Source organism: Rhopalosiphum padi, chromosome 3 (genome assembly GCF_020882245.1).
Source record: "Rhopalosiphum padi isolate XX-2018 chromosome 3, ASM2088224v1, whole genome shotgun sequence".
Taxonomy (NCBI): domain Eukaryota; kingdom Metazoa; phylum Arthropoda; class Insecta; order Hemiptera; family Aphididae; genus Rhopalosiphum; species Rhopalosiphum padi.
In genome coordinates this window covers 72002148-72145098 of record NC_083599.1, presented here as the reverse complement: position 1 = coordinate 72145098, position 142951 = coordinate 72002148, and the positions used below count along the sequence as shown (strand labels likewise).

Genomic DNA, 142951 nt, shown 5'->3' with positions numbered 1-142951 from the left:
CACGTCATTTAAATATGCTCCAACAACATCGTGTGATGTGGAAAGCAGTTTCGGCCAATCAAAATCTTCTATAAATTGAAAATGTAAAAAACATATAGCATGTTGTTACCACGATCGGCTCTTGTCTTGAAAAAAAATACAATAAAACAAGGGTGCCTTCACAACTGTGAGTAGGCAACCGAACGTACTGCGCTACTCACACAGTAGTTTAATAGAATAAATAAAATAAATAATACCATTTATAATATGATAAAAAAACAGGTATATATTTTGACTTTGCCAGCTCATTTGAGAATACAATAAAATTAATTGACCTAAGCCGGTTCAAATATAAAAACAAAGTATAAAAATAGCAACAGTATATAATGAAAAAAAAAAAAATATGCAATTAGCCTTAGCTGGCTCTTCAATAATATAATAAATAATACTTTATGGCCTGTTTGACCCAATACACTATAATGACAAAAAATAGGAACAAATGTGTATAGTTATTACTCAATAAAAAAAATACCAACACGAGTAATATAATATTGTTGACTAATGCCAGTTCAACAAGAGTATAACAAAGTAAAAATATAATTGGCCTATGCTGGCTCACTAATATATGTCAGTAAAAAAAATATATTTAGCCTAAGCTGGCTCTACGAAAATGTATAAATAATATATAATGCGGCTCGTCAGCCGATTACCTTGGAACTGGTGTCTGTTGGCGGCTTCGAACCAAAACGCTACCGTCTCGGGATGCCCACACTTGTACAATAAAAGGAATACAATATAAAATAAAATGTGTGACAATCCCGAGAACGTACGACCAACGGGCCACCAGTTCAGACGATTAACTCAAAAACAACGAACTACAATACAAACGACTAATTCACGTGGTTCTGCAAGTATGTCTTATGGCCGCCCTGAATTGGGGAATAATATTAGCAATTTTATATAAGAATAATGACGATACTTACAGAATACCAATACATATACAAGAAAACGCTAAAACAATAAGAACACTGGTGAATAATGAATAATGAAAATGATTTTTGTACAAACAAGAGAAATATAGCCACTGGCTGAGATTGTTCTCACGCGGCTCGAACGGCAAAACAAAAACGAAGAGAGAGAGGCGCCCGTGTGCGCCGGCTTTTATAACCTTTTCAGCCAAGTTCAATCTCCACAGTGTCAACGCACACCAAAGTTCAATAAACCTGAACTTAGGCGACACTGCGAGAATGACCTGACTGAATTGGACACTGAACATTGAACATTGGAACCCTAAGAAAAACACGGACACATAATTGAAATTTTTAAAATGAAAACGAGAAAAAAACGGTCATTATCAGGCGATTGATAGTACCCACACCGCACAGCTGGCGGGCACGACACTAAGCCACCTGAAAATGATTACATAAAAGATACGATGGTGCCACGAAATTCCACATACGGCGCGAACACATGTAACAGCATTAACTAATATTTAAAAAAAATTGTTTTTGCATATTTCGATAAATAAAATGCATATTTTACAATTTTTTAGTGCATAGAAATCCTAGCCCTAGTAATGATCTTCGTTTTTTGTAATAATAATTTTATCGTCGTCGTCATCGTCAGGTTAGGCAGCGGCCCACTCCCGGTCAAGGTCGCCAAAACGTCCCAGCCCAGAGTACGGTGTCACAAAACCGCGCCGGTGAGCGCCGTCTGCGTTGATCGTTTTCGGGGGCGCGGCGTGCACGTATCGGCGGCGTAAATCAGGCGGCCAACTTCACCGCCGCAAAGCGGTTGGCGTTCCGTCGTTCACCGCCGCCGACTGCGCCCTATATTATATTATTATTATTTTCATACCGCGGCGCGTGGTGGACGAACGATGATAATAATAATAGTAATAGTAATACATTTTAACAACGATTCCCGTAGCGGCGATCCGCGATAGAGTGCAGCACGTGATTCCAACGCGAAAAATAATATCTCTCTCTCTCTCTCTCTTTTTCACTTTTTTTATTCTTTTATACGATTTTTTCGTACGGCCGGCCAACAAACGTCGTCTAGATTTTTTACATTGCCGACACGAACTGTTATAATCGTTCATTACGTACGTATTCGTTTAAAAAAACCAATCAGTGGAGTTTTTTGCCTGGTTTTTTTGTTAAGTTACCCGCAAGTATTTGATAATTTAGCACAATTACAACATCAATAAATGTATACAACAAACTCGACGTTTATTAGGGTTGGTTATATATTTATCAGTCACCGAGTAAAAACTTAAAATACGATTTATTTACACGAATCGACGATTAAATCGCGCCTATCGTGTATTTTTCGTTTTACGCTTTTCAGTGTATAATATCTATAAACGATTTCAGTGGCGTATTTACGGTGGGCGGGGGATTGTAGCACATGACGGCAATAAAAATTAAATCTAACGACGTAAACAACAAACATGTTTACGCAAAACAAACGAAACGGCATCAAAAAGTGGTTTTAGAGTGAAAATACCTATTATGAAATTTATAGAAAACAATATTTTGGAGGGAACCTCATTGGGGTTTTGCATCAATCTGAATACCCAGCTTTACTATTATGTATACACTTTATATACTACAATATAAAATAAAAAAACTCGCTCTGCTATATAGTAGGAGTGGAGTCGTGGAGAGTAGGTCACTTTAATGGATGTGTTCAATTTTAATGCAATTATAGTTAGGTACATTGTATATGAAAAACGATTCTGAATGAAGATGATTTGTCAGTCTAGGATATATTATATTATTACTTATATTTAAATACTAATATATTTTTTGTTGATACAAGTAATTTATTTTTCTCAACTACTGGATTCAAATTTCTACGACTTATACTTTTTGAATTGGTAACAATAAATATTTTAAATCGTTTTAGAATATATCGTTATTTCCTAAAAATTTAAATTTCATACCTACGTCCATAAAATGTTTTCTATATTAACGTTGGTTTTTTTTACAGTTATTTGAAGGAAAACTTATGGAGAACGTTGTATTCGGTTTTTTAATCTTAGGTATAACTCACAAATAATTTATGAATTTTCAACTTAAATAGAATACCATTGTATGATATACCAATAAGCCAATTATACCTTTTTATAATTATATATATATATAACACATTTATGTATAGAATTTATAATTCTATAATCAATAGTTTCCATGACATTAAGCATGTTATATTTTAACACTGATTTCCTTGTTTATTGAAAATTAAATCGACATAACGTTTATTTTTTTCATATAATATTTATATAATTTATAAGAAAAAATCAACATTTTTGTTTAAAAAATAGAATAATATTTTATTCCAAACAATTATAGACACTAGGTAGGTATATATTAATAATTACCTAGTGGTTGAAGATATTTAAAATGAGTGTTGATGAAGATTTATTATTACTTCAATCCAGAGTTAATTTGGTACTATTTGAAAAACCATTATTGATACCTAATAATAGCATTTCTAAACAGGTAAATACTATTTTTTTTTAAATTAGTTATAGGTAGGTACCATTTAATATTTCCTGTAAATACTTGTAATAATATTTTAGAAATTGCCAGTGTCAGAAATCTTTAACTTATATATTATTTAAATTTTAACATAAATATAATCCTATTTATAAAACCAAAAATTATAATAAAACTATTTGGGTAATGTCCAATACAAGAAGTAACAAAACTACTCCCTTCATTTTAAATTAATCATATATAAAAAATGTTTCGTAGCATAATATGATAATTTTTATTGATAATGGAAAATAATAATTAAGAAAAAAATAAACATGCCTATATTTCTTTGTACCTATTAATACAATTTGAATGAAAAAAATATATATTACTAGAGCAACATAAATACAGATTGCATGAATTATTACTGATTGGAATATAGTATTAATTTTGTAAACTTCAAAGCTTGTAATATTAACTAGTAACAAACAAGTGTATATACTTTTTGCTCACGAATAAGGCATAAATCTTGAATTTTTTAGAAAAAAAATTAATAGAAATTGTATGTAGATTCTATGTGGTATTTATATGATATACAAAAATACCAATTTTTTTTTAATTTACTTCATTAGGATAAAAGTTCTATTAAGAGCAATGCTCGTCCAATGGAATCTGGTGATAATACGGACGAATGCGAACGATATAGTTGTGATGACATTTTGAATTGTATATTACCACCTAGAGAATGGGAAGTGAACGGTAATAGGTTTCGTCAATGTGTATCCAATAAACCAGCTACAGAATTAAATGTAAAAAAACTCGGTGAGGATTTTGATACATATTTGAGACAATTTAATGCCAAAGAAGTTGGGATTTGCCCGATTAAGCAGGAATTATACGGCCAATGTTTCAGTAAGTTTGAAATACCTGAGACATACCTATATGGCTATATAAGACCTTGAAGAAGCCAGTAGATGGAATAGAATAATACGCATAGAAATTTTTTTTCTTTTTTTGTAGAAAGGGGAGGAGTACAACAAATCGATGTTGAATAATTTATTAAATTAAACGTTAATATTTAGCGTATTATTAAACGTACGTAAATATTATTTTTTACATTAGCTAGCTTAAATTTAGAAACATTTGGAATTATGTAAAGACAAAGATTACGTTTAATGATTTTGTATTTTTTATTTATTTGTCTAAGCATTATATAGTATGTTATTGTGTAAAAATTCTTGAATTATAAAAAACATTAAATAGAATCTACTAAAAAAAAAAAATAATTAAAAATCCTTAAGTAGTGTCCGGTTTACGAAAACAAATCACTTCGTATTAACAAAAGAGTGAGAAGATGAGATACACATATTTAACGTACCTATTTACAATATATATTATAATTTATAATGTACCTTTCTTGTATCGCCAGTGTTAGCCAATATGACTTCCTTGATTCTTTTAAGTGTTTTGGTTTATAATATTATACATCTATATGCATTCTATATAATATACATTAAAAATAGATATTATCAGAGCGATTTCATCGTAATTATAAATTTATATATTTATTAGCCCCGTGCACTTTGATTCTCGTAAAAAATCTGTGTTAAATTTGATTATGTACCTGATGCTAACATTTAGCGTAGTTCGTGAAGATAAATAATGTTTTTGGTTTTATGATTTGGCGCATAGATGATATTTCCGATATATTAACTCAACATAGCTGTCCCGCTCATCGTTGGATTTATTAAAAGTGTGAACCAAAAACAATATCGAAAAAGTTTTGTGCTATTATACTACATCAGATATTCAGTAAAAAAAACTAATGATTGGTAACAGGGATGAAAAAAAAACTTTATGTCCGCATCTGCTGATTGTTTAAGAAATTAATAACTCGATTTTTCATCAACTTATAGAATCAGAAATAGGCTCAAGACCTGCTCCGCGATATACTCTTTCATTAAAAATTAAAAATTAAGATAAATTAAGATGAGTATTTTAAGAGAATCGTCATGATGAAGATTTCCATTTTCACATTTAGATATGGCTCTTTCTGACAGTAGATTATGGATAAAAAAAAATTAAATATTAAAACTTATCTGGGATTTGACATTTAAATCCGTTATTAATTTAAATATTTTTTAGGCAAACATTAATTAAAAATATTTAATTAATATTACAACAATGACTATTGCATTATATTTGAGTTAAATATATTATTTTCAAAATGTGTGTTTTAAATTCATTTAACAACGAATTAATGCTCATTGAATCCATGTTTATGCAGATGAAATCATAAGACAAGTAACGTTAAACTGCACGGAACGGGGTTTCATGTTGATCCAGATCCGTGATGAAATTCAGATGACCATTGATGCATATAAAGAACTGTACGAAAGCGTATTAGCTAACGGAATACGAAAGTTATTACGGGCAAGTGTCATAATATTATATTTTGCGTACGTATTAGGTTAAATATCATAATAATAGAAAAATCAAAAGAATCCACAACGTGACAACGTGTATCTATTATTGAAAATATACAATAGTGGCGTATATTATAGTTGTCTCCCAACGTACCCTAAATTATATCGTAAACGAAAAGAGTCGAGTACCTACTAATTGACTCCTAATGGACTGGTAATAAATTTATAATTGGCACCAAATATTTCAAATATAATGTATCAACATAAGATTGCAATTTCGAATTCAAAGGATTCATTTTTCTTTCACATTTATAGGCGGAAAAAAGTTTAAGCATTCAGCGTACAAACGTATAACCAATGCACGCGAATTTTTCCATAACAAATTTAATTTCTATTTTGAGTCTCCGGTCTCCGCATAGCATACTAATACATAAACATATAAATGTATTGAAGTCTTAAACGAATTGAAACCGAGACTGTAATTTTAATACAAAGTTCTAATAAGCCTAAACCATATGGACAATAAATTGTCAAGTACAAATTAAAAACTAAAAAACTGAATTAAAATAAAATATCAAATTTTGAGTACCTACTTACAATATAGATTAAAAAACTAAACCTAAGCAATGTTATAAATATTTTTAACTATTTTATTACCATACATTTATTTTATTTAGTATTAAAAGTGTATTAAGTAGGTACTACTTACCACTTATTTTGTATTGACTTATTATAATAAAATAACCAATTTTTTTTATTATTATTGTTTTTAATATAACTGAGTAACTATTATTTGTATAAACTATATAGTATATATATAACTATACCTAAGACTGATATTTTTAATATGGTGATAGTAGTATTAGTATTATTAGTCCATTTTTGGAAGTTAACTGTATAGGACCCACAAAAACATTAAAATTTTATTATAGGAGTTTTCTTAATCAGGTATACATATTAATACAATATTATGCTCATAATCATGTGAAGCTATAGCAATATAACATCTTAAAATACGACAATTAATTGCTTTTAATCATCATATCTTGGTAATGAAAATTAAAACTAAAACCACAATAGCATCCATATACAAGTGTTCTCAACATTACATAATTTAATGTATCACACTGTTTAAATGGTTTCGTGGGTCATACAGTAACATTTTTTTAGAATAATAAAAAAATAACACATACGTGTAATATTACGTAAAATATTGATAGTCGTAAATATCACTTAATATTATTATGTGATAAGAATCATGAAATTATATCTTTTTCAATAATATATCTTTATAAAAATAGGTTTTATTTTTCAATTTTAAAAATAAAATATTAATAAACCTAATATTAATATTATTGTCTAATAAAAACAGTAATAACATTATAACAATAATAGTGGCAATCATAAATATTCATATTTATAAGGCAATGCCGCAGTGGTATGTACATCTATATTTTTAAGGAGCCCATTGTATCATTTGTATGCCTACATACACTGTGGATAAAGTCTGCGCTTGTCTATCTTAATGTTTTTTAAATTTTTATCTATAATAATTTGGTTAGAATATAATTTTGGGAACATACTTATTTAAATCAAATTCCCTAAACTAGATAACTTATTTAGCCTTTGTCTTTAGCGGGAACACAAAAAATCCGATTTATCAACAAAAGTTAACCAGCTGATTTATGAAAACAAAAATTTAGAGATTGAGCTGGCTGAAATTAATGTGAATACAGTGAAGCTTGAACAAGACGCGGCCGAACAACGCGACGCGGCGATCAAACGCCAAGCCGAAGAATTAGCATCTCTGAAAAAATCCAATCAACTGATCAAAGTAACAAATGATATAAGATATTAATATAAGTTCATATAGGGAAATTGAAATGTAATCATAGATCATTTTATTCATTGTGGATGTCACAAAAATAAGCCTACAATTGGTTTTCCCTAACAGGCCACAAAGACAATCCTCACGATACAATATACGGGAGATGGTATTTTGCGCCAATTTTATTACCTGTAATTTGCGCCACCAATAGGTAAATTTAAGTACGTATGTAGTTTGCGCCGAATTTTAAAAATATAACATGTATTTTGCGTCACATCTAAAAATTAATTTCTGTAATTTGCGCCACGACAGAAAACAAAATAGAATATGTGATCTGCGGCGGATCACACTTTTAACTTCAATTGTTGGAATTTAAGTATACTTACATACATTTATTTATAACTATAATATGGCTGAAGTTATTTTATTATTATGTACCTACATTTATTTGTAGTTATAATATAACTGATTTTTATATGCTTTTTTTAATTACAGGAATTGTAGGTACTTATATTTGATATTTTTTAAAGTAATTTTCAAGAAATGTATATCTATTAAAATTAATTTGATTGATCAATGATTAAAAATAAATAATATGTTATTTTGTAAAAAAAATTGTTTAGTTATTTAAAAGTGGCGCAAATTACAAGTTTTGAAGGTACAAAATGGTTCAGATTATACAATGTACTTTCATTTAGTTATATCTGGCGTAAACTACAACTTTAAAAGGTGGCGCAAATCAGAGCTTGCGCTAAAGAAATATTAGAGCTACACACTCTGTGTTTTTCAGAAGTGAAAAAATTTGATGCTTGCTTCGCTCGCGTATAATACATAACACATACTATATAATAAATTATATAATAAATTCATAAATATTAAATATTGTCAGTTTAAAGTTTAATTAACAACAATTAATATTAATCTAATTTTTAAATGTTTTTTCTTTTTTATGACAACCTATTCATCGATAACAATATTTTCTAATTGGAGATGGTTATTAATTTGAGCACAATCACAATATTTGGTGGCATAACACAATGGTCATGACCACGGTTTATCTTAAAGACCGTAATAGATTTAATCTCTTGATATTCATAGATAAATGATAAATGTTTCAATCATAATTTCTAATTAATTTGAAAAACAAAATATTGTCAAATGATATCTATGTTATAAGCTCATAGACATATAGAATTAATTATTAAAAATTCAAAACATATAATTTTTTATGAACTGCACAACATTTAAATAAGAACTGCACATTTTATGCACAACTGCACATTAGCGCAAGCTCTGGCGCAAATTACATACATATTTTTTTCTTCAGGTTGTTTGTGGCGCAAATTACATAGGTACGCTCGAATATACTCGTGCAGCGCAGATACAGTCATAGTTGTTTTACATTTTTATAGAGTATATTATAATATACTTATTTTAAACAAAAAATAGAAATAAAATATTATTTTTCTAAAAACCTTGCACCTACGTTGTTATACAGTTCGTTTTTTTACTGTACCTACATAAACTGCATGGCCCAAATACCCAATACCAAAAGTTACCGCACCAAACTCATATTATATGCATATATTAGGTGTCGCACACAAAAATGACACAATACCGCTTTCAAATTTATACAAATTTGTATCTCAGTATCTCGTAGGGTAGCGGTCTTCACTAAGATTTTAGAAAGGGCCAAATGTAATTTTTTTAAATTACTTGCGAGCCGCATACACTTTTAATGATAATTGATAATAATTAAAAGTATACTAATTTACAACTGTTTACTAAATTTAGTGAATAATAATAAAACGAGACAGGATATTTTGTTAGGAAAGAATATTGTAGGAAAAAGTTATAGAATTTTGGATTTTAGGATGTACAATTTAATTTTAGTGCGTGAGCCGCGTAGTGCAGTGGACTGTTGCACGCTGTCGTAGAGTGCGTATACAAATTTAATTTACTGCGCATATAGATAAATAATTAGAGATTATTTAAATCAAATTAAAATAAATTATTTTCACTAATTTAAAAAAAAATATATTTATTATAAATTAATATGCACGTTCAAAAAATAAAATTATAATTAAATAAATGGTGTTGTTTTTTTTACTTCTATAAAATATAGGAAGGTACGATACGTATATAGGAAAGTATGTATCACATGTATATTTCACGTAGATGATAAAAAGTCATATTTTACTTTTATTTAATATTTGGCAATTCAACATAGGTTATTTTTTTTATACCTGAGCACAAAATTATTTTGTTATAATTTTAAAACATTATTTGCATAGACATTGAATTTAAAACTTACTTTTACAGTCTTACGTATGTTATGAATTTCACTAGTAGACAACGATATTCTCAAAATATGTACCTACATAGATTTACTTTATGCAATTACCTATTTTTACTGTGCATCTATTCACACTGTTTTACGGACTTACGGTAAAGTGGTGCTGATTTCGAAGTTAATAACAATAATAAAATATGGTATAAATATATGTATATATATTATTGTAATTACGAATATTTAATACTAATAATGTATTAAATTCAATGTTTTCGGCAAATATTGAATTAACCTATCGAAATACTAATAGTAAAATAAATTATTTTAGGAACAATATCAAAAAAAACATATAATGAAATATACCTACTTAGTGATAGGTTTGGTTATCTATATAATGCTAACAAATATCTTCGTTTAAAACCGTTTTTTGTATGCAATGATAATATCTTGAATTCAAATTTATTAGGTACATCCACGACAGTAACTCACTCGATACCTACAAATTATTATACAGCAGAGCGATACACACTTTCATCTTTATTTTAATAACTTGTATATGCGTGGAAATCAATCTTCATCAAAAAAATTATAAAATTAAAAAAAAAAATTCTAGTTTTTTTTTCATTCTTTCTAGAACGTTTTACCATACTTTATTATTTTAACTCCCTATAAAACTATATCAGGGATTTAAAATCATCTGATTTTTTTTAAAAATGTAATAATTCTAATATACCAATAATCCTGTTTTCATTCCAAATCGTTAGATCCATTTATGATTGATTTATATACTATATAATACGAACAAGTATTAATTTGATTGATAAAATAATCTACAAATGATTTAAATATTATATTCTAAAGTACTTTTCATTAGTCTTTAGAAATATTATAATGATATTTTGTTTGATGCTTAAAACTTAATGAAATATTTTATCTCATAGGTAAACCTACTTTTTAGTTAAATATTTATCTAAATGAATTACCACTTCGATTAAATCAATAATATCTCTTTGTAATGGTTTACACAATAAAAAAGAAATGTTTAAACATTTCATCTGTAGCTAATAAACAATTAAAATATACATTAAATGTTGTATCATTTTAGCTTCTTATAAATCAATACATTTTCTATAATAGATCTATGTTTTCCTATCCACCCTGTAACACCAAATTTTATTTATTTTTCTTTCTTTAATTTTAATATATTATTTCATTCTTTACTCTGTTTACACACTGTCTTTTTAGAAGTATTTTCGTGTATTCATTATGTGCATACCGAACAATTATTTGATTAAAATTATTATTATTAGTATTTTTTTTTTGGATACACCTATGAAATAGTGAACTTTTCTATATCGTGTGTTTTTAGATTCAATTGGAGTCAATAATTTCACCGAAAAGAGTATAAAATGAAAACAACTGTTGCAGTAACATTATCACCTACATACTAACACGTATGGTGTGTAGAAGAACAGGATGAAGTGTGTTACGCATATAGTTTATATTATTGTAATTGCATAAATAATGAAATACATTTTCGACATATTTATATAGATATAATATAATTGGATATATTTTATAAAATATATTAGTTCATTTAATACCTATATAATAATTAATATACTACAACTGCACAATGCGTTGTCGGTTGCTACCACATAATATGTTGTTTTATATAAATCTGTGGTTGCTACCTATTCGAATATCACGCGCACTCGTCTGCATGGGTTACACGCAATTTGGTCGATGATCATGAATTTTATAATACATTCATCATTCATATTGTAATTTTATAAAAATCTTGTGTCGCCGAATTAAAAACCAACAAATTGTATTGTTTATTTATCATTTAATCAACGACGAAAAAAAGTAAAAATTAATAGGCATAATTATTAATATAAAATCATTACGTCATATTTACATACTACATACTATATAGTTTATAGTACAAAAGCAATATCGACAAATTTTAGAACAAAGAAAAATTAATACAATCAAACAAAAATACGTTTTTATTTATAATGCACTGGAGGAAGTTTTTGAAATTTTCTAATAGCCCAAATATATTTAAAGAAATTATTGATCACTTCATAGAAATTAAACGACATTAGTCAACGTTCCCTGGATAATAAATTGTCAAAGGCATATAATAACCGGAATAAAGTTATATGAAAAACTCCCACTTTACAGAATTGTAAATAGCATGCTCGTTTGAAATTATTAATTAAAAAATGGTTACTAAGTAACAGTTAAAGACGTTAAAGTTATATTTATATAAAAAAAACTATGTACCTACCTTAACTATTTTAATACTAAAAGATCTTCATTTGTATTACACATATTTGGCCCACAGTAATTACATTATTAAAACTATAATTATATTATACCTATAATACATATACATTTATTCTAATTAATTATACTAAGTTATACTAATTATAAAATTTATTTTATGTTATTTCTGAGTTATACTTTGATGCTAATATTATAATATGTTGAATGTTGACTCTCGCTTATCGTCACAAGGTTTACCTTAATGATAGGCGAAGCAGTAGAAAAAAAATGTTAAATCTATCTACTTTAAATTCTATTACTGCTAGCTAGTAAAAAAAACATACTTTTTATGTACATAATTTATTAAATCGTATTCATAAAATGAAGTATAATTCTTAATTTTTGTAAGGAATGTTTTAATTTCAATGCTTCTATTGGTTTAAAAAATATACTGTCTTCAATAATATTATTCTCAATTAAAAATGTATCTGAATTTTTAAAATAGCTCTAACATTTAAAAAAACAAAAAGGTATTGAGTTCATCACAAATCTCAACTATAGATCCCTATTAATACTACCTTTATTTATTATACTATTAACCTTACTTAATTTTTATATGGTTTACCTGTAACTTCTTAATAATGTTCCAAACTTATAAGACTGAGGGGATGTTACACAAGTACCAGTCGTCGCAAAAAAGGGCGGTACTCTTTTCGCCCAAAAATGACCCTTCGCTTTTCACCCACGTCTCTTTTCGCCCAAATATTTTAAAACTACTTTCCCTTTTCGCCCAAGAATATTATATAGTACTTTCCGACCAAATTTTTATAATACACATTTTGGGAACACTTACTTTAAATTATTTATATCTAACATAATAATAAATTTGTTATATTTAAATTATTTATTTGTGTTAATTAGTTTTATAAAGCCATTTAGTATTACCCAGAGACTACCACGAGGAGGCGGCTTCTACTACTCTCCAAAAATGTATTGTGTTGCCTGCAAAAACGACGGCGACCATTCTAAGCAAAAAATGAGGAAACGGGGATCCGAACTTCAACCTTACTGGTGCAATTATAAGACCTATATAGATAAATCGCGATATCTCGGCGTAGAGCTGAGGAGAAAGCTCGGCTTTCAAGCTAACCTCGAAACCGTGGCGACGCAGGCAACAAGTACCGTGACAGCTTTCAAACGTAGGTGGATCCTTACAGCGTCGCAGAAAGCTGTTGGAATCGGTAGTGAACAGTCGGTAACTATATGCTGTACCTATATGGGTTGGGTCTCTATTATACGAGTCCAACGCCTCAATATTACAAGACCACAAAGGAAAATGGCATTGAGAGTGTATGGCGTATAGAACAGAATCCTTCTAGGCGCTTGCAGTTGTATGGGGGATCATTCCCATACATCTGTTTGCTATGGAGCGTCAAGAGAAAACGACTGTTAGATAGAAACGAGGAAGACCTTAGAGCCGCCACCTATCGTAGGTGCCAGGAAGAATGGAAGACCACGGATATTGGGACCTAGACAAAGAGGCTGATTAGGGAAGTGGAGCCTTGGTTTAAGAGGAAGTTCGGTAACACGGATTTCGATTTAACTCAGATGATGACCAGCCATGGCTGCATCCAGAACTATATGATTAAGATAAATTAATGGAGGACCCGAAGTGTCTGACGATGGAGACGATGTAGAATACACAATTTTCCGCTGCGACCGTGGTGGAGAAAGCGGAGAGAACTCGAGGTGCGGATTGGTGAGGGTTTACCTGATGCTGCAGTTCCGGAAAATTGGATGAATGAAGTCGTGACGTCCAAGAACACCAAGGAGACGGTAAGGTAGTATGTGCATCATTAGTTAAAATTTTTATATTATGCGCCGAAGGCGAAATTGTATAGGGTATAACACTAATAAGCATGGTTTAAGATATTTTGTTTCTGATAATAAATTAGACGGATATAAGAGGAAGGATGGTCCGAAAGAGTAAAAGTTCCCCTTTACAACGACTTGGTTTAAATATACACTAGGTACTCTACTATCTACCTGCAGTAGGTACCCCAGTTGTTTTTCATGCTAAATAGTAGTATAGATTTCATAAAAATGTATATTCATTATTCTTATAATGCATTCAATTTAGATTTAAAGGTGGGTAACTGGTAAGTAATTAATAACAGCATTCAACTCAATATAGTTACACAGAATATACTATAATGTATAAAAATCTAAATTTGTCATAGATAGGTAATATACTAGTTAGATATAATTAATATTTGTACATGATTTCTTTTTACTGTATGACATTTAGAGATAATTACTTCTAAGAAAATGCTTTTAAATATAGACAAAATAATATGTATCTATACCTACGCTGCAAAATATGTAATCAAAAACACCGGTAACTTACCGTTTAAAAATGTTAAGAATAATAAAAAAAAAGCATGGTTTAAAAAATAACTATATAATAAAAACAGTTTCATTACTCAAAACAAATGCCCGATAATATAAGTGTCTCGTGTTTTTATCACATTATTTCAAACGTCCTGGTATATACTATAATATAATATATTATATTTGATTTATAGTATATCGTTCGTCTGTCCTACCTTTGTCCTTTGTACACATGCTAAGTTAGATTTGGGCGTTTATTTCGAAGGTTACCGGAGAAAGCATTCATTATTGTAATTTGTAGATACGGCCCCGGGCAACCAATACTCGACGGCCGACAGTATTACTTTACTGCAGTCTAGTCAGTCTACGGTAGTACGGTGTGCACTTCACATCATCAAGACGTACAGTACTCGCTAGCTAACAAACCCGCAGTCGTTATCGTTGTTGTTGTTGGTGGTCTTTAAATATGGACAAATTGAAGACTGGATGGTTCAGCGAGTTCACTGACTTGTTGCCGGGTAGAAGTTTTTCCATGGAAGTGGAACAGGTCTTGCACAAGGAACAGTCCAAATATCAGGAAATATTAGTCTTGAAAACGTAAGTTTTATACGCCTATTAAAAAAAATTGATTAATTACTAAATAATTATAATAGGTATATTTATCATAGATCTTATAATACTAATAGACTAAAGCCAGTAGGCAAGGCCGCCTATAGCATAGCTATGTGTCAAGTATAATGTACAATTGTACAATAATATGGTACTATTATCATTTTTTTTTCTTGTGGCATAATATTATAATGACATAACATATTTTATAGTATACGATACTTTTACTGTCACTCAGTCACCGAAAAGCGTCTCTATCGGCTCTATCTATGACCGTTCTTCGTGTACAAAAGTCAAAAGGCCAGTCTATTAGTATAAGGTCTATGATATTTATATAAAATAATATAATACATTACTGACGATCTATATTTCAATATATTATAATAACCTAGAGTATTAATAACGTATTTTAATTGCTAGCAATTTTATCCAATGACAAAAAATTCTTTAACATTTTTCACCAATTATTTATATGACTATTATTACCTACATGTTATAATATTATATCAATCATAAATACAATCATTAAAAAAAATAAATAATAATAATATACCAGTAGTAACAGTAGTACATAAGATTCATTTTTAGTAAACAAAACAAGTGTGAAATATAAATAATTGTATCATTTGTACCTTGTACCTATGTGACTATAATATAGTTGTTGCCAGATAAATTGACACGGCGGCGGCTGCGTGATAACGAAAAACCAGGGATTCTCCGTACTTGAATGTTATTACCGAAAATATATTATCAACAAATCCAACAATTGTCACAAAACATTTTAAAACTTATTTTACGTTATTAATTTAAAATCATCATTTATTAGCAGGAATCCATTATAATAAACTGTAAAAATTAAAAAGTGTTTCGATTAACGTTTTTTTTTTTTTGTTAACGTCGTGTTTTCTAGGAACCTAATCTCGGCGTTAAACGAGGACTTACTGTATTAATATTTCATACACTCATAACTTACTTAAATATTGAAACATCGTAAAAACCAATGATGTATAATATACACATACAGAGTGATCTATTAAACGTAAGCAACACTCTTTATTTCAGGAAATACTAATGTTTTTAAAATATTACTTTTATATAATTTTAAGTCGTTACTAAATAATATTTTCAAAAACGTTAATTGTTTTTAAAATTATGAGTGTTTTACGTAAAATGGATGATTTGGTATGTAATATATGTATAAATCGTTTTTCGATATTAATGTAATATTATAAACATTGATACCTCAATGTTGTTTTTTAATAATTTAAATATTTTATTTGTCAAAAGCAAATCGCATGGCGTCGTACTGGTACTTGATGGAATGATTCAGTGCACGGAATTCGATGAGTATTCTTATCAAGAAATGATTTCTTTTTTGCCACTCTTCAGTCACCCGAAACCGCAGAGGGTTGGTATTCTTACGATAGATCAAATATGTGTACAGTCTCTATACCTATTTTATAATAATCGTAAACATTAATCGACTTTTATCAACAGGTGCTAATCGTAGGCGGTGGTGATGGAGGGGTTGCAAGGGAAGTAGCCAAACACCCATTGGTCGAAATCATTGACCAAGTGGAAATCGATGAACGCGTAATCGAATTGTCTAAAAAATATTTACCGTTCATGGCTAAAGGATTCGACAGTCCCAAAGTCAACCTGTATGTAGCTGACGGTTTTAAATTCATGGAAGAACACTTTCAGTACTACGACGTCATTATAACTGATTCTTCTGATCCCATCGGTAATTTTTATTATTATCGATCGACTTTTTAGGTTCATAACTTCATAAGGTCATAACTCATAATAGATTATTTCACATACCCAACTAATTTTATATGACAAAATATTTCACCGATATATAATGCAAGTTCTTTTGGATGTATTTTTTATCTATAAAAAAAATAGGTGACACAAACTTCACTGGTCTATCATTAATCGTTTTGTATTTTTTTAAAAATTTTTATTGAATCTTAAAAAAAATGCTCATATTTTTTTAATCAGAACGATTAAAATAGACTAAATTAAATTTCATTTTTTAAATTATTTTAAAAAATAACAAAAGTATTAATTTTTAAAATATCTATTAATATTACAATTAGCACTATATACTATGATCATAAAATTCATCGAACGTCGAACTAGTTTTGCAGGACTATATCGGTGAATCATGATTTTGATTCGTGGTGCAAATCGTCGATTGTAATTCTTATTAATATACACGAGTAATTACCTATTATACACACGATTTTTACATTATTCTCAATATTTTTCACCAATCGAACAGGTCCGGCTGTTTCGCTATTCCAGAGGTCTTACTTTGAATTGATGAAACGCGCACTTCGGGCCGGCGGCATCGTGTGTTCGCAAGCAGATACTTTCTGGGGACATTTGAAAAACGCGGCGTCGATGCGCAACCATTGCAAAGAAGTATTCGCCAAAGCGGCATACGCGACGTCGTACGTGTCCACTTACCCGGCGGGTCAGATTGGTTTCGCACTCGGCAGTCTTGACGAGGTATACATGTTATAATATAATAATAATAATAATGATACTAGTATCGACATATTATTATGTAGTTTTAGATTTATGAATAATATTCTATTCGTCGTTAATTTAATGATTAAATCGATGACCGTTGTCGAGTGTATTTAGTGTTTACTAAAAAATGAAAACGTGTATACCTATGAATAGAAAACTTCACATAAATACCGAGTTTCATATAGAAATTGTATAATTTTTTCATTTAATGGTTATAGTTAAGATTTAATATACAAGACTAATGATATTTTAGTTATGCAAGTTAGTAAGTTACCTTTATTATAAAATATGCAATATTTATAATGTAATAATGCAATCCCTATTGGTATGCCTATTGCCTAAAATTGATATAATATTCGTAGATACTGTACCTGTAATTATTCAATTCGATTTCGATATACCTAATGTATATAATATTGTGACTTCATTAGTTCATAGACAACTCGAAGGCTATTCTGTTTTGTAGTTAAAAGTAAAGTTTAAATGTTAGATATAGGCACTCTTGATTTAGTTTAATTTAATATACTGAGTTTAAAAAAATAAATTTTCTTTTGAAAACAACCCTTAATAAATAATACTAATACGCTTCGCGGTTTTAAGGTCTAATTTCCCACACCAAGTGCACTGCGGTACGCCGAGCGCCGTCGTAAACCACCGTTTGCTATCGTCTGTTATCGAACTTTGTCAGTTCATGACGTGTGAGCCGATGTGAGCCAATCGGCGATCATACAACGGAATAGATGAATTTCATGTTTTATTTGATTTTTTTTTTGTCTTGCAGAATATCAACTTTTTAAATCCGGTGCACCAGTTGACTAATCAACAACGGAAGGATATGAAGCTTCGTTACTACACTACCGACATTCATAAAGCGGCGTTTGCACTGCCCGCGTTTGTCATTGACGCTTTGGACGACGTCGAAAACAATTTGTAATAATAAATTATGATATTATTTCTTTTGTATATCAGTATCACATAATAATGTCTTTATCAATTTTCAGTATGTGTTACGATAATATGATATATAATATATTATAATATATTGTTATATTTATATAAGATTATAAACGATTTAAATAAATCATCTGTTTATTTTCTTTACAACTATTTTGGTTGTTAATTGTTTCTATATGATTAATTTACTTAGTGGTTGGGCATACGTCTTAATCTCACCGGTACATATAATAATATTAGGTATAATATTAGGTAGAACGAATAACTAAAAAAAAAATAACCGTATCATATACTAGTATATTTATATATACCTACTTTGCGTCTTTGTCCACAATTATTATGATTTATTTTTCATTTTATATTATTATTACATACTTAGTGTATTTGTTGAGTGTAAATTGAGTAAAATGTAGAAATGCATTTTACACTATCATTTTCATATTTAATTATATTTATTTGGTTGCATTCAAAAACTGCACATTTTATCGGTCACTATATAACAAATTACCGAAAACTTAAAGTGGTTAGAACACTATTTTTATATTTTTATTTTATTTTTAATTGTGTTTATTTTTAGGAGCACTTATTAAATGTTATGAAGAATTGTTAACAGACAGAGATCGTATTAAGTTTTTAAAAACTGTCGGTAAAAAATTTCAGCCAATCAAACTTTAAATTTTTTTTTAAATTTGAATACTACCTAGGTCGGGCTAGGTATATTATACATTTTAGATTCTGAACGAGGTAAGGAATGTATTAATTTTACGATGATGTATGTTTTTTTTTATTATTGTGTCTGTCATCACGTTTTGGAGTAGAAATAATGCTTTGATTTTTGACTTCAGCCCTTCTTTGAAAAGGAAAATTCATCTAGTTGGTACTTTATCTCTATCTAGTTGGTCCAGTAGTTTTCAAAAGCGTCAGGAAAAACCCTGAAAAAGTAACGAAAAAACGGGAATTTTACGCATAATCTGTCTTCGACCAAGTCGATTTTTTTTATTTTGCTGTAACTCAAAAATAAATCATTATAAATACTTGAAATTTTCACCAAATGTTTAAATTAGCATTATCTATTTACGATTAAGTTTTAAAAATATTTTGATTTTTTTAAACTATTTAAAGACAATTGAAATTTTCGATTTTTCCAAGTTTTTTTTTTGGAATGCATATGAAAAATATTTGGCTGTCCAAAAAATCTTTAAAATTTAATACAAGATTTATTATAAGTTGTACTTAACAGTTAACATAGTAAAAAAAAAAAATCAAAAATCGTTAATTACAATTTTTGTTTATAAGCATTTAAAGTTCAAATGTTTACGAAATATATCAAAATCGCGAAAATGTCCTAATTTTGAAGTTGAAAATTCATAACATTTTTGTGATGTATATCTAAGGTTAAAAAACCCAATACAAGGTTATCCATAAGTTTTCCTTCAAGTAACTGTAAAAAAAAATTCCAGCGTCAATATAGAAAACATTTTATGAGCGTATAGAATTTAATTTTTTACGAAATCGCGTAAAATAACGATATATTACAATTTAAATATAGGTAATAATATAATAATATATCCTAGACTGACAAATCATCTCCGTTCAGAATCGTTTTTCGTAAACAATGATACCTGTCATTGCATTCAAATTTAACACATCCATTATAGTGACATATACTCTCCATCTCTACTACACAGCAGAGCGATATCCACTTTCCCACCTTTTTTTTATGTAGGATATTATTATTATTACCTTATTTTTATTTATTTAAATAATAATTAATAAATGATAGAATTTTAAAATATTATTTGTCTATTGATCTTTTTGTGGTCAAAATAATAAGTGTGTCGTTTTGGATACAACAATTTTAAAAGTTGTGCGGTTTTAATCTACCAAAAGTGTGCGGTTTTCTCCTGTATTTTAGAAAAAACGGAATCCTTACGCAAAATTTGTTATTGGCAAGATTGATTTTGATATTTAGGTTTAACTCGAAAAGTCTAAAATGAATAACCAGATGAGGTACTTGAAATAGTTGAAATGTTTACCAAACCTATATAATTAGCTTTGTTTTTACATTTCGATAAACATTTTTTCACTTGTGGGTTAAAAAGCTTGACAATTTATTCAATACTTGTCATTAGTAGTGAATTAGATACTTCCAGTGCCAGCGCTAGTCATTTGGTCACCCTGTGCCAATTCATAAAATTGCTGTCCTTTCAACCAAAAAAAAAACTACTTCACATCAGTTAAGTAAATATTTAAATCCTATAAAAACTTAAAGAGTTTAATACAAATTTTAAATACAAATATATTAAAGTAATATAATAAATGATAATATAGCTATTATTAGGAAATACGAGATTAAAAAACAATTCAATACATATTAAAAAAATTGTTTGTATAAGAATTTAAAAAATTAATTTTATCCTTCGATTTATTAATCTACTCGTATATCTATATAAAATATGTTCTTAATAATTATTAAATTTACTCAAACATATGTATGTGCAAATCTATGTAAAATTTAAAAATAGTTTCCTAGGATTATAAAATATATTTGTATTATATCACTCACATTGTTATAAAACTTATTTCTGAATAAGAATAAAAAATAATAATAGTAGGTAATCTTCTGTTTTAATTATAAATAGGGCTAGGGACTTCTAGGAGCTTGCATGTTTTTCAATAACCATTAAAAATTTAAAATACATAGGTGCAGATTTTTTTTTTATAGACATTTAAATATTTTTATTTGCACGGAATTAATATAAATATTTAAAAGATTAATAACGATTATGAATATTTTTTGTATGTTAACAAATATTAAATTGAAACTTTCATGTATATTATTATATTTTATACGCACAATGACATTTTCAAATGCAATGTTTTCGGCAAAAAATAATTCAATCAACTGTATTATTAATAGCATTAACTATAATATAAGTCTTAATGCTATTAATAATATATTCAGTTATAATAATAGTAGGATAGGGATAGGTAGGAAAATAACCTAGAATATTAATTGCCCCGGTAAAAGCAGCCCTGCAGTTATTAATACCCCTCCGTCGATAAAATTATTCTCCAGGGTATATCCTAGGTTATTTTTACCGAGGGGTATGTCATTATTCATGAGTAGGGCTGTGAATTTGTAGGAAAGTACATTTTTTATTTTTTGGTGGTTGTGAAACATAGCTTTGTAAGTATATAATTTAAATTATGTAACAACAAATCCATTTATGAAACTTTTATTTTGCATTTTTTGACGTTTTTAATTTTATAGGTAATTTATTTTTTCTTTTAGGTCATAATTTCCTTTTTTAGCTTATATTTTGGTATTTTTAATCAAATTCCATTTAAAAACTTTTAAAAAATCTTAAAAATGTTTCAGGCAAATAGCATTATTAAAGAATCAATAAATTTTAAAATCAAAATCAAAATTCAAATTAAATCAACTTTTTATTAAATAAACACATTTTTATGCAAATAATATACTATCAATACAAAAATTAAATTAAATACCATTTTAAGTGCATTTTACATTGCATTTTTTTAACATTTTAAATTCACAGCCATATTCATAAGACTGATCTGCATCAAGAAACACAAAACTTAAATTGGGGATACTACTTAGATTGTTTTGCAGTAATATACTTAGTATAGGAGTTTTAATTTAAATACTACATTTTACGTTTTTAAAAAATATATAAAATATAAAATACATAAAAATCATTGGTCAGTGCAAAACAATAATTGATTAAAATATGTATCTATATAAATATTTATCATGGAAACCGTCATATTTTCTATGATATGATATGATGATGGTTGGTCTTTAAATAACGTATATTAATGTCTTAACGTACATTTGATTTCTCAGTACTAGCAGGACTATATTAGAAAAAATTTAAATGTCACGCCATGAATCATAGCGGCTCGGCTCTGATAACATCGATGAATATTACATCATCGTCGTCGTCGTCGCTATCGAGGTTTCGATTATTGTTGACCACTTGAGTGGTGACCGTGTTGACGGATTCGTTCTCAACCGAACGTTCTGACTCATTGTTATTAGTCGTCCGATAATTTCTCGTGATGTTTTTCCGGCCTTCATCTAGTCTATCTCGGTCCAGAGACATGTAATGTTCAATGTTTGGTAAATTTTTCATGACGCACGCCGACAGCGCTGACCTGTACACTTGCATGCTTTTCGCTTCAAACCTTCATATATTTGAATAAAAAAATAAAACATAATTAAAAATCCAAATATTGATAGCACACAGATGATCAATTTAAGTGGCAACACTAATCGTTTAGTTTGTTTTGTATAATAATAAAAAAAATAATAAATGTTTTTACTCAATCCAAATTATCTGTACTTATAATAAAATATATTTTTTTTCATTTAATTGTCTTATACACTAATTTTATATGACGTTTAATTAGGTAAGTAGTAATCCAATATTGCATTACAATAGGTATCGGTCTCTAAGAATATACGTTTAGCGGCGTGTAAAGAGTCCATAAAGAGTGCATTTTAATTTAGCAGGTATAACAATAGTGAGAGGGCGATGGAATTCGATTTTTTATTTCTAGACAAAATAAAATCACGTCTTTCCAGTCATCCGTCTTGTTCTCACCATTCATCCGTGCCGTCGTTGTAGCACTCCACATTCGCTATGGTGGTCACCCCCGTTGAAACCACCGGCCACGAATATCATGTCGTCCAGTACCTCAATTGCGAAATTGCTCCGGGGATTGTACATGTCCACCACCCGTGACCAGTGGTTCGTGGTCGGGTCGAACTTCTCGCTACTGTTCATTCTCACCAGCCCGTTGAAGCCGCCTATCACGTACAGACAGCTGTGGTAGGCTATGCAAGACACGCCGCTTCGTCTGGTATGCATGGCTGGTATTAGTGTCCACTCGTTGGTGTCCAAGTTGTAAGTCTCGACCGTGTTCATACACTCTTGTCCGTTGAACCCGCCAGTAATGTATATTTTTCCTACACGATAATGTCAGGATTTTCATTTAACAAGTTAAACATGCTTTAATAAAAGGCATTTTTAATATATTATATTTTTATTTTCTACAGAAATGTCAATGAACGAAAAACAAATGGTTATAATTATAGTTTAATATAAGTATAAGTAGTATAAGTATATGATAAAATTGTTTCACGTGATTTGCAATGAAAATTAGGTAGGTGTATATTTTTTTTCCTATTTTCATATTTTTTGTCATAATTTCAATTTTTACATTATTTGTAAAAGCTTTTGATAAGAAGATGTCAGCGCACTATTTGTTTTTTCTCTCTGGCATATGCGCAACATAGACAAAACACATTTATATACAGAATCATTTTTATGTTTTTGAGTAATCTTAAAATCACCCATTAAAAAAGCAATTGAGAATAATAATTTTTGAAGGCATGGCCTATCGATTTTTATAAATATTATTATCTCAAAATAATTTAAACATCATTTAAATTTACAATATTTTGTTTTTTTATTTTAAAAGTAATTGAAATAAAAATAAAATATAAAAAAAACCGATATGTATTATCTCAAAAAAGTTATAGACGATAATTTTCGTAATAGGTGATTTTATTCAAAGATAACTCAAAATTCGTAAAAAAAAAACGATTTTAGGTGAAAACGTTTTATCTATGTTGCGCGTGGGTCCAAGAGAGAAAACAAATATGCTGCTGACATCCTTTTAAACTTACATTTTATACATTTATAGTAAATAAAAGTGAAAACTAAATTAATTTGTCAATTTATAACATCGAAATTGGTTGTTTAGACGGTTTAGTACTTTAGTAGTAATTATATTTAAATACTACTATAGTATTCGTGAAAATATTGCAAGTGTGTAGTAACTACACTGTAGTTATAGGCTTATAGGCTATAGCGTCTATACCCAAACCCAATTAATATTTAATAAGTTAATCTTAAATATATTCACAACAATTATAAACAAAAAACAAGAGTTCAAAACTGAAAACTATGTATTAAATACATAGTAAGTGATTATGTAAAAGAAGACACGATAATGCAACTTGGTTTTTCATTTAGTGAAATATCTGCTATGAATACTAGAATACTTGTGACTTGGAATGCTCATTTACTAAGTATAAGTTAGTGTTAAGTTGTCTTAGTCAAATTTCTTAAATTTAAAACATTCTACGGGTTTCCATTGTTTTACTTTGCAAAAATTATAAAATACACAGTGTTCGGAACGTTCACTAAAAAAATGAATTCGTTCAAGTTCAGTCCTTAAAAAATAAACTCTTTCAAGTTCGTGTTTTTTTCAAACGAACACGTTCATGATCATGTTTTAAAAAAATGAATACGTCGTTTACCTGGAGTCAATATAAAAATCTCTAAATATATAAGATTCAACCCAAAAATAAAAACATAATCTAGACTTTAGACTTTAGAGCATATATATTTTATAAAGTATATAAGCCTACTGTCCCATATGACGTACACAATACGTTACAATGCGTTTATAGTGTTAACTGCACTTATATTCATTTTTATTAAAACTAGCCGATTAGTTGTACCAATTTATTACAAATTCGTGGAAATCATCCTAGTTAATATTATTATTGCTGTATGTCTGTCGACCCCTGGAATTTACGTAATTATATTTTTATAATTTTTCATAAAATAAAATTTTAAAATTTTAATTTTATACATATATTTATTAAATTGTAAATAAATAGATAACCATTCGATTTCATTAAAAATATTAACATCGTTTACGTTCACGTTCGAATTTTAAAAAAAAACGAGTGACGTTTGCTTATTTTTCACTAACTATATGATCGTGAACGTTTGAACGTGCATTTTATAAACGATGTTCTTTCTGAACGCTGAAAATAAAATATACAATTGTTGAATTGTATTTCATGAAAATTCCAAAAAAGTTAAATGAACTCAATATTATTTTAAAAAATAATTGTATTTTGCTCAAATGTTAATCAAATAATGCATGTAATTCAATATTGTATAATGAATTGTAGCTTTTATTTTTTATTATATATTTAAATGTTATTATTTTATTCTTTAAGTTCTTTATTTAATATATTTTCTACTTTTTATGTAATTAAATATTTATTATATTTTGGCTTTTTAATAGATAAATATATATATTAATTCCTATCCCTTAAAATGACTATAATATTTATTGACTTTCTGTTCACCGATTAAAAATAAAATTGTTCTCGATTATCGACTACAAGCAATATCTTCTCAAATATTAGATTATATATTTTTGTATTTATAAAACATATATACGGCTACCGATCACACACGATTTAGATTAGTGATTCCTAACCTCAGAGATTTTCAAAAGTTTCACCCCTTTCTATAAATTGAAAATATTGAATATTATGTATATGATATATAATAAAATAAATACAACTTTTACTTCGTAATGACAAATTACGCATCCCCAACAATCTGTGTACGCCTCCCAGGTTGATTCAGATAGATTTTTGTGATATATTTCTTACCATTCAGTACAGCTGCACAGGCATCACTTCTCTGGGAAGTCATCGGTGCTATCATCGTCCATTGGTTTCGTTCGAAATTATATTTTTCCGCGGAGTCTAGCCGGTGATGGCCGTCGAATCCACCCATTGCATAAATTATGCCGTTTAACAACACAACGCTGACATAACATCTGCAGCGTCAGTTAATAATAATCAACAATTCATAGTAATTATAGTCATTATCAATTTTTCTCAGTATACTCATATAAATGTGATTCAATAAAAAAATGAACTTAAAAAGTACTGTAAACTTTATTCAATCTGTACAGCACTCGGTCGCAGTAACCGCCACTATACCACAAAACTAATAATTTATATTTTAAACATTATATATTTATATAAAATATGGTTACTCTTACTTCACGTAAACAGACAAAAAATATAAATCATCAATATTTTTACCACGTATCTAGATTAAACTTCATATTTTTACTTATTTACTAATTTACTTTTTAATTTTATCATATTTTTATCAAATTTACTTTAATTATGAATTTATCGTATGATAATTTTATTTGTCATGATATGATTATTTTTAATTTAATTTTTTAAAAGTTCTTTTGAATGTTTATATAAAAAAAAAATTTTTGTAAGAAGTAGGCCCTGTAATCTGCAGTCATGTCTCTCGATTAGGATTTAGGTATGACGTGTGTCAATAGGTATCAATACAATTTATCTTATATATTATTATAATATATATATATATATTTATCATATATCTAATAAGTAATATGGTATTAACTATATTATAATATATCCAAGTTAAACACCCGAACTTTACTATATTATCTATACGTATTTTATTATAACCAAATTATAGCGTGGTCTAAATGCAGGTTCTACGCAGGTTACAAATTATAAATAGTTGACAACGGTTGTCTCATAATACAATAACGTTACCGTACCTTTTACAATTCATCGGTGCTACTTCCTCCCATGTTTTCGTAACTGTGTTAAATTTTCTACAAGAGTTGAAATACTCCAATCCATCGAAGCCTCCGATTATGTAGATATACTGGTCCTTAACGATGGTACCATGGTACGCTCTAGGCCCGTGTGAGTCCTCTTCGAATATTCTCGTCCATCGATCAGATTTTGTGTCGTATGTTTCAATAATAGCTGTCGGGTTGCCACCGCTCCATCCGCCAATGGCGAACAATACTTCGGATGGGTACCTGGGACGTGCGAGCGTCGGCGCAATGGAATCAGTTATGCTCGACGTCAGCTGAAGGTCGTACATAAATTTCAGGGTCTCAATAATGTAAGGTCTACAATCGTCCCGGTTTTGTATGTAATGGTGGTCCTTGACCTGCAATAATATCATAGACAATTCGTCACGTGTTATTTAATATACCGTAATAATAAATAATAATTAGATACTGCTGGGAATTACCCTTATTTCCCACGAAAAATCCTGTTACAAAATTTACGTATAGATCGTTTCCTCAAAATGAAAAAGAAACCATTCCCATTTCCACCGAAATTTTTTTTTTCAAAAAGATGTTTCTGCTAAATATTTTTTAGGAACTATATTTAATAGTGCATACAATTTAATAGTATATATGTATGTGTACAGAACTATACAACATATTTATGTTATCATACAATCGTAGATCATAAATAATAGATATTTATTTTATCAATTATTAATAATTAGATAAAAAAAAAGTAGGTACAAAACTGTGCTTGTGTTTTTGTTAAATTATTAGCTCTTATTGGTTGTTGACAAATTCAAAGCTATATTACATGTTGTATTAATTGGCACATAATACATAAAAAAAACATTTAAATTAAAAATTGAAATTTTTGGTTATCAATTTTTTTCTGGCAGAAACAGTTAATATTAATTTAGCAAAAACTGAAAAACATACATAAACAGAACTACAACTTTGTAAACAGTAAGGTATATCATAATCATTACGTTGTCGATGAAATATTTGGAGTCCATGAGACCGAAACGAACTTTGGGCAGCAGAAACAACAAATCGTTTTTCCGATTTTTGGGATCCTTGTCTACCCATTTCAACAGAACGTCCCAAACACATTCTTCCTGTTTTACGTTCAGTTGGTTGTCTTCGATTATTTGTTTGAATTCTTCTTGACGAAGTTTCATCAGCTCGTCACTTTGTTCTGCAATGGTCATAAATTCTTTGATGATGTATTTGTATGCGGCATTCGTCAACGCTCCAAAGTAATAGTAACTGTCGGATGACATATTATTATTATACAGCATATTATATTTACCTATTGACCTAAATATTAATATTATTTTCGTGGGTATCTAGTGATGTTTTTTAATTTTATTTTTTAATAGATACTAAGCGCACATACTCGGCAAATTGTAATACAGAAACACAATTGTCAGGTCCCAAGCATTCAACGACAAATTCGTGACAGAGTTGTACCAAGCCGTCTATGCATAAATAGTCAGCAGTCCGCATGATATCCATTACGTTCTCATAGTTTATGTCAATTTGTCTCATGTAAATATACTGCAAAATAAATTCCATTGTTGTACTTTCAATCGATTTTAGATTTATTTTCGTGTATTCTCCTTCATGCAACGTAGTAGTGAAAAGTATTCTAAAAACATGTCATGTACAATACACCTTTTAACACACTTTTATAAATGATTGCCTTCAAATAAGCAACCGCAAAGTAATAATACCTATCCCTTCTATTATTGTATTCATTCTAGTGTTCTACGATATAAAAAAAAATACCATACTAGAAGAAACAATTTATAATTATCTAAAAATAATAATTGTAGTAGTATGTACCTATTGTACCTACTACCTACATCTAAAGGTATTCCTCAATCACGTTTATAAAAGGTGATACAAAAATTTCTATACTACAAGAGGCCTGGTAATGGAAAGCGAAAGCCATGATTGGATAAATGTTGCCATTCATAAAAAAAAATGAATTATTTCATTAGAATTAAAATTATTTAAAAATAAACTTAATAAATAATTATACACATTATTACATACTATAGGTATACTACCTGGTGGCTAATTATAGTGATTTGCATTTTGTATCATTGCTTAGTACCATAGTATAAAACATTTACCTATTAATAATCAATGCAGGCATTAATATAGTAGTTTTAATATTATGTATAAAGAGAATTAAATCTCTCTTATATTTAAATTACCTATCTTACATTATACATAATCAATTCTAGTCAAATCTTAATCTTAATACATAATGTATATGATAAACATATTATAGCATACATACTTATAGTAATTCTTAATTACTAATTATGTTTTATAAATAAGTTAAAAATAAATAAAATTATAAGAAGAATATTAAATACCTACGCGAAGACTAAAAAAATTTATAATTTTTCAAATTAATATTAGTAACATTGAATTATTATAATAATTTTATATTATATTATTTTTATAATAACTGAATTATGAATTTTCTGTACAAAAATACTTTAAAGGTTTAATTAAATAAATAATGTGGTTGAAATGTAACATTATAATAGGTATAGTATCTACGAATATCAAACTAGAGCTTTTATTAAAAACTCTCTTATATTCATCTTTAAATAAGTTTTAGCCCAGATTCTGCTGCTTCGAATTTAAATTAAACCATTCAAAATGGCCAATAGGTATCTACTGACAAATATATATAATATTTTAATTTTAAGCTTATCACTGTTTATTGTAATGCATCATTAATAGCCGTTATTTTTGTGGATGTTTATTTAATTTGTTTTTTTTTAAAAACCTAGTTATTATAAGTAGTATATATTACTACCCATGAAATCTAAAGTTTAATTTATAAATAACTAAACAGCTGAAAGATGAAATGTATTTAATAAGACCTAAGTTTTTAATATAAATATATACTTTGGAGACATACACATTTAATACTACTTTATTGACAAATATAGTTTTAAGCAATAGACTGTATATTATAATATTATAGGTAATAAAGTATTAAAGTGTCATTAAGTACATGGGTCATGGACTATACAATGTTTTATTTGAACAGTCTTGTTTTTCAATTATCCGGGACTAGGGCAGTAGGGCTTAGTGTAGGACCTAGGTAATGAATCAAGTGAGACGTGAGTTGTAGGTATACAACTAGTTAGGTACCTACTGACCTAAAATAATCGCTTGAACCGCTCAATACTGATCGATGTATTGGAAATGTGTCACCGCTATCGAGGATCAATGACGCATCGCAGAGTTTTACGTTCAGCCGGAGTTCGTTAAAGCCATTTAGAGTGTGCATAGAAACTTGCCGGGTCAACCGACGTCTGTATGAATCCTCTGCGTCGCTTTTTTTAACAACTTCTAAAGTGTGTATAAATTTGTTTTTGTTAAAACGATGTTCAGTCGTTAAGCAATTTAAATGTCTACTTACCGTTCATAATACTATTAAGGTTAAAATTATAAATGTTAAAACTCTTCTCTTTACTAGACGTACCTATCTTTAAAATTGAAATATCAAAATAATAATATGTTTGTATAATATGCATATAAATAAAAAAGATACGTAAAAACTGACATTTGGATAGGTATTACATTTTTTTTTTCAATACCGGTGTATAAACACTTTGGTTAATATAGAAACGAATACGGTCATAATACATATAGATACAGACCCAAATACGCAATATCAATGATTGTCAATTTACACTGGACAGTGGACGGTCAACTACGGTGCATTACGAGTGTACACTATCTATCTTTTTACCTACACAAAACGGGACATACCTACCTATTTGCAGATAAAAAAATATTGGAATTGTCTATTTCACCTAACCACGGTCGGATAAATATAGGTGCAATAGGTGTTTTTGCTCCACATCTTTTGTCAATACTTAAATTAGCAATAATCAAAATTATTATGAGTTCTATGTTATACAGATTCACCAGTTGCGTCACAAACTTACTATTTTTGCACATTCAGGTTTTAAATTTTAAGTGTAGTTGACCATATAAATATATTATTATTTTTTTGTTGTTAAGCCGGGATCCCACGGCGCGTGGCGCGGCGCGAGGCGCGGGTTTGTCTATATACCGCGCCAAATTCAGGCGAGCCTGTCTAGGCGCAATCCATACGATCCCACGGCGCGGGAGATGTCGCGTGGCGTGGCGTGGCATGGCGCGGGAAAGGAATTTTCGATCTCATTTTTTTTTTTTGGCTTAAACAACCATTTTACGTCTGTAGCTCACGAAGTGTAGACGTCTATTTATTGTGTGTTTTTAATAATAATTTAATTTAACTTTTTAAATTAATACTTTAACATGGAAACGAAACAATCAAAACTTGCAATTTGTGCTGCAGCATATTATGTTATGGCAAGTGGTGAAATTTTAATAAATAATAACAAAAAAGATAAGGTGACAAGAAAGAGAAGACGATATTGGGTGAATGAATATTATAAAAGTCGAAATAAGTAAGTACCTATATAATCTTAATAATAATCTCAATTTCAATATTATATAATATCAGTAGGTATTTATTTTTTAATTTTATAAATTATCGCATTTTAATTTTCAGGTACAATGCGACAAATATGCTTTATGATTTGACTTTAAACTCTACAAAAAAATTCGAAAATTTTTGCCGAATGTCACCTGAAGATTTCGAATATTTGTTAAATAAAATTGGACCATCAATAACAAAAAATGACACCAATATGAGAAAATCTATCCCTATCCAAGAAAAATTAGCAGTTACATTAAGATATTTAGCTTCTGGAGACAGTTTTATTAGTTTATCTTATATGTTTAAATTCTCTCCACAATCAGTGTCAAGATGTGTTCAAGAAGTATGCAGTGCATTAATACAAGAATTAAAAGATGAAATTAAGGTAATTAATAACTATTATTATTTAAAAAATACATTGATACAAACAATAAGTATTATGAAAACAGCAAACTTATAAATGACATATTTCGTAAATAAAATAATTTCCTTCTAATTAGATAATAAAAAAAAATATTTCCAACTTTAGTTATATATTATAATGTACTAGGTATACACAATAAAAAACAAAATATATAAAGTAAAAAAAAAATTAATTAATTCTTTCTTGTAAATAAAAAAATTAACACATAATATTTAACTTGAGATATAATAAATAAAAAATAAATAAATAATAAAACATGAAAATAAATATTTTTTCCTCTATACTAACCAATAAAATCAAATTTAAATACTGGTAAAAAAAAAATAACACAATAATTAACAAGATATTCTAAAAAAATATAGGTAGTAACATACTTATACTCTTTATGTATTTTAAATGTCAAATGTTTCATAAGTTCTGTCATTATGTTCAAATGACGGTCCAGGTACTGGGTTTTCTATGTTGGTGGGAAACTGCGAATAACTTGAGGAAGATGACTGAGATTGTGGTGACGGTGCCGTGTATTCTGTTAGAGAGCTTGGTGATGGATTATATAATCCTGTAAATGGGTGAATTTGGTATGTATGTCCAATGTCACGATATGTTTGAGGTAGATAATTGTGTTGTGCTCTATTGTATTTAAGATTAAATAAATAGTTATCTATTTCGTGCATAGCTATCTCGCGGGTTTTATCGTTAAAATTTCTTAATTTTTTTGCAAGCAGCTCAGCATAAAGCAAACATACGTCAGGACTTTGTTCCACCGAAGCTTTTTTTAAAATATTATATGCTTCATCCATTCGACTTTCAATTTCTATAAAGTGGTCATTCGCTTTGCGTTTTTTCTTCATGGTGGATGCTGCAGGCGATTTAAAAATTTTTTCGGTAGTTGATGTCGATGTAGTTTCTTTATCTTCTTCCTCGGTATCGTGTTGGTCTTCATCTATTCCAATAACATCAACAGTCGATTGATCTAATAATTCCTAAAAAACCAAAAGTAAAATTTCATTTTAAAAATAATTTTTGGAATTAAAACAATTTTTGAACATTAATGAATTATAATAAAACTTCTATTTAACGAATTATATTTCAGAACTATGATCTTGATTTTTAATAATGCGTAAATTTAAATTTAATGTTTCTATATAACAAATAAACTATTTGATAACAAACCCGTTATTGTAAACAAAGTCAGAAAATTTTACAAAAAAAGTACAATTTATAAAAATAATAAACATAAGAAACTCACTAATTATTTCTCAATAATAAATTAAATAGACAAGTATGATAAATGTTAAATGAGATAATAAGATTTATAATATAATATGAATTTAATGTTTATTTTTTAATAATTTATATTTTTTTTATATACAATTAATGTAATTATGTTTTATAATATGTTATTTTTACCTATGTCCTTTTTGCATTATATATAGGTAAAAAGTAAAATGTTCCAACAGTTTTCAAAAAAATTGGGAAAAACAAAAAAAAGTAACGGAAAAACGGGAATTTTTACGTAAAACCTATATTTTTACAAAATCTATTTATTTTTTTATGTTTTTGCAACTCATAAATTCTTTCATTGTAAAATGTAAATACTTGAAAATTTCCCCAAATGTTTATGTTAGTGTTATCTATATACAGTTAAATTTTCAAAATATTTTGACTCTTTTTGAGTTATTTTATTTTTTTGGTTTATAGACCACTGAAATTTTCGATTTTTATGAGAATTTTTTTTTAAAATAACGATAAAAATTTTTTGGCTGGCCAGAAAATCTTGAAAATTTAATACAAGGTTTCTTATAATTTGTTCTTAAAGTGATAAAAAAATAATACGAAATCGTTAGTCACAATTTTTTTTTATAAGTGCTTAAAGTTCGAATTTATACGAAATATGTCAAAATTGCGAAAATTTGCAAGTAATTTTGTGGTTGAAAATGTATTATACATTTTTTGTCAGTGGCGGATCTAAGATTTTTTTATGGTGGGTGCTACTTTGTTAATAATAAAAAATAATTTGGATACGATTTGGGGGGGAAAAAAATTAATACTTTAGTATTTAAACATAATTAAGCAATATAAAAATTTTAAACAATTTAACATATATTATTTTTTTTTTAATTGGCGAATTATTAGTAATTTTTAATAAAAATACGCGGAAGATATACATTTACGCAAAATAAAACTAAATTAAATAAATAATATTTGTTACACAATACTATTCTATAGTTATTATTTATTATTTATTATATTTATTCTAAATCATTATTATTATTTTTAGTTGCCCCAAACAACAGACGAATGGCTGAAGGTTGCTCATGAGTTTAATGAAAGGTGGAATTTTCCTCACTGTTTGGGTGCAGTCGATGGAAAACATATTGTTATTCAATGTCCAATAAATAGTGGCACGGAATTTTACAATTATAAAGGAACATTTAGCATTGTCCTTATGGCATTAGTTGACGCAAACTATATGTTCACCTATGTCGATATTGGTTGCCAAGGTCGCTTAAATGACAGTGGGGTTTTTAAAAACACGTCTTTGTGGCATAAATTAGAGGCAAATGAAATAATGTTGCCATTAGATGAGCCACTCCCCTCAAAAACAGAATTAATGCCTTATGTATTCATAGGAGATGGTGCATTTTCATTGGGAAGAAATATGATGAAGCCATACTCAGGAGTTCACGAAAAAGGCAGTATGAAACGGATATTTAATTACCGATTATCAAGAGCTCGACGGATCGTCGAAAATGCGTTCGGAATTATATCGTCTGTTTTTCGTGTTTTCCGAAAACCTATTTTACTGAACGAACAGAAAGTTACCGATATAACAATGACGTGTGTATTATTACACAACTTTTTGAGGAAAAGCAAAACTTCTAAATCAAGTTATTCACCCCCGGGAACATTTGATTCAGAAAAAGAAAATGAATTTTGTCCGGGATCCTGGAGAAATGATCAAGATGATATGTCCTCTTTTGTACCACTAAGGATATTGCCTCGTAGATCAGGACTTGGGGCAATGAGGATAAGAGATTTGTTTGCAGAATATTTTGTTTCGAATGGTGCGGTCACTTGGCAGAATGATAAATAAATATAATAATAAAAAAAGAAAATGTCACTTTACATTATATTTGAATATTTCACTACTTTTTAATATTTTTTATTTAAACTAATATATTTATATAATTAAAATATATTATGTACATTATTATTACTTTTACAGTTTTAAGTTAAGTAATCAATAAATATTTGTCATTAATATATTATTTTTTAAGAACTTACTATTGGAATTGGTGTTAATTATATATTAATATGACTTTATTTACCTATACAATGATATTTTGAAATTAAATGTCTTCAATAAAAGTTAATCGAATATTTTTTTATTCAAATAATTGTGAAATAATCATTCGAATAAAATATTATCTAAATACAATGTAATTCGAATAATGCACAACTCTGCCTAATACAAGTATCAAAAAACAAAATATAAATAAAATGAAACATACTTAGTGATATCACTGACAAAACCTCAGCTATAAAAAAAATATAATATAATACAATATAAACGTTTTTCCTATATAACAATGATCGGCAACTGGCGGACCGCGGTCTGGATCCGGACTTTGTATACTATATACAATAACCTTCGGACCCTTAACATACAGCAGAGCGGTACTTACTTGTCTACCTAGTACCTTTATATCCTTCTCATTTTTATCGTCCTTAATTCATATAATGTAACAAACGTACGATTTTAAATGAATTAAATAGTATCCAATCGATCTGTTTGCAACCAATAATGTTGCTTTGAGGAAATTTGTGGAATTCGTTGAACGGTTAAAAGATAAAATTTCGGTAATTGTATTCTATTATTTTGGTTCTGAATATAACCGTAGGTCTTATGTGCTGATCGAGTGGTGTGTAAAATGTTTTTTTATTATAACTATTATAATATTTTTAAAATACAAAATATGTATGTACCTATAATATTATGCGTATAAATATTATGTATTAAATTAAAATCAAAATAGTATAAAATATAAAAATAATTGTATGAAATACAAAATTTGTATTAAATAAATAATAATAAAAATATAAAAAAATAAAATATTATTAATATTTAATTATAATAATTAATTTTATATTTGTTTAATATAATATAAACAAAATACTCAGTTAGGTAGGTACCTAAAAACCCTTTTAATATTTCTTTTAAGTTTTTCTCAATTCTCAATAATTATTCAGAAAATGCCACAAAAAAAATATTGTTTTTATATTGTATTGTATTATTTGTATCATATTTAAAAATATACGAATATTATAGCTAAATAAAATTATATTTACCTCTGAAGTTATCGTAGTTCGAGGTTGAACAACTGCGTGTAAAAATTTTGCCATTTTTTCATATGCAAACCAGTCTGGTTTGTATACATCATCTGAACCCGATCCAGTTTTTTTGCTTGCTCGAACTTTTGAGGCCAATTTACGATAAGTAGACATCAAGGAATCTTTTTTCTTTTTTAATTCTGAGATTGATAATTTAATGCTTAAGTTGTCAGAAATATTTCTCCATGAGTCTTGAACGTGGTTCCTATTTTTATGCCGAGGATCACTCGGATTCCATATGCAAGATTCTTTTTCATATAACTCCAAAAATTCAACTATAAGATCATTTGACCATTCCATTGTAAATTTAAATAAAAATATTGAAAAAAAATACACAAAAAAAACAATTGCTAAGCACGTTCAATTCACAGGTCGTGGGATTGGCGTAGGTCGTATGACGAGCCGCGCAACATTTCCTTTGGCGCGTGTCACAGAAACCGACAATCGTTGGGAAGTTTACTGCATTTCTATGCAGTAAAAATTGTAAAATATGCATTTTATTTACCAATTTTTTTTTAAATATTAGTTTATATTATTATTTATAACTTATTGTTAATACATGCTATTAGTATATTTTTTTTTTAAATTGTCTAATGTGAACGATTGGCAATTAGATTTATATTGGCTGAAACTCCTTTCCACATCCCACGATGTTGTTGAAGCATATATTTAAACGACGCGATTTGCCCTGAATTTAAAGTAATATTAACATATTTTTCTTCCATTTCATATTCATTGTTTATATTGCCACACATTTTCAGAAGTATTTTGAATCCCTTATTCTTCTTTAGTACTAAGTCGATTTTAGTTTAGACAGGTTGTATACTTTCAATAATTTGTCAAATAGCCCAATAATAATAGACGTTCATTAAATAAATTCCATTTAAAATTTACAGAATTCTCAAAAATTTATATACAATACAATTATATGCATTATGTTCAAAATATGCAAAAAAAAATTGTTCTATTTAATCAAAGTAAATCAAATCGTGGACATATTTCATTATTTGACAATCAATCAGTTTGGACTTTAGAAAAAAAAACATGTAAATGTATATAAATCTTAGCCCTATCTATCACCTTTAATGCTTATGGCGATTGAAAAAGATAACAAGATTCAGAAAACGCTAATTATATTGATACTATAGCTAAGTCATCTTAAATGTTACAGGAATTACTCATTTAGTAGTTTAGTACTACTTACTAGAAAAATGTCCACTATTCTATGAACAACTTTGTTCATAGTAAATGAAGAAAAAAATATTGAGGCCCCAAAAGAAAATTGCGGCCAAGTCCTTTTATATGCCAGGCCGACACTGGTTTTCATTCTATTTTTGCGTTCCGGAACGGCGGCAGCAACCACTACAATAAATAATCCGTTTGGATCGCGGCGGTCAGCTTCCAGTTATCGTGTCACCGACAATACCTAACCACGACGACCGTAATGCTCAGTACTCAGTTAATAGTCCATATCACTGTTGTTTTTTTATAAATCGTGAACGTGTGCGTCGATTTTAATAATAATGTCTGAATATAATACAGTTTTATATGTTACAATCCAAAATTTAGAATTGAAGGAGTCGAACGCACGTGCTTTCAAAACGCGAGTGATGACGCAAACAATAAATAACAAACACTATTTATGTTTTACGGATCCACGTATGATCTACTTCAACTTCGCCATGCTGAAATTTGTGTACCACGGAAATATTGGTAGTGGGAGGTTAGAATTGGAGTTCAAAAAACCCAATAAACTATTGCTAATAGAATCACTTGAAGTACACTTTTTAGACGAAATAATTCAAAATATGGCTGATGAGAGAAAAATCATGGTCACTGAATTAAGGGAGCGCATTATTAACCGTTTTGATCCAACTGCACTCCAGTGTATAGCTCTTGATAGTTTTGATAAGCGAATATTGAACATGACACATTTGACTTCACTTAAGCTGGAAAGCTGTGATTTACCAACGATTCCTGTAGAAATTGGTCGTTTACCCATTGGAATGCTAAGCATACGCGGTAGTAAACTACCTACTAATCAAGATACCTTCTGGAATTGGATATCAATGTCATCAATTTGCAATACATTAAAATCCTTAAATTTTGATTCTACTGGCCTCAAAAGATTACCACTTGAAATAATGTTCCTGAAAAATTTAAATTTGTTATCTGCAAGATATAATGAACTGGTAATTTAGTGAATTTATTACTATTTATATCTATTAAATGGCTTTTTTACAATGCGCTTTTATAAACCATGATTTTGTTCTGTTATTTCTTTCTCCAATGCATTGATTAGCTGTGGATAGTCATGCTATTGTTTTACATTATCTTTTGAATGTATTGTATTTATAATGTAAATTGTACAACAATACTATCTACCTTCATATCCAATCAGTGTTATTAATTTAGTATACTTGTTGATCCTAATTTTTTTGGATAGTACATAACAAGATTATTTAAAAAATGTATTAATTTTGAAATTTTAGGTAAAATCCTAAAAATGTATTATTCTTCATTATTAATTTAGAACTTGGAATTATAATATGTCTTTAAAAATTAATGTAATAAATTTCGTAGAGAAAAAGTGAATATCTAAATAGTTATGCAGTTATAAAAATTATATTTATATTTAATGTAAGCACTTGATAAAAAAAATGTGTATAACTTATACCAGGAATCTATTAATAGTTTTCAATAATTAACTGCATTATGCTATTATCTCAACTAATGATAACATTATTATAGTAACAATGACAATATTTACTGGTTCTTATTTTTTATTTTATTTTTCTAACTTTTAAAAATCAAATTTTTTGTCAACAGAACAAATCTAGTGTGTAACCTTTAATTTTTGAGTAAATTGTGAAATATCAAGCAAACTTAAAAACATATTCTGCATTTGTACTTTGAGTTTTTATGATATTTCAATTTTCATGCAGGTTATAACTATGTAAAATATTACTATTTAAAAATTCTGAATTTAAATATCTACTTGTTTTAATCCTATGAATAATTAGAAAATTATTGTTTATTTTTTTTCAGACATATATACCTCATTGTCTTCTAGAACTTGAGAAACTATTTTTCAATCTAGAACACAATGCATTATTATATGTTCCTCAAAATCTTTTTTATGCAAAAAGTCTTGGATGGAAATTATCAAATAACCCAATGGTCGTAACGAAATGCCAAAAAAAATCATACCTACATCAATATTTGGATGTGTCTAATAAAGAAAGAAATGAAAATTATTCAAAAACTACCATTCAACCATTAAAAAATTTATCATTGTACAATTTTATGGATAATTGTAGTATACCATTTAAGAGACAAGATATACCTCGTACACTGTGGGTATACTTTAATTTAGTGGGTCGTTGTATTGTGTGTAATAGATGGATATTACCTGATTACTCTCAAATAGAGTACACACATAGCAAAGATGAGATACCTTACTCCGAATTTTCTTTTGGTTACGTAATGCAATCAATGTCTTGTAGTATTCCAAATAATTGTAAAATACTAAGAGAAAACTAGCCAAGGAGGCAAAGGGGCAATCGGCCACGATTCTCAGTCCACCTCTGTATAAGACCATTTGAAGGATAAGAATAATAATTTATTAATTAAGTAGTCATATAAGTTTTTACATATTCAATTATCACTATCAATTATTGTTTTTTTAATGAAATCATGATAATTATTGTATTACAACTAAACAAATAAAACTGTGAATAAGTTTATTATTTTAAATAATAATTAATATATCTAACGTTTATATAAATGTTTTTGATTTGTAATAATTGTAACTATGAAATAAAAATGTGATCCTTTATTTATAATATATTAAGCAGATTTTCTGATTATATATGTACATGTTGTGATATTAAAATAGCCGATTTTGATCGTATAAAAATATGAATCTCCTTACAATATGTTTTTTTTAAATTTTTGTACAAAAATATTTCACAAATATTTTTTTTACTATAATTTAAGATGATAAAAATTGATAATTGTATTCTTCAATAATATTAAAAATATTAAAAAAGTAATACATAATATTAATTATTTTAATATAGTTGATTATTTGCTTTAATTTTGATCAAGGATAGAAAGATTTGTGCGGATATCCAAACAATAACTGTAATTGTACTATATATTTTTAATTTAAATGTCATGTTATACAAAACATGATAAAGTCTAGTTTATTATCTTATAGTGTATGTGTAATTGAGGGTAATTTTAATTTAGAAACTACATTAAGTTCAAAACTAATTATTTTTTTTATAAAATTAGTGAAATGGTCTTACCTATAGTTTGATATCTACCGTTTTCTTGTACAGACTAAAATATGTATAATGCATAAATGTAAATTGTATTAACTTTTGAATTGATTACTGAGTATATTAGTGTTTAATAATATATTTAATTCATAATTATTAAAAATATTTTTGTCATAAATGAGGACATATTATAAACTTACTTATTGGTATGGTACTGTAGTGGAATAAAATAAAGATAGTTTCTTGCGTAGATGCACATAAGGGGATATAATTATAAATTTAAAGATGTTTTTTTAAACGATGATAATAATTTCTGTTTTATTAACACTTATAAGAATGCAATTGATAAAATTAACTTGTTATAAATATTTATTACAAGCTTATGTTTTTTAAAATTCTAAACTCTTCAATGTTTGATATTTTGAACAATTTATCAGTAGAAACTCTGGTGATAAAGAATAGTCTACCGTCCAATTTGCGTAAATTTATCATCAAAATAGATGAATAAGTTATGTTGCAAAAATTTGTAATATTAAATAAAAAAATTAAATATTAATTAGTAATTACATTTTTTAATTGTATTTACATATTTTAGATACAAAATATATTGTAGGTATCTACCAGTGTTTTTTTTTTTTTTTTATTGATCAAAAACAGAGTATGTACATAATTGTTTTTAAAGATATCAATTACAATTATCTGTCTCCTTTAAGTTATGCTTGTATTGCAGAGAAAGAGTTAGAGATTTTTAAAAATATAGATAATATATTAAAAAAAAACTAATAAACAAATGTACTACTACTACATGATAAATAAAATTGCAGTATAAAAATTATTCAGCATAACATTATTTAATAAACAACTTAATATATTAAAATTAAAATATGAAAAAAAATATATACATACCATAATCATAATGTGTACAATAACTTCTTATTTTTTTTTTACATAAAAATCCAATTAATTAAACGTAGTAAACCACTTTAGCATCTAATGCCCTGTGTTGTGTTTTATTTTTGTATATTTGTATACTGTACCATGTTTTTTCTATTTTTGTTCTACACAATTTTTCTCATTATTTTTGTAAACGAATCTTATTGGCCAAAACTTAAAATCTTTATAATTTTGATTGGTAGAGCCTAGTTAGATATTACTAGAATTATTTATTATTTATACAAGTAGGATTAATTTAAGTTTTAAAATTATTTTAACAGGTAACTGCAGTACTTGGAAGGTGGATGGGGACAAAGCCCCCTCACATCCATTTTTCTAGCTCCTCTAAATTTACACTTAATGTAAGCCTATGATTTATTTTGCTTAATAATATTTATAATATATTTATAATATATTTTTTAATATTTTGATGCATATTTTATAATTTAAATAAGTTTCCTGTTTCTGGAGTAGACGAAGGTTGGGTTAACTTGCAAATTGATGTAGTATTGATTAGAAAATCAAATCTTGTTTAATATGAATTACTTATTAGATAAAATTTACAATTTTATTTTACATATTTTAAATATAAAAAAATATATTATACCCACTATAGTTTTTTTTTTATTTTTCAAAAATAAATAGTAATTAAATAGAAAATAAATAAAAGTATTTAAAGATAACATTTTTGATATCTCCTTTAAGCTATGTCTGTATTGGAAACAGTTAGAAATTAAATAAAAAAATATTATAAATTATTTAAATTGTTTATGCGTTATATTAACTGATAATTAACGATAATCGATAGGGAATAAGAAATGGTTGAATTTTAAGGCAAATGTCTTTTTGTTCAGATAATGGTAGAATAGTTCTTGTATGAAAATGTGTATTTTATCTAAAACTAATGATTAAATATTATTTTCATTCATTTTTTGTTTAATTATCAATTGATGATAATAATTTTATACTTTTTAACGATAGATACAAATGGATATAAAGTTGTGAAGACTACGCGTCGTTTAAAATTACCTTTATTTAATTGATCTTTCCCAGGAGCAAAGTTACCTCTCATGAGAGAAATAATATTACTAAGTTGATTCTGTTGATTATATTTTGTTTTCTCATATCTAAAATAATTTAATAGGTTTTATATAATTTTTATAAAAAGTGCTACCATATTATTTTCATTGAGTTTAATTTTATTTATCTCATTCCAATTAATTTTAGTGATCTTATTTTTTTAATTCATTAAAATGTGTATACCTATTTGGTTTTTATTGATAATGGTATTTGCAAGTGCCATAAAATGATTCAATTGTAGAATTAAGGGCTAGTGATCGGTAATTACAGAATCTGTAACAGCTGAGTTAATAATATAATGATTGTGATTGTCTCTAACAAATATAATATGATCGATACAAGTATACAACTAATGGATAATATGGGTTAAGACAATTAATTTATATTGGTTGAAATTGAATTAATTTAGTAAATCTAAATATATTGTTATTGAATTAGTAGTATCAGGTAGATTTATATGTTAATATAAAACCTAACCTATTAAGATAAGTGTAACATGTTTATAGAAATTAACTTTATTGGTTATTGACGTTATAGTTTTAATGTTATGACTATTCACAATCAATGTAATTATATTAACACTTAGGGAGCTGTAAACTGAAATTCTTCCACATCTTATTTTGTTAAAATGTAGTTGTTGTAAACAAACAATTAGAGCATCCACTATTTATATTTATATTGTATGAAGTACAATATCATTCTGAATAAATATAATTAAACCCTCAAATTTACGTAGGTACCTATATTAATATATGAAATTGCATTTTGGTTATAATTCAGTTTAACAGTATTTTAATTAATAATTTTCCATTTTTGGTGACATTGATATATAATTTTTTTCATCAAGTGCAGGCGTGCAGTGTTAAGTAAGTAGTGAAGTTCGAAAAGTTGGTTTACAATGATCCTTAGTCCTTTATTAAGAAATTATATGTTCAAATTGAATTGATTATTTGAAAATAGTGTATTAACCTTATTCAAATATTTTATTGTTTTGTTAAAATTCATAGATATCACAAAAAGTTAAAAATTATTAATTATTAAAATTTGTGGTTAAAAATTTATAAATTTCTAATTAATTTTACTATTCATGGATTGAATACTATAATAATATAATAATTATAATAGTATATATATATATATATATATATATATTATTTGCATTAAGCAATGAAATATTTAAATATTTAGATTAATTTTAAGCTATGTATACTATCAAACCTATTTACACCGTTCTACCGCATGGCAGTATAACAAAGCGAATTTTCAGTTTTCTTTTTATGTAGATATAAAAATTATAATACTATAAATTTAAATTATCTACTTTAATTGTGTTATATGGATACTTAAACAAACAATTAAACTAAGATTATTGTAAATGTGTTAACACATAAGTTATTTATATACATGTTGATATTGATGTATAAGTATTAATAAACAATTAATAGTTTAATTAGTATAACTATCTTACTAAACATTGATAAAAATTTGAATTAGAATATAATAAGAATAACACTACATGTTAGCTAAAATTCAATAATAAATAAATTAGTAAGGGGTCTTTTTTATTTTCTCAGTTCAAAATCTTTTAAATATAAAATGTTTATACAATTTATAATATGATACAGCTACTACATTGTAATAAATACTTAGTTTGGTATTTTATAAATTATAAGTATTAAAAACTATCTCAAACAGCAAAATAATATTCTTTAAATAGTATAAGACTGTTAATTATAAAACAATAACATTCAGTAAATAAAAAAATAACATTTAGTAAAACATTTCATAAATACTATGATAATATTTGTACATGTTTCTGTAAAATTACCACAAAATTATTTGGCCGCTGATTTCATGTTATCTTAACAATATATTATCAATATTACCATTATGTTAATTAATGTTCAGTTAATAATAGGTTTATTCAAATATTATAACAATATAATAGAAAATTATCTTTTTAAATATATGCTGTTATTGTAATTAATCAAACAAATTCTACTAAAATGTTAATTTATTGACTCATATAGCAATATAGTATATACATTTTAAAGTATAATGATATAATATATTTATCATTAAATGAAATATTGGAATTTTAATTTATAATTATATATTATGATCCAATATAAAAATAATAAAATAAATTTTAAACGTAAAATGTACATCATGTATCATCAAATAAAAATAAAAATATAACTGGTGAGTATTATTAATATTAACTATATTATATATTATAAAAAGTAAATAAAAAATTGTCAAAGAATTAAAAAAATTTAAAAATTCTCAAGTTTTTCTTGTTTTCAAAATAGCTTTTTGATACGGAAGGGAGCATGGGATAGCTAAATGCCCAATGAATTGTTGATTTATTTTTCAGGAACAACACTGTACTTTACATTAACTAGTATAGCATCTAGAATATACAATAATAATGTTAGATTAATAAAATAAAATGTAGCACATTTCAATATTTAATAATAATATCTATCAACTACCTATAGTGATATTATGTTAAATAGGTTTAGTTTTATTGTTGACTTACACCAAATAAATCAGTTTTATATGCTTTACCTACTCAATAGTTGTTTAAGCTTGAAAAACATAGCTTTGATTTAAATCCATGTAATGAATATTCAGATTGTAAAAAATTACTTAACATTCTTGATACAATTCTTTGAACACTATTTCCAACATTATTGACACCTATTAACTCTGCTAACCAAGTAACCTAAAACATAAATACATTTTACAAGACAATTGTAAATAGAGAATAGTTTTAAAAATTATAAAGTATAATACCAATGTATTTTTAATGTTTTCATCAGCCTTAATTTTTGTTTTCAGTGACTAACTATTATGACTTTTAATAGGAAATATTTTATCAAGATTTATGATATTTTTGGCTGATGTATTTTTATTAGCCATTAATACTAATACTATTTGATTGTACAATACTGAAAATACTGCCAATGTCATATTTTATATTTACTGAAGTGTTAGTAATAAACTATTGAAAATCTGTCAAATCAATACAATTTATTAGAAATTAGGCAAGTATTTAAGTGTAAATTAGTATAATACAAAAAATTTACAAACAACTTAATTGTTATTCAATAAATAGCATTTGGTTACAATAATAACTATATTATATAGTTTAATAGTTATGACTAGAGACCGGATTTTTATGCTATTACATATTTTTACTGAGCGTATGCAGTTCCAATTGGATAAGATTTGTCGACGATTCATATACCTATGAACTGATGTACAAAAGTTTTTAGCGCATAAAAAAGAATATTTCGGCATTTTGAGGTTTAATTTGAATATTTTATAAAAAAAATGCAAAAATATTTTTAATATATCATATTTATCAATTATCATGACGAAATATTGGCGCAACTCAATATTGATAAGAAAATCAGTAGTTCCCGCGTTCAACGTGCGTAGCACTGATCGTGATTTGCACACTTCATTGTTCTATGCTTTTGCGTATGTGCGTAGACCACGCTAACATTTCTCTCTGTGCAAGGTGTATTGATATATCAATAGTCAATACCCCTTGTCTCTGTGATATCACAGAATAGATACTGATATCAACAAATTTCTTAATAATTATTGTTAGGTGTACTAACTACATGTGTAGTCGTGTACTAAGTGTCGAGTTTTAGTATATCGTGTATGTTATTTGTTAATTAAAATGCCTAAAATCCCCTCTAGCTTTAAATGTTTATTATATCAATGGATCCAACCATTTAATAAACTTACAATGCAATAGTTAAATGTATTTACTACAGATAGATTAATTTCAAAAAATCCTGGCTATCAAAAGATGAAACAGTTGTCTTTGATTCTAAGTGGCGAATCTGAAAGAGAACTCCCATCAAAGTTTACACCTACTATGGCAGCTGACATGAAATATGCCAAAATTACATCAGTAGATGTTGAAAGGTCCTTCAGCAAATATAAACTTATATTGACCGAAAGAAGAACTAACATGTCTTCAGAACATATGGAGCAGAATATGGTCATAAATTGTTTGAATACTTAATATTCAATAATTTGCAATTTTTCTTTATTTGTATTATATAAAACTTGTTATTATTATTTTTTTTTTGAATTTATAAGGCTGAACTATTTAAGTTAGAGTTGTTTTAATACACACCATTATTTTATGAAAAAGAATATTTATTCATAAAAGAATATTTTGATGGAATTATAGAGCATAAAAACATCTTATTTTTAGGTTTTTAAGAGCACATAAATCCTGTCTCTAGTTATGACTTATGATAGTATATTACTTAATAGTACACATACCATCAGATATATTTGACTGTTTTTGTAATAAACTATTATCTTGTGGCAGTTTTAAAATATCAGCTGTAGTACCAGATCCTATAAAGTATTATAAAAAAAAATAAGTACCATTATTTATATAAGAATATCTATTTACACGGGTAGGTACATGGAATATATTTGTATGTGAACATTGTATAAGTTTATTTTTTTTTTTAAGCAATGGCAAACTAATTATAATATTTTGTGTATTGCCTACCTGAGTTTTCAATATTTTGATCACAAAATAATACTTTTTAACTTTAATGTCATTGCAATCAGAACTTGTTTTGTATAATAATTGAGTATCCTCGTCTTTTTGAATTGTCCAAGTCCCAACAGGAGATAAAATTTTATTATATATTGTCAATATGTTCAACTAATAAAGAGGCATGTTTTTCAGGTGTTATACAATTAATACCAGCAATAACAGTTCTCTATAAAATAAAAGAGTTGTTGTCAGAAGTTTAAATATACAATAACATAATTATTACTAGAAAAAATACACTATTTTTTAAAGGCCTAAATAACTTGATAATAAGACTAAAAATATAATTTCAATTTTAATACTGCTTATAGCAATGGAAATTTAGCGAGACATAATACCAACAACTTTTACAGCTTAAATGAAAACCAATATATAAGACCATCATAAAAGATATATTAATAAAATATTTAAATAAAACAAATCATAATTATTGTGTCAGAGTTAGATTAAGTTAAACATTATATTATAACATTTAACATTATGTATAAATTATGTAATAATTAATGGATAAAAATTAATTATTTAATAGATAATGATTAATGTATATAATATAATATAAATTCTTTTTTGAACATATTTCTTTACTTATCACATTATTAACTAATAAATATTTCAGTCAACCTTAAAATTTTGCTGTATTCTTGGAATAAAGGCCGTGGAGACTCAGCATGATGTAACTGTAACGTCATTTTAAATTCATATTAAAACATGTTCTATGATGATTCTAAGTCTTCGCTGCCAACATCATGTCAAGCATCCGGTAAAATTAAAACAGATCAGCTGTTGGACTGTTTCTTCTATTATGTTCTATGATACCACTTCAACACTTTCATCATCACAAAACTCCACAACAATCCAACTCATTTGATCATCCATTTAAATTTAAAAAAAGAAACAATTCAATTTATGAAGTTTTAAATATTGAATTTAATTTTGTACCTATTTAAAAATATGTTGATATTTTGAAGTAATAAATTATATTCGTCTATACCTACCCTATTTATTAAAGAGCATTAATTGCATAATTTGTATTTACTTATTTATATAATTTACAAATTACAATTTATTTAAATGTCTGTATGAATAATATTAATATTTTAATGATAATAGGAGTATAACAGATGCTGTTAATTGTCATGGGCGAATTTTAGAATTAAATGAAAATTTTTCATTGGAAATCTTAGCTAATGGATCTAATAATCCAATTTATAGAAATGTTCAAAATTGTTCAATGAGTGACAATTGAAAAATTTAGGTCCACAGTCTAGAACCAGTTATTGATTGAGGTAATTTTTATAATTTTACAAATATTTCGATATTTAATGGTTTAAGAAAGTAGTTGAACATTTCATAGACAATTTATTATTAGTTATAACACTTTTGGATTTATACTATATGCGTTCCACCTCATCTGAGTGCTATATATGAATATATAAAATATTTTACTTTAAATTAAAACGAACCTGGCATATAATGTCTTGTTTGAAGAAACGGACGATTAAATGGTACTTGGGAGTATCATATTTCTTCTTGTCTTGGACGATCAAATGTTGGCATGCATAATAATTAGTTTTACCTTTACGGCGCCTCTTGAATTTGACTTGATAACATTTAAAGTATTGTTCGTTCTTAATAAGTAATTATTAATATTAATAATTAGTTTTTTACCATTCGGTAAATATTAATATTAATATCCAATAAAAAAACAAATTAAATCCAGCAACCCGAGGATTTAAATTATTTTAGGCAAGTGTAAAAAGTATTTATTTTTATGTCCATCTCTCCGCCTTGTAACTCTTTAAGACACCCGTCTTTGGCTGCCACAACACAAACAAAAATCCATAAGAGAAAACCACTTACGTCTTTTTTTATTACGAATATCCCAATAGTAATATTATATACATGGTAATTTTCATTTACTTTTCAATTTAATAAAATTGTATTAATATTATTGTATAATATTTTTAATTATTATAATATTTGTATTGCGCTATACTAACTTTCCAATACTATAAAATAAAAATAATATATATAAATTATATAATTTAAAAAAAATGTGGTTTTGTGGTCTAAATAGATCATAGACTGATCATAAAATGTTAGCATAATGTAATACTTATCAAAACATATTCAGGAACTAGTGTAATACCTAAAATAATTCGGACGTGTAGTAATAGTGTAGTTAGTGTAGTAATTTTAAATTCGTTTCTTTTCTACAAAAACTCTAGAATCAGTGCTACTTTTCATCAAACCGACTTCTAGATTGCAACGGAAAGCATCTGGACTTACATCTGGAGGTTCAATGTAGTATTCTTCACTATTTTTCATACAAACCATTTAACAATAGCCATATATTAAAAGCTTTTTATCTAATAACCCAAAATGATTAAAAGCTTTTAATGAGTTTTAAATGTTTTATTGATATGATACATACAGTTATAGAGCTTTCAGCTTTCATACTATGTTGGGAAATATTTATTTATTTACTGAAAATGGACTTAACATTGAAAATTGTAAAGGGAATGCTACAGATGGAGCAGCTAATATGCAGGGCAAATATAATGGTTTTTCTGATAGACTATCTAAATCATCACCCAAACAAGTGCACGTGTGGTATTAGTCATATTTTTAATTAAGTTTTAATTGATGCTACAAGTATAACACTACCAGCATTTTCATTATTTATTTTATTAAACGATATTGCTGTTTATTATAAAGAATCATATAAACGTATGGATATCTGCTAATCAATTATTGGAAAAAAAATGACAAAAGACGACTAGCAACAATTGGAAACACACGCTGGTGGTCCAAAGAAAAGACATTAGACCGAATTTTTGGAGACAATGGGCTTTGTACATCGATTTAATTATAGCATTAAATAATATTGAATTGCAGAATATTTTAATTCTGATATCAAAGTGAAGGCCAGAAATTTTAAAGAATCCTTTTTACAATACAAAACTATTTTAACAGCATTTATTTTTATAAATATATATCAAATTTCTTGGTCCATTATCTATAGATATCTTCTGACCAAGGGTATGCATTTGATAAAGGCCCGGAAATTAGTCAATTGTTCATTAACACAGTTAAAACAAATTCAAAGAGATTTTTGAGATGTAAAATTAGAAGCCGATAATTTTATAAATTATATAAATGAACAATTTGATGAAAAACATGATATGGATGTATTAATTGAGAAACAATTTCTAAATTGTGTTTACAAAAGTATATAATAATTATATATAGGTATATAAATATATAAAAAAGGGCCGTTAGTATACTGAGAGCCGCTAAAATTATGATTTTTCCTAGGCTGTTATTTTCTCCCAGTCCGCCACTGGTTTCAAAGGAACCAAAATGAAGAAACGCTAAGAAATTAACTTTATGCTGAGTAACTAACTATACTAACTTAGTATGAAATAGCATGATCACATACAATCAACCGAGACATTTAAATAAATAAAATAAAAATGATATATAATAGTACGTCACAGACGATGACAAATAATAATAATTGATAATGATCAGGGCTCGGATTTTATAGCATTTTCTAATTATTATAGGATACAGATAAAAATAGCAGAGTGAGCTATAAATTTGTTTTATGCACCAGGGACTCCAAATATGAAATTTTATAATGATATTTATTGTATATTTGAAGTATTTTAGGTTTTTAGTGCTATTTTTCAAGTTTTGGTGCAATATTTTGCTAATTTGCATACTATAATGTTTTATTTAGTATTTTAAAATTTTCAAAATTGGCAAAACATTTAATCATATAGTATAACTCAGGTAAAATAATTTAATATATTAATAAATAATAATTTATTTTATTTTATTTTATTTCCAGATAATTTTGAATAATCACCATGACTAATTCAAGTAATTTTAGTAATTAAAAAAATTTAAACAAACATTAGTTTCTAATTAATTATAAATGTACCTATTAATTCATAAATAATCTTTAGTCAATAAATATAAGTATTTTTTAATTATGACCAGAATACATTTTTATTTTTGCTATTTTTATGTTTTTAGGGCAGTGGTCAGCAACCGGCGGCCCGCTTTAAATTTTTTTTTTTTGATAAATAATTTGTAATATAACTTTTTTATTTTTGTCTGGCCCGCAAACTCTTATTAATTTATGAATGTGGCCCGGGAGTCCAAAAAGGTTGCCGACCACTGTTTTAGGGCATATTGTGGCGCATATTTCATTTATTTTTAGTGCTATAAAATCCGAGCCCTGATAATGACGATGAGTTGTTCGGTGATAACACGACGACGGTGCTCTGCACTTAACCTGGAACGACGGCTGCTGACTTGATTGCGACACTTGCACTGCTGTTGAATTTGACGAAATGGTCGACGCCCGACGGTTGTATGGAGGTGATGCAAACAGGACGACGCGGGCGTTGATTGAACGTGATTACTATTGAGGTTGCAAGCTTTCACACCGAAATAACGTCACGCGTGTACGTCCGTGATTGTCGCGGCTCAAACGAGAACAAAATTATTACGTGACGGTTCGCACTGCGTAAAATGGACGGGCTGAACAAGTGGGCGAGTGAACGAGCGGGGCTCAAATGGCACGGCGAAGGTCGAAAAAAAAATAATAAATTAAATAACAACACGTCGTGAACACGGGGACGGTCGCACTAAAACCACGCGGACGTCGTAAATGTCCACGGATTGGGGTCGCACAGCGAAAATCGGACGGGCGACGGACACGAAAATTGTCGTGGATTTTCGGTACAGGCGGCTGGGGCGCGAATCGCGGACACGAGGACGTGCGCGACGAGTCCGGTGAGCGCGAGCGCTTGGATTCGCGGAACAAACAATAAACGTAATGACGGCAGCGGCGGCGCACCGGTCCGCGAGCGACAATGAAGCAAAAGGTCTAAACTCTAAAAGGCCAAGACGGCGCTGAGTAACCGCAAAACATGGCGGCGGGTATAGATTCTCTGGAGGCGAGACAGTCCGCTCTCCGGGGGTACAACGGTCGTCGGCGGTACACTCCGGCATGGCAAACGTTGCGACGCGGGACGTGACGGTCGCGTCGCGCGAAATTCGAATAAACGGGTTTTGTATCCTACAAACATGATAGGCATTTCATGAAAATAATAATATTGAATCCACTTATAATTGACATTATTTTTCATTTTCAATTCTAATTTTCGTATACATATTTTATTATACCAACCTATCAGGATAATATAATATTTAAAAACATTTAGATATGAAATTGTCGAATTTTAATATTTTTCAAGGAATAAAATAATACTATACTTATAAAATTATTTTATATCTAAGAAACACGAGGAAACAGACAGTACTAATATATTAGACAAATACCAGATTGCCAATCACTATAAACAAATAGTAAATTAATTGTAAATTACGCTCCTTAAAATAGTTTTTACAACTACCTAGTAGGTATATATTATTCCGTTACATCGATTGATTTAGAATAAGCAAATCATTAATAACTAAACTGTTTATACTTTTCAAGAATATTTTTATGTAATTTAATTTTAATGATCTTAAAATATTATGGATTTACTAAAGTATGCAGGATTTAAAAGTAAGCAATTATAAATCACAAGGAAGTCATTTTATTGTTATTGTAGTTCCTAGATGAAATGTTTACATTATTCTTATAAGTAATTCGTAGACCGTGTTTTATAGTTTAGCATAATTTTGAATTTTTGTTCTTATCGTACTAAAAAAACAGATTAAACCGACTAATTCGGTAATTCATATTTATTGGCGTACTATTTGTATTTTCTTATAATAAATTATAATATTTTAGAGGATTTTGCTGCTGCGGTGTCTATCACTTACTCCGCTTTAAACTTTTAATTATCATATTTATAATTATTTGTCATTTATTTTATTTAGTTACAAACTATTTAAAAGCTTATAATTAGCTTATACTACTTCTCTACAATGCTTTTAAGTTAATGGTTTGTCATTAATCAAAAATAAAAATATGTTAAGTCAATTATATATTTAAATTAATATATAAAACTTATAAAGTTGCAAATGTTTTGTCTAGCATACCATTTTTTAAATCCTGCTTAACCATTTTATGTAACAAACTATTATGACTAGCATTTGTTTTTGTTACTAGATTATATGATTGAATTATTTATAATCAAAAATATTTCATCTTGATTTGATTTAATTTCACATAATTCTTTTAAAGCCAAATGAAGTCTGCTAAATTTTTAGCAACTTTGGATTCACACTTAAACGTTTATAGTGAATATTTTTTCTTATATTATATCCATGATATCTATAATTGTCAAACTATTAATATTCTCTTCACGTATCACATAATTCCGTGACATTAATAAGTATATTGCTTCATATTACCATAGAAAATTAAACTATGATAATTGATAATATATAATATATTGACAAGTGCACCTGTATGCTTACTATGTATGCATACTAATATCAATTGTATATTTAAAAAAATTTACTTTTAGCCGTGAATTAATAATAATCGATTATTAATATTAGCATTAAATCACCTATAGATTACAGGCTACAATAGACAAGTAATTTAAGATTGTTAACAATGTTAACCAAACCTGACTAAAATTTTAAATTTTAAATATTATAGTTATGATTCAATGTATTTAAAAAATGTATTTTTATATACATTTGTGGGAAATATTCTTTCCATGCCTTCTTAATAATTTGTAAATTTGTAACAGTACACTGCACTACCTACTATGTGTCTATTTTATTTTATTTTATAGACAGAATGTATTTGTATTTTTTATATGCCTACCTACATTTTATATTATTTTAAAATAGATTTGAACAGCATTTCATACACATAAAATATAGTCATGGTCCATGAAGTTATTCCGCACAATAAAACAAACTTCGATAGATACATATTTTAAATAATATAGTAAAATATATACTTTTTTAAATTATAAATATACATACATATATTTTTCGCGTATTTTTCATTTTTTTTTGTTCTTAGTACAAATCAAACCAATCGCTTATTAGAAACAATAATCGGTTAATTTACACATTTCACCTTGGTCCTAAAGTGTTTCTATTAAGCGTCTTCTACTGTATATAGTATACGTTTGATAAGTCTAATTTATATACTTTACTCAATAAAACAGTTTAATAGAATCACCTATATCGTGTTAGTTTCACACTGTCCAACTGTACGTCATCAGTACTTAGCACGTCATACAATGACTGCTAGCTATAAGAGTTTTTACTTGTCACTTGTTAACTAATTTTTGATTTTTGACTTTTGTTTAAATATGACTCTTACTTTTATTAAAAGTCAAAAAGGTAATAACCTATTATTACATAACGGATATCTCCACATTTTTTATAATAATGGTAAAAACAAATATATTTGGCGCTGTACTGAGTACAATAAATATAAATGCACTTCATGTTTTACAAATACTAAAGATGAAACAGGTAATTATTGTATTATAAAAATATCATTATTCACGAAATTTATTAATCATACACATAATATATTATAGGCATAATATTAAAGGAATCCTGTCATTCTCATGCTCCAAACGGTGCCAAAATTCAAGTAAGAGAAATTTTGGAAAAAATCAAAGATGATGCTAAAACTAATCAAGTGTGCACAAGGAATTTGATTAGTGAAGCTGTTACTAATGTTCCATTAGTTGTTGCTGCTCAATTACCAAGCCAGACATTGATTTCTCGCACAATCTGTAGAGTGAGATCTAAAGTTAAAGTTTGTCCTCAAAATCCATTAACAGTTAACGATTTAAATATACCTCTCGAATATCAGATAGTTAATAATAAACAATTTTTACTTTACGACAATAAAAACGAAAAAAGAATTTTGATTTTTTCGACCGTTCATAATTTAAAAATACTTAAAAACTGTAATACTTGGATGGCAGATGGGACATTTCGAACAGTTCCAAAGTTGTTTTCACAATTATATACTATACATGTTTGTTATAACCGAACAACTTATCCAGTTGTTTACGTATTAATGACTGATCGTACAAAACAATCCTACATAGAATTTTTAAATGTTTTAAAAAGATTTGAACCGGATTTGAACCCGGACAGTATTATGATTGATTTCGAACAATCATTTATATTAGCATTTAAAGACGTGTTTCCCAATTCAGAAATAAAAGGGTGCTTTTTTCATTTCCAACAATGTATGTGGCGTAAAATACAAGAAAATGGACTACAAAATATGTACGCTGAAGATGCAGAATTTGCATTACAAATTCGACATCTATGTGCACTTGCTTATGTTCCAATAAATAAAAGTGTACAATATTTTAATGATTTAATTGAATCAAATTATTTTGTTGAAAACGAAGATGTTTTATCCACGATGATAAATTATTTTGAGGATACGTGGATCGGACGTCCCAACCGTCGGAATGGTCGACGCCCGCCAATATTTAGTATCAATATGTGGAATTGCTATGATTCAGTAATACAGGATCTTCCGCGTACGAATAATTCGGTAGAAGGATGGCATCATGCTTTCAATGCAGCACTTGGAGCAAACCATGTTTCAATATGGAAATTCATACGCTTCTTAAAAAAAGAACAAGTGTTACAAGAGGTATTTATATTTTATCTTATTTAAATTTAATTAATTAATTAAATTAACAAATAGAATAATTACGTGATATCAGGTTCGATTGGAAAAACGATTATCGGGAGAATCAAGTCCACCACGCCGTAAAAAGTACAACGATCATGATATAAAAATAAAAAAAATTGTGGAAAATTGCTCAGAAATACCAGCAGCTCAATATTTAAGGGGTTTATCTTACAATATTCAGTATTAAGTAATTGGTACTAATTTTAATTTAATTAATTAAGTTTTTAATATTTATGATAATAATAATTTTACCTATATTTTTGGATTTTGAAGAGATGTTACTTTTTACCTATTTTTTATACTTATAATATGTGTAACAATTTATTAAATTTATTATATAAATAAACATTTTTTTTTAAATCAATTTAAAAGATATATTGATCAAAGATATTTTTGTCATAAGATATTTTCACAAAAGATATTTTTACCGAGTTATTTTGACCAAAGATATTATTTCGAAGATATTATGACATGGAACCGTAGATACACGTCCTTATGTAAGTGTACGTATGTCCTGCAATTTTAGGTCACTATTTCGAATATGGCCGAACGTCTCAAGTCTTAGCCGCAAAGTAATAACTAATAAGTCATTAGGCCAATCGGGGGTCTATTAACGATTAAAAAAAAAAATCCGAATCGACTGAGTTTGCGGCGTTCGATTGAATTTTCTACTAAAATATATTAGGTATATTAAATTATATATTTTTGCGGTGCAAATAGAGCTGTTTTTACTCTTAAAATGTTTAACACACGTCGTGTAATTTTACGCGCACGATACACCGACGCCTATCCTAATCCCAATACCCTTTATCTTTACAAACACACTCGGGGGCGTTGGGTTTATATATTTATTAAAATACGATTGCTGCAATGTTGTGGTGGCGACGATGCGCATAGTATAAAAAATCAACTCGGACGGTGTTTCGTGAAATATTTTATTCGTTCGTCGGGGGCTGTCTGTGTTAACAGCTGCCCATATCAAGGTTATATAATCTACATGGCGACCCGTACCTAACTGAATATTATTTTTATTTTCATAAGCGATACACGGATCATATATTATAATATTATGAATTGACTGTACCAATCGTGAACTATAAAAACTATAAGACTGAATCTATAACACAAACTAATTATGATCTTGTAAAAACAATTTCTGCATATTCGCGGTAATTTTATGAGCACGGAGGGCTGTAGGAATATGAGTATAACAATAACACCAGGTGCATACGTAGGTATATACATGCTTAATAAAACGCGGTTCACACGGTTACTCGGCGGACAAAGGAAACGGAACGAAATATAGTATAGTATACTACCATATTTGTGAACGCCCTTGTCGAATGGCGGCCTTGGAAGTGGTAATACGACAACGTATATACATACAATATGCTTGCGCCCCCGTCGATAAATTCTTAGTCGCGGGTACCAGTATTTCTATACATGTCGTATACTCGTATAGCTGTACTAAACAACGTATGTATAATATTTGGTTTGACCGACCGCACACGTCGTTTCAGCTATAAACAAGACAATCGTTCAACGTATAGCGTGCCGCATTCGTATAATATTATGTATATTATGACGATGATCCTGACGCGCAATCGGTGGTAGGGACCACCACCTGCACGACCGCCGCCGTAGTGGCTTATAGAAAAGCACGTAGAGTGCGGTTCAGAATCAGTGTGTTACCGTCAGTTTTTTAGTTCACTCTTTGGTTTTTGTCCAACTGTAATCTTTAAACGTTTTTTACGCCCGTTACAGACGTAATCGCGGTCGTTTTCAACAAATGATGGAGTCAATATCAAAAACATTCTGCATTTTACTTTTTATCACATCCTCCTGGGTGGCAGCCGAGACAAAACAAAGTGAGTAATGACTAATGAGTGTATATTAATTTATTATAAATATTATTTTATATTTTTTCTCATTTATAATTTCGATTTGTTAATTTGTTATCATAGGCATGTTTACGGGTCTTGCCTGTCCTACACAGGTATGACCTGCGAAATTTGATCTAACTTTCATTATAAATTGTGGTGCATAATATAATTTTTTTTTAACTTTCATCATGTGGATTTGTAGTGTTTATATTTATAAGACTATAAAAATTGATAATTCTAGTGCAGTAACCCCATCCTCCTGATTATTTAATTAGGTATTTTACAATTTTACTCCACTAATTTATGATAATAATAATAATTATTATTATTATGAAATAGTATACAGATATCTAATTATTGTTTTATGGATTTAAATATCTGATAAATACGTGTTTTATATAATTTATATGAAATGAGTGTACAGAATATCTGAATATCATCTGCTGTATTACAGTAACTAAATATGTCTCGTGACAACAATCTTAATTCTTGATGACTGTCATCTATTTAGTAAATTATATTCTCATAATTTGTATTAACTTGTATTTCATTGTTACTTGTCTATATATTTATGTAGGTATCAGATATGATAACTGTATAGGTATATTATTCTAATTGATATTGATTAAGTTTATTTATGTATAACTGCCTCCAGAGATCCATCCAAAATTTTAATAGAACCAATGTTTAAAAATATTTAAAAAAAACTGTACAAGAGTATACATATACATATACAAATATAGGAAATTTATAATTAGTAGTAAAAGTGAATTCTTATTATATAGACTCAAAATCTCATAGGTTTTTATTGAAGACTATTATGAGCATTTAAAAGTTATAATACTTTACATAACCATAACTCACTTAAAAATTAAAATATCAATAAAAACGTTCTAGAATTCTAGATCACGGGTCATCAAATGGCGGCCCGCGAACCCATTTTATCCGGCCCGCAAACAAAGAATAAAATAACACATATTACGACAGCATTATAATTATGTGGTATTATTGTAAATTATTATTTTTGTTAAATATTATTGGTTTTTAAATAATGTAAATATGTCTTCCAATTTTGATTGTCCTTCAAAAATATTAATTGGTGATCCATGTTTTAGATAATAGATTAATCGACTCTAACATTAATATTAATGCTAACAGCATAAAATTGATTATGCCGAACGTAAATTGTCTATGTTTTACGTTCGTAATAAGACGTTCATTAATATTATATAATAAACCTCGAAAAATATGCACCTACTTAAAATAATCGCTGGCAAAATACCTACACAAACATAAACATATATTGACTATACTAAAGCCAACGAGAGAGTACTATTCCTTCGCGCATCCAAATGATCGAGCTCCGCGGTTTCGTACCCAAATTTCTCCCACTCTACCATCTAGTTGCCGCCGTAAATACCCCCACTCACTAAACGGCGGCTGTCGACTAATTCCACGGCCGCCGCCAACCACTGGTTGTATACACCGGCTCAAGTAACACACCACCCAAAAAAAAATAACAGCTGGCGTCTGCCGTAGTGCCGAAACTATTATGTACCTAATACAGCAACAATACAAATAATGTGTGTGTAATATCAATATTTTAATTATGCATTTATTTATTTTAACAAAAATGTCCAATTGTGCATTACATAATTTTTATACACATAACAAAATCATTAAATTACAAAAAAAAAAAATTATAATAAAAAAATATTCGAATGATAAAAAATAAAATACAAAGAAATCAATCCGAATCGAAGTCTGATTCCGAACAACTCGTATCACCTGTTATCGTCATGATATGACGTCCTTCTGCTTCGGGAAGTTCGTCAAATACTTCATCTGTTATATGTTCAATGTTCAAAAACTTTTCTTCCTCCTTGACGACATGTCCCACAAAATTCGTCCACATTTCCGCTGTCACATGTTCCACGCCTTTTTTTAATAACTCCAGTACATCCTTTATTTTAAACGTATTATTATGTGTCCGGACATAGCTTTTTACAGAAGACCACGCGAGCTCGATAGGGTTTAGCTCGCAGTGGTATGGGGGTAATCGCAATACGATTTTGCCATTGTCTTTTGCGTACTCGTCTATTACGTACTTGTCGTATTGGTTTTTTATTTTTTTAACTCTTATTATTAAATCATTTTTGACTATTGGATGGTTAACGATTTCACCTTTCATTTCAAGCCAATCGATAATATCTTTTTTTTTCCAAGACATAGTTGGTATTTTGCATTTCTTTACGGAGTGATACGAAGCATTATCCATCACTATGACGGCGTTTTCTTTTAATAGTGGTAGAATTCGTACAAACCATTCATAGAATGTATCGCCATTCATCTCGTCATGGTAGTCCGTAGAATTGGTCTTTGATTCGAAACACAAAAGACCCCCCGGGACAAAACCATCTGTCGACCCGATGTGTAAGACAATGAGACGCTTACCTTTTCCCGAGGGTTCTTTTTGTCCTGTGGTTAGGCCCTTGAGGAATGCATCTCGTGATGAATTTATTGTGGTATCGGTCCACGTTCTACTGTGTGCCTCGCCTGCGTTGACCCACGTTTCGTCCAAATAATAAATTGGTCTGTTTTGCTCTCTATAATGCTTTATTTTGACCAAATAACTTCGGCGCCAAGTTATTAAATCTTCTCTTTCGAGTAGTGCACTATTACGTTTTTTTTTTACGTATTGAAATTGTAAATCTTTCAACACTTTTTGAAATGACGACCGCTTAATGTTTGGAAGTGTTTCATCTTCATTAATGGCGATTAACATTTTATCGACTGTTGGTACTTCGCGGTTCCTCCAAAAATTGTGTATTTTCTGTCTTATTGCATTTTTATCGAATTCATCGATTTTTTCGATTATTGTAGGTCGAATTTTTTTCTTGTTCGGCGATGTAATTGTTCCTTGATTCTTATACTCCGATAATATGTTTTGAACTGACCGCTGTCCAATACCCGAAGATTTTGAGATATCGACGATCATTTCTCTTAAGGTCATTCGAGGGCTGTCAGGATTTTCAAGCTGGTGTTTAACTATTTTCTTATATAAATTGACAATAATTTTTCTTTGACCAGTGCCGATGAACTAAAAAAAAAATTAAAATTTAAGAATTTAAGAATTTAAAAAATAGTATAAAAAAATAAATAAAAAAATAAATAGTAAAAAAAATAGTATAAATACAAACACTTACTTTTCCACATGGATTTTTTTTGGAAGGAGACACAGCTGCGACATCCATATTGTACTTATTGTTATACGTAAAACTATTAAACAATTGTTAAGTAAAAAACGTAAAAAAGTTAAATAAAACCGTATAAAACACCGGGGTGCGCGAAAAAACAAAAATGTTGTGTTTAAAATATCGGAGATGCTATTATAGTTCACGCTGTATACAAACACTGTCACAGTTTCCTGGTCGGCGGCGGCGACGGTGGTGGCAGCAGCGTCGGCGATGGTGGCGACATCGGTGTCGGCGGCCAGCGTTGACGGCGGCCAGCAGTTAGGGAGTTTTAGTGGTGGGAATGCGCGAGAACGGATGAGTTTTGGTCGCCGCCCAATAGTACTCTCTCGTTGGCTCGACTATATAACCTATTCTTTGACCATTGTGATAATATTGGTGATGACATTATCTCCTCTAAACAGCTATATTTGCATGTGAAATAAACAAAACCAATGAAAACAATAAAATACGCGTATAGCTTAATTCATTATTTATATTTTGTGTCTAGATATCACAGGTTATGCCCAGCAACCATTATGTCCTCCACTTGGACTAGGAGAATACTTTGAGGTTTCCACGATACAAACAAGGTCGCGAATGTACGGTTGCGCTTACTTGGATAAAGATACGGTATTGAGCAAAACTCCATTATTGAATATGTGGCTTGAACGTCCCGTGGAAACAAGTGTACACGGACATTGCGATGACCTGACTTGTACGTATAACAAATCATTATTATTGCAGTCATAAATCACTATACGTGAAAGGTTATGTATAGTGCGGGTCCGCGTATTGGGCTAAGCGTATTTCTTGTAGAATATGTTACTAATTACTGTGAATGTCCACAGTTGATAAATGCCGACAGTCACCTAGTGAATATCGCATATACATTCTAAATTGGCGAATTTTGAAAAATTAAAAAAAAAAAATTTAGACATTTACTAGTGAATCAATACAAATTTAATCATTGTCAACACTGACTTTGGAATACGACGACATTCACAGTAACATATAGGTATCGGGTGTGCAATAAGTGTAGGAACTCTTAATAACTGTATGCACATGAAAATATCTATAAGGGCTACAGATAACACTACTGTATACATTTATAATATAAAATATTTAATAACCTCATTAATTACATATATCACATTATCAGTATCAGTGCAGACTGCCGAGTTAGTTTAATTACCGTTTCCAAACTTGTTAAATTATCACATTCATTTTCACAGTTTTAGAATACATCATATACTACTTAATTTTTAATTTTTATTATTAATCGAATAAGAATATACACATAATAATTTTAACAAAAATATATATACATATAACATTTTATCAATTAGGTATCTATTTCCTTTAAGCTAGGTAGCTGGGCTTGTGTTGGAGATAGAGTTAGACACGCATGGAATATAAAATTGACATAGCTATATTGAATGTAAATTACCATGTATGTGTTTTAGGTAAACGTTAAATATTGTCCGTAATATGACATAGATATCTATTTAGCGGTGGATCCAGGAATTTTGTTAAGGGGAAGGAGACATTATTTATATTATCAATAAATCAATATAAAATATATGAATTAAGTTTCAATAACGACTGTCCGACTATTATATAGGTATTTATATAGTTTTTAAAATCATATAAATAAAATAATAAAAAAAAAAGACATTTCAACATTTTGTTGTTGTCCATAATTGACGGAGCCTTTGTGCAACTGACAACTTCCAACCTGGATCCGCCATTGACTCCATATATAATAAAATGCAACTAAAACTTATCTTCTTAGTTGGGGAAATAGTATTTTCTTTAATTATTTTATACCTACCTACTTTAATTGTTTAAAGATAATTAATTAATAAATATTTATTCATTAAATAATGCGGTGCGATAAGAGTACAATATAAACACTAAACAAAGTTATAAACAATGTATGAACTATGAATATTTCACATAATATTTAATACATAAGAACATGTATGACAATAATTAATTAAATATCAACCTACATTTAAGATACATTATTTTAATTTAGAAATAAAAACAAATATACTTATCAATTATCATACTCGTGTATTTGTTCTGTTGTTATGCTCTATCAGCTATGGACCACTTCGTTTTTAAGTGTATTCCAAAACATTATCCACACCGTACTAACGAGTATATTAAAGGCTGGCATTATATAACGCTGTTAGAACGTAGGCCAACCATGAAAAATAATACGGAAATCAGATCAACATTGTTCTTCAGATGTGCCGTGAGTATACAATATTTACATATTATTATAATGGACAAATTCGTACAACAACCTATTTTATTATTTTATTTATGGAGAGGGGAAGCACACGATTGATGATCATTATAATACATACAATATAGGTTTTGTGTTTTCAGACGAATGATTGTTGATACAATATTTGTTATTGGTAACTTAGATCATTATAAAAAAAAATGTATTTTCAGCAGGTAAAAAATAATTATAAACAAACAATAGGTCTAATAGGCATAGGCATATACCAAAAAAGTAGAAATAGATACCACCGGCAAACGATAAATATGCTCATACACCTCCCTCAACTTAAAAATGTATACAGTCAAATTTATGAGGTCCTCGTGTTGTGCCAATATATAAATTATTAACCAAAGTTATTTGACGGTTAGATTATGCCAATAATAACAATACATAGGTATTTTTACAATAAATAAATATAATATGATATGTTAAACATAACGTTTAATTGTTAACGGATACCAATCTAAAACTATTCAAGAACCTTTTAAAAAAAAATATAGAATGGAAAAATCATTTAAATTTTATAGTAGTATCATTGATAGCTTGTTATCGTTTTCTTTAAACTAAAATTTAACACGTAATTAGCATAAATATTACAGTTGAATTTATAGGTGTTAAACAGAATATCATCGACGGTTGTGGAATGGGAGGGGGGCGTTTCAGTGTACTTGCACTATTTATATAAGTTAAAGTTAATTGATTTTTTCTCTTTATACCTTTTGGTCCACAGGTTTACGATGTGCATAACGCTACTTCTGAGGGAGTGAAGATAATTAGAATGGCGATCAGCGCACCAAGAGTAGGGATGATGCATGAAAGCCAGTGCGATGGCCTTTCGAAAACCATGGGACAGGATAACTTATCATACGTCCCCGAAGGTCGACGAACATGGCCAAATGGTTCATTGTATTTATACCTGTTGGGAAAATCATTAAAAGAACCCCCCCAAAAAACAGAACAACCCAAAGTAAGTACCTTACTAGTTGTTCAATGTTTAAGGTTTAGTGTGAAGCCTTATTTATTTTTTATGAGTGACCAAAGTTCAAATGTAAATAACATTAAATATTTATCCATATAGGTAATAACAATTTGTTCACTTAAGGTCCTTGTTATTAATTATTCAAAATTTAAAACATCCATTACAGTGGTTACTCAATGACAGAGTATACTTGACACTTTCTATATAGTAGAGAAAGTTCCTCGGATTTTTTTTAATAATAAAATTATAATATTAAACAAATAGTTTGTGTTGGGCTTTAAAATAGCGTTATGATCAGAATATTATTGTGTTGCTAATGGCAATGTAATTTAGAAAATAAATATAATATATATTAATTTTGATTGTACACAAATTAATTTTATGTTGTAATATTTTTAGGTCCAATAAAAGGATGACTACGTAGTTATAACAAGTCGTCCAACAACTAAAACCACTCCAGCTACTACAACTACAACAGTACCCACCTTTACAAAATATCACTTTTTATATATTTTACCGTCTCAATAAGTGAATTATACATAATATTTATATAACTTAAAAATTGCATAACAATCATATATATTATTTTTTTTAATAGAGGCATTTATATAATTAATTTTTTATTATTTGAATTACCTTTATGATTTATTCCCTTAATTTGCATGAGTTTTTTTGAGGAGAAGAGAATAAATATATTTTTATAACAAAAATCAATATTTTTTTTATATATATGTTACGGTAAAAGTACGAATACCGGTTAAACCTAGAATTTACCGGTAAATCCTAGGTTTCGCAGACTACTGATGGTAAATGTCCGAAAATCGGATATAATATAATATATAATAATTTATTTTTCGTTGTTATGAATATTATGGCATTCGTCGTGTATTTGTAAAATAATTGATAACTATATACAAATAACTTAATGGTGACTTCTAATACAACTACACCTATTGCCATTTGCTTGTTTAGCAAAATACAATGATTGAATAGAATAAATGCTTTTTGAACTCTCAAGAAAAAAATGATTAAGAATAATAGACTGTGTTTAAGTGGATATGTGGTCTACCAAAATATAATGTAAAGTAAACATGCCCAGTTCAGCACCAGACTGGTTATTGGTATTGATGAAGTATTTTTTTTTCAAAACAATGTTCATAGTACTTAAAAAATATCAACGATTTATTAGTCTTACTAATTCTATTATTAATAGATTCGATAAATATTATTGTAATTGGTGAAACGTTACAGAAGAAAGAGTTTAATTTAAAAGTATATGAATATTAAATTTTACATTCTTAATCTTTGTTTAACAAAGGTGATGGTATAAGTATATAACCTTGTTAATAAAATATAATGTATGTAAGATAAAAAGCACTAATACTGTAGTTTTAAAAGAATGTAATTCCATGAAGTTGATTACTAACAAAAATAATGAGTAATGTATTATTATAGGTTTATTATATAAATGTCCTTAATTTATAGATACAACTAACTTAATTGAATCTCTTGAAACATTTTAATTAATACTTAGAACAAAAACAAAAAAATCTTCTAAAAGATAATAATGTAAAACCAATTCATCTAAAAAATAAATATGCACTATTTTTTTATAGACATTTTAATTTCTAATTTGGACGAACATACATATTAAAATTATAAAAATTAATTAATTAATTATTTTGTAGTAATTAAAAAAATTATTCGTAAGGACATAAAAATTGTATGCTTTTAACGTTATTTTTAAATACAATATATATTCGGAAAAAATTAATTCCACATATGTGTGGGTGTATGTCTTGCATGTCCCTCCCGAAATGTCAAACGACAATAATTTTATTAATTTAATTACCGTTGCAATTACAAGCCCGGATTAAAATAACGTTGGGCCGCCAAACAATTTTAGGGCCCATCGACCATAACCATAATCAAAATATTGGTGACCCACAAATAAAAATATTTCAGACCAAAATAAAATTATATTCATAAATTTATTTCTTACTTTTTTAAATGCAAAAATAAAAATTTTATTTGTATAAATAATTTTACATGTTTCTTTTGATATACAAAATATACTATTATTATTATATCCAAAAATTGTTGAATTAATAAAAAAAACTATACTATTCGTCAGGAGCCCACTATTGTTTGATATCCATTGGCGTATATAGGGGGGGTAGAGGTTCAAACCCCTCCCAAAATGTATGGTTGGTACGGGCATTGATTTTGATTGTATAATTAATTGGAATTTAAGAATGGACATTTTTTTAACCCCCCCCCCCACGAAAAAAATTCTGACTATGGCACTGTTTATTATAATAATAGGTACGATTGCTGCGGTCACGACGACGCGCGTAGTATAAAAAAATCAACTCGGACGGTGTTTCATGGAATTTTGGAATTTAATATATTCGTTCGTCGGGGGCTGTTGTCCGCTGTCGTATAATTATAATTAAAATGATATCTTCATATTGCATGTATTGAATAACTATACAACTAAATTTAGTAAATACGTATAATTCAACGGTAAAATATATCAATTTTCTTAAAAAAAAAAACTAGATTACATATACACTATTATCGTATTAAACATTATTATATTCCATCCACTATTTTATATCTGATAGGTACAAGCCAATATATAGATATATGATGATTATGGAATGTTTGTTCAAGTAGCATCCTCGTATTTGTATTATATATATTTATATATATATATATTGTTTTGATAATGATGATTTAAAAATGTAAAAAATGCTACTTATTTCCCACAAGATGTTATCGGAATACTCGAGAAGAATGTTTAAAACAAACCCTTGTTATACAAGCATATTGTCGGCCAACTTTTCAAAGATGGAGGTTACGAGTAACGATACAACGAGTAAATACAAACGATTGAAAACATGAAATGGATTAATAAATAAGGATTATTGACTCCGTTTCTATCTTTAACTAATACACCAATCTAATACTTATTTTTCCAATAGTTTTCGTCAATTAGTGTTGGGCTTAACCCGGTAATAATAAAATTGTTATTGTTTATAAAAAAATATCTGAATCTGATTAAATTGCTCGTCAAAACGTAATGGTACAGGTGATAATATTAATAATTATTTTTACAATCTTAATACTTAGTGTTTTATATTTTGTTATAATAATGTATATAATACCTATTAATAAATTATATTTAATATATAAATTATATTTTTTTTTGTCTAATAACTTTCTGATATCCTATTAAACAGCATTTGTACCATTCTGACTATAAAAATGCTTACTTAAATAAGTCTAATCGACGAGTGTGTATTTTATAAATATGAAATAAAACAATTCAATAGTTTTTAAATCTATGTAGAAAAATAAAACAAAAATAATATGTTAAATAAAAACATTTTTTAACGAAAATTGTATGGCTCTATAAAATATTTCGTGATAAAAGTTATTTTAATAAAGATTTCACTGCAATGAATATTCATATTAATATTGTGCGCTACTACGGCAATGGTACAGATTTTGTGTACGTGTATACGCATAAGAGAGAAAAAGAGCGAGTGTGTGAGAGTGAGATAGAGTGTGAAAGAGAGAGACAATGATAGAGAGTGTAAGGGAGTGAGAGAATGAATATTTGTTGAGAAAAAAACCAAAACGAGTTTTACAGTTAGAAAATAATAATAACTAATAAGGTGTTGTGTACTTGTAGTGGCGGATGGGTTTTGTATGCGGAGGCGGTGGTGGCGAGTGGCAACCGACAAAATCATGATTCGTTTATTTTTCTCTTTTATGTAATATATATATTTATTATGTACATATGTATGTGTGTATTCGTAAGTTTGTTTGTGTGTATATATTAGGGTGAACAGATCGTTTTATGAAATAATAATTTAGTATGAAAAACATGTTATCTAGCTATATCAATGTCACAATGTTTTCTAACTATAGGTTGAAAATATTTGTATGGGTCAGTGTTTGTAAAATAACAAGAAAAACACAAAACCGATTTGAATTTAAAAATAATAATCTTTAAAAAAATATAAGTATTACATAGCATTACATTAAAATTAAATGATAAAATTGCATAAGAAAAATAAAATAATAATAATAAAATATTATTAGTATTAACACTATATTATATTATATGGCATACTAGCATACTTGATATTTTTGAGTCATGGGCCATGGGGCACCTATCCAACAAAAAGTAAATTTAAGTGTATTCATACCAAAAAGGTTGAGAAACACTGGGCTACATTAAAGAGTAAGTTTCTATATAGTTGCAAGACATACGTGCAAGATATCCCCCTATATAACGAAAGAATATCGTGTTTTCTTACATTCCTTCGTGCTCGATCTTCGAACCGACTGATGGTAATAATCATTATTATCCAACAGGCAATATCGGAGTAGTCTTGAGGATTATTTTTTTATATTTCATATGTGTTTAACGTGTCGGACCGAAATTATTGAAATTAATGTGGACGATGTGGTTGTATGTTAATAAAAAATATTGAATCGTAAAAACCAGTTGTTAGTGTGATGGGAGGGGGGGGGGTGAACAAGTTCTGTCAGAGTACCTAGAGATAATTTATATAGATCTAACTGTAAAAAAAGAAAATGTATAAGACGATTACTTCCAACGAATAGCCGTATAGATACTAATAAACACACACAAATTAAGAACGAATAATGACATAAAACAAAACAAAAAATTACGTACAAAATAATAAAATAATAAAAAAAATTAACGCAAAATATGGAGAAAAAAAATTATACAATTATGAAAACAATTATTCCAAATTAAAAAAAAAAATGTTATTAATATACACAAAAATATGGGAAAAAATGCATTGGTAATATTTAAAATATAATGTAAAACTGATTGAATTTTTAACACCTTACTAAAAAAACTACTATAAAATGTCAATAATGTACAACGAATAAACAATAAATAGATTTACAATAAGTCAAATACGATAGATAGAATTTCGGCGTATTGGCGGGCAGGGGCGGACTGGCCCAGGGTGCTATATACCAAGTAGCACCCCGGGCCCCCATTCGTATTTATGATCTGGGCCCCCGATTACTACTGTCGGGCCCTCTTTAATTTAATTCTTATAGTAATGTAAAATAGAAAGATAAATTATAATAGAAATCTTCAATACTGTTGTTATTATATTTATAATGTTAGATCGCAACGCGTCTACGTTATTAAAACAAATGTAGATAAAATAACTGCATAGAAGTAAAAACTAAAAATATCATTGAATCACGCCATCACGGTTGTACATGTTGATATTATTATGGTCCTACTGCCGCTAAACGCTGTTATGATTGTAATCAATAAAATATGTGGTTTATTTATATTTATATACTTTTTTTATGGTGGTTTTATTTATAATAATATGTTTTAATTATATATTTTATATTTTAATAATTTATAAATACTTGTCATTTTTATTATTACATAAATTAACTAAATATGATAATGGATCATTTATTTTATCGCATTCGTTTCTTTGAGCTTAGACGTTTTGTATAATTGTATTATTCAAGCTTTGCAATTAAAATTGGTAAGTAGGAAAACATTTAACATTACTTTATTATAATGCGTATGTATTTATTGTGTAAATATAATAAACAATTAGAATATTATTGGATATAGACATCTAGTACCATTTAATATTTTTAAATATTATTTTATTAAATAAAAATTTGATCTAGTTTAAGGTATTGATAATTTTAAGGTATGAACGAAATGGTATATAAAGGACAAAGGTTAATAATATTGATACATATTAACATATTCAAAAATAACAACTACATTTCTAGCTATTTATTATATATAATTAGAGAACGGATTTAAATGCTCTAAAAAACAAGAAAATGCCTTAAAAAATACGATTTAATGCACTCGTAACTAACATTTTTTTTAAAAAAATTCTTTTAAAAATAAAAATAAATACTTTTAAGATTGAAAAAATTCTTATTCTTATTAATTATTTGTTTAATTGCATACATGTATATAAATACCGAAGTGTCAACAATAATTTCGTTTGTAAAACCGTATTATAGGTGGCGACGCTATTATATATATCTGATCGATAAAAACATAACAAATAATAAAAATAGAAGTACGACACGGCAAAATAAATAATATTTTATTTTATTTTTTTATAATTTTAACTAAATTTTTATAAAATGTTTTATTGTTATTCATTTTTATATAAAAATGACTTAAAAACATATAAATGTACTAAAAATTTCTAAAAAATAAAAAATAAAAGTTTCATTTTTTTAATTCCTGGATGTATGAAATTAATTTTTTACTTGAAAATGTTTTTGGATATTCAGAAAAAAATGCAATTTACATCCAAATCCGTTCCTTAATTATAATAATTAATATTAAGAATACGTCACAACCTCAACTCACGTCCCACATGTATTGTCTTACAAACGTAATTATTTTGTTATTATTCCAACACATTTATTGCTTATTTAACAGTTAATACATAAACATTTCACCAATATTTTGTCTTTGGATTTATCATTTAAATTCTAAAAAAAAAAAAATGGTTACATAACCATTATGGCGGCTTTGCTAAGATTCAAATATTTGTGAATTTTATTTTGTAAATTAGTATATCTTGTATTAAAAATTAATTTTCTACCTATCTATATTTATTATACATTTTCAAGTTGAAGTATTATATTAGATACCTATATGGGCATATGGTCATGTATAAATACCTACTAAATCAAAATAAAGTTAACCATCTCATAACATTGCAAATTTTTATTCAGAAGAATTAATTTTACTTTGTTATTTTTAATAATAAAGTGAAATGACTTTGTATCAGATTTAATTCAAACATCTTTATTTGTTAGTTCATTATGTAACATATTTTTTATTAAACTACAATCATGTAGGTTCATAAATACAAATATAAAACAGGTATTAATTTCAATGTTTGACAAAATTGAATTCTTTATTAATATTATTAAAATTTTAATTAGGAATACAAATTATTAATTATTAGTATTAAGAAAACAAATTCATTATTAATTAGTTAATAACTTAAGAGTTAAGGGCAACATAAGAATAGAAAATTACCTATTAGCTATTGTTGCTTATATGTTATATTATAGAAATAGGGCAGGTATATATGCTTTTATACTTCATGAAGTAGAGCTATACTAATGAATTTGCTATCTGTTGGTATATGTATAGACACTTATTTTTTAAACAGTCCAAAAAGTCAATTAATTTAGTATAATTATAAATATTGTTGTTAATATAAAACGATCTTATTAAACAAATTTAAATAATATTTTGATACATAACACAATAATTTAATGGAGTTACAATAAAATGTATTTGCTTATTTAAATTTTTAATAATTTTGTTAACTTAAACTATTTGATTGTTTTTGAAATAAAATATTTTCCCTGAATATTTTTGAACTTACTGATAACTGATATATTATATGTACTTAGATACTTAAATAGTTAGATATACTACTAATTACTATAGTAGATACCATATTAAAAAAGTAAAGAACATTTTATAAACTCAGAATAACTACAATTTTTTTTCGCTTAGTTTTGTTTCAAATTTGACATGGAAGGCAAAAAAAAAATCATCATACCAACACATTAGTGGCAACGCTAAAAGGAAAATGCGTGAAAAAAAAGAACTTGAAAAAGTAAAAAATAATCCTAAGCAGTGTAAACTTAATTTTAACCTAACAATAGAAAAACCACAAAATGTTTCTGTTTCTCCAACTACTAACTTAAGTACTTCCGAGTCATCTTCAAAATCGCTCCCCTATTCTGAAACTAAACCTTCATCAAAATTATTACCACATATTACTACGTTAGAATCAAATTCAAAAAGTAACTCAACTTTTATTTCGTCGCCAGCAAAGATGTTACCGCCTCAAATTGACACATTAGAGCCATTGCCTAAAATAAAAGCATTTGATATAACTTTTCATGTAGAGTCAACAATATTAACAGAATCCACCACAGCAGTTCCAATTTCAAATTCTTCTACTTTAAATTCACTTACGAAAATACCTTCAACAACTAGTGTACTTCAGGATATATCTCCTGAAAAAATATTAAGATCTACTGTAAGCTCTACAAAATTAATAATTCCGATAAATTTGAACTTGCTTCCTTCACTAACACAAGTCAGCGATTTCAAAAATCAAAGAGAACCAAATAATGATAAAAATAGTAGTTCATTATCAGCAGATAGTCTTTTTATAGCGCCATCAAATACTAATACTATTCAATATAAACTAGCATTTTTAAGAAATCATCCAATTCAACCATCCAATAATACACATAAACTACCATTTGACGCATTTAGAGTATACAACAGACAATTTCACAATTTTCACCATGATAAACCAGAAATAGAAACAAAAAAACGAAATTGGCTATCATATAATTTAGCTAATCAACATTTTTACTGTTGTATATGCATGGCGTTTTCTTCAGATCAATCCAGTGCATGGGTCAAAGGAGTGTACTGTAATATTAAAAATGTTTATGAAAAAATAAGCAAACATGAAAATTCATGTACACACGACATTCCAGTACAAACTTATATACAAGCGTCGTCAAAAACTGGTATTCAAGATTTACTAAATACCGAGAGGCGTACAAATGTGGCAAAAAATCAGGAAATAGTCAAAAGAGTAATTGATGTAATTTTATTTTTAGCAAAACAAAGCCTTGCTTTTCGAGGAAAACGAAATGAAAGTTCCTTAAATTTTAACATGGAACATTTAAAAGATTTAGACATTACAACAGGAATAAACATTAATAGAGGGAATTTTATTGAACTTATAAGATTATTATCAAAATACGACCCTGTCTTACAAAATCACCTGGAAAGTGCTGAGAAAAAAAGTAAAAAACAGAAATTAGAAAACAATTTTAAAACTGGAAGAGGAAGTCGCATAACGTTTTTATCAAAAAATACAGTAAATAAATTACTTTTACTAATGAGTTCAAAAGTGAAAGAAACCATTTCGACTCAACTATCTTCAGTGAAACATTTTTCTCTGGAAATTGATTCTACTCAAGATGTAGCAGTGATAGATCAGTTATGTATTTGTTTGAGGTATGTATTTAACGGTAAAGCTGAGGAACGTGTTTTAGCATTAATACCACTAGATTCAGGAACAGGTGTTCACCAATTCACAAAAGTAAAGGAAGTGTTAGTAAATAATAATATTGATATTCAACATTTAATAAGTGTATCATTTGATGGAGCGGCTAATATGAGTGGCCACTATAATGGCGTTAGAGCATTTATCCAAGAAGAAATCCCACAAACAGTATACACACATTGTCATGCACATGCTTTAAATTTGGTGATATCAGATGCTTCTAAATGCTGTATCCAAGTACAAGATCTATTTTCCCTTTTAAAACTTACTACTGCATTCATAAGCCAGTCATATAAAAGAACAAATTTATGGAAAGGATTGTTATCTACTAAAATTGGACCAGAAAGACTTCGAAAATTGCAGAAAGTTGGAGATACCCGTTGGAATAGTAAAGATGCAGCTTTACAAGCAATATTCCATGGTTTTTATGAAGATCACAATAAAAGAGACAGATTTGCCATACTTCTTGAAGTTTTACACACACTGGGTTATGATACTTCAACTGACAGTGATAGTCGATCGGAAGCCCGAGATTTGCTAGTTAAATGGTGTTCTTTTGAAACTATTATGACAGTTTGGATATTCCTGAATATATTCTGTATTACAACGCCAATTTCCAAGTATCTTCAGTCAAAAGGTTTAAATTATTTGTAAGCTTGGAATCAAATTGTAGCTTTTAAAAAAGAGTTGAAAAAGATATCGACAAATGAATATTTTCAGAATATTTTTACGGAGGTTAAAAAGTTTATCAATATTATGGTTAAAAAAACAAACCATTTAGAACACGTGTAGATTGAAGAAGATTTTAAAATAAAAAGAAAAAGAAAGATTAGAATGATGCCAGGAGAAAAATCAAAGGACGAAACATCAAATTTTGACAGTAAAGATAAATATCGTATAGAAGTGTTTCGAAATATTATGGATACAATTTTGATGGCCATAGATTTAAGATATACCAAAAAAAAAAATCAAAACATTTTAATAGGGCTTTCTCTGATTTGTCCAGGACCTATCTATTTTGAAAACATACATAATCGTGTCGAAACATTTGGAAACAATCTAGAAGTTTTTGCATTAATGACTAACGTTGAAGTTACTGAAGTTTTAGAAGAACTAATAGCTTTTGCTACATCGTATAAGACCATGATACCTCTTTGTAATTTAAATGACAATATGGCAGTTGAAGAAAAACAAGAATTGAGTGAATATGAATCTGGAGATGATGACTACAGCATAGTAAATGAAGGTAAATTTCCAAGTTCTATATAATAAAAAACATAAATGTAATTTTTGTATTACATTTTTATTTCAGGTAATTGTAAAAATAATGGCTGGTGCATTCCATGCACATTTTCTATATTACACAAATATTATTACATGGGATCCTCGCCTTCAGCATTCAAGAACCTATATAAAATATATGTAGTTGCTATGACATTAGCTTGCACACAAGTCAACTTAAAAAAAAAATCAAAACATTTTAATAGGGCCTTCTCTAAATTAAAAATTATTAAAACCCGTTTAAGAGCAGCAATCAATCAAGAGTATCTTGAAGCTTTAATGCTGTTATCCATTGAAAGTGATCTTATTTCAAGTAGCGATGAAACTATAAATTTATTGGGTGAAAGTTCTAATGAACTAAGTAGATTACTTTTATTTTAAAGTATTTAATTTTAATATTTAAAATATGATTATTATATTTGTATTATTTACTCATTCATTTAAATCTTTAGTAATTATATAAAGATACATTATACCCGTATATAGGTTATAGGTACGTAAGCTATATTATATTTTTAATATTGTATAGTATATTTTAATTAATAATGTATGTTTAAAATAATTTTAAATATTAAAGTTTACTTATTAAACTATGAAGATGTATGAATAGAAAACATTTGTTCTTATTCATAACATTATATGGGTACCTAGTTTTTATGTCAAAATGTCAAATTTAAAACTATACATTTTATTAATAATTGAGTATTCAATAAAATAAACGTATTCCTTTGAGTGAGTTGAAATCGAATAAAGGTCTAAGAATGCATTTACTCTAAACTACTTAATTTAAGTAGAATTGCAAAAAAATGTACGGGCCCCTAATTATTTTGCACCCTGGGCCAAAAATTGCCAGTCCGCCCCTGTTGGCGGGAGATTAAATGTGCATTGCAACGTAGTCGAAAAATTAATATTTGACTGCGAATCTGCGACGATAATTATTATATAATACAAACCTACGTTCAATAATCTTATAATAATTAGATAATAAAATCTAATAAGTCTTTTATTCATTATAATTTAAAATACATCGGTTAAGAGAGAAAACAAATTAATTATTTTAGAAAGTGTTATATGTACCCGATATGAATATAATATTGTATTTAATTACATATATATAAATTGTTGAGAATCTTGTTAATTTTAAATGGTATTTATCTAATAAACGTCTATAATTACTGGTTTATTTGACGAATTATCGTAAATACTACCTATTACTAAAATGAACTTAATACTAAAGAAGAATAAGGGATTCAAAACATTTCTAAAAATGTTTAACATTATATAAACAGTGATTAAAAAACGGAAGAAAAAGATGTTAATATTACTCTAAATTCGGCACAAATCACGTCATTTAAATATGCTCAGTAAATAGTTTCATTCAATATAAATCTTTGATTTAATCGCCGGTCGTTCACATTTGAAAATTTAAAAAACATAATTCAATAATAGCGTGTAATAATTAACTGATACTTAAAAAAATTGGTTTTTGCATATTTTTACATATTTTTACATATTTTGGTAAATAAAATGCATATTTTACAACTGATTACTGCATAGCAATCCTAGCCCTATAGGGCTATAGTTATGACGTATATAGTTTCGCTTAGACAACTAATATAGTATATGCTAGTTGCGCAACCGGTAGGGGGAGGAGGTTTTAGGTGCCCCCTGAAATTTCTCCGAGGTCAAGTACAATAACCTATATACTTATCTTATATGTATATTATATTTTTTAATAATGTAACCCCCCTCCCACTCCCGACATTTTTTTTTAGTTACGCCACTGGTATATGCATGCGATGATGAAATAAACAATAATAACAGTATAATTTGCTTACCCGTGTGTTGCAGACAAGGAAAGACGCATTGGCCGATTATATCCTCCGATGGGATACAGGGAAAAATATGAGATAGCTTTCATACAAAACGCGCCCGCGATGTACGGATGTACGGATATACATGGATCACGACTGGGTACTCACCGATACGCCGTTGCTTCATTTGTGGATGGAAAAGCAACCATAAGCATCTCACACGCGTATTACAAAAACACAAGTAGTACGCGTCTATAATAACGAAACATCGTTGTCACGGGGTTATATGTGCACACCGGCAAAGCTCTTCCTGACTAAAACCATACGCAAATTATATTATTTTCTTCGTATATTATACTACACGCTCACGATTTTTATTACCTTTTAATATCACCACAAGTTATTTATATGCAATCGTGCGCCCGAAGTCGAATGTATCCGTGACAACTTTTGAATGTAATATAGTACCTACTGTCTATACTGTATATAATAGTAATGCGCACTTGCACAGAATAAATAAACTTCATGTTTTAACATCTAAATATTGTATGTAAATTACCACGTGTGTGGTGTGTATTTCATGTCCGACATTGTCTGCAATACGACATAGGTTTCGGTGTAATAAAATACAGTTAAAAACGAACGGTTGAAATTTACCTGTTGTGCGTGGATAGGTTTTCCTCTTAATTTCCTCACTCATATAGTCATAATAGAGAATTAATTTACCTACTTAAATATTATGCACAATAATGATGCACATATTTTACGGTGCCGGTGATATCAAAAAGACTGACCCATTTCCCTGTAATAAATTACAACAAAAATAAAAACGTAATATTTATAGCTTGTGAATAATAAAAATCCAAAATGTTACTCAAAATATATTCAAAAGTACCTATTATTTTAATATAAACATTCACTAGAAAATATCGGCATTTAATAATTGATATTGGTGAATATAGGTAATGTTGATTTTGTTTTATTTACCATTGGGATAACTAAAAGTCAATAAAATAATAGGCAGTAATAACATTATAATTTATATATAGTAGGCGCACCTTTGATATATTAGATATTATAAAAAAATTACAAGTTAATAATTTTGATAAAATATTTTATTACTTTACCCAATAACTTTTATAATATTTTGCCATTCATACCTTGATAAAGGGCTTGTCCGTACTCGCTATAGTGCCATTGTCATGTTATAACAAAATTTTCGTTATAACACAAAAAAATTCGGTCCCTTGGAGTTCGTTGTAACGGGATTTTATTGTATTAATCATTAATATAAGAGATCAAAAAAATTTTAAAATAAAATAAAAATAATTTAAATGAATAATACATGTAATATTATCTAATAATAATAATTCATTGATTAAATGAAATATGTTATTTTCATAGTAATACATAATCTATAGTTTAAATAATATATATATATATTAACATTAACCAAAACTGTTTTATGTATGTCTACATTAACTAAAATCATCATATAAATGTTGACATTCAATAGAAAATGTCCACATTTTTTAATTTGTCAACATTCGCCAACTGTAGATATACACTATAATATATCATGTATGTAAAATATTGTTAATACCTAATTATTCTATATGTATCCACTATCCCTATATACAGATATATAACATTTAATTATATCAATGAATAATTTCTTATATGCCTTTAAATTTTTCCTTTAATTGCTAAGACATGTGATAGTATTGCTGGCTGTAGGTCGACATTTTCGTTTACATAATCCATGTCAAATTTACAATAATCATCATTCGTCTAGCTGCGTTACAAATGATAAACATATCAATTAGACACGAGGATGATAAAATATATATTATATTATTAAAACCATCATATTAAGTTATTTTTCACTAAATAAAATACATTAAAAAATATTAATATAATATATAAAATATTAAAATGTATAATATATATCCATAGGTACCTATACACTATACAGAATAAGGTTGATAAAAAAAACCGTCTGCTCTTCGGTAATCGGAAAAAAGCTGTTAACATTCACTAGAAAAAAAAGCCCTGTACCAACTAAATACATTATTCGTTATTTTATTATAATTTGCATAATTCAATATAATCATTACATTTATTTATTATTATTTATTATTTTTTATATGTACACTTCTTTAACATATGCCATTGATGCCATGGTAAACTACCACTATTATTAACTTTTAGTCTTAAGTCAAAAACCGGCGTGTTATAGAGCAAAACGTACAGTGTGAATAGATTAGTGATATAAAACGCTAAAAACTAATTTAAATGTTTTATAAAAATATAGTATATATAGGTAGTATTATAAAAATAATAACAAATGTAAATGCGTGCGTAATGGCGACAAGGTTCAAGTTTCTATGAATAATATTTTATTTTGAAGTATAACCAATTTAAAATTTTGTAAAAATTTAAAAATTATATTGCAATGTCTATTCAATAAAATATATGCAAATAAATTTTTAATATTATTAAATTGTTAAAAGATCTACTATCGAAGGATTTAAATTAATATTTACAAGATTTTTAACTTAGCATAGGTACGCATTTTTATGAACATTTATAAAATTTAATTTAAAATTAAGAAAGCATATAAAATGCTAATGTTCATAGAAAATAAAAATTTAATTATGTATCATAAGTACTTAATAACTATTAGAATATTTTAAGTTCCTGAAGAAATTGTACGATGATAAATCGTTGTTTTCCTTTGTATATCTAATTTCGTCATATATTAATTTTCATACGCTCATAAAAAATTAAATCTATGTAGCTTATTCTTAACATAATTATTATAAACATTTTTTAATTTAATTTAATTGAGGAACATAGAGAGGTTTAAAGTTGTTAGTGAATAATATTATACATTAATACAATCAATTAAAAAATATTTTGTATTCGTAAACAATGTAAAGTTAACACATTTTGACGGCCGGTTTTACGAATCGAATCTAAAATCACATACTCATAAAAAACCAAATAAAAACATTATGCAATACAATTGCATTCAGTATAATGAAATAGTCTGTGTTTTTTCTACACGTGAAAATTTTTTTAAGAAATATGTTAAACTAACGGCCGGATGTAAACGTATGCAAAATCCAAAGCTATTTTAGTGGTGATTACAGTTATGACTGCAGTAGCCAGTAATTCTTCAGGCGTGAGTCATTTGCTGACATCTCTGAATTCGCATTTCTCCTAAATTAGTCCTGCAAAGTAATCTGAGCTGGTGTTATAGTAGTATAGTAATTTTCTGTAAGAAAAATATAAAACAAACTATAAAACATTAGTGTTTAATAACTTTATTAAAAATAACAATTAATAACTATAGTTTTGGCCGTCGTTTAGAACCACACCCTTATATACCTTAATACCACATATTTTCCCCAAAACAAACCGTTCAATACCGCACCCATTGATATATATTAATAACGTATTAAATAACATTATATCGTTTAGTATCACACACCAGTTTATAATGTTTAATCAATATCACAAAATCATTAAAATAAAACTTTCGAGATTATACAGAAAAATCAGTTCTATTTCAGTATTAAATTAAAATTACAATAATAATAATTTACAATCTGGATTATGGTTGTAACTTTTTTTGATTTGCCACATTTGATTCCTAAGGCGTTTGTTGAGATTATAGCTACTTGTCCAGATGAAAAACAATTTTATGATTTTGCTGTTTAATTTGCTGTGAATAAATAATATGTGAGGTATTGAACGGTGTAAAATGTGCGGTTATGAACGGTAAGTTTATATTATGACGACTGCCGATAGTTATTTATTCCTTGTTTAAGTGGAAATAATTAATAAAGTAGGTATAACAAATAAAAAACATCTTATCGGTCATTATCATTTTATAAAAATCATGATTTGTATAAAAATCTTAATATCTTGATAAAAAAAAATACAAAAACACACAAATATAGTAGTAACTCAACTTTTTAAACTGTAAAAAAATGTAAATCCTAAATTAGTTTTTGTAAATTTACCTTACCGGTAAAATTTTACAACATAAACCTACGAGATTCACATCACTATAAAATATATGAAGATATGATTAAATGAAGTAATATTGTATTATTTACTATACCTACTTTCAAGTTTAATTGTAAGACTTCTATAAATTTCGAAGACCCAATTTTTGTATTATTTGAAGCCACTTGGTGGTGCTGAACATTAAACACCCTCGGTCACACTGTATTAGTTGCGGCACTGAGCGTCTTGCTCAGTCGTCTTGACTTTGCCGGTCTTAAAATAATAAGCATATCATTTTTTTTTCATATATAAAAAAAAGTATTTTTGATGAGCCAATAATAATTGTATAATAATATTTTATAATAAATATTAATAATAATATATTAAGTATAGTTAATAATCGTCGTCGTATTAATAGTATATGTGCTTTATTAATAATATAATATTTATATCATGATTTATTAATCTAAGCATTACCAGTTATGGGCCTTAGGTCATAGTGTACTAATAAAGTATAAAAGTAAACAAAATCAATAAGACGTATAATAGATTATATGACTTTTATTTTGTTAATATAATTACTGAATTATAAACATACTTTTGTAGTTTTGTATAATAATAAAATAATAATTTGTACCAAATATGTAACAAAACTCAAAAATCTCATGAAAACTTTATTTTAATTTTAGATTTTTCAGGTTAGATTTATTCATTTAAAATATTTATTTAGTATATATTACAATATACTATATAGTCATTAGAATGTACAAATAAATGGTTAGGTTAGGTCTTAACAGGGCCAGATCTTAACTTTTTAAGACACGGGAAAAATGAAAAATATACGCTCATTTCAGGAAATTTCAGGGAAATGACCAGATTTAGTATTTTTTTTGTATGAAAAATCAAGCACACTCACATAGTAGTCTGAGCACCCACTATTTATAAAGCTGTTTGCAATATACTGGACCAATAAATTATTTACCACAAATTATATTTTGAACGATTTTTTCTTAAAAATCAAAACATTTTAATTTTAAATTAATCAAGTAATATTTTTAGAAGCACTTTTTACTATGGTGTATTTAATAAATGTAATAAAATTATTTTACTTTTCAAATAGAAAAGTAACTACGTTACTTTCTTGTTACAATTTTATTTTTAATTTTTTAGCAGTTATCATTCTGCCAAACAATAATATAACTAGAAAAACATCTACAGTGTAAAAAGATGTACAAAAATAATTGTTGCCGCTATCGGCTCTTGTATTAGGAAAATAAAATAAAAAAACAAGGGTGCCTTCACGACTGTGAGTAGGCAACCGCACGTGATGCGCTACTCACATAATAATTTAATAGAATAAATAATACTATTTAATAATATGATAAAAACATGTATATATTTTGCCTTTGCCAGCTCACTGAAATAATTGACCTAAGCCGGTTCAATAATAATATAAAATAATATAATATTGTTGGCCCATGCAAGCTCAACAAGAGTACAAGAATAACAAAAATGTAAAAATATAATGGTAACAATATTATTATATGATTGACCTAAGCTGGTGCAATACACAGTAATAATAATTAAAGTATGTACGATAAATATTTGTTGGCTTATGCCAGCTCAACAAGAGTAACAATAATAACAAAATGTAAAAATATAATTGGCCTATGCTGGCTCACTAATAATGACAGAGTAAAAAAATATTTTGGCCTAAGCTTGCTCACTATGACAATGTATATAAAAAAAGTAACTATGTAATAATATAATGTACAATATAATGCGACTCGTCAGCCGATTACCTGGGAACTGGTGTCTGTTGGCGGCTTTGAACCAAACGCTACCGTCTCAGGATACCCACACTTGTACAATAAAAAGAATACAATATCAAATAAAATGTGTGACAATCCCGAGAACGTACGACCAACGGGCCACCAGTTAAGACGATTAACTCAAAAACAACGAACTACAATACAAACGACTAATTCACGTGGTTCTGCAAGTATGTCTTATCACATGGCCGCCCTGAATTGGGGAATAATATTAGCAATTTCATATAAGAAAAATGACGATACATACAGAATACCAATACATATACAAGAAAACGCTAAAACAATAAGAACATTGGTGAATGATGAAAATGATATTTGTACAAACTAAAAAAAGAAATATAGCCACTGGCTGAGATCGTTCTCACACAGCTCGAACGGCAAAACAAAAACGAAGAGAGTGAGACGCCCGTGCGCGCCGGCTTTTATAACCTTTTCAGCCAAGTTCAATCTCCACAGTGTCAACGCACACCAAAGTTCAATAAACCTGAACTTAGGCGACACTGCGAGAATGACTTGACTGAATTGGACACTGAACATTGAACATTGGAACCTTAAGAAAAACACGGACACATAATTGAACCTATTAAATGAAAACGGAAAAAAACGGTCATTATCAGGCGACTAATAGTACCACACCGCACAGCTGAAGGGCCCGACACTAAGCCACCTGAAAAATGATAACATACAACAAGATACGATGGTGGCGCGAAATTCAAAAATACACATACGACGTATTGAATATTATACGATGTCTATAGTGTCGTATTTTTAGGTATTTTAGATTTCAGTTGGAAAATAATTGTTATTTTTCGACGCGCCGCTCGGTCAGGGTGGATATATATATAAAGGCATTCTTTGTGTATGTGTTTACGATTATGATTTTGAAAAAAATTATATGTAAAGCATTTGGAACAATTTCACATTAAATTTATAAAAAACCAAAAAAAAATATGAATCGAAAAATTATTAAAATGAGCGACAAGATGGTGCGATTCAAGCTATTAATAAACGTTGTCGATAGTTTTTATTTATTCATGTACATAATACGCACCTATTCTAATTACTTAATATTAGGATTTAGGCCAAAAACACAATAAAAAAAAAAAACAACATTTAGTATCAAAAGAGATGAAAACAGAAATAGTGAAATACCATTAAAAAATATTCACAACAATTATTTAGCAAGACATAGTTAATAAAAAATACACATGACGTCATTATTTTGTTGCTGCTATATATATATATTATAATATACTCAGTACACAGTACACTTTATTACGTGAATATTACAATTCTCAGTTATAACTCAACTAAATAATTTATTGGTTTAGACCTATTTTAACAATTTAACAATTTAAGGTTTAAAATAATATCTTATTCATATTTCATTGTGTTTACGCTGTGCGCAATAAGAGCAAATTAAAATATTATAATTATTATTTTCATTAACCTAATATTATTATCAACTTATTATTTATCATATTATTAAAATTGTGCGTTCATCGGTGATTACCTACATGTCTGGGGTTTCATGCTTATAGTCAGTCACAGAACACGGCACCGGACGCGTACGGTTAGTCACAGAACACGGCACCGGCCGCCTGGTAATAATAAACCGAAGGTCGAGAACAATACGTGAGATTAGGACATTTTCTCGGCTTTACAGAAAAATAACCATTGTAACGCACTGGACACGGCCCATTTCAATATATATTTCCCGCAGTTCGTTTCATTTCTAAAACGACCCGTCACACAATTCTTAAGTGGGCCGTGCGGCACTGTATAAAATATGGAAAGCAACAATTCACCTAAAATTCCATACGTATAAAAGCTATGGTACAAATACCACCCACAAAGAAAACGGTCACGCGTTCAATAAGCAGAAAGTATTCAGAGGTCGATTTATTTTACTTGTCGCTGACCGCTGTATAGGGTAGAATAAAGAAACGAGAAACACAAAGAAGACGACAAGATCTTGCAGTGCACGTATGTTTCCACAGGGATCCAAATGTCCGACTTTCTGACGCCGTACTGCGTACTGCATTACTTTTGTTCAAAAAATATAATACCTGTCGAAATAATATTTTAGCTCGTCGTAGAATGAATATCTATATACGTAGGACCTACCTACCATTTTAAAAGGTTTCCATAAGAACGCACGTCGTGTGATGTGAACCGTAGATAAAATCATTGTTGCAATCGTCCGACTCTATAAATCTTTATAATTTAAAAGGTAAAATACAAAACGTAGGTACGTTATTATTGTTGTACTTGGCAGGTCTACATAACATCGGGCGCCAAGATTCTGTCGGTATACTGCACCATATAATATATAATATATATGAGATGTTACTATACTTATCCACTGGAATAAAAGAACTGTTTTTGTATTACTATAGTATAGTGATATTTTAATATACTTAATACCATATTACAATTTTTACTACTTGTTTTATATATTTACACATTTTGTTTTGCACAAAAGTAAAAACTAAATAATTTTGTAAATATACGTATACACTTTTTTAGTGCATATATCACACATGCATTTCGGTACTCCATGCTAAAATAGGAGCGGATTACGTATAAAATATATAACCGTTGCATATCAATATAAAACTACAATAAATAATAAAATTAGTGTACTTATGCAAAGTATAAAGCTCTTATTCTATACTATATCACACGACGTGACGACCAACACCTTCCGAAAATATTTTAAACTCACAGCCCCTTCGATGCTAAACACAGTTATAGACACAACGAGTACCATAAAACAGCTTTCAAAATATTTTAATTTACACCGTGATAAAATAATAATAATAAAAAAAAATTTTTTTGTATACATTTTTTATTGTAATATATATATATAGGCACTTATAGGTATACAATAAATTGAACCATTGAATCATTTCGAAACGATATTTAGAAAATACCGTTTGAAAAATATATTTTATTGTTTTTACTAATCCATCATAGTCGCAATTTTAATAAAAAAAATTAAAAAAAACAGAGTGCTAAGCTTTTAATTTTCCAGTCATAACATTGAAATGTATCCTAATAATATAATACAATCCTATTATAACGTATAATATAATATTAAATAAAATTCGTGTGAACGCTGTACAGTTATGCGTCGAGAAGGGCCGGGCCGGATTTAGAAAAAGTGCCGCCCTTGGCCCTTTTAAATATGCCGCCCCTACCCAAAATAAAAAAATGTTGTAATTATTTCTAATAATTATATTTAATTTTAAAGAAATTAGGTAAATAGTCATTATAAACAAAACAAATAATTATAATATAAAAATAATAAATAATATTATTATTTAATATTATATAATATTAATTTACGCAGTTACATAAAGGCATAAAATATTTATATGATTTTTTTTTATTTCTTACAAAATTTGCCGCCTTAGGCCCGAGCCTCACGGGACTAGGCGTAAATACGGCCCTGGAGAAGGGGTATACAACTATTATTTATCTTAATCTGAGATAATTTATCAGATGATCAATTTTATCAATTTAAAAAGATAACTATTTTTTATCTAAATCATTTATTTAGATAATTTATCTAGAAATGTTTAACTCTGGTGGCGTACCGAAATATGATGAATTTACATCGTGGAGTCGTACAATTTAGGCCGATATTTCAGGCGTACGTATATATATAATATTATATATTAGAAAATTCGTGTGAACGCTGTACAGTCAAGCGTCGAACAGAGGTAAACGCGTTCTATTTTACGAAATATTATTGAAATATATAATTTCGAATATATCGTAAATTTTTATATTTAATATAGGTAGGTACTCTACATTCGACGTTTGTCGTCCAGGCATCCGGTTTCGGGCATCCAACACCGCCGCCACCGCCGAAACTCCGCTGTACAGATGTATGTGTGTTAGTGAGAGTGTTTGACCTTGTGCGCATGTCTGTATTTGTTCGCAGTACTTGTCGATGAGGGTGGTTGAGTGGGCTGACCGATCGATGGGTGAGCAGGAAGGTCGGAGGGCAGTTCAGCAAATAGAATTTCCGTTCGCCCGATGCTCCGGTAGGCTCCTGTCCTAATAGGCCTTCGACGCGTGATCGGTGGTGGAAACCACCACCACCAGTTCGACGCCGAAGAAGCCGCCGCCGCAGCCAGGGCATAAAAGGGGGTGCGTAGGAGCGCCGATCGCCATTTATGTCTCAACAGTCACCTTTATTTTCAAGCATATTTTTTACACGTAAGTACTCCACGATTTCCGAACATTATTTTTTTGTCCGTGACATATTTTATAATCTCTTACCTGTCGTTTATATTTTATTCAGGAATTTTTCCAATAATATTTTTCGTATCATTTCAGCTCTGCATCAACATGAAATTATTCATACTAAGCTTGTTTGTAATTATGGCAGTCACTGTACATGTACAGGCGATGCCGACCAATGATGCACCCGACGCGATTCCAGAAAAAGCACAGCATCAGCTCCCGCATAAAGAAGGTAAAAAATTATAATCTTTATCGTTATAAAATATTTATAGATATTATTTTTTGTGCATGTATATTTTTATTTATTGTTAAGACTTATTACTTTATTTTACCATTACCAATGTTATTATTTTATTTTGTTTTATTATTTCTAAACATTATATATTATTGATTTGCTTTTAATTTTTTATATTTTTTTCTACTATGATAGTTGTAAATACTTTATAAGTACTTCTTACAATCTAATATTTCACAATTTTACTCCACTAAAAATAAAAAATAATAATAATGGTAAATTGGTAATAAAATGATATAATATGCTGAGGATATTATCTATTATATAAACTTAATGATATTTAAAAAAGCTTATATTATACCTAGTAGCAAAAAAATATTTTTTAAATGTTTAAAAATAAAGTTAAAAATGGTTTATGCATTATTTGATAAATGTTAAATGGCCTTTTTTCCAATCAAAATAAAATGTTAAAACATTATTTTAAATACATTTGATTCATATTATTTGAAAATAATATTTTTAAAAACATTATTTAAATGATTACACATGATTAAAAAATCTCATAAATCATTTAAAAATATTTTTAATACTTAACAATTGTGAGAAAAAGCATTTTTTAATATTTTAAAATGAAAAACAGACATTTAAAATTCTCATTGTATTTCCATTTTTATATCAATAAATAATTAGAAAATAATAGTCATAATATGAACAAATTCTTTGTTCCTTTATTAATAAATTGTAATATTTAAATAACCAATAATAAGTCTGCTTCTGTGAAATGAATAATATTATCAAAAAAAAAAAATAATAAAAATAACAAAAATTAAAATTAAATAAGTTAGTTTGTGCCCGTTTGATCGTCATGTTTTTGGTTGTTAGAATTTCACTGAGATGGTAACATTTTGTGTTGATAATTAGTAATGTGTCCAGTGTTATCTTGTTTTTTTTAATACGATTTGAATCCTTTAAAAAAGTTTATATATATACATTAATTATTACAATAAATTTAAATGATATACCTTTTAAAATTATTCATATAGTTGCATTTTGTTTAGATTTAAAATTGGAACATCAATTAAAATACTATTTTGTAGATGTGAAATTTTTTTTTTTCAATTGCAATCATTGTGATTTTTATCATTTAAACTCGGCCATAAAAAACGATTTTAGGTGAAAACTTATTACATAATATGTTGCATGCGGGTATGAGAGAAAAAACAAATATTGCACTAACATACTCTTAAATATGAAATATGTAAATGATTATTTATTTTTTATTAACATTGGCGCGCAAGTAACTATCGCTTTTATACCTACTTATGTAATATTGTCATATTTTTATACATCACTTCATAAAAATGAATAATGATAATTAATGAATATATTTACAAGTGATGGGTGAAAAATTCAGAAAGAAGAGGTGCAGTTGGTTCTCAGATCCAACAACAACAACAGCAAGGTACAGCGACCCAAATTTTGGTCACCCCCCAAAAGCCTGGGATCCCGTCGAACCATTTGAAAAAGAAAATAAATACTTTGGAACGACACGCAGCCCAATTAGGAAAAGAGATCCACAGCATAAGCAATTTGATTTTAATGCATAATTGATTCAGTTTATTAAAAAAATAAAATATTTAATACAAAAATCAATGTATTTGTGATAAATTATATTATATATTTATATGTTTTAAGAATAAATTGAATAGATAAAAAATACAGAATTGTTAGTTATTATTAGACATAAACATATTGTTATAACAATAAAAATATTATGTTTTAATCAATGAATTCTTTTTTTATTTAAATAGTTAATATAACACAACATACATACTGGAAACATACGTTTTGTTGAAGAATAGAAATTTTTAATGTCTTGCTTTATAGTTCTCCAAATCATCCAAATTATAACTAAAAAAAATAAATTGTTTATGTTTATACGTTATTTTTAAGGCCCAGATTAATATACTATAAAAATCTATAAAATATGTAAATTCCTTTCATAAATATGCAAAATAGTTATTTTATTTTTATTTATAGTTATTTAGTTTTGTGTTATAATCAAGATTATGGTGTTAATGACAATAAGTTCATATTCAAACTACAGTCCATTAATAAATTAAAAATAAAATTTTGTGTCTGTTTAAGTTTGTAAATAATTATAAATCATTTGAATTTTAAACTAATCTCACAACTTAATAATCTTAAAGTCTATAAATATTAATCCCTTGAGATATCGCATAGAATATACTAGTTATTCGAGTAAATATAAAATTAGGTAATACTTATGAATTTTTTAGAACAAACAGTAAATTTACGTATGTAGGTGTTTGTAGAGTAGGTAAATTAATTTCTACATACGCCTCTGCTAATACGTATTATTATATATCTGATGGTAGTACCTAATATAATATACATAAATAATAATAATATCATTTTTAAGTTATCGTAATATAATATTGTGATTGATATACTGATACACAAAAAAAAGCAAGGAAAAAAATATAACACAATTAGTACCTAAAATATTACGGACTCTCACAAACAGTGATAGTTTATTCTAAGATTTACCAAATCTTGTTTGTAAAAGTCCGAACTACAATAATCGTTTGTGGTTAGACCAGACTATATTTATCTATCTTAGGCAACACAGTCTATTGGTACATTATACAATGGTATTCTTTATTGTTATATTTTTTGTATCGATGAAATACATAAAGTTAATACCTTACATAATATCGTATCTGCCATCTATTATTTCTTCACTATTTGTATAATTTACATTAATAATGTTGTCGTAGTTTACCATCCGACGCCGGTTTAAGATGCACAGCATTGCCACTCGCCATTACATAAAAAAAAAAACATTTTCGATTGGTGTCGAATTATTTTACAAGTAAATATACAAATACAATATTAACAGTTTTTCATTATTCCAAAAAGTTGTTATTTCAAATATATAGTTTTTGAAAGCCCTTGGCCAAGGTACGATGTTTTAAAAAGTCGTAATACCACGTTTTCGACAAATCAAAATCATAAAACTTATGTAGCTCGTTACGAGGGACAACTTAAAGCCTTACGTCTTTCGTCCTATCTCTCATGGTTTTTCCGGAAAACAACTAGTAAATAAAATATTTTTTTATAATTTAATTTTAAAATAGATAAATTTAAGATAGCAATTGAACTGTAATGGGAATTTTAAAATGTTTATACTTCATAGTTGGTGCATTTATAGATAAGAAATAATAATTTTGATAAGCCATAGAAGATAGTACAAATCTACCAGAATGTTTTATTAAACTATTGAATGTAAAATAAGTGTATCTAAAGAATACACTTGTACAATAACTTAAAATTACTCCTTTTTGATATGAAAAATGTATTAAAAATTTTAAGATTGAAAATTACAAGCTAAAGGTTATGTTTATTTTTCAGAGAATATGTTATTCTTTCAATTCTTAACAAATTTCAATTTTTTCACTACTATTAAATTTACTATCAATTACATTCATTCAGCATTAAACGTACATTGCATAAGTCCATTATTATTATCTGTATCTTCTTGTTTATTTTCAACATAGAATCTTGTTATATTCCCCAAGTGGTATGAATGCCAATGATCTGCTTTACTGCCATCTAAAAAAAAGTAGTCAATCAAATACATAATATAAAGGTTGGATAATAACTTGAGAATTCAGTGTTTTATAAGTGGTTAAAAATATATATAATTTTACTGAGGTAAAATATAACGAATTGTCTCTCAATGTATAATAGGCACCATAAATTGTATTGTTAGCAACACGGATAATTAGATATATTACAGGATACAAAACGAATGTGTGATAAAACTTGTCTAAATTATTATTCTCATACCTACTTATTTAACATAATTGTTGACGGGTTTAATAAATATTTAGATATTTATTAAGAAAATATGTACCTAAGTATTAAAATAATATAATATTATTATTAATGATATAATACGTAATTAGTAAAAATAACTTTCAAACCATAGCAGTCAAAGATAGCGGCTAGTCACAACAACGTTCATTAATATTTATTTTAAGTTTAAAAATAATTCAGAATAACTCATAAACTTGTAGTCATTTTACCATAGAATGGCGATAAAACAACTTTCCCATTTATATGTAAAAATAACATCATGTATTATAATGGAATAACACTTTTTAATTTGAATAACTTTGGAGTTTAATCAACACTCTTTTGGTGTTATATCTACTGACTACTTATTAAAGTAATAGTTAAAATAATGTGATTATTCATTTGTAAAATTTACTATTTCTTTATGTTTAAAATGATGCTCGGTGCTGTTAAATTAAAGTTATTTTGGTAATCAAATCTACTAACTATGGAAGTTATAATGGAATTACTATAATATTATAGATTGACGCTAATATAATAAATAGTATAAATTGAAATTCCCCGGGAAATGCGTATATCGGGAAAAAATATGATTGTTTATGGACTTTGTTTTTATCAGCCAATAGGTAACGCGTGTATATATACGAGTAGGTATGTAAGGATAATATATATATAAGTAATAATACATCTATTTAAACCTATTATTAAATAGTATTAATAAATAATAATGTGATGTATATCGTAATATAATATTTATAATATACACATTATATACATGTATGATGTATAATATATATGTTATGTTAATTTTTGAAATATTATTTAAACTATATTAATAGTTTTTCTATAAAAGCCCGTGGATTCATATATATATCATATGCTTACATTAAATATATATATATATATATAATATATTATAAACTGATTTAGAATTTCACATATTATTATATTAATAATCATTGGTAGGTAACTTCTTTGTGAAGTCATATACACATATTATCAATAACTGCAGATACTTAATTGATACCAATTAATAACTTCTACAAAACTACTTATTGTATTCACATAGACCACTGTTGCGTGACGTAATATAGATATCGCAATATAATACTATTTTTCTCTAAATCTATTTGATGGCACATAGGTCATAGATATTACAATAATGTGATGTCACTTTTGAGAACTAAAAGTCAAAAACAGATATCGCATAGATTTCATTATCATCTTAATGCACGTAGGGCTTATACATATTTTATACCAACACACGAGAGTTTCAAAATAACTATTTATTGTTTCTTAATTTACGCTAACGTCGCTAACTATATTCACGACAATTTATAATAATTGTCAAGCGATATATATATTCACTATGACTCCCAAAAAAGTGTTATCACGAATAGAACCAACTATTAACTTGATATTTTACTTTTAACTCCCATATTTATTGTAGATTTAACTCCGAAATTTGTATGTGTATAGTATACAGTAGATGGTAGAATAAAATAATACGTGCAGGCGTTTCATATGGTGGTGCACATTTTACCTACATATGTTCAAAAGTGTTCAGATCTCGTATAGAATTATCTCATCAGTCATCACTGTGGCCTTTGGCCCAGTTAACATAAAAACACTATTTAGAATCAACAAGGAAAATAAGTCTGTTGCCACAGATTATCATCCTCGTAAACACATTTAAACATGTACTATATACAATATACATTTATTGATAAATATTAATATTATACCCAATCGCACTATGTACTTCAAAAATTAAAACTTATATAGTTATACATACATAATATATATTATATAAAAACCATTCTATAGTCTATAGTTATAGGATTTGAAAAACTAGTCTGGTGCTACTAACTATCGTGCTCACAAAAACATTTAAATATGTACACGATATAAATATATTGATATATATATATATATGTATATATTGATATTACCAAATCGCACCAGGCGATTTTATTATATGTATATACTTTAAAAATTGAAACGTATACATATTATATATTACATAATAACCATTTCTGATCTTCAAAATATAAAAAATATAATACGTTTTTATGTTTCTATTCCCGTTTTCAGTTTATATGATTTTAAATTACACGAAAAACTGATAGCGTGTTTAATACACGTCCAAGATATATCTGCGTATTGATTTTGTATAATGAAACAGTCTCTACACGTGAAAAAAAATATTTTTAAGAAAAGATGTTAAGCTAACGGCCGGATGTATGTATTGTATACACATTTATACATCTGGACAGATGGTACGTGATATTAATTCGTGTGTCCGAAAATTGACCACCACAATAGGGTGTGTTATTTCAACACCGATGTATTATGGAACATATTTTGGCGAAGTCTGCAGTGGCGTCGCAGAGACGACGTTTTTGTTAACTTTCTGTAATCTGTATAGACGCCAATGAACATATTATTACAATTTATATAACAATAATAAGTAGGCGGGTGTCTTCTAATGTATTTTTTCGGTCAAAAATAATCAATAATGGACAATACAATAATATAATACAATACGTACGAATGTAGTATCTTTTAAATCGCATGCCCTTATATGGTGAAAAAGAAAATGTACATACTACATTAGTACATTCGATTATATTATATAGAGCGGAAATGCCTTCGGTCGGTGAGTACCACTATACCAATCCATATTGTAACAACAGAGGAATTATAATGGGTACATTTAATACCTTAATAATATGATCGAACTACAGCTTATTTTTTTCAACTGACGTCTGTTGTCATAATGGTACCTTATTTATGTTCTATATTTATATTTTATATATTATATTAACTATTAAGTGAGTACATTATTTTGTACTTTATTTATGAATTTATACTTAGAAATTCTCGCAGAATATAGGTCTATATTTATGTCTTAATTGTTTATTTATATTGAATTCGTATATCAATATTATTATAAAACGCTAAAATTTTACCGGAGATATTATAAAAATATTTAAAAATTATTTATTTATCTATATGTATTGCAGTCAGCTGAAACGTAAGAGAAATCCAAAACTATTTAAGTGATGATAATGCCTGCAGTATAGCCAGCAATTCTTCAGGCGTGAGGCACTGAGGCATTTGCTGGTTGACAAAAGTTCCTATAGTTGCGGCGTATAGGTACCTACGCAGCTCTGATTTCGCACTTCACCTGTATTATAATATTGGTCCTGCAAAATAATCTGAGCTGGTGCTATAGTACTTTTCTGTACATTAGTAAATTAGTTTATTTGATTCCCCATACCCCAATTAGATATCCTGTGTCCTGTATCCGTGTCTGTCTACTAATAGTAAGACGGTGAATACATTTTTCCTTAGTGTACTGGAACGTTTTTTGTGTGCGACGATTAATCACTAAATTTTATACATGTATTGCAACGGTAACCTGATGGTCAATGATGCAGTATACAATTGAAACCTATATAGCACAGCAAAACCAGTGCCGCAACTAGGTTTTGTAGGGTTCATGGTGTAAAAATTGTTATGTGGCCCCTGTTGTGTACTTAAGTCTAAAATTAAACAAAGTAAATAATACGTATAATATAATATTATATGACTTTTTTTTTTATATAATTACTGAATTATAAACATACTTTTGTATATTAATAAAATAATAATTTGTACCAAATATTGAAGTATGTAACAGAACTCAAAAATCTCATGAAAAATGTATTTATTTTTAGTTATTTTTGGGTTAGATTTATTCGTTTATATTATTTATTTAATATTACAATACATTAATTACAATATATACATAAATGGTGTGACATTACGTCTCAGTAATATGACGAAGGTGGATTCAAAAATGGATATTGCAAAAGATAAATGAGAAATAGAGCATGCAAAATAGGTAAATATTCAAATATAGGTATACTTATAATTTATTTTGACTTACGATCTTTAAATATTGTAAAAGTTCAACAGAAATTAAAATTAAATAATTGTTTAGTTTTAAAAAAAATATAGTTTAAAATAAATATTTAATACAGTTTAAATTACTTTTGTATTAATATTTAATAATATGTATAATAATTAATCATTGTTATACCTGTTCGAATACGGATCCTCTCGGCGCGTTTCGAACGGATTAAAGGCGGCGGCAGCGCTAATGACAGTCCGGGCTTTAAAGTTATTTTTCCCTTCCGGGTGGTCATGCTGCGTGATCGCCGCCAACTTGTCGTCGCCGTCCCGGCCGGATCGTCGATTCGTGTCGCGTACCAGTCGCGCCGTTGAAAGTGCAGCAGTACTGTTGTTGCCGTACCTTTTTGGCCGGTGTGGGCATTCGTTTGTATATTATGGGCAAAACGTGTCTTCGGGCCAAGTCCATGTTTGTTTTGTCGCGATGTGTCGTTACTCGTTAGTGTCAACTGTCAACATCGTAAGCCGCCGCCATATTATCCTAAAGTCGGTTGAAAGATTGTAATATAATATATGAATGTCTATGATATTCTGTCTAATATAGATATATATGATAGTGTGTGTGTAGTGTGTGATACACTGATACGCATACGTCTATATAGTCAATTATAATATTCGTTACTCGTGTCGTGTGCGAACCGCGTACTTGTGCATTATGGTTACTGTGCGATCACGTTCTGGCCAATGGCCATATTATATCGGCCTTTTATTCAGTGTGTAGCGTGTCATTTTTAGCCGCATTAATATTTAATACATGAAGCAACCGCCGCGGACATGTGTTCTATATATGTATATGTTACGGGCAATGTGGAGTACCGGTCAATGTGGTCCTGCCCGGGCAATGTAGGTAAATCACGAATTTTTTTTTAACCAACTAATATTATTTTTTATTATTATAAATTATAATTATTACCTACCTATTTATAGTATTGATTTTTTTTTTAAAACAATGATTAGGTATTAATTTTATTCGTGTATCATAATATTACAAATATTTTGATGGAATAACAAAATAAATTAACAAGTATGTATCATCATTCTATTTTTATAAACGACACTATATTATATTTCGTTACTTAGTACATATTTTAAAAATTGAATCCAAATTTTACGAACATTCGAACAAAGTTATCGAAACAAAAAAGACTAACAGTACTTTTATTAGTAAATCTAAATATTATGAAATAATTAATTATTTATAATTATTTAAAACAACTAGAGAAAGAGCTAGAGAAGAAAATCAATTCAAAATTAATGAAAAAATATGATGTAATGACAGTACTAAAGGAGTTGAAAAATTAATTGTGCCAGTAACTGCAGAAGGTAATTTATTGTATGCTATTGAAAATTATATGCTTATAATGAAGAGTTATTTAAAAGTTTACATGAAATATATTTATCTATTGGGTACGGTGATAGAAATCGTATGGAATATGAAATAAATATAATATTTAAAAATATAACTAGAGAAACAATAATGTTATATTTAAATTTTTGCTAGTCATGTGCAAGAAAAGGAAATACAGTGAATCTCACTACGTCAACGAGCACGGCCTATTAGTCTGTTCCGCCAGTACTAGTGATGGTAAACTGCTAATTATTTATTTAGCATTACCTATTGCTAATGCTATTTCAAAATAGTAGTGAAAAATAGCAGCTATTGCTATTTTCTTAAAAATCACCTAATTGTTGTTATTTGAATGTATGTTGCTAATAGCAGGTATTACCACAGAATAGATTAAATACTAATAGCAGCATACTGGGTAATAGATAATTTGCCAATATAATAAAAGACTATATAACTATTTTCTAAGTAAAATAAATGAGTTAAATGAAATAAAATAAAAAAGTAATACCACATAATTTTTAAGGTAAATAGCAGTGGCGAATGCTGCCTCTGATGTATGGGCATGCTCATTAATTATCATAATTTATTATAGTTCTATGTAATTTATAATTAATAAATAATACACAAATTTGTATTAATTTATAAATAAGACTTTAATTTAATATATATACATATACAATAGCACTTACTTAAATAATACATACACTATACACATTTAATACACTAGAACCTGTTAACCAAATAGTATTATCATATGTGAATTATTAAAATGTCGAATATATTCTCTTTTTTTATCTTTGTGAACACTTGTCAGATTAGGAATTACTGGGCAAGGCCTACCTATTTTAATAATTTCATTTTTTTTCAGAAAAAGATCTCCTTGAAAAAGGCTTAAAAATCAAGTCACTTATAACACAATATTCAGTTTCAACGATAGCCATAATATTATTTAAAATAATAAACTTATTATAGTACTAAATAGTAAACACTAGTAAACTAAGTAATATTTAAAAATAGCAAAATAAAACAGAACGAGAAAAAATTGTCTTAACTAGTACACGTAAATTACGTACGTTGACGAAGCGCAACAGAATGAGCATGCCCTGGGTGATTAATACTGCGGCTGCTAGTAGAGCTGGTATTGGAATAACTGGTTTTTTTACAGCGATAACAAGGGTCGTATAGCTTGCGCACACATCTATCGCATGCTCTGGCATTAAATGTTACAATAAAGATATACACAGATAAGTATAACAGAAATAAATTAATTATTGTAACACATTATATTTCTTTTAAAATTCGTAATATAATATTGATTGTAAAATAATTTTTGTATTTTGATTAATAACGTTTTTATTTCTAAGCATGCGGCGTATGCTGAGCATGCCTGGAGAATTCGCCACTGGTAAATAGTATATACCTACCTATTTATGAACACTACAATACTAGGTAGAATACTACATTAAATCTTAATACAAATGAAAATCAAATCCCAAAACTCATTCCTTGTTCAGTTGTTCTTACTAAACTCTATTCTGCAGTGAAGTATTAGTGGGTGTTTTATAATAATATATTAAATATTATAATAATAAAAATGAGTAATGTTTGATCACATTTTTATGTGATTGATGATTCTACTTTTGCTAAATCTGACATTTGTAAACGAAAATAGTCCTTTAAAACAAGTGTCACCAATTTAAAAACGCATCTTGCTAAGGCACATTGGATCCAAATGACTGCAAATCAAGTAAATATTTTAAATTTTAAAAATTAACGGGAAGGTAACCTTAATATGATTATTAATTAATATATTTTTCCTTAAAAACAAAAACAATTGAAAATTTTATACCAATTAAACTGATACAAAAGTTGAATATTTAATTAATAATTAACATTGTATATTTGTTTTGAAATCGAGGGACTACTTGCACAATATAAAATATAAATACATAGTAAAAACTAAAAAATTAACGTTGTAGGTACTTAATAATATTATAATCACTTAACCCAATAAAATTAAATATATTTAATATTAAATATTATAATGAAACGTATGTCTTATTATACAAGCTACAGATTCCTAAGAAAATTATATAAAAAAAATTAATAATTATAATACTTAAATTTTATTATTTATTAGGTGTAATTGTACATTAATAATAATAACAAATCAAGCAAATTAAAATAAAAACACTACATATAAAATACTATTTAAATAAAATGAGTTGTTTAGTTTTAATCAATAATTTACAGTAAATAAATTTCTATACACAGTTGAAAATGACCAGTTAATTGATGATCCATCCTCAGCTTCAATTTCACAATGTGTACCTTCAACTTCTACATCGTTATCTATAACATCACAGACAGATATTAATAATCCTGATCAACCTATTACTCGTAAAAGGAAACAGACTGCAATCACCTCATTTGTGCCCAAAAAAATGACATATGATGTTCAAAAAAAGATTGACGAGAGTCTTCTTAAATTCTTTACTAAAGATTTTCAGCCTTTTAACTTAATTGTCCAAGATGCATTAAAGTTACAATTTTGTTTAATTGAGAAAATAAAATGTAATGTTACTCACTTCCGAAAAAGCAGTAAAGCTAATCATAAACTCAATGTGTACCAAACAAGCAATGGATCTAAAGTACCAAAGAAGTTGTTGCAAGACATTAGTACACGGTGGAATTCAATATATTATATGTTAGATCGTTTTGTTGAATTGGAGGATGCAATTAGAGCTACTCTAAGATTATTAGATAGCCCTCCTAATGGGCTTACTACAGACAAATGGACAGTTGTTAAGGAGCTAGTTCAAGTGCTACATCCTTTTGAGCTACAAAGGCGGTTAGTGGCAGCAAGTATATGACCACTTCTATAATTATAGTAATTGCTCATGCGCTTAAAAATGTTTGTGAGCAGATGATTAAAAACAATTTTAGAAAAGAAGGAATAAATGTTCTACAAGAGTTAATAAATAACATGAAACATAGTGACAGATGGGGTACAATAGAAAATAGTAAGACATATTTTTTCTGGCGTTGTACATATTATTTCTCTTAACATATCGAATGTCACATGCTTGCAGATCTCGAGTGTCAGGTTTATTGTTTATTGCACTACCAGTAATTTTTTGAAATTAACAACAAAATATATAATACATCATTAAACAATTATATTATTTAATTTTTTTTTATAGATATTGTTAGTTGTAAATTAAAAATATTATTTTGAAAGTATAAATATAAATACCTTCAATTACTAATTCTTTTCTACATGCTGGTTTTGAAGGATCGTTGTAACCTCTGTGTTTCGAATTGTCCGTTTTACATGTTCTTATTTTGGCAATTCAACTAATACTTCATGTGGTACATTACTCACAGACTCGGCAAATATTTGACTCGGTGTTGCATAGGATATTTGTGCTTTTTCGTTCATTTTGTTTTGTAATTTTAAAGCAGCGACTGCATTTTTATTAGAAGTATGAACACGATCATGGTCAATACTAATAAATATTGGTTTTTCAATACCCAAACTCGTCTTAAGTACACTCGGACACTTTAACGTGGTAAATTTAGAACATCGCTAACGTATAAAATTGGAGCACTCTTTTTGAAAATAATAAAGAAATCCGATGTGCGCAATTTTAGGTTTTTTACTATTAGTTTTAATAATTTCAATAGCCTGTTCCATGTTTGTGTGTAGGTATACTATCGTGTACTAAGTGTGTACTGCACAGACATATAATATGTGGTCCACTACAAATCGTTGCTAATTTTTCTTGAACAATACAATATTTGAACATGGTCATACCCATTTATTTTAAGATAGCGAGTATCCAGATTATGTTCGTGAGCCCATTACAGATAATATAGATAGGTGTTACTTTTTACCTTATTTTATATAATATCAAAGATACACACTACACCACATAATAATATAACAATTACTGTAACATTTGAAGTTCTCATATCTATACATTATGGTCAAAATGTTATAGAAGACGTAATATTTTATTTCAGGCTATTATATATATATATATATATATAATTTTTTTCAAGGCTGGGCATTAACGAATTAAAAGTAAAAATTAAGTTAAAACGTTAAATTAATTAAATCGTTGCTTTTTTTTCAAATAAACTTTTAACTTAATAAGTTACTTTTTTTTAAAATTAATGTGTTAACTTCGAGTTAATTTTATTCAAACATCTAAGTTAAGTTAATTTTCGTCCAAAAAATAATGCAAATTTTTTAATGAGATTTTTAGAAAAGTAGGTTTTTGATAGCTAGTTAATATTTAATGTGTTATACAAATAATAATAATTAATATAAATTAATGTAATCTGGGGATTTTTTTTCCCGGGGATTTTTATTCCGGGATTCCAATTGTTATTTGGAATTTTATTTTAAAACCCATTGGTTAAAAAAGTTGCTTGAAAGTTTTTAAGTCAAAATATTTTGAGTTGTTTAATATACATAAGTTATCTTACTAAAAAATATCAGCTCAGTTAAAATTTTTGGTTTTTAATTATTATAATTTAATTTTGTAATTGTATTTTTATGTTTATAAATGGTATACGACATTCGATTTTGAAATATGTTATTATAGTTTAAATATTAATAATAATTTGGTTCATAAACTGTACTTTTATTTATTTGTACTTTTAATATTTTGCTAGAAAGAGAAAGGATTTTTAAAAATCGTAAAAACTGAGGTCGCAATTAGGAATAACCTTTTTTTCTAGATTTCTTTGGGACGAAACTAGTATGCACGCGGCTTAACGACATTATAATGATTTTTATCATAAGCGCGTACTTCACTACTTACCATCAAATTCATAAGTGTTGGATCCTATAGAACATAGTCGGTATTGTATACTTGTAAATAAATAAATCATATTACTTTATTCCTATAATACTCGTGATGGTTGTGTTCGGAACACTGTAGGCGTGTTATATGCGTAGGGCCGTAGGCACTAGGCAAAGAACATACATAGTTGAAAAAAAAATGATCACTCCATGATAGGTATAATTAATATGAAGCTAATAGTATTAATATGGCTAATTATATTTACTATGAATCGTCGTTTAATTATTTAAGCTGCAACTGTACTGTTCGAAATACTAAAATTCATCATAATAATATGCTATTGTGTATTTGTGTTTTATTCATGTTCTACAAACGCACAACACATTATGTTTTCTTTTTTTAATATATATTATCATCTAGAATCTAGATTTATTTATAGTGAAGAGTATTTAAGAGTTTAAAAACATTTTAAAAATGAATTATTCGATAAAAAATTATAAATATACCCATAAATAATATTATATAATATTAAATACAAATATTGTATCGTACTATTTGTACATCAATTTAACCTTTGTATCATAATTCATAATTAATAATATGTAATATACTCGTACGACCTATAATATACATTTTTTTGAATATTTTATTGAAATTTATTCGTGTTTCGTTAACTATTTAATGGATCGTTCAGTATACATTTTATAATTCGTATAGGTTTTGTAAAATTAAAAATTCGATTATCCTGTATAGCCTTATATATATAAAAATAAATAAATATATAAGGTTTTATGATTTTCGGTAAAAAACCTGCTTGGTTTAAATTGAAAGACGTAAGTTCCGATCGTGGCCGTATTATTATAAATTATAATCGGTATTCGATAAAGAAGACGGTCCCATACTCCCACAAATAAGTCGAAGGTGGAGAGCAATACGTGAGATCCAAATATTTTCATGGCTTTATAGAAAAATAACTATTGTAACGCACTGGACACGACCCATTTCAATATATATTTCCTGTAGTTCGTTTCATTTCTAAAACGACCCGTCAGTTACCATTCTTACGGGGCGGGGTACGGCACTGTATAAAACATGGAAAGCAACAATAACACCTAAAATGCCATACGTATAAAAGCTATGGTACAAATACCACCCACAAAGAAAACGGTCACACGTTTTATAAGCAGAAACTATACATGAGGTCAATTTATTTTACTTATCACTGAATGGGGTAGACTAAAGAAACGAGAAACACAATGGAGAAGACAAGATCTTGCAGTGCACGTGTTTCCAAGGGGATCCAAATGCCCGACTTTCTGATGCCGTACTGCGTACTGCGTTATTTTTGTTCAAAAATATGTCTGTCGAAATAAAATTTCGGCACGTCGTGGAATGAATATCTATTAATAAGTATGACCTACCTACCATTTTAAAAGGTTTCCATAAGAACGCACGTCGTACGATGTGAACCGTAAAAAAATCATTGTCGCCATCAGTCTATAAATCTTTATATTGTAAAAAGTAAAATACAAAAGTGTCATTTGTAGTTACGTTATTATTGATGTACTTGGCGGTTCTACATAACATCGGGCGCCAAGATTCTGTTGGTATACTGCACTATACAATATATAATATATATGAGGTGTTTCTATACTTACCCACTGGAATAAAAGGACTGTTTTTGTATTACTGTGGTAGTGATATTGTGTTATATGGTACTTAATACCATACTAAAAATTATACTACATTTGCACATTTTGTTTTGCACATAAGTAAAATTACATTTACGTTTGTAAATACACGTATACACTTTAGTATATTACACATAAATTTCTGTACTGTACACTAAAATAGGAACTGATTACGAACATGCAAAACATATTAATACTTATAATATTTTATTAATAAAATTAGTTTAATTTATGGGTAAATAAACGTTTTGGTTATTTTGAATGTGATATTAATATATTATTATAAACCAGTGGCAGTTAAACTTTTTTGGCCGCAAATCTACTAAAAATATACTTCACTTTTGAGGATCGACTTCCATAAAAAACCTAACCACCATGATTTTCGTAAGCATAGGCTAAAAATAAATTCTAACACAATCGACTTTGAAATCGTTTGCGATCGACCGTTTGGCCGCCCCTGTTATAAACAAAGATTTGAAAGTGCTAATTTTAAAATTGGATTTCCGAACATTATTTTTTTGTCACACGACATATTTTATACTCTTTTGCCTGTCGTTTATATTTTATTCAGGAATTTTTCCAATAACATTTTTCGTATCATTTCAGCTCAACATCAACATGAAATTATTCATTCTAAGTTTGTTCGTAATTATGGCAGTCACTGTACATGTACAGGCGATGCCGACCAATGATGCAACCGACGCGATTCATCAAACACCAGAAAAAGTACAGCATCAGCTCCCGCATAAAGAAGGTAAAAAAATTATAATCTTTATCGTTATAAAATATTTATAGATATTATTTTTTGTGCATGTATATTTTTATTTATTGTTAAGACTTATTACTTTATTTTACCATTACCAATGTTATTATTTTATTTTGTTTTATTATTTCTAAACATTATATATTATTGATTTGCTTTTAATTTTTTATATTTTTTTCTACTATGATAGTTGTAAATACTTTATAAGTACTTCTTACAATCTAATATTTCACAATTTTACTCCACTAAAAATAAAAAATAATAATAATGGTAAATTGGTAATAAAATGATATAATATGCTGAGGATATTATCTATTATATAAACTTAATGATATTTAAAAAAGCTTATATTATACCTAGTAGCAAAAAAATATTTTTTAAATGTTTAAAAATAAAGTTAAAAATGGTTTATGCATTATTTGATAAATGTTAAATGGCCTTTTTTCCAATCAAAATAAAATGTTAAAACATTATTTTAAATACATTTGATTCATATTATTTGAAAATAATATTTTTAAAAACATTATTTAAATGATTACAAATGATTAAAAAATCTCATAAATCATTTAAAAATATTTTTAATACTTAACAATTGTGAGAAAAAGCATTTTTTAATATTTTAAAATGAAAAACAGATATTTAAAATACTCATTGTATTTCCATTTTTATATCTATAAATAATTAGAAAATAATACTCATAATATGAACAAATTCTTTGTTCCTTTATTAATAAATTGTAATATTTAAATAACCAATAATAAGTCTGATTCTGTGATGTGAATAATATTATCAAAAAAAAAAAATAATAAAAATAACAAAAATTAAAATTAAATAAGTTAATTTGTGCCCGTTTGATCGTCATGTTTTTAGTTGTTAGAATTTCACTGAGATGGTAACATTTTGTGTTGATAATTAGTAATGTGTCCAGTGTTATCTTGTTTTTTTTAATACGATTTGAACCCTTTAAAAAAGTTTATATATATACATTAATTATTACAATAAATTTAAATGATATACCTTTTAAAATTATTCATATAGTTGCATTTTGTTTAGATTTAAAATTGGAACATCAATTAAAATACTATTTTGTAGATGTGAAAATTTTTTTTTTCAATTGCAATCATTGTGATTTTTATCGTTTAAACTCAGCCATAAAAAACAATTTTAGGTGAAAACTTATTACATAATATGTTGCATGCGGGTATGAGAGAAAAAACAAATATTGCACTAACATACTCTTAAATATGAAATATGTAAATGATTATTTATTTTTTATTAACATTGGCGCGCAAGTAACTATCGCTTTTATACCTACTTATGTAATATTGTCATATTTTTATACATCACTTCATAAAAATGAATAATGATAATTAATGAATATATTTACAAGAGATGGGTGAAAAATTCAGAAAGAAGAGGTGCAGTTGGTTCTCAGATCCAACAACAACAACAGCAGGGTACAGCGACCCAAATTTTGGTCATCCCCCAAAAGCCTGGGATCCCGTCGAACCATTTGAAAAAGAAAATAAATACTTTGGGACGACACGCAGCCCAATTAGGAAAAGAGATCCACAGCATAAGCAATTTGATTATGGTGTTAATGACAATAAGTTCATATTTGACATTTGGAAAAAAAAATAAATACTTTGGGACGACACATAGCACCCAATAAGAAAATAAGAAGATTACAAACTAAATTTATTTATCATGTTAAATATTAAAATTCTTAACAAATTCTAATTTTTTGTCTGCTATTAAATTAAGTATGACTTACATCAATTAAACATTACATAAATAATAAATAAATCGATTATTATTATCTGTATCTTGTTGTTATTTTAAACATAGAATCTTGTTAATTTCCACAAGTGGTATGAACGCCAATGATCTGCTTTACTGCTATCTAAAAAAATATAGTAAGTTAAATATATATATAAGATGAATAATAACTTGTGATTTAGTGTTTAATAAGTAGTTAAAAATATGAATTGGTAATATTCGTCAAAATAATTATATAAATGATTATTTTATATTGTTTATGAAGTATCAGTTTTAATGAAACATATAAAAGATAATAATGAAAAATAAGAATAATTTTCCTAATCTAGTAGTCAAGGTTTCAAGACACTAACTTGAGAATTGATTGTATTAAAAACAGTTAAAAATATGAATTGGTAATATTCGTCAAAATTATTATATAAATGATTATTTAATATTGTTTATGAAGTATCAGGTTTAATGAAACATATGAAAGATAACAATGAAAAATAAGAATAATTTTCCTAATCTAGTAGTCAAGATTTCAAGACACTAACTTGAGAATTGATTGTTTTATACACAGTTAAAAATATGAATTGGTAATATTCGTCAAAAATAATATACAAATATGTTTTATAGTGTACTCTTTATATCAGCATAAATGAAATATAGGAAAGTTAATAACAAAAAATTATAATCATTTTCCTTAACTAGTAGTCAGAGTTTCATGACACTAACTTGAGAAATGCTTGTTATATAAAAAGTTAAAATTATGATTTAATAACATTCGTCAAAATTATCATATAAACGTAGCAAAAATAAAAAGATTTATATAGCTATGGCAAATTTTATGTTTGAAGATTACAAGCTAAATGTCTTTACCAAATTATTTATTCAGATTATTAACAAATTCTTATTTTTTTAACTACTAATAAAATCAGTATGAATAACATTCATTCAGCATTTCACGTACATTGCATAAATCGATTAGTATTATCTGTTTCTTGTTGTTATTTTTAACATAGAATCTTGTTAATTTCTCCAAGTGGTATGAACGCCAATAAACTGCTTTACTGCTATCTAAAAAAATGTAGTGAGTTAAATATATATATAAGATGAATAATAACTTGTGATTTAGTGTTTAATAAGTAGTTAAAAATATGAATTGGTAATATTCGTCAAAATTATTATACAAATATGTTTTATAGTGTACTCTTTATATCAGCATAAATGAAATATATGGAAGATAATAATGAAAAATAAGAATAATTTTCCTAATCTAGTAGTCAAGGTTTCAAGACACTAACTTGAGAATTGATTGTTTTATAAACGGTTAAAAATATGAAATGGTAATATTCATCAAAACTATTATACAAATATGTTTTATAGTGTACTCTTTATATCAGCATAAATGAAATATAGGAAAGTTAATAACGAAAAATTAGAATCATTTTCCTTAACTAGTTGTCAGAGTTTCATGACACTAACTTGAGAATTGCTTGTTTTATAAAAAGTTAAAATTATGATTTAGTAACATTCGTCAAAATTATCATATAAACGTAGCAAAAATAAAAAGATTTATATAGCTATGGCAAATTTTAAGTTTGAAGATTACAAGCTAAATGTCTTTACCAAATTATTTATTCAGATTATTAACAAATTCTTATTTTTTTAACTACTATTAAAATCAGTATGAATAACATTCATTCAGCATTTCACGTACATTGCATAAATCGATTAGTATTATCTGTTTCTTGTTGTTATTTTTAACATAGAATCTTGTTAATTTCTCCAAGTGGTATGAACTCCAATGAACTGCTTTACTGCTATCTAAAAAAATGTAGTAAGTTAAATATATATATAAGACGAGTAATAACTTGTGATTTAGTGTTTAATAAGTAGTTAAAAATATGAATTGGTAATATTCGTCAAAATAATTATATAAATGATTATTTTATATTGTTTATGAAGTATCAGTTTTAATGAAACATATGAAAGATAATAATGAAAAATAAGAATAATTTTCCTAATCTAGTAGTCAAGGTTTCAAGACACTAACTTGAGAATTGATTGTATTAAAAACAGTTAAAAATATGAATTGGTAATATTCGTCAAAATTATTATATAAATGATTATTTAATATTGTTTATGAAGTATCAGGTTTAATGAAACATATGAAAGATAACAATGAAAAATAAGAATAATTTTCCTAATCTAGTAGTCAAGATTTCAAGACACTAACTTGAGAATTGATTGTTTTATAAACAGTTAAAAATATGAATTGGTAATATTCGTCAAAAATAATATACAAATATGTTTTATAGTGTACTCTTTATATCAGCATAAATGAAATATATGGAAGATAATAATGAAAAATAAGAATAATTTCCTAATCTAATAGTCAAGGTTTCAAGACACTAACTTGAGAATTGATTGTTTTATAAACGGTTAAAAATATGAAATGGTAATATTCGTCAAAACTATTATACAAATATGTTTTATAGTGTACTCTTTATATCAGCATAAATGAAATATAGGAAAGTCAATAACAAAAAATTATAATCATTTTCCTTAACTAGTAGTCAGAGTTTCATGACACTAACTTGAGAACAGCTTGTTTTATAAAAAGTTAAAATTATGATTTAGTAACATTCGTCAAAATTATCATATAAACGTATCAAAAATAAAAAGATTTATATAGCTATTGCAGATTTTAAGTTTGAAGATTACAAGCTAAATGTCTTTACCAAATTATTTATTCAGATTATTAACAAATTCTTATTTTTTAACTACTATTAAAATCAGTATGAATAACATTCATTCAGCATTTCACGTACATTGCAAAAATCGATTAGTATTATCTGTATCTTGTTGTTATTTTTAACATAGAATCTTGTTAATTTCTCCAAGTGGTATGAACGCCAATGAACTGCTTTACTGCTATCTAAAAAAATGTAGTAAGTTAAATATATATATAAGATGAATATTAACTTGTGATTTAGTGTTTAATAAGTAGTTAAAAATATGAATTGGTAATATTCGTCAAAATTATTATACAAATATGTTTTATAGTGTACTCTTTATATCAGCATAAATGAAATATATGGAAGATAATAATGAAAAATAAGAATAATTTTCCTAATCTAGTAGTCAAGGTTTCAAGACACTAACTTGAGAATTGATTGTTTTATAAACTGTTAAAAATATGAAATGGTAATATTCGTCAAAACTATTATACAAATATGTTTTATAGTGTACTCTTTATATCAGCATAAATGAAATATAGGAAAGTTAATAACAAAAAATTATAATCATTTTCCTTAATAGTAGTCAGAGTTTCATGACACTAACTTGAGAAATGCTTGTTTTATAAAAAGTTAAAATTATGATTTAGTAACATTCGTCAAAATTATCATATAAACGTAGCAAAAATAAAAAGATTTATATAGCTATGGCAAATTTTAAGTTTGAAGATTACAAGCTAAATGTCTTTACCAAATTATTTATTCAGATTATTAACAAATTCTTATTTTTTTAACTACTATTAAAATCAGTATGAATAACATTCATTCAGCATTTCACGTACATTGCATAAATCGATTAGTATTATCTGTTTCTTGTTGTTATTTTTAACATAGAATCTTGTTAATTTCTCCAAGTGGTATGAACGCCAATGAACTGCTTTACTGCTATCTAAAAAAATGTAGTAAGTTAAATATATATATAAGATGAGTAATAACTTGTGATTTAGTGTTTAATAAGTAGTTAAAAATATGAATTGGTAATATTCGTCAAAATAATTATATAAATGATTATTTTATATTGTTTATGAAGTATCAGTTTTAATGAAACATATGAAAGATAATAATGAAAAATAAGAATAATTTTCCTAATCTAGTAGTCAAGGTTTCAAGACACTAACTTGAGAATTGATTGTATTAAAAACAGTTAAAAATATGAATTTGTAATATTCGTCAAAAAAATTATACAAATATGTTATATAGTGTACTCTTTATATCAGCATAAATGAAATATAGGAAAGTTAATAACGAAAAATTAGAATCATTTTCCTTAACTAATTGTTAGAGATTCATGACACTAACTTGAGAATTGCTTGTTTTATAAAAAGTTAAAATTATGATTTAGTAACATTCGTCAAAATTATCATATAAACGTAGCAAAAATAAAAAGATTTATATAGCTATGGCAAATTTTATGTTTGAAGATTACAAGCTAATTGTCTTTACCAAATTATTTATTCAGATTATTAACAAATTCTTATTTTTTTAACTACTAATAAAATCAGTATGAATAACATTCATTCAGCATTTCACGTACATTGCATAAATCGATTAGTATTATCTGTTTCTTGTTGTTATTTTTAACATAGAATCTTGTTAATTTCTCCAAGTGGTATGAACGCCAATAAACTGCTTTACTGCTATCTAAAAAAATGTAGTGAGTTAAATATATATATAAGATGAATAATAACTTGTGATTTAGTGTTTAATAAGTAGTTAAAAATATGAATTGGTAATATTCGTCAAAATTATTATACAAATATGTTTTATAGTGTACTCTTTATATCAGCATAAATGAAATATATTGAAGATAATAATGAAAAATAAGAATAATTTTCCTAATCTAGTAGTTAAGGTTTCAAGACACTAACTTGAGAATTGATTGTTTTATAAACGGTTAAAAATATGAAATGGTAATATTCGTCAAAACTATTATACAAATATGTTTTATAGTGTACTCTTTATATCAGCATAAATAAAATATAGGAAAGTTAATAACAAAAAATTATAATCATTTTCCTTAACTAGTTGTCAGAGTTTCATGACACTAACTTGAGAAATGCTTGTTTTATAAAAAGTTAAAATTATGATTTAGTAACATTTGTCAAAATTATCATATAAACGTAGCAAAAATAAAAAGATTTATATAGCTATTGCAGATTTTAAGTTTGAAGATTACAAGCTAAATGTCTTTACCAAATTATTTATTCAGATTATTAACAAATTCTTATTTTTTAACTACTATTAAAATCAGTATGAATAACACTCATTCAGCATTTCACGTACATTGCAAAAATCGATTAGTATTATCTGTATCTTGTTGTTATTTTTAACATAGAATCTTGTTAATTTCTCCAAGTGGTATGAACGCCAATGAACTGCTTTACTGCTATCTAAAAAAATGTAGTAAGTTAAATATATATATAAGATGAATAATAACTTGTGATTTAGTGTTTAATGAGTAGTTAAAAATATGAATTGGTAATATTCGTCAAAATAATTATATAAATGATTATTTTATATTGTTTATTAAGTCTCAGTTTTAATGAAACATATGAAAGATAATAATGAAAAATAAGAATAATTTTCCTAATCTAGTAGTTAAGGTTTCAAGACACTAACTTGAGAATTGATTGTTTTATAAACGGTTAAAAATATGAAATGGTAATATTCGTCAAAACTATTATACAAATATGTTTTATAGTGTACTCTTTATATCAGCATAAATAAAATATAGGAAAGTTAATAACAAAAAATTATAATCATTTTCCTTAACTAGTTGTCAGAGTTTCATGACACTAACTTGAGAAATGCTTGTTTTATAAAAAGTTAAAATTATGATTTAGTAACATTTGTCAAAATTATCATATAAACGTAGCAAAAATAAAAAGATTTATATAGCTATTGCAGATTTTAAGTTTGAAGATTACAAGCTAAATGTCTTTACCAAATTATTTATTCAGATTATTAACAAATTCTTATTTTTTAACTACTATTAAAATCAGTATGAATAACACTCATTCAGCATTTCACGTACATTGCAAAAATCGATTAGTATTATCTGTATCTTGTTGTTATTTTTAACATAGAATCTTGTTAATTTCTCCAAGTGGTATGAACGCCAATGAACTGCTTTACTGCTATCTAAAAAAATGTAGTAAGTTAAATATATATATAAGATGAATAATAACTTGTGATTTAGTGTTTAATGAGTAGTTAAAAATATGAATTGGTAATATTCGTCAAAATAATTATATAAATGATTATTTTATATTGTTTATTAAGTATCAGTTTTAATGAAACATATGAAAGATAATAATGAAAAATAAGAATAATTTTCCTAATCTAGTAGTCAAGGTTTCAAGACACTAACTTGAGAATTGATTGTTTTATAAACGGTTAAAAATATGAAATGGTAATATTCGTCAAAACTATTATACAAATATGTTTTATAGTGTACTCTTTATATCAGCATAAATAAAATATAGGAAAGTTAATAACAAAAAATTATAATCATTTTCCTTAACTAGTTGTCAGAGTTTCATGACACTAACTTGAGAAATGCTTGTTTTATAAAAAGTTAAAATTTTGATTTAGTAACATTCGTCAAAATTATCATATAAACGTAGCAAAAATAAAAAGATTTATATAGCTATTGCAGATTTTAAGTTTGAAGATTACAAGCTAAATGTCTTTACCAAATTATTTATTCAGATTATTAACAAATTCTTATTTTTTAACTACTATTAAAATCAGTATGAATAACATTCATTCAGCATTTCACGTACATTGCAAAAATCGATTAGTATTATCTGTATCTTGTTGTTATTTTTAACATAGAATCTTGTTAATTTCTCCAAATGGTATGAACGCCAATGAACTGCTTTACTGCTATCTAAAAAAATGTAGTAAGTTAAATATATATATAAGATGAATAATAACTTGTGATTTAGTGTTTAATGAGTAGTTAAAAATATGAATTGGTAATATTCGTCAAAATAATTATATAAATGATTATTTTATATTGTTTATTAAGTATCAGTTTTAATGAAACATATGAAAGATAATAATGAAAAATAAGAATAATTTTCCTAATCTAGTAGTCAAGGTTTCAAGACACTAACTTGAGAATTGATTGTAATAAAAACGGTTAAAAATATGAAATAGTAATATTCGTCAAAACTATTATACAAATATGTTTTATAGTGTACTCTTTATATCAGCATAAATGAAATATAGGAAAGTTAATAACGAAAAATTAGAATCATTTTCCTTAACTAGTTGTCAGAGTTTCATGACACTAACTTGAGAATTGCTTGTTTTATAAAAAGTTAAAATTTTGATTTAGTAACATTCGTCAAAATTATCATATAAACGTAGCAAAAATAAAAAGATTTATATAGCTATTGCAGATTTTAAGTTTGAAGATTACAAGCTAAATGTCTTTACCAAATTATTTATTCAGATTATTAACAAATTCTTATTTTTTAACTACTATTAAAATCAGTATGAATAACATTCATTCAGCATTTCACGTACATTGCAAAAATCGATTAGTATTATCTGTATCTTGTTGTTATTTTTAACATAGAATCTTGTTAATTTCTCCAAGTGGTATGAACGCCAATGAACTGCTTTACTGCTATCTAAAAAAATGTAGTAAGTTAAATATATATATAAGATGAATAATAACTTGTGATTTAGTGTTTAATAAGTAGTTAAAAATATGAATTGGTAATATTCGTCAAAATAATTATTTAAATGATTATTTTATATTGTTTATGAAGTATCAGTTTTAATGAAACATATGAAAGATAATAATGAAAAATAAGAATAATTTTCCTAATCTAGTAGTCAAGGTTTCAAGACACTAACTTGAGAATTGATTGTATTAAAACCAGTTAAAAATATGAATTGGTAATATTCGTCAAAATTATTATATAAATGATTATTTTATATTGTTTATTAAGTATCAGTTTTAATGAAACATATGAAAGATAATAATGAAAAATAAGAATAATTTTCCTAATCTAGTAGTCAAGGTTTCAAGACACTAACTTGAGAATTGATTGTAAAAAAAACGGTTAAAAATATGAAATAGTAATATTCGTCAAAACTATTATACAAATATGTTTTATAGTGTACTCTTTATATCAGCATAAATAAAATAAAGGAAAGTTAATAACAAAAAATTATAATCATTTTCCTTAACTAGTTGTCAGAGTTTCATGACACTAAATTGAGAATTGCTTGTTTTATAAAAAGTTAAAATTATGATTTAGTAACATTCGTCAAAATTATCATAAAAACGTAGCAAAAATAAAAAGATTTATATAGCTTATGCAAATTTTAAGTTTGAAGATTACAAGCTAAATGTCTTTACCAAATTATTTATTCAGATTATTGACAAATTCTTATTTTTTAACTACTATTAAAATCAGTATGAATAATATTCATTCAGCATTTCACGTACATTGCAAAAATCGATTAGTATTATCTGTATCTTGTTGTTATTTTTAACATAGAATCTTGTTAATTTCTCCAAGTGGTATGAACGCCAATGAACTGCTTTACTGCTATCAAAAAAAATGTAGTAAGTTAAATATATATATAAGATGAATAATAACTTGTGATTTAGTGTTTAATAAGTAGTTAAAAATATGAATTGGTAATATTCGTCAAAATTATTATACAAATATGTTTTATAGTGTACTCTTTATATCAGCATAAATGAAATATATGGAAGATAATAATGAAAAATAAGAATAATTTTCCTAATCTAGTAGTCAAGGTTTCAAGACACTAACTTGAGAATTGATTGTTTTATAAACGGTTAAAAATATGAAATGGTAATATTCGTCAAAACTATTATACAAATATGTTTTATAGTGTACTCTTTATATCAGCATAAATAACATATAGGAAAGTTAATAACAAAAAATTATAATCATTTTCCTTAACTAGTTGTCAGAGTTTCATGACACTAAATTGAGAATTGATTGTTTTATAAACGGTTAAAAATATGAAATGGTAATATTCGTCAAAACTATTATACAAATATGTTTTATAGTGTACTCTTTATATCAGCATAAATAAAATATAGGAAAGTTAATAACAAAAAATTATAATCATTTTCCTTAACTAGTTGTCACAGTTTCATGACACTAACTTGAGAAATGCTTGTTTTATAAAAAGTTAAAATTTTGATTTAGTAACATTCGTCAAAATTATCATATAAACGTAGCAAAAATAAAAAGATTTATATAGCTATTGCAGATTTTAAGTTTGAAGATTACAAGCTAAATGTCTTTACCAAATTATTTATTCAGATTATTAACAAATTCTTATTTTTTAACTACTATTAAAATCAGTATGAATAACATTCATTCAGCATTTCACGTACATTGCAAAAATCGATTAGTATTATCTGTATCTTGTTGTTATTTTTAACATAGAATCTTGTTAATTTCTCCAAGTGGTATGAACGCCAATGAACTGCTTTACTGCTATCTAAAAAAATGTAGTAAGTTAAATATATATATAAGATGAATAATAACTTGTGATTTAGTGTTTAATGAGTAGTTAAAAATATGAATTGGTAATATTCGTCAAAATAATTATATAAATGATTATTTTATATTGTTTATTAAGTATCAGTTTTAATGAAACATATGAAAGATAATAATGAAAAATAAGAATAATTTTCCTAATCTAGTAGTCAAGGTTTCAAGACACTAACTTGAGAATTGATTGTATTAAAACCAGTTAAAAATATGAATTGGTAATATTCGTCAAAATTATTATATAAATGATTATTTTATATTGTTTATTAAGTATCAGTTTTAATGAAACATATGAAAGATAATAATGAAAAATAAGAATAATTTTCCTAATCTAGTAGTCAAGGTTTCAAGACACTAACTTGAGAATTGATTGTAATAAAAACGGTTAAAAATATGAAATAGTAATATTCGTCAAAACTATTATACAAATATGTTTTATAGTGTACTCTTTATATCAGCATAAATAAAATATAGGAAAGTTAATAACAAAAAATTATAATCATTTTCCTTAACTAGTTGTCAGAGTTTCATGACACTAAATTGAGAATTGCTTGTTTTATAAAAAGTTAAAATTATGATTTAGTAACATTCGTCAAAATTATCATAAAAACGTAGCAAAAATAAAAAGATTTATATAGCTATGGCAAATTTTAAGTTTGAAGATTACAAGCTAAATGTCTTTACCAAATTATTTATTCAGATTATTAACAAATCCTTATTTTTTAACTACTATTAAAATCAGTATGAATAACATTCATTCAGCATTTCACGTACATTGCATAAATCGATTAGTATTATCTGTATCTTGTTGTTATTTTTAACATAGAATCTTGTTAATTTCTCCAAGTGGTATGAACGCCAATGAACTGCTTTACTGCTATCAAAAAAAATGTAGTAAGTTAAATATATATATAAGATGAATAATAACTTGTGATTTAGTGTTTAATAAGTAGTAAAAAATATGAATTGGTAATATTCGTCAAAATTATTATACAAATATGTTTTATAGTGTACTCTTTATATCAGCATAAATGAAATATATGGAAGATAATAATGAAAAATAAGAATAATTTTCCTAATCTAGTAGTCAAGGTTTCAAGACACTAACTTGAGAATTGATTGTTTTATAAACGGTTAAAAATATGAAATGGTAATATTCGTCAAAACTATTATACAAATATGTTTTATAGTGTACTCTTTATATCAGCATAAATAACATATAGGAAAGTTAATAACAAAAAATTATAATCATTTTCCTTAACTAGTTGTCAGAGTTTCATGACACTAAATTGAGAATTGATTGTTTTATAAACGGTTAAAAATATGAAATGGTAATATTCGTCAAAACTATTATACAAATATGTTTTATAGTGTACTCTTTATATCAGCATAAATAAAATATAGGAAAGTTAATAACAAAAAATTATAATCATTTTCCTTAACTAGTTGTCAGAGTTTCATGACACTAACTTGAGAAATGCTTGTTTTATAAAAAGTTAAAATTTTGATTTAGTAACATTCGTCAAAATTATCATATAAACGTAGCAAAAATAAAAAGATTTATATAGCTATTGCAGATTTTAAGTTTGAAGATTACAAGCTAAATGTCTTTACCAAATTATTTATTCAGATTATTAACAAATTCTTATTTTTTAACTACTATTAAAATCAGTATGAATAACATTCATTCAGCATTTCACGTACATTGCAAAAATCGATTAGTATTATTTGTATCTTGTTGTTATTTTTAACATAGAATCTTGTTAATTTCTCCAAGTGGTATGAACGCCAATGAACTGCTTTACTGCTATCTAAAAAAATGTAGTAAGTTAAATATATATATAAGATGAATAATAACTTGTGATTTAGTGTTTAATGAGTAGTTAAAAATATGAATTGGTAATATTCGTCAAAATTATTATATAAATGATTATTTTATATTGTTTATTAAGTATCAGTTTTAATGAAACATATGAAAGATAATAATGAAAAATAAGAATAATTTTCCTAATCTAGTAGTCAAGGTTTCAAGACACTAACTTGAGAATTGATTGTAATAAAAACGGTTAAAAATATGAAATAGTAATATTCGTCAAAACTATTATACAAATATGTTTTATAGTGTACTCTTTATATCAGCATAAATAAAATATAGGAAAGTTAATAACAAAAAATTATAATCATTTTCCTTAACTAGTTGTCAGAGTTTCATGACACTAAATTGAGAATTGCTTGTTTTATAAAAAGTTAAAATTATGATTTAGTAACATTCGTCAAAATTATCATAAAAACGTAGCAAAAATAAAAAGATTTATATAGCTATGGCAAATTTTAAGTTTGAAGATTACAAGCTAAATGTCTTTACCAAATTATTTATTCAGATTATTCACAAATCCTTATTTTTTAACTACTATTAAAATCAGTATGAATAACATTCATTCAGCATTTCACGTACATTGCATAAATCGATTAGTATTATCTGTATCTTGTTGTTATTTTTAACATAGAATCTTGTTAATTTCTCCAAGTGGTATGAACGCCAATGAACTGCTTTACTGCTATCAAAAAAAATGTAGTAAGTTAAATATATATATAAGATGAATAATAACTTGTGATTTAGTGTTTAATAAGTAGTAAAAAATATGAATTGGTAATATTCGTCAAAATTATTATACAAATATGTTTTATAGTGTACTCTTTATATCAGCATAAATGAAATATATGGAAGATAATAATGAAAAATAAGAATAATTTTCCTAATCTAGTAGTCAAGGTTTCAAGACACTAACTTGAGAATTGATTGTTTTATAAACGGTTAAAAATATGAAATGGTAATATTCGTCAAAACTATTATACAAATATGTTTTATAGTGTACTCTTTATATCAGCATAAATAACATATAGGAAAGTTAATAACAAAAAATTATAATCATTTTCCTTAACTAGTTGTCAGAGTTTCATGACACTAAATTGAGAATTGATTGTTTTATAAACGGTTAAAAATATGAAATGGTAATATTCGTCAAAACTATTATACAAATATGTTTTATAGTGTACTCTTTATATCAGCATAAATAAAATATAGGAAAGTTAATAACAAAAAATTATAATCATTTTCCTTAACTAGTTGTCAGAGTTTCATGACACTAACTTGAGAAATGCTTGTTTTATAAAAAGTTAAAATTTTGATTTAGTAACATTCGTCAAAATTATCATATAAACGTAGCAAAAATAAAAAGATTTATATAGCTATTGCAGATTTTAAGTTTGAAGATTACAAGCTAAATGTCTTTACCAAATTATTTATTCAGATTATTAACAAATTCTTATTTTTTAACTACTATTAAAATCAGTATGAATAACATTCATTCAGCATTTCACGTACATTGCAAAAATCGATTAGTATTATTTGTATCTTGTTGTTATTTTTAACATAGAATCTTGTTAATTTCTCCAAGTGGTATGAACGCCAATGAACTGCTTTACTGCTATCTAAAAAAATGTAGTAAGTTAAATATATATATAAGATGAATAATAACTTGTGATTTAGTGTTTAATGAGTAGTTAAAAATATGAATTGGTAATATTCGTCAAAATAATTATATAAATGATTATTTTATATTGTTTATTAAGTATCAGTTTTAATGAAACATATGAAAGATAATAATGAAAAATAAGAATAATTTTCCTAATCTAGTAGTCAAGGTTTCAAGACACTAACTTGAGAATTGATTGTAATAAAAACGGTTAAAAATATGAAATAGTAATATTCGTCAAAACTATTATACAAATATGTTTTATAGTGTACTCTTTATATCAGCATAAATAAAATATAGGAAAGTTAATAACAAAAAATTATAATCATTTTCCTTAACTAGTTGTCAGAGTTTCATGACACTAAATTGAGAATTGCTTGTTTTATAAAAAGTTAAAATTATGATTTAGTAACATTCGTCAAAATTATCATAAAAACGTAGCAAAAATAAAAAGATTTATATAGCTTATGCAAATTTTAAGTTTGAAGATTACAAGCTAAATGTCTTTACCAAATTATTTATTCAGATTATTGACAAATTCTTATTTTTTAACTACTATTAAAATCAGTATGAATAATATTCATTCAGCATTTCACGTACATTGCAAAAATCGATTAGTATTATCTGTATCTTGTTGTTATTTTTAACATAGAATCTTGTTAATTTCTCCAAGTGGTATGAACGCCAATGAACTGCTTTACTGCTATCAAAAAAAATGTAGTAAGTTAAATATATATATAAGATGAATAATAACTTGTGATTTAGTGTTTAATAAGTAGTTAAAAATATGAATTGGTAATATTCGTCAAAATTATTATACAAATATGTTTTATAGTGTACTCTTTATATCAGCATAAATGAAATATATGGAAGATAATAATGAAAAATAAGAATAATTTTCCTAATCTAGTAGTCAAGGTTTCAAGACACTAACTTGAGAATTGATTGTTTTATAAACGGTTAAAAATATGAAATGGTAATATTCGTCAAAACTATTATACAAATATGTTTTATAGTGTACTCTTTATATCAGCATAAATAACATATAGGAAAGTTAATAACAAAAAATTATAATCATTTTCCTTAACTAGTTGTCAGAGTTTCATGACACTAAATTGAGAATTGATTGTTTTATAAACGGTTAAAAATATGAAATGGTAATATTCGTCAAAACTATTATACAAATATGTTTTATAGTGTACTCTTTATATCAGCATAAATAAAATATAGGAAAGTTAATAACAAAAAATTATAATCATTTTCCTTAACTAGTTGTCAGAGTTTCATGACACTAACTTGAGAAATGCTTGTTTTATAAAAAGTTAAAATTTTGATTTAGTAACATTCGTCAAAATTATCATATAAACGTAGCAAAAATAAAAAGATTTATATAGCTATTGCAGATTTTAAGTTTGAAGATTACAAGCTAAATGTCTTTACCAAATTATTTATTCAGATTATTAACAAATTCTTATTTTTTAACTACTATTAAAATCAGTATGAATAACATTCATTCAGCATTTCACGTACATTGCAAAAATCGATTAGTATTATTTGTATCTTGTTGTTATTTTTAACATAGAATCTTGTTAATTTCTCCAAGTGGTATGAACGCCAATGAACTGCTTTACTGCTATCTAAAAAAATGTAGTAAGTTAAATATATATATAAGATGAATAATAACTTGTGATTTAGTGTTTAATGAGTAGTTAAAAATATGAATTGGTAATATTCGTCAAAATAATTATATAAATGATTATTTTATATTGTTTATTAAGTATCAGTTTTAATGAAACATATGAAAGATAATAATGAAAAATAAGAATAATTTTCCTAATCTAGTAGTCAAGGTTTCAAGACACTAACTTGAGAATTGATTGTAATAAAAACGGTTAAAAATATGAAATAGTAATATTCGTCAAAACTATTATACAAATATGTTTTATAGTGTACTCTTTATATCAGCATAAATAAAATATAGGAAAGTTAATAACAAAAAATTATAATCATTTTCCTTAACTAGTTGTCAGAGTTTCATGACACTAAATTGAGAATTGCTTGTTTTATAAAAAGTTAAAATTATGATTTAGTAACATTCGTCAAAATTATCATAAAAACGTAGCAAAAATAAAAAGATTTATATAGCTTATGCAAATTTTAAGTTTGAAGATTACAAGCTAAATGTCTTTACCAAATTATTTATTCAGATTATTGACAAATTCTTATTTTTTAACTACTATTAAAATCAGTATGAATAATATTCATTCAGCATTTCACGTACATTGCAAAAATCGATTAGTATTATCTGTATCTTGTTGTTATTTTTAACATAGAATCTTGTTAATTTCTCCAAGTGGTATGAACGCCAATGAACTGCTTTACTGCTATCAAAAAAAATGTAGTAAGTTAAATATATATATAAGATGAATAATAACTTGTGATTTAGTGTTTAATAAGTAGTTAAAAATATGAATTGGTAATATTCGTCAAAATTATTATACAAATATGTTTTATAGTGTACTCTTTATATCAGCATAAATGAAATATATGGAAGATAATAATGAAAAATAAGAATAATTTTCCTAATCTAGTAGTCAAGGTTTCAAGACACTAACTTGAGAATTGATTGTTTTATAAACGGTTAAAAATATGAAATGGTAATATTCGTCAAAACTATTATACAAATATGTTTTATAGTGTACTCTTTATATCAGCATAAATAACATATAGGAAAGTTAATAACAAAAAATTATAATCATTTTCCTTAACTAGTTGTCAGAGTTTCATGACACTAAATTGAGAATTGATTGTTTTATAAACGGTTAAAAATATGAAATGGTAATATTCGTCAAAACTATTATACAAATATGTTTTATAGTGTACTCTTTATATCAGCATAAATAAAATATAGGAAAGTTAATAACAAAAAATTATAATCATTTTCCTTAACTAGTTGTCAGAGTTTCATGACACTAACTTGAGAAATGCTTGTTTTATAAAAAGTTAAAATTTTGATTTAGTAACATTCGTCAAAATTATCATATAAACGTAGCAAAAATAAAAAGATTTATATAGCTATTGCAGATTTTAAGTTTGAAGATTACAAGCTAAATGTCTTTACCAAATTATTTATTCAGATTATTAACAAATTCTTATTTTTTAACTACTATTAAAATCAGTATGAATAACATTCATTCAGCATTTCACGTACATTGCAAAAATCGATTAGTATTATCTGTATCTTGTTGTTATTTTTAACATAGAATCTTGTTAATTTCTCCAAGTGGTATGAACGCCAATGAACTGCTTTACTGCTATCTAAAAAAATGTAGTAAGTTAAATATATATATAAGATGAATAATAACTTGTGATTTAGTGTTTAATGAGTAGTTAAAAATATGAATTGGTAATATTCGTCAAAATAATTATATAAATGATTATTTTATATTGTTTATTAAGTATCAGTTTTAATGAAACATATGAAAGATAATAATGAAAAATAAGAATAATTTTCCTAATCTAGTAGTCAAGGTTTCAAGACACTAACTTGAGAATTGATTGTAATAAAAACGGTTAAAAATATGAAATAGTAATATTCGTCAAAACTATTATACAAATATGTTTTATAGTGTACTCTTTATATCAGCATAAATAAAATATAGGAAAGTTAATAACAAAAAATTATAATCATTTTCCTTAACTAGTTGTCAGAGTTTCATGACACTAAATTGAGAATTGCTTGTTTTATAAAAAGTTAAAATTATGATTTAGTAACATTCGTCAAAATTATCATAAAAACGTAGCAAAAATAAAAAGATTTATATAGCTATGGCAAATTTTAAGTTTGAAGATTACAAGCTAAATGTCTTTACCAAATTATTTATTCAGATTATTAACAAATCCTTATTTTTTAACTACTATTAAAATCAGTATGAATAACATTCATTCAGCATTTCACGTACATTGCATAAATCGATTAGTATTATCTGTATCTTGTTGTTATTTTTAACATAGAATCTTGTTAATTTCTCCAAGTGGTATGAACACCAATGAACTGCTTTACTGCTATCAAAAAAAATATAGTAAGTTAAATATATATATAAGATGAATAATAACTTGTTATTTAGTGTTTAATAAGTAGTTAAAAATATGAATTGGTAATATTCGTCAAAATTATTATACAAATATGTTTTATAGTGTACTCTTTATATCAGCATAAATGAAATATATGGAAGATAATAATGAAAAATAAGAATAATTTTCCTAATCTAGTAGTCAAGGTTTCAAGACACTAACTTGAGAATTGATTGTTTTATAAACGGTTAAAAATATGAAATGGTAATATTCGTCAAAACTATTATACAAATATGTTTTATAGTGTACTCTTTATATCAGCATAAATAACATATAGGAAAGTTAATAACAAAAAATTATAATCATTTTCCTTAACTAGTTGTCAGAGTTTCATGACACTAAATTGAGAATTGATTGTTTTATAAACGGTTAAAAATATGAAATGGTAATATTCGTCAAAACTATTATACAAATATGTTTTATAGTGTACTCTTTATATCAGCATAAATAAAATATAGGAAAGTTAATAACAAAAAATTATAATCATTTTCCTTAACTAGTTGTCAGAGTTTCATGACACTAACTTGAGAAATGCTTGTTTTATAAAAAGTTAAAATTTTGATTTAGTAACATTCGTCAAAATTATCATATAAACGTAGCAAAAATAAAAAGATTTATATAGCTATTGCAGATTTTAAGTTTGAAGATTACAAGCTAAATGTCTTTACCAAATTATTTATTCAGATTATTAACAAATTCTTATTTTTTAACTACTATTAAAATCAGTATGAATAACATTCATTCAGCATTTCACGTACATTGCAAAAATCGATTAGTATTATCTGTATCTTGTTGTTATTTTTAACATAGAATCTTGTTAATTTCTCCAAGTGGTATGAACGCCAATGAACTGCTTTACTGCTATCTAAAAAAATGTAGTAAGTTAAATATATATATAAGATGAATAATAACTTGTGATTTAGTGTTTAATGAGTAGTTAAAAATATGAATTGGTAATATTCGTCAAAATAATTATATAAATGATTATTTTATATTGTTTATTAAGTATCAGTTTTAATGAAACATATGAAAGATAATAATGAAAAATAAGAATAATTTTCCTAATCTAGTAGTCAAGGTTTCAAGACACTAACTTGAGAATTGATTGTAATAAAAACGGTTAAAAATATGAAATAGTAATATTCGTCAAAACTATTATACAAATATGTTTTATAGTGTACTCTTTATATCAGCATAAATGAAATATAGGAAAGTTAATAATGAAAAATTAGAATCATTTTCCTTAACTAGTTGTCAGAGTTTCATGACACTAACTTGAGAATTGCTTGTTTTATAAAAAGTTAAAATTATGATTTAGTAACATTCGTCAAAATTATCATATAAACGTAGCAAAAATAAAAATATTTATATAGCTATGGCAAATTTTAAGTTTGAAGATTACAAGCTAAATGTCTTTACCAAATTATTTATTCAGATTATTAACAAATTCTTATTTTTTAACTACTATTAAAATCAGTATGAATAACATTCATTCAGCATTTCACGTACATTGCAAAAATCGATTAGTATTATCTGTATCTTGTTGTTATTTTTAACATAGAATCTTGTTAATTTCTCCAAGTGGTATGAACGACAATGAACTGCTTTACTGCTATCTAAAAAAATGTAGTAAGTTAAATATATATATAAGATGAATAATAACTTGTGATTTAGTGTTTAAAAAGTAGTTAAAAATATGAATTGGTAATATTCGTCAAAATAATTATATAAATGATTATTTTATATTGTTTATGAAGTATCAGTTTTAATGAAAAATATGAAAGATAATAATGAAAAATAAGAATAATTTTCCTAATCTAGTAGTCAAGGTTTCAAGACACTAACTTGAGAATTGATTGTTTTATAAACAGTTAAAAATATGAATTGGTAATATTCGTCAAAAATATTATACAAATATGTTATATAGTGTACTCTTTATATCAGCATAAATGAAATATAGGAAAGTTAATAACGAAAAATTAGAAACATATTCCTTAACTAGTCGTCAGAGTTTCATAACACTAACTTGAAAATTGATTGTTTTATAAACGGTTAAAAATATGAAATGGTAATATTCGTCAAAACTATTATACAAATATGTTTTATAGTGTACTCTTTATATCAGCATAAATGAAATATAGGAAAGTTAATAACAAAAAATTATAATCATTTTTCTTAACTAGTTGTCAGAGTTTCATGACACTAACTTGAGAAATGCTTGTTTTATAAAAAGTTAAAATTATGATTTAGTAACATTCGTCAAAATTATCATATAAACGTAGCAAAAATAAAAAGATTTATATAGCTATGGCAAATTTTAAGTTTGAAGATTACAAGCTAAATGTCTTTACCAAATCATTTATTCAGATTATTAACAAATTCTTATTTTTTAACTACTATTAAAATCAGTATGAATAACATTCATTCAGCATTTCACGTACATTGCAAAAATCGATTAGTATTATCTGTATCTTGTTGTTATTTTTAACATAGAATCTTGTTAATTTCTCCAAGTGGTATGAACGCCAATGAACTGCTTTACTGCTATCTAAAAAAATGTAGTAAGTTAAATATATATATAAGATGAATAATAACTTGTGATTTAGTGTTTAAAAAGTAGTTAAAAATATGAATTGGTAATATTCGTCAAAATTATTATACAAATATGTTTTATAGTGTACTCTTTATATCAGCATAAATGAAATATATGGAAGATAATAATGAAAAATAAGAATTATTTTCCTAATCTAATAGTCAAGGTTTCAAGACACTAACTTGAGAATTGATTGTATTAAAAACAGTTAAAAATATGAATTGGTAATATTCGTCAAAATTATTATATAAATGATTATTTAATATTGTTTATGAAGTATCAGGTTTAATGAAACATATGAAAGATAACAATGAAAAATAAGAATAATTTTCCTAATCTAGTAGTCAAGATTTCAAGACACTAACTTGAGAATTGATTGTTTTATAAAAAGTTAAAATTATGATTTAGTAACATTCGTCAAAATTATCATATAAACGTAGCAAAAATAAAAAGATTTATATAGCTATGGCAAATTTTAAGTTTGAAGATTACAAGCTAAATGTCTTTACCAAATTATTTATTCAGATTATTAACAAATTCTTATTTTTTAACTACTATTAAAATCAGTATGAATAACATTCATTCAGCATTTCACGTACATTGCAAAAATCGATTAGTATTATCTGTACCTTGTTGTTATTTTTAACATAGAATCTTGTTAATTTCTCCAAGTGGTATGAACGCCAATGAACTGCTTTACTGCTATCTAAAAAAATGTAGTAAGTTAAATATATATATAAGATGAATAATAACTTGTGATTTAGTGATTAAAAAGTAGTTAAAAATATGAATTGGTAATATTCGTCAAATTAATTATATAAATGATTATTTTATATTGTTTTTGAAGTATCAGTTTTAATGAAAAATATGAAAGATAATAATGAAAAATAAGAATAATTTTCCTAATCTAGTAGTCAAGGTTTCAAGACATTAACTTGAGAATTGATTATATTAAAAACAGTTAAAAATATGAATTGGTAATATTCGTCAAAATTATTATATAAATGATTAATTAATATTGTTTATGAAGTATCAGGTTTAATGAAACATATGAAAGATAACAATGAAAAATAAGAATAATTTTCCTAATCTAGTAGATTTCAAGACACTAACTTGAGAATTGATTGTTTTATAAAAAGTTAAAAATATGAATTGGTAATATTCGTCAAAAATATTATACAAATATGTTATATAGTGTACTCTTTATATCAGCATAAATGAAATATAGGAAAGTTAATAATGAAAAATTATAATCATTTTCCTTAACTAGTTGTCAGAGTTTCATGACACTAACTTGAGAAATGCTTGTTTTATAAAAAGTTAAAATTATGATTTAGTAACATTCGTCAAAATTATCATATAAACGTAGCAAAAATAAAAAGATTTATATAGCTATGGCAAATTTTAAGTTTGAAGATTACAAGCTAAATGTCTTTACCAAATCATTTATTCAGATTATTAACAAATTCTTATTTTTTAACTACTATTAAAATCAGTATGAATAACATTCATTCAGCATTTCACGTACATTGCAAAAATCGATTAGTATTATCTGTATCTTGTTGTTATTTTTAACATAGAATCTTGTTAATTTCTCCAAGTGGTATGAACGCCAATGAACTGCTTTACTGCTATCTAAAAAAATGTAGTAAGTTAAATATATATATAAGATGAATAATAACTTGTGATTTAGTGTTTAAAAAGTAGTTAAAAATATGAATTGGTAATATTCGTCAAAATTATTATACAAATATGTTTTATAGTGTACTCTTTATATCAGCATAAATGAAATATATGGAAGATAATAATGAAAAATAAGAATTATTTTCCTAATCTAATAGTCAAGGTTTCAAGACACTAACTTGAGAATTGATTGTATTAAAAACAGTTAAAAATATGAATTGGTAATATTCGTCAAAATTATTATATAAATGATTATTTAATATTGTTTATGAAGTATCAGGTTTAATGAAACATATGAAAGATAACAATGAAAAATAAGAATAATTTTCCTAATCTAGTAGTCAAGATTTCAAGACACTAACTTGAGAATTGATTGTTTTATAAAAAGTTAAAATTATGATTTAGTAACATTCATCAAAATTATCATATAAACGTAGCAAAAATAAAAAGATTTATATAGCTATGGCAAATTTTAAGTTTGAAGATTACAAGCTAAATGTCTTTACCAAATTCTTTATTCAGATTATTAACAAATTCTTATTTTTTAACTACTATTAAAATCAGTATGAATAACATTCATTCAGCATTTCACGTACATTGCAAAAATCGATTAGTATTATCTGTACCTTGTTGTTATTTTTAACATAGAATCTTGTTAATTTCTCCAAGTGGTATGAACGCCAATGAACTGCTTTACTGCTATCTAAAAAAATGTAGTAAGTTAAATATATATATAAGATGAATAATAACTTGTGATTTAGTGTTTAAAAAGTAGTTAAAAATATGAATTGGTAATATTCGTCAAATTAATTATATAAATGATTATTTTATATTGTTTATTAAGTATCAGTTTTAATGAAACATATGAAAGATAATAATGAAAAATAAGAATAATTTTCCTAATCTAGTAGTCAAGGTTTCAAGACACTAACTTGAGAATTGATTGTAATAAAAACGGTTAAAAATATGAAATAGTAATATTCGTCAAAACTATTATACAAATATGTTTTATAGTGTACTCTTTATATCAGCATAAATGAAATATAGGAAAGTTAATAATGAAAAATTAGAATCATTTTCCTTAACTAGTTGTCAGAGTTTCATGACACTAACTTGAGAATTGCTTGTTTTATAAAAAGTTAAAATTATGATTTAGTAACATTCGTCAAAATTATCATATAAACGTAGCAAAAATAAAAATATTTATATAGCTATGGCAAATTTTAAGTTTGAAGATTACAAGCTAAATGTCTTTACCAAATTATTTATTCAGATTATTAACAAATTCTTATTTTTTAACTACTATTAAAATCAGTATGAATAACATTCATTCAGCATTTCACGTACATTGCAAAAATCGATTAGTATTATCTGTATCTTGTTGTTATTTTTAACATAGAATCTTGTTAATTTCTCCAAGTGGTATGAACGACAATGAACTGCTTTACTGCTATCTAAAAAAATGTAGTAAGTTAAATATATATATAAGATGAATAATAACTTGTGATTTAGTGTTTAAAAAGTAGTTAAAAATATGAATTGGTAATATTCGTCAAAAATATTATACAAATATGTTATATAGTGTACTCTTTATATCAGCATAAATGAAATATAGGAAAGTTAATAACGAAAAATTAGAAACATTTTCCTTAACTAGTTGTCAGAGTTTCATAACACTAACTTGAAAATTGATTGTTTTATAAACGGTTAAAAATATGAAATGGTAATATTCGTCAAAACTATTATACAAATATGTTTTATAGTGTACTCTTTATATCAGCATAAATGAAATATAGGAAAGTTAATAACAAAAAATTATAATCATTTTTCTTAACTAGTTGTCAGAGTTTCATGACACTAACTTGAGAAATGCTTGTTTTATAAAAAGTTAAAATTATGATTTAGTAACATTCGTCAAAATTATCATATAAACGTAGCAAAAATAAAAAGATTTATATAGCTATGGCAAATTTTAAGTTTGAAGATTACAAGCTAAATGTCTTTACCAAATCATTTATTCAGATTATTAACAAATTCTTATTTTTTAACTACTATTAAAATCAGTATGAATAACATTCATTCAGCATTTCACGTACATTGCAAAAATCGATTAGTATTATCTGTATCTTGTTGTTATTTTTAACATAGAATCTTGTTAATTTCTCCAAGTGGTATGAACGCCAATGAACTGCTTTACTGCTATCTAAAAAAATGTAGTAAGTTAAATATATATATAAGATGAATAATAACTTGTGATTTAGTGTTTAAAAAGTAGTTAAAAATATGAATTGGTAATATTCGTCAAAATTATTATACAAATATGTTTTATAGTGTACTCTTTATATCAGCATAAATGAAATATATGGAAGATAATAATGAAAAATAAGAATTATTTTCCTAATCTAATAGTCAAGGTTTCAAGACACTAACTTGAGAATTGATTGTATTAAAAACAGTTAAAAATATGAATTGGTAATATTCGTCAAAATTATTATATAAATGATTATTTAATATTGTTTATGAAGTATCAGGTTTAATGAAACATATGAAAGATAACAATGAAAAATAAGAATAATTTTCCTAATCTAGTAGTCAAGATTTCAAGACACTAACTTGAGAATTGATTGTTTTATAAAAAGTTAAAATTATGATTTAGTAACATTCGTCAAAATTATCATATAAACGTAGCAAAAATAAAAAGATTTATATAGCTATGGCAAATTTTAAGTTTGAAGATTACAAGCTAAATGTCTTTACCAAATTATTTATTCAGATTATTAACAAATTCTTATTTTTTAACTACTATTAAAATCAGTATGAATAACATTCATTCAGCATTTCACGTACATTGCAAAAATCGATTAGTATTATCTGTACCTTGTTGTTATTTTTAACATAGAATCTTGTTAATTTCTCCAAGTGGTATGAACGCCAATGAACTGCTTTACTGCTATCTAAAAAAATGTAGTAAGTTAAATATATATATAAGATGAATAATAACTTGTGATTTAGTGTTTAAAAAGTAGTTAAAAATATGAATTGGTAATATTCGTCAAATTAATTATATAAATGATTATTTTATATTGTTTATTAAGTATCAGTTTTAATGAAACATATGAAAGATAATAATGAAAAATAAGAATAATTTTCCTAATCTAGTAGTCAAGGTTTCAAGACACTAACTTGAGAATTGATTGTAATAAAAACGGTTAAAAATATGAAATAGTAATATTCGTCAAAACTATTATACAAATATGTTTTATAGTGTACTCTTTATATCAGCATAAATGAAATATAGGAAAGTTAATAATGAAAAATTAGAATCATTTTCCTTAACTAGTTGTCAGAGTTTCATGACACTAACTTGAGAATTGCTTGTTTTATAAAAAGTTAAAATTATGATTTAGTAACATTCGTCAAAATTATCATATAAACGTAGCAAAAATAAAAATATTTATATAGCTATGGCAAATTTTAAGTTTGAAGATTACAAGCTAAATGTCTTTACCAAATTATTTATTCAGATTATTAACAAATTCTTATTTTTTAACTACTATTAAAATCAGTATGAATAACATTCATTCAGCATTTCACGTACATTGCAAAAATCGATTAGTATTATCTGTATCTTGTTGTTATTTTTAACATAGAATCTTGTTAATTTCTCCAAGTGGTATGAACGACAATGAACTGCTTTACTGCTATCTAAAAAAATGTAGTAAGTTAAATATATATATAAGATGAATAATAACTTGTGATTTAGTGTTTAAAAAGTAGTTAAAAATATGAATTGGTAATATTCGTCAAAATAATTATATAAATGATTATTTTATATTGTTTATGAAGTATCAGTTTTAATGAAAAATATGAAAGATAATAATGAAAAATAAGAATAATTTTCCTAATCTAGTAGTCAAGGTTTCAAGACACTAACTTGAGAATTGATTGTTTTATAAACAGTTAAAAATATGAATTGGTAATATTCGTCAAAAATATTATACAAATATGTTATATAGTGTACTCTTTATATCAGCATAAATGAAATATAGGAAAGTTAATAACGAAAAATTAGAAACATTTTCCTTAACTAGTTGTCAGAGTTTCATAACACTAACTTGAAAATTGATTGTTTTATAAACGGTTAAAAATATGAAATGGTAATATTCGTCAAAACTATTATACAAATATGTTTTATAGTGTACTCTTTATATCAGCATAAATGAAATATAGGAAAGTTAATAACAAAAAATTATAATCATTTTTCTTAACTAGTTGTCAGAGTTTCATGACACTAACTTGAGAAATGCTTGTTTTATAAAAAGTTAAAATTATGATTTAGTAACATTCGTCAAAATTATCATATAAACGTAGCAAAAATAAAAAGATTTATATAGCTATGGCAAATTTTAAGTTTGAAGATTACAAGCTAAATGTCTTTACCAAATCATTTATTCAGATTATTAACAAATTCTTATTTTTTAACTACTATTAAAATCAGTATGAATAACATTCATTCAGCATTTCACGTACATTGCAAAAATCGATTAGTATTATCTGTATCTTGTTGTTATTTTTAACATAGAATCTTGTTAATTTCTCCAAGTGGTATGAACGCCAATGAACTGCTTTACTGCTATCTAAAAAAATGTAGTAAGTTAAATATATATATAAGATGAATAATAACTTGTGATTTAGTGTTTAAAAAGTAGTTAAAAATATGAATTGGTAATATTCGTCAAAATTATTATACAAATATGTTTTATAGTGTACTCTTTATATCAGCATAAATGAAATATATGGAAGATAATAATGAAAAATAAGAATTATTTTCCTAATCTAATAGTCAAGGTTTCAAGACACTAACTTGAGAATTGATTGTATTAAAAACAGTTAAAAATATGAATTGGTAATATTCGTCAAAATTATTATATAAATGATTATTTAATATTGTTTATGAAGTATCAGGTTTAATGAAACATATGAAAGATAACAATGAAAAATAAGAATAATTTTCCTAATCTAGTAGTCAAGATTTCAAGACACTAACTTGAGAATTGATTGTTTTATAAAAAGTTAAAATTATGATTTAGTAACATTCGTCAAAATTATCATATAAACGTAGCAAAAATAAAAAGATTTATATAGCTATGGCAAATTTTAAGTTTGAAGATTACAAGCTAAATGTCTTTACCAAATTATTTATTCAGATTATTAACAAATTCTTATTTTTTAACTACTATTAAAATCAGTATGAATAACATTCATTCAGCATTTCACGTACATTGCAAAAATCGATTAGTATTATCTGTACCTTGTTGTTATTTTTAACATAGAATCTTGTTAATTTCTCCAAGTGGTATGAACGCCAATGAACTGCTTTACTGCTATCTAAAAAAATGTAGTAAGTTAAATATATATATAAGATGAATAATAACTTGTGATTTAGTGTTTAAAAAGTAGTTAAAAATATGAATTGGTAATATTCGTCAAATTAATTATATAAATGATTATTTTATATTGTTTTTGAAGTATCAGTTTTAATGAAAAATATGAAAGATAATAATGAAAAATAAGAATAATTTTCCTAATCTAGTAGTCAAGGTTTCAAGACATTAACTTGAGAATTGATTATATTAAAAACAGTTAAAAATATGAATTGGTAATATTCGTCAAAATTATTATATAAATGATTAATTAATATTGTTTATGAAGTATCAGGTTTAATGAAACATATGAAAGATAACAATGAAAAATAAGAATAATTTTCCTAATCTAGTAGATTTCAAGACACTAACTTGAGAATTGATTGTTTTATAAAAAGTTAAAAATATGAATTGGTAATATTCGTCAAAAATATTATACAAATATGTTATATAGTGTACTCTTTATATCAGCATAAATGAAATATAGGAAAGTTAATAATGAAAAATTATAATCATTTTCCTTAACTAGTTGTCAGAGTTTCATGACACTAACTTGAGAAATGCTTGTTTTATAAAAAGTTAAAATTATGATTTAGTAACATTCGTCAAAATTATCATATAAACGTAGCAAAAATAAAAAGATTTATATAGCTATGGCAAATTTTAAGTTTGAAGATTACAAGCTAAATGTCTTTACCAAATCATTTATTCAGATTATTAACAAATTCTTATTTTTTAACTACTATTAAAATCAGTATGAATAACATTCATTCAGCATTTCACGTACATTGCAAAAATCGATTAGTATTATCTGTATCTTGTTGTTATTTTTAACATAGAATCTTGTTAATTTCTCCAAGTGGTATGAACGCCAATGAACTGCTTTACTGCTATCTAAAAAAATGTAGTAAGTTAAATATATATATAAGATGAATAATAACTTGTGATTTAGTGTTTAAAAAGTAGTTAAAAATATGAATTGGTAATATTCGTCAAAATTATTATACAAATATGTTTTATAGTGTACTCTTTATATCAGCATAAATGAAATATATGGAAGATAATAATGAAAAATAAGAATTATTTTCCTAATCTAATAGTCAAGGTTTCAAGACACTAACTTGAGAATTGATTGTATTAAAAACAGTTAAAAATATGAATTGGTAATATTCGTCAAAATTATTATATAAATGATTATTTAATATTGTTTATGAAGTATCAGGTTTAATGAAACATATGAAAGATAACAATGAAAAATAAGAATAATTTTCCTAATCTAGTAGTCAAGATTTCAAGACACTAACTTGAGAATTGATTGTTTTATAAAAAGTTAAAATTATGATTTAGTAACATTCATCAAAATTATCATATAAACGTAGCAAAAATAAAAAGATTTATATAGCTATGGCAAATTTTAAGTTTGAAGATTACAAGCTAAATGTCTTTACCAAATTATTTATTCAGATTATTAACAAATTCTTATTTTTTAACTACTATTAAAATCAGTATGAATAACATTCATTCAGCATTTCACGTACATTGCAAAAATCGATTAGTATTATCTGTACCTTGTTGTTATTTTTAACATAGAATCTTGTTAATTTCTCCAAGTGGTATGAACGCCAATGAACTGCTTTACTGCTATCTAAAAAAATGTAGTAAGTTAAATATATATATAAGATGAATAATAACTTGTGATTTAGTGTTTAAAAAGTAGTTAAAAATATGAATTGGTAATATTCGTCAAATTAATTATATAAATGATTATTTTATATTGTTTTTGAAGTATCAGTTTTAATGAAAAATATGAAAGATAATAATGAAAAATAAGAATAATTTTCCTAATCTAGTAGTCAAGGTTTCAAGACACTAACTTGAGAATTGATTATATTAAAAACAGTTAAAAATATGAATTGGTAATATTCGTCAAAATTATTATATAAATGATTAATTAATATTGTTTATGAAGTATCAGGTTTAATGAAACATATGAAAGATAACAATGAAAAATAAGAATAATTTTCCTAATCTAGTAGATTTCAAGACACTAACTTGAGAATTGATTGTTTTATAAAAAGTTAAAAATATGAATTGGTAATATTCGTCAAAAATATTATACAAATATGTTATATAGTGTACTCTTTATATCAGCATAAATGAAATATAGGAAAGTTAATAATGAAAAATTAGAATCATTTTCCTTAACTAGTTGTCAGAGTTTCATGACACTAACTTGAGAATTGCTTGTTTTATAAAAAGTTAAAATTATGATTTAGTAACATTCGTCAAAATTATCATATAAACGTAGCAAAAATAAAAATATTTATATAGCTATGGCAAATTTTAAGTTTGAAGATTACAAGCTAAATGTCTTTACCAAATTATTTATTCAGATTATTAACAAATTCTTATTTTTTAACTACTATTAAAATCAGTATGAATAACATTCATTCAGCATTTCACGTACATTGCAAAAATCGATTAGTATTATCTGTATCTTGTTGTTATTTTTAACATAGAATCTTGTTAATTTCTCCAAGTGGTATGAACGACAATGAACTGCTTTACTGCTATCTAAAAAAATGTAGTAAGTTAAATATATATATAAGATGAATAATAACTTGTGATTTAGTGTTTAATGAGTAGTTAAAAATATGAATTGGTAATATTCGTCAAAATAATTATATAAATGATTATTTTATATTGTTTATTAAGTATCAGTTTTAATGAAACATATGAAAGATAATAATGAAAAATAAGAATAATTTTCCTAATCTAGTAGTCAAGGTTTCAAGACACTAACTTGAGAATTGATTGTAATAAAAACGGTTAAAAATATGAAATAGTAATATTCGTCAAAACTATTATACAAATATGTTTTATAGTGTACTCTTTATATCAGCATAAATGAAATATAGGAAAGTTAATAATGAAAAATTAGAATCATTTTCCTTAACTAGTTGTCAGAGTTTCATGACACTAACTTGAGAATTGCTTGTTTTATAAAAAGTTAAAATTATGATTTAGTAACATTCGTCAAAATTATCATATAAACGTAGCAAAAATAAAAATATTTATATAGCTATGGCAAATTTTAAGTTTGAAGATTACAAGCTAAATGTCTTTACCAAATTATTTATTCAGATTATTAACAAATTCTTATTTTTTAACTACTATTAAAATCAGTATGAATAACATTCATTCAGCATTTCACGTACATTGCAAAAATCGATTAGTATTATCTGTATCTTGTTGTTATTTTTAACATAGAATCTTGTTAATTTCTCCAAGTGGTATGAACGACAATGAACTGCTTTACTGCTATCTAAAAAAATGTAGTAAGTTAAATATATATATAAGATGAATAATAACTTGTGATTTAGTGTTTAAAAAGTAGTTAAAAATATGAATTGGTAATATTCGTCAAAATAATTATATAAATGATTATTTTATATTGTTTATGAAGTATCAGTTTTAATGAAAAATATGAAAGATAATAATGAAAAATAAGAATAATTTTCCTAATCTAGTAGTCAAGGTTTCAAGACACTAACTTGAGAATTGATTGTTTTATAAACAGTTAAAAATATGAATTGGTAATATTCGTCAAAAATATTATACAAATATGTTATATAGTGTACTCTTTATATCAGCATAAATGAAATATAGGAAAGTTAATAACGAAAAATTAGAATCATTTTCCTAATCTAATAGTCAAGGTTTCAAGACACTAACTTGAGAATTGATTGTATTAAAAACAGTTAAAAATATGAATTGGTAATATTCGTCAAAATTATTATATAAATGATTATTTAATATTGTTTATGAAGTATCAGGTTTAATGAAACATATGAAAGATAATAATGAAAAATAAGAATAATTTTCCTAATCTAGTAGTCAAGGTTTCAAGACACTAACTTGAGAATTGATTGTTTTATAAACAGTTAAAAATATGAATTGGTAATATTCGTCAAAAATATTATACAAATATGTTATATAGTGTACTCTTTATATCAGCATAAATGAAATATAGGAAAGTTAATAACGAAAAATTAGAAACATTTTCCTTAACTAGTTGTCAGAGTTTCATAACACTAACTTGAAAATTGATTGTTTTATAAACGGTTAAAAATATGAAATGGTAATATTCGTCAAAACTATTATACAAATATGTTTTATAGTGTACTCTTTATATCAGCATAAATGAAATATAGGAAAGTTAATAACAAAAAATTATAATCATTTTCCTTAACTAGTTGTCAGAGTTTCATGACACTAACTTGAGAAATGCTTGTTTTATAAAAAGTTAAAATTATGATTTAGTAACATTCGTCAAAATTATCATATAAACGTAGCAAAAATAAAAAGATTTATATAGCTATGGCAAATTTTAAGTTTGAAGATTACAAGCTAAATGTCTTTACCAAATCATTTATTCAGATTATTAACAAATTCTTATTTTTTAACTACTATTAAAATCAGTATGAATAACATTCATTCAGCATTTCACGTACATTGCAAAAATCGATTAGTATTATCTGTATCTTGTTGTTATTTTTAACATAGAATCTTGTTAATTTCTCCAAGTGGTATGAACGCCAATGAACTGCTTTACTGCTATCTAAAAAAATGTAGTAAGTTAAATATATATATATAAGATGAATAATAACTTGTGATTTAGTGTTTAAAAAGTAGTTAAAAATATGAATTGGTAATATTCGTCAAAATTATTATACAAATATGTTTTATAGTGTACTCTTTATATCAGCATAAATGAAATATATGGAAGATAATAATGAAAAATAAGAATTATTTTCCTAATCTAATAGTCAAGGTTTCAAGACACTAACTTGAGAATTGATTGTATTAAAAACAGTTAAAAATATGAATTGGTAATATTCGTCAAAATTATTATATAAATGATTATTTAATATTGTTTATGAAGTATCAGGTTTAATGAAACATATGAAAGATAACAATGAAAAATAAGAATAATTTTCCTAATCTAGTAGTCAAGATTTCAAGACACTAACTTGAGAATTGATTGTTTTATAAAAAGTTAAAATTATGATTTAGTAACATTCGTCAAAATTATCATATAAACGTAGCAAAAATAAAAAGATTTATATAGCTATGGCAAATTTTAAGTTTGAAGATTACAAGCTAAATGTCTTTACCAAATTATTTATTCAGATTATTAACAAATTCTTATTTTTTAACTACTATTAAAATCAGTATGAATAACATTCATTCAGCATTTCACGTACATTGCAAAAATCGATTAGTATTATCTGTACCTTGTTGTTATTTTTAACATAGAATCTTGTTAATTTCTCCAAGTGGTATGAACGCCAATGAACTGCTTTACTGCTATCTAAAAAAATGTAGTAAGTTAAATATATATATAAGATGAATAATAACTTGTGATTTAGTGTTTAAAAAGTAGTTAAAAATATGAATTGGTAATATTCGTCAAATTAATTATATAAATGATTATTTTATATTGTTTTTGAAGTATCAGTTTTAATGAAAAATATGAAAGATAATAATGAAAAATAAGAATAATTTTCCTAATCTAGTAGTCAAGGTTTCAAGACACTAACTTGAGAATTGATTATATTAAAAACAGTTAAAAATATGAATTGGTAATATTCGTCAAAATTATTATATAAATGATTAATTAATATTGTTTATGAAGTATCAGGTTTAATGAAACATATGAAAGATAACAATGAAAAATAAGAATAATTTTCCTAATCTAGTAGATTTCAAGACACTAACTTGAGAATTGATTGTTTTATAAAAAGTTAAAAATATGAATTGGTAATATTCGTCAAAAATATTATACAAATATGTTATATAGTGTACTCTTTATATCAGCATAAATGAAATATAGGAAAGTTAATAATGAAAAATTATAATCATTTTCCTTAACTAGTTGTCAGAGTTTCATGACACTAACTTGAGAAATGCTTGTTTTATAAAAAGTTAAAATTATGATTTAGTAACATTCGTCAAAATTATCATATAAACGTAGCAAAAATAAAAAGATTTATATAGCTATGGCAAATTTTAAGTTTGAAGATTACAAGCTAAATGTCTTTACCAAATCATTTATTCAGATTATTAACAAATTCTTATTTTTTAACTACTATTAAAATCAGTATGAATAACATTCATTCAGCATTTCACGTACATTGCAAAAATCGATTAGTATTATCTGTATCTTGTTGTTATTTTTAACATAGAATCTTGTTAATTTCTCCAAGTGGTATGAACGCCAATGAACTGCTTTACTGCTATCTAAAAAAATGTAGTAAGTTAAATATATATATAAGATGAATAATAACTTGTGATTTAGTGTTTAAAAAGTAGTTAAAAATATGAATTGGTAATATTCGTCAAAATTATTATACAAATATGTTTTATAGTGTACTCTTTATATCAGCATAAATGAAATATATGGAAGATAATAATGAAAAATAAGAATTATTTTCCTAATCTAATAGTCAAGGTTTCAAGACACTAACTTGAGAATTGATTGTATTAAAAACAGTTAAAAATATGAATTGGTAATATTCGTCAAAATTATTATATAAATGATTATTTAATATTGTTTATGAAGTATCAGGTTTAATGAAACATATGAAAGATAACAATGAAAAATAAGAATAATTTTCCTAATCTAGTAGTCAAGATTTCAAGACACTAACTTGAGAATTGATTGTTTTATAAAAAGTTAAAATTATGATTTAGTAACATTCGTCAAAATTATCATATAAACGTAGCAAAAATAAAAAGATTTATATAGCTATGGCAAATTTTAAGTTTGAAGATTACAAGCTAAATGTCTTTACCAAATTATTTATTCAGATTATTAACAAATTCTTATTTTTTAACTACTATTAAAATCAGTATGAATAACATTCATTCAGCATTTCACGTACATTGCAAAAATCGATTAGTATTATCTGTACCTTGTTGTTATTTTTAACATAGAATCTTGTTAATTTCTCCAAGTGGTATGAACGCCAATGAACTGCTTTACTGCTATCTAAAAAAATGTAGTAAGTTAAATATATATATAAGATGAATAATAACTTGTGATTTAGTGTTTAAAAAGTAGTTAAAAATATGAATTGGTAATATTCGTCAAATTAATTATATAAATGATTATTTTATATTGTTTTTGAAGTATCAGTTTTAATGAAAAATATGAAAGATAATAATGAAAAATAAGAATAATTTTCCTAATCTAGTAGTCAAGGTTTCAAGACACTAACTTGAGAATTGATTATATTAAAAACAGTTAAAAATATGAATTGGTAATATTCGTCAAAATTATTATATAAATGATTAATTAATATTGTTTATGAAGTATCAGGTTTAATGAAACATATGAAAGATAACAATGAAAAATAAGAATAATTTTCCTAATCTAGTAGATTTCAAGACACTAACTTGAGAATTGATTGTTTTATAAAAAGTTAAAAATATGAATTGGTAATATTCGTCAAAAATATTATACAAATATGTTATATAGTGTACTCTTTATATCAGCATAAATGAAATATAGGAAAGTTAATAATGAAAAATTAGAATCATTTTCCTTAACTAGTTGTCAGAGTTTCATGACACTAACTTGAGAATTGCTTGTTTTATAAAAAGTTAAAATTATGATTTAGTAACATTCGTCAAAATTATCATATAAACGTAGCAAAAATAAAAATATTTATATAGCTATGGCAAATTTTAAGTTTGAAGATTACAAGCTAAATGTCTTTACCAAATTATTTATTCAGATTATTAACAAATTCTTATTTTTTAACTACTATTAAAATCAGTATGAATAACATTCATTCAGCATTTCACGTACATTGCAAAAATCGATTAGTATTATCTGTATCTTGTTGTTATTTTTAACATAGAATCTTGTTAATTTCTCCAAGTGGTATGAACGACAATGAACTGCTTTACTGCTATCTAAAAAAATGTAGTAAGTTAAATATATATATAAGATGAATAATAACTTGTGATTTAGTGTTTAAAAAGTAGTTAAAAATATGAATTGGTAATATTCGTCAAAATAATTATATAAATGATTATTTTATATTGTTTATGAAGTATCAGTTTTAATGAAAAATATGAAAGATAATAATGAAAAATAAGAATAATTTTCCTAATCTAGTAGTCAAGGTTTCAAGACACTAACTTGAGAATTGATTGTTTTATAAACAGTTAAAAATATGAATTGGTAATATTCGTCAAAAATATTATACAAATATGTTATATAGTGTACTCTTTATATCAGCATAAATGAAATATAGGAAAGTTAATAACGAAAAATTAGAATCATTTTCCTAATCTAATAGTCAAGGTTTCAAGACACTAACTTGAGAATTGATTGTATTAAAAACAGTTAAAAATATGAATTGGTAATATTCGTCAAAATTATTATATAAATGATTATTTAATATTGTTTATGAAGTATCAGGTTTAATGAAACATATGAAAGATAACAATGAAAAATAAGAATAATTTTCCTAATCTAGTAGTCAAGATTTCAAGACACTAACTTGAGAATTGATTGTTTTATAAAAAGTTAAAATTATGATTTAGTAACATTCGTCAAAATTATCATATAAACGTAGCAAAAATAAAAAGATTTATATAGCTATGGCAAATTTTAAGTTTGAAGATTACAAGCTAAATGTCTTTACCAAATTATTTATTCAGATTATTAACAAATTCTTATTTTTTAACTACTATTAAAATCAGTATGAATAACATTCATTCAGCATTTCACGTACATTGCAAAAATCGATTAGTATTATCTGTATCTTGTTGTTATTTTTAACATAGAATCTTGTTAATTTCTCCAAGTGGTATGAACGACAATGAACTGCTTTACTGCTATCTAAAAAAATGTAGTAAGTTAAATATATATATAAGATGAATAATAACTTGTGATTTAGTGTTTAAAAAGTAGTTAAAAATATGAATTGGTAATATTCGTCAAAATAATTATATAAATGATTATTTTATATTGTTTATGAAGTATCAGTTTTAATGAAAAATATGAAAGATAATAATGAAAAATAAGAATAATTTTCCTAATCTAGTAGTCAAGGTTTCAAGACACTAACTTGAGAATTGATTGTTTTATAAACAGTTAAAAATATGAATTGGTAATATTCGTCAAAAATATTATACAAATATGTTATATAGTGTACTCTGTATATCAGCATAAATGAAATATAGGAAAGTTAATAACGAAAAATTAGAATCATTTTCCTAATCTAATAGTCAAGGTTTCAAGACACTAACTTGAGAATTGATTGTATTAAAAACAGTTAAAAATATGAATTGGTAATATTCGTCAAAATTATTATATAAATGATTATTTAATATTGTTTATGAAGTATCAGGTTTAATGAAACATATGAAAGATAACAATGAAAAATAAGAATAATTTTCCTAATCTAGTAGTCAAGATTTCAAGACACTAACTTGAGAATTGATTGTTTTATAAAAAGTTAAAATTATGATTTAGTAACATTCGTCAAAATTATCATATAAACGTAGCAAAAATAAAAAGATTTATATAGCTATGGCAAATTTTAAGTTTGAAGATTACAAGCTAAATGTCTTTACCAAATTATTTATTCAGATTATTAACAAATTCTTATTTTTTAACTACTATTAAAATCAGTATGAATAACATTCATTCAGCATTTCACGTACATTGCAAAAATCGATTAGTATTATCTGTATCTTGTTGTTATTTTTAACATAGAATCTTGTTAATTTCTCCAAGTGGTATGAACGACAATGAACTGCTTTACTGCTATCTAAAAAAATGTAGTAAGTTAAATATATATATAAGATGAATAATAACTTGTGATTTAGTGTTTAAAAAGTAGTTAAAAATATGAATTGGTAATATTCGTCAAAATTATTATACAAATATGTTTTTTAGTGTACTCTTTATATCAGCATAAATGAAATATATGGAAGATAATAATGAAAAATAAGAATTATTTTCCTAATCTAATAGTCAAGGTTTCAAGACACTAACTTGAGAATTGATTGTATTAAAAACAGTTAAAAATATGAATTGGTAATATTCGTCAAAATTATTATATAAATGATTATTTAATATTGTTTATGAAGTATCAGGTTTAATGAAACATATGAAAGATAACAATGAAAAATAAGAATAATTTTCCTAATCTAGTAGTCAAGATTTCAAGACACTAACTTGAGAATTGATTGTTTTATAAAAAGTTAAAATTATGATTTAGTAACATTCGTCAAAATTATCATATAAACGTAGCAAAAATAAAAAGATTTATATAGCTATGGCAAATTTTAAGTTTGAAGATTACAAGCTAAATGTCTTTACCAAATTATTTATTCAGATTATTAACAAATTCTTATTTTTTAACTACTATTAAAATCAGTATGAATAACATTCATTCAGCATTTCACGTACATTGCAAAAATCGATTAGTATTATCTGTACCTTGTTGTTATTTTTAACATAGAATCTTGTTAATTTCTCCAAGTGGTATGAACGCCAATGAACTGCTTTACTGCTATCTAAAAAAATGTAGTAAGTTAAATATATATATAAGATGAATAATAACTTGTGATTTAGTGTTTAAAAAGTAGTTAAAAATATGAATTGGTAATATTCGTCAAATTAATTATATAAATGATTATTTTATATTGTTTTTGAAGTATCAGTTTTAATGAAAAATATGAAAGATAATAATGAAAAATAAGAATAATTTTCCTAATCTAGTAGTCAAGGTTTCAAGACAC

The 142951-nt window shown here is 26.3% G+C and overlaps 9 protein-coding genes and 2 long non-coding RNA genes across 15 annotated transcripts; 7 read left to right on the top strand and 4 right to left on the bottom strand.

Annotated features, from left to right (window-relative positions):
* Positions 1-3386: 3386 nt before the first annotated feature.
* Positions 3387-11416, top strand: LOC132923924 (33 kDa inner dynein arm light chain, axonemal-like). Its single transcript, XM_060987935.1, has 5 exons — positions 3387-3485; positions 4094-4373; positions 5749-5894; positions 7524-7721; positions 11378-11416. Exons 1-5 carry the CDS (start codon positions 3387-3389, stop codon positions 11414-11416), a joined length of 762 nt encoding a protein of 253 aa, XP_060843918.1.
* Positions 11417-15058: 3642 nt separating this feature from the next.
* On the top strand, positions 15059-18757 carry LOC132926930 (spermidine synthase-like). The gene is made up of 5 exons (XM_060991356.1): positions 15059-15270; positions 16570-16690; positions 16780-17026; positions 17570-17799; positions 18605-18757. Exons 1-5 carry the CDS (start codon positions 15140-15142, stop codon positions 18755-18757), a joined length of 882 nt encoding a protein of 293 aa, XP_060847339.1. The 5' UTR covers positions 15059-15139.
* A 3937-nt stretch (positions 18758-22694) lies between these two features.
* Positions 22695-30937, bottom strand: LOC132925603 (kelch-like protein 10). The gene is given in 9 exon segments (XM_060989983.1): positions 22695-22989; positions 23409-23461; positions 23463-23773; positions 26291-26460; positions 27235-27638; positions 28251-28530; positions 28661-28912; positions 30453-30707; positions 30894-30937. Coding segments are annotated over 9 exon segments (2064 nt in total).
* Positions 30938-31602: 665 nt separating this feature from the next.
* Positions 31603-32250, top strand: LOC132925602 (uncharacterized). Its single transcript, XM_060989982.1, has 3 exons — positions 31603-31754; positions 31859-32171; positions 32236-32250. The coding sequence occupies exons 1-3, from the start codon at positions 31603-31605 to the stop codon at positions 32248-32250; spliced, it is 480 nt and encodes a 159-aa protein (XP_060845965.1).
* Positions 32251-45180: 12930 nt separating this feature from the next.
* On the bottom strand, positions 45181-45879 carry LOC132923774 (uncharacterized). Its single transcript, XR_009661256.1, has 3 exons — positions 45704-45879; positions 45476-45632; positions 45181-45317 (listed from the first exon to the last, which is right to left on the bottom strand). It is a non-coding gene; the product is annotated as an uncharacterized LOC132923774 (long non-coding RNA).
* Positions 45880-55903: 10024 nt separating this feature from the next.
* Positions 55904-56393, top strand: LOC132923758 (uncharacterized). Its single transcript, XM_060987716.1, has 2 exons — positions 55904-56127; positions 56201-56393. The coding sequence occupies exons 1-2, from the start codon at positions 55972-55974 to the stop codon at positions 56354-56356; spliced, it is 312 nt and encodes a 103-aa protein (XP_060843699.1). The 5' UTR covers positions 55904-55971; the 3' UTR covers positions 56357-56393.
* Positions 56394-57785: 1392 nt separating this feature from the next.
* LOC132926697 (uncharacterized) lies at positions 57786-65206 on the top strand. Its single transcript, XM_060991096.1, has 5 exons — positions 57786-58037; positions 61797-62003; positions 63394-63548; positions 64315-64551; positions 64963-65206. Exons 1-5 carry the CDS (start codon positions 57959-57961, stop codon positions 64969-64971), a joined length of 687 nt encoding a protein of 228 aa, XP_060847079.1. The 5' UTR covers positions 57786-57958; the 3' UTR covers positions 64972-65206.
* On the bottom strand, positions 59637-61649 carry LOC132927064 (uncharacterized). Its single transcript, XM_060991512.1, has 2 exons — positions 61259-61649; positions 59637-61152 (listed from the first exon to the last, which is right to left on the bottom strand). The coding sequence occupies exons 1-2, from the start codon at positions 61304-61306 to the stop codon at positions 59800-59802; spliced, it is 1401 nt and encodes a 466-aa protein (XP_060847495.1). The 5' UTR covers positions 61307-61649; the 3' UTR covers positions 59637-59799.
* A 7030-nt stretch (positions 65207-72236) lies between the features above and the next one.
* Positions 72237-74396, top strand: LOC132925601 (uncharacterized). The gene has a single exon (XM_060989981.1). The coding sequence runs from the start codon at positions 72237-72239 to the stop codon at positions 74394-74396; it is 2160 nt and encodes a 719-aa protein (XP_060845964.1).
* Positions 74397-95299: 20903 nt separating this feature from the next.
* LOC132927570 (uncharacterized) lies at positions 95300-105283 on the top strand. Of its 2 annotated transcripts, none has more exons than XM_060992120.1 (3): positions 95300-95860; positions 103477-103624; positions 105024-105283. In XM_060992120.1, exons 1-3 carry the CDS (start codon positions 95792-95794, stop codon positions 105272-105274), a joined length of 468 nt encoding a protein of 155 aa, XP_060848103.1. In that variant the 5' UTR covers positions 95300-95791; the 3' UTR covers positions 105275-105283. The 2 variants fall into 2 exon arrangements, with proteins under 2 accessions (XP_060848103.1, XP_060848105.1); XM_060992122.1 differs by having other exon boundaries at positions 95300-95864.
* LOC132927571 (uncharacterized) lies at positions 104317-115636 on the bottom strand. Of its 4 annotated transcripts, none has more exons than XR_009661765.1 (7): positions 115530-115636; positions 109730-109836; positions 108978-109084; positions 107115-107221; positions 106365-106471; positions 104651-105536; positions 104317-104594 (listed from the first exon to the last, which is right to left on the bottom strand). It is a non-coding gene; the product is annotated as an uncharacterized LOC132927571 (long non-coding RNA). The 4 variants fall into 4 exon arrangements; XR_009661767.1 differs by having other exon boundaries at positions 104328-104594; positions 105408-105536; positions 106365-106467; XR_009661766.1 differs by having other exon boundaries at positions 104328-104594; positions 105408-105536; positions 108978-109080.
* Positions 115637-142951: the final 27315 nt, after the last annotated feature.

Bases quoted from the DNA above. Each gene is read 5' to 3' on its own strand.
- LOC132923924 (XM_060987935.1), top strand. From the start codon at position 3,387: ATGAGTGTTGATGAAGATTTATTATTACTTCAATCCAGAGTTAATTTG. The intron at 4,374-5,748 runs GTAAGTTTGAAA...ATGTTTATGCAG, and splicing joins ATTATACGGCCAATGTTTCA to ATGAAATCATAAGACAAGTA. The intron at 5,895-7,523 runs GCAAGTGTCATA...CTTTGTCTTTAG, and splicing joins GAATACGAAAGTTATTACGG to CGGGAACACAAAAAATCCGA.
- LOC132923758 (XM_060987716.1), top strand. From the start codon at position 55,972: ATGTGGAATTGCTATGATTCAGTAATACAGGATCTTCCGCGTACGAAT. The intron at 56,128-56,200 runs GTATTTATATTT...ACGTGATATCAG, and splicing joins AAGAACAAGTGTTACAAGAG to GTTCGATTGGAAAAACGATT.
- LOC132925602 (XM_060989982.1), top strand. From the start codon at position 31,603: ATGGAAACGAAACAATCAAAACTTGCAATTTGTGCTGCAGCATATTAT. The intron at 31,755-31,858 runs GTAAGTACCTAT...TTTAATTTTCAG, and splicing joins TATTATAAAAGTCGAAATAA to GTACAATGCGACAAATATGC.
- LOC132926930 (XM_060991356.1), top strand. From the start codon at position 15,140: ATGGACAAATTGAAGACTGGATGGTTCAGCGAGTTCACTGACTTGTTG. The intron at 15,271-16,569 runs GTAAGTTTTATA...ATTTGTCAAAAG, and splicing joins GAAATATTAGTCTTGAAAAC to CAAATCGCATGGCGTCGTAC. The intron at 16,691-16,779 runs GTTGGTATTCTT...TTTTATCAACAG, and splicing joins GTCACCCGAAACCGCAGAGG to GTGCTAATCGTAGGCGGTGG.
- LOC132927570 (XM_060992120.1), top strand. From the start codon at position 95,792: ATGTGTTCTATATATGTATATGTTACGGGCAATGTGGAGTACCGGTCA. The intron at 95,861-103,476 runs GTAGGTAAATCA...GTATCATTTCAG, and splicing joins TGTGGTCCTGCCCGGGCAAT to CTCAACATCAACATGAAATT. The intron at 103,625-105,023 runs GTAAAAAAATTA...TATATTTACAAG, and splicing joins TCAGCTCCCGCATAAAGAAG to AGATGGGTGAAAAATTCAGA.
- LOC132925601 (XM_060989981.1), top strand. From the start codon at position 72,237: ATGCGTGAAAAAAAAGAACTTGAAAAAGTAAAAAATAATCCTAAGCAG.
- LOC132927064 (XM_060991512.1), bottom strand. From the start codon at position 61,306: ATGGATGTCGCAGCTGTGTCTCCTTCCAAAAAAAATCCATGTGGAAAA. The intron at 61,153-61,258 runs GTAAGTGTTTGT...TTTTTTTTTTAG, and splicing joins AAAAAAATCCATGTGGAAAA to TTCATCGGCACTGGTCAAAG.
- LOC132926697 (XM_060991096.1), top strand. From the start codon at position 57,959: ATGATGGAGTCAATATCAAAAACATTCTGCATTTTACTTTTTATCACA. The intron at 58,038-61,796 runs GTGAGTAATGAC...TTTTGTGTCTAG, and splicing joins GGCAGCCGAGACAAAACAAA to ATATCACAGGTTATGCCCAG. The intron at 63,549-64,314 runs GTGAGTATACAA...TTTGGTCCACAG, and splicing joins CATTGTTCTTCAGATGTGCC to GTTTACGATGTGCATAACGC.